The sequence below is a fragment of the Dasypus novemcinctus genome, chromosome 26 (assembly GCF_030445035.2).
Source record: "Dasypus novemcinctus isolate mDasNov1 chromosome 26, mDasNov1.1.hap2, whole genome shotgun sequence".
Classification (NCBI taxonomy): domain Eukaryota; kingdom Metazoa; phylum Chordata; class Mammalia; order Cingulata; family Dasypodidae; genus Dasypus; species Dasypus novemcinctus.
In genome coordinates, this window is record NC_080698.1 from 62759753 (window position 1) to 62903931 (window position 144179).

The 144179-nt window shown below is 41.6% G+C and overlaps 2 long non-coding RNA genes across 4 annotated transcripts; both read left to right on the forward strand.

The window, feature by feature from the left end:
- Nucleotides 1-35236: 35236 nt before the first annotated feature.
- LOC111766368 (uncharacterized) lies at nucleotides 35237-99829 on the forward strand. Of its 3 annotated transcripts, none has more exons than XR_009183695.1 (8): nucleotides 35237-35385; nucleotides 36399-36459; nucleotides 52383-52533; nucleotides 53347-53547; nucleotides 54584-54790; nucleotides 60424-60556; nucleotides 61526-61703; nucleotides 99709-99829. It is a non-coding gene; the product is annotated as an uncharacterized lncRNA (long non-coding RNA). The 3 variants fall into 3 exon arrangements; XR_009183694.1 differs by having other exon boundaries at nucleotides 60424-60551; XR_011647592.1 differs by lacking the exons at nucleotides 60424-60556; nucleotides 61526-61703; nucleotides 99709-99829 and having other exon boundaries at nucleotides 54584-56839.
- Nucleotides 99830-100951: 1122 nt separating this feature from the next.
- On the forward strand, nucleotides 100952-110050 carry LOC139437662 (uncharacterized). Its single transcript, XR_011647593.1, has 2 exons — nucleotides 100952-101383; nucleotides 108248-110050. It is a non-coding gene; the product is annotated as an uncharacterized lncRNA (long non-coding RNA).
- The last annotated feature ends 34129 nt before the right edge of the window (nucleotides 110051-144179 follow it).

Consider the following 144179-nt stretch of genomic DNA (forward strand, 5'->3'; position numbering starts at 1 on the left):
TTTCTAAATTTTTAGTTATCTTATGTTTTACATTATAGTTTACATTTTAGCCTATAGACTTTTATACATTTTTGGTATAATTTAACATGACCTATATCCATCATGGCATGATCTTGTGGAACACTTCCATTACCCCACAGTTACCCTGATTCCATGTATTCAACACCTCTTTCCCCCTCCTCTCAGGGCCCACCATGACAATCAATCTTCATTACTTGAGGGACCATATTCAGAGATACTTGCAAAAATGTTGAGGGCTTGATCTACTTGACTGCCCTAACCTATTGGAGCCACCAGTCTCTCAAGAGCTCACAGACTGCACAAACAAGGAGGCACCCACCCAACAGAAAGTAGGAGAAAAACAGGATATTCCCACCCTACCTCCCTATTTTCATAGCCAATCATGGGAGCGGTAGCCAGGAACCAATCACCACTGGACAGCAACCCCTAAGCCCCTAAGAGAATCAAATCATCTAATGGAGCTTCCCTGTTTTTGTCTCAAGTATGCCAAACAGCACAGACCCTGAACTCCTGTACTCTTCAGTAAAATAGGGGACCCCAGGGCAGGACTTTTCATTTCATGCTATTGAGAATGCCCGCCTTACACTCTAAAGACATATTTCTATTCTTTTGCTTTACCTACCCAATAAAATTTCTGCTTGTCTAATTAATTTCTGGCTCATCCTCGAATTCTTTCTTGTGACAAAGACAATAACCAAGACACTAGGTCCAACAATGTGATCTAACTCATATATGAAATAATTAGAATACACAAATTCATAAAAATAAAGATTAGAATGTTAGAGTGAGAAAAGGGACATTAATGCTTAATTGGTATGGAGATTTTGTTTGGGATGATGGTAAAGTTTGGTAATTGATGTTAGTGATGCTAGCACAACAGTGTGAGTGCAATTAATACCACTGTGGTATATATTTGAATGTTAAAAGGAAAATTTTAGATTGTATATAGGTTACTAAAATAAAAATTAAAACAAAACAAAATGTAATGTAGGATGCAATTTATGAACCCTAATGTAAACTATGGACTATATTCATAATATAATTATATTAATATTGTTTCATTACTTGTAACAAAGGTAACACACTAATGCAAAATGTGAATAGTAAGGAAAAATGTGGGGGCGGTATATTGGAACTCTCTTTTGCTGCATGATTCTTTTGTATACCTACATTTATTCTAATAAAAAAAGAACGTGATCAGCATCCGAGGTGGCCTTCCTGAATGTTTCAAATCATTGTGTCACCAAGAGTGACCACTATCCTAATTCATCCATTCGTGTTTATGAATATGTCATCATTTGACTCTGGCTAATATGACATATTTTGTATATGATATTCTTCCACATTCCATGTATTTGTAATTTCCATTTTTTTAAGATTTCCACCTTAGAGTTCTCTTTTATATATTTTTTTAAAGATTTATTTATTTATTTAATTTCCCCCCCTCCCCTGGTTGTCTGTTCTTGGTGTCTGTTTGCTGCGTCTTGTTTCTTTGTCCGCTTCTGTTGTCGTCAGCGGCACGGGAAGTGTGGGCGGTGCCATTCCTGGGCAGGCTGCTCTTTCTTTTCACACTGGGTGGCTTTCCTCATGGGCGCACTCCTTGCGCGTGGGGCTCCCCCATGCGGGGGACACCCTTGCGTGGCACGGCACTCCTTGCGTGCATCAGCACTGCGCATGGCCAGCTCCACACGGGTCAAGGAGGTCCGGGGTTTGAACCGCGGACCTCCCATATGGTAGACGGACCCCCTAACCACTGGGCCAAAGTCCGTTTCCCTCTTTTCTATTGTTGAGAAATGTTTCATTTAACACAGTGATGTATCATTATAATATATTGATAATGTAAAAAAAAAAAAAAGTTACAATTCCCTTTGTTTGAGAACATCAGTCCTCCCCAGGATGTGGGTATACCTTCACTCTCATTGTATGAGTCTCCACCCAATGATATAATCTACTATGACAAAATGAGCACTCATACACTCCCCAGAAGCTTGCCCTGTGTCAGATGCCCCCTGTCCTTAAGCATCCAAAACAGGCAACCTTCCATATTACATTCTCTAAAGAGTTTTCTCTGCACCACAATTTCAACCACATACCTGACAATCTCCCATGATCAAATGTTCCCCTCACCCTCTGCCCAATTTCTTGGGCAATCTGACCCATCCTCCCATCCCTAGTGCCCCTAAAACCCATGCAGCACCACCCTAAGTTACCCCTATGCCCCCATTTTATCCCTTCCCTGTACAAATACTTACCTCCAGCTTATCATAGATTTCACCCAAGTGGCTGTCAGCTCAAAACCTTCCTCTACTCTCCAACTACCTTAAAGTTTATCATCCAGTCTCTAGCTCTCTGAGACAGCTTGGTTTACTTATGTCATATCAGAGAGGTCATGTAGTATTTGTCCTTCAATGCCTGGGTTGCTTCACTCAACATAAGGTTCTCAAGATTCATCCATGTTATCACGTGTTTGTACTCTATTTGTTCTTATAGCTGAGTAGTATTCCATGGTATGTATATACCACATTTTATTTATCCATTCATCTGTTGATGGGCATTTGGGTTGATTCCAACTTTTGGCAGTAGTGAACAATGCTGCTATGAACATTGATGTGCATATATCGGTTTGTGTCCTTGTTTTCAGATCTTCTGGGTATATACCCAGCAGTGGAATTTCTGGGTCATATGGCAAATCCATAGCTGGTTTTTTGAGAAACCACCAAACTGTCCTCCAGAATGGCTGTATCCTTCTGCATTACCACCAGCACTGGATGAGTGTTCCCATTCCTCCACATCCTCTCCAACAATTGTAGTCTTCTGATTTTTTTTTTTTGGATATCATTTTTTTTATTGACTTTGTAATAATATTACATTAAAAATATATATGTGAGGTCCCATTCAGCCCCCCCACCCCCCTTCTCCCCCCTCCAACAACACTCGTTCCCATCATCATGACACATTCATTGGATTTGGTAAGTACATCTTTGGGTACCTCTGCACCTCATAGTCAATGGTCCACATCATGGCCCATACTCTCCTCCATTCCATCCAGTGGGCCCTGTGAGGATTTACAGTGTCCGGTGATTACCTCTGAAGCACCATCCAGGACAGCTCCATGTCCCAAAGACGCCTCCACCTCTCATCTCTTCCTGCCTTTCCCCATACCCATCGTCCACCATGTCCACTTTTCCCAATCCAATGCCACCTCTTCTATGTGGACATTGGATTGGTTGTGTCCATTGCACCTCTATGTCAAGAGGAGGCTCAGATTCCACATGGATGCTGGATGCAATCCTCCCATTTTCAGTTGTAATCACTCTAGGCTCCATGGTGTGGTGGTTGTCCTTCTTCAACTCTATCTTAGCTGAGTGTGGTAAGTCCAATAGATCAGATTGTAGGTGCTGGAGTCTGTTGAGGCTCAGGACCTGGCTATCACATTGTCAGTCCAGAGATTCAAATCCCCTAAATATATCTTAAACCCCAACATTAACTGCACCTCCAGCACATTAGCATGAAAGTCTTATGAAGGGACATCCCATCTGAGTCCAGATTCATCACACATAAACACCATTTCCAAAGAGGGGCCATCTGCCCTGGTAGTTGACCCCATTGGCCATGACCATAACTCCCATGGGTCTCTTTAGCCCTCAGAGGAACCAATATCTGGGGGTTGTATCTGCTTTATCTGTCTCTCTGACTCTGCTCAGTTGTGCATGAGGGCAATCCTTCTGCCAGCCTCCAGACTCTTTTTTAGAATCGTAGCCATATAAACTCATTTCTCCTTTCCATTTCGCCCTTACTTTAGGTCAAACAGCATTTTAAAGTCATGGTATTTTATGTAGACATGGATATTCTGCCGATCCACATTGAACCTTCCGTATAAGGTCATTTTCCAGTTGCATCATCAGTTGGTAGTTGATAGTGGTCCCTCGGTGCCAGGGAGGCTCATCCCCGGGTGTCATGTCCCACGCTGGGGGGAAGGCATTGCATTTACATGCTGAGTTTGGCTTCGAGACTGGCCACATTTGAGTAACATGAAGGCTGACAGGAGGGAATTCCCAGGCACAATGTTGCTCTAGGCCTTGTTCTTATTTTAGGTTTATCAGCTCACAAGTATAGTCATTAGCATCAGGGGCTCACTGTTGAACCCTCACTCCCTCCCGGTCCCTGCCACTGTACCTGGGAGACTGTCACTGCTCCCCTAGGGACCACAACAGAGCACCACTGGCCAGGAACCCAGTACCCCCCCTACTGTGGTTTTAAATTGTTGCCACTATGAGTATATCCATACATTACCATGCACCCTGGACATATGTTCTGTACAGCTCCCTGTCAGCCATATATCACCTGTCATTGGTATCCCATACCAGTATCCCTCCATTGCCATTGTTGAAACACTCTGTGATCCAGAACTCCCCGAAATTTGAAGCCCAATATAATGTCATGGTCCCTTACTAAGGAATGGCATATAGCGATGGGTTTAAAGGATAGATAAAGAACTTGGATAAAGTTAGATAAAGAACTTAGATAAAGAATGTTGACTTGAAAAAATTCCACATCCTATCTTTTTCTTCCCCCCCCCCCCCAATTATTCAGCTTTTCTTCACAGGAGTCCTAGACCACAGCAATGTATATATATAATATACAGCACTCCCACACATCCACCAGAAAACCTTTTCCCTTTCACAGTGATACTCTTACGCCCTATTCATATCATATTTAATTAAAGTGATGTACAGAGTCTGAGACATTAGCTTTCTAACAAGGTGACATCTGTGCTTACATTGTGGTGCATACTTTAGGATACACAGTTCTTTACATTTTTAGTTATCCTATGTTTTACATTATGGTTTACATTATCAGTGTGTCATCTCCTATATGTTATGGTGTAATATTATATGTTTTATATCCATCCTTGTGTACTCTCAAGAAACTCCTCTCTTACCCCCTATTTACTTTGGTTCCACACATTTAACGTCCATTTTCCCTTCCACCTTGGTGCCCACAGTGACAGCCAACCTCCGTTTCTTGAGGAGCCACTTCCAGAGATAGATGGAATAGTGTTCAGGGCCTAACTTGCTCAACTGCCCCAATGCCCTGGGAGCCACCCTTTCTCTCGAGGGATACAGTTCCCTCTATTTGATGGCATTAGTCCTCCCCAGGATGTGGGTCCACCCCCACTCTCACTACTTGGGTTTCTACCCCATGGTGTCACCCACTCTGGCAGAATGAGCATTTAGACACTCCCCAGGAGCCCGTCCTGCATCAGACCCTCCCCTCCGAGCATTCTAAACAGGTAACCCTCTTTATTATATTTTGATATGATTTTCTCGGCATTTTACTCTCCACCAACACCTGACCCTCTCCTGTGTTCGTATGCTACTTTTGGGCAACATTACCCATCCGTCCCTCCCCAGCCACCCTCAAACCCGCAAAGCCCCAACCAAAGGCAACCCCTTGCCCCCTTTTATCTCTTCTTTGTGTTCATACTTACCACCATCTCGTCTTAAATTCCACCCCTGCAGACATCGGCTCATATCCTTCCTCCACCCTCTGATTTCCTGTAAGCCTATCGTTCAGTCTCTTGCTATCTAGGGCAGCTTGTTTATTTCATATCATTGAGGTCATGTAGTATTTGTCCTTCAATGTCTGGGTTGCTTAACTCAACATAAGGGTCTCAAGATTCATCCATGTTATCACATGTGTTTGTAGTGTGTTTGTTCTTACAGCCGAGTAGTATTCCATTGTGTGTATATACCACATTTTATTGATCCACTCGTCTGTTGATGGGCATTTGGGTTGATTCCAACTTTTGGCAATAGTGAACAATGCTGCTATGAACATTGGTGTACATATATCGGTTTGTGTCCTTGTTTTCAGTTCTGCTGGGTATATACCCAGCAGTGGTATTGCTGGGTCATATGGCAAATCTATGGCTAGTTTTTTGAGAAACCGCCATACTGTTCTCCAGAATGGTTGGATCCTTCTGCATTCCCACCAGCAGTGGATGAGTGTTCCCCTTCCTTCACATCCTCTCCAGCACTTGTATTCTGTTTTTTTCATAGCTGCCAATCTTATGGGTGTAAGATGGTATCTCATTGTAGTTTTGATTTGCATTTCCCTGATAGCTAGAGATTTGGAACATTTTTTCATGTGCTTTCTTGCCATTTGTATTTCTTCTTCGGAGAAGTGTCTGTTTAAGTCTTTTTCCCATTTTTTAAATGGGTTGTTTATCTTTTTATTTTCAAGATATAGGAGTTCTTTGTATATGCAAGTTATAAGTTTCTTATCAGATATATGATTGCCAAATATTTTCTCCCACTGTGTGGGCTCCCTTTTTACTTTCTTGACAAACTCCTTTGAGGTGCAGAAGGCTTTAATTTTGAGGAAGTCCCATTTATCTATTAGTTCTTTTGCTGCTCGTGCTTTTGGTGAGATATTCATAAATCCATTTCCTATTACAAGGTCCTGTAGATGTTTCCCTACACTGCTTTCTAAGGTTTTTATGGTCTTGGCTCTTATATTTAGGTCTTTGATCCATCTTGAGTTGATCTTTGTATAAGGTGTGAGATGGTAATCCTCTTTCATTCTTCTACATATGGCTATCCAGTTCTCCAGACACCATTTGTTGAATAGGCCACTCTCTCCCAGTTGAGAGGGTTTGGTGGCTTTATCGAATATTACGTGGTTGTATATGTGAGGTTCTATATCAGAGCTTTCAATTCGATTCCATTGGTCTATGTGTCTCTCCTTATGCCAATACCATGCTGTTTTCACCACCGTAGCTTTATAGTATGTTTTGAAGTCAGGTAGTGTGATTCCTCCAATTTCGTTTTTCTTTTTCAGTATGTCTTTGGCTATTCGGGGTCTCTTTCCTTTCCAAATAAATTTCATAGTTAGTTTTTCATGTTCCTTAAAGAAGGCTGCGTTGATTTTTATTGGGATTGCATTGAATGTGTAGATCAGTTTTGGTAGGATAGACATCTTGGGGTTGAATGGGACCTCATATATATTTTTTAATGTAATTAAAAATAATAATAATAAATAAATATTTAAAAAAAATAAAAAATAATGTTCAGTCTTCCTATCCATGAACAAGGAATAGTCTTCCATTTATTTAGGTCTTCTTTGATTTCCTTGAACAATCTTGTATAGTTCTCAGTGTATAAGTTCTTTACCTCTTTAGTTAAATTTATTCCTAAGTATTTGATTTTTTTATTTACTATTGTGAATGGTATTTGTTTCTTGATTTCCTCCTGATCTTGCTCATTATTGGTGTACAGAAATGCTACTGATTTTTGCACATTGATCTTATAACCTGCGACTTTACTAAACTCATTTATGAGTTCTAGAATCTTCGTTGTAGATCTCTCAGGGTTTTCTATGTATAGGATCATGTCATCTGCAAATAATGAAATTTTGACTTCTTCCTTTCCAATTTGAATGCCTTTTATTTCTGGTTCTTGCCTCAGTGCTCAAGCAAGTACTTCTAAGACAATGTTAAATAGGAGGGGAGACAGTGGGCATCCTTGTCTTCTTCCTGAGTTTAGAGGGAAGGAGTCTAGGATTTCTCCATTGTAAACAATATTGGCTTTAGGTTTTTCATATATACTCTTTATCATGTTCAAAAAATTCCCTTGTATTCCAATCTTTTGGAGTGTTTTTATCAAGAAAGGGTGCTGTATTTTGTCAAATGCTTTTTCTGCATCAATAGATATAATCATGTGATTTTTTTCCTTCAATCTGTTTATATGGTGTATTACGTTGATTGATTTTCTTATGTTGAACCATCCTTGCATACCTGGGATGAATCCCACTTGGTCGTGGTGTATAATACATTTAATGTGTTGTTGAATACGATTAGCAAGTATTTTGTTAAGTATTTTTGCGTCTAGGTTCATTAGAGAAATTGGTCTGTAATTTTCCTTTCTTGTGATGTCTTTGTTTGGCTTTGGTACTAGGGTAATGTTGGCATCATAGAAGGAGTTGGGTAATGTTCTATCTGTTTCGATGTTTTGGAATAGTTTCAGCAGGATTGGTGTCAGTTCTTTCCAGAATGTTTTGTAGAATTCACCTGTGAAGCCATCTGGCCCTGGGCTCTTCTTAGTTGGGAGATTTTTAATAACTGATTCTATCTCTCTGCTTGTGATTGGTTTGTTAAGATCATCAATTTCTTCTTTTGTCAATATGGGCTGCTTATGTGTTTCTAGGAATTTGTCCATTTCCTCTAGATTGTCATTTTTGTTGGAATATAGTTTTTCAAAATATCCTCTTATGATAGTCTTTATTTCTGTGGGGTCAGTAGTGATATTGCCTTTCTCATTTCTTATTTTGTGTATTTGCATCTTCTCTCTTTTTTTCTTTGTTAGTGTTGCTAAAGGTTTGTCAATTTTGTTAATCTTCTCAAAAAACCAGCTCTTGGTCTTGTTTATCTGTTCAAGTGCTTTCTTATTTTCTATTTCATTTAGTTCTGCTCTTATCTTTGTTATTTCCTTCCTTCTTCTTCCTGTTGGGTTACTTTGTTGTTGTTTTTCTAATTCCTTCAAATGTGCAGTTAGTTCTTCAATTTTTGCTCTTTCTTCTTTTTTGATATATGAATTTATGGCTATAAACTTCCCTCTCAGTACTGCTTTTGCTGCATCCCATAAATTTTGGTATGTTGTGTTATCATTATCATTTGTTTCAAGGTAGTCATTGATTTCTTTTGAGATTTCCTCTTTGACCCACTGTTTTTCTAAGAGTGTGCTGTTTAATTTCCAAATCGTGGTGTGAAATCTGGGCTTCTGTCCCTTGCAAATCTCCAGCTTGACTCCACTGTGGTCAGAGTTAATGTTTTGTATGATTTCAATCTTTCTGAATTCGTTCAGCCTTTCTTTGTGGCCTAGCATATGATCTATATTGGAGAATGATCCATGTGTGCTTGAGAAAAATGTATATCCTGCTGTGTTTGGGTGTAGCGATCTATATATGTCTATTAGATCCAGCTCCTCTAATATAATATTCAGATGTTTTGTTTCTTTGGTGATTCTCTTTTGAGATGTTCTGTCCAGAGTTGATAGTGATGTATTAAAATCCCCCACTATAATTGTAGATGTATCTATTCTTTCACTTAGTTTTTCCAGCGTTTGCCTGACGTATTTAGAGGCACCCTTGTTAGGGGCATAGATATTTATGATTGTTCGATCTTCTTGACAGATTTTCCCTTTCACTCAAATGTAGTATCCTTCTTTGTCTCTCACAATTGTTTCACATTTAAAGTCTATTTTGTCTGATATTAATATAGCTACTCCTGCCTTTTTTTGGTTATTGTTAGCTTGTATGATTGTTTTCCAGCCATTCACTTTCAATCTCCATGCGTCTTTGGGTCTAAGATGTGTCTCTTGTAGACAGCATATGGATGGGTCATATTTCCTTATCCAATGTCCCAGTCTGAATCTTTTGATAGGTGAGTTTAATCCGTTGACATTCAGTGTTATTACTATCAAGGAATTATTTGTGTTAGCCATATTTTGATTGGATTTGTGTTTGTCATATTTTGTTTGTATATATTTTTTGGTCTTTTTTGTTGTTGTTGTTGGTCTTATACTCTCCTCCAACTTTGCCTTTCCTGTTTTTTCCTTTCTTCCTGCAGAACTCCCTTTAGAATTTCTTGAAGGGGAGGTTTCTTGTTGGTATACTCTTTCAGTTTCTGTTTGTCTGCGAATATTTTGAACTCTCCATCATGTTTGAATGCTAGTTTAGCTGGATAGAGTATTCTTGGTTGGAAATTTTTTTCCTTTAATACCTTGACTATATCATACCACTGTCTTCTTGCCTCCATGGTTTCAGAAGAGAAATCAGCACTTAATCTAATTGAGCTTCCCTTGTATGTGATGGTTTTCTTTTCTCTTGCTGCTTTTAGGATTTTCTCTTTGTCTTGAGCATTGGATAATTTGACAAGTATATGTCTTGGGGTGGGCCTGTTGGGGTTTATGACTTGTGGAGTGCGCTGTGCTTCTTGGATATGTACATCTGTCTCTTTCAGTAGATTTGGGAAGTTTTCAGCCATTATTTCCTGCAACACTCCTTCTGACCCCTTTCCCTTCTCTTCACCTTCTGGAATGCCTATAATACGTATGTTTGAGCGTTTTGCATTGTCATTCAGGTCCCTAAATCCTAATTGAATTTTTTCTATCTTCTTATTGACCCCTTCTACTATCTGTTTGATTTCTGATGTAGTGTCTTCCACATCACTAATTCTCTGCTCTGTCTCTTCTAGTCTGCTGATATTTGCTGCAAGTGTATTTTTGATTTCTTGAACTGTGGTGTTCATTCCCATCATATCTGTTATGTTTTTGCGTATGTCTGCAATTTCCCCTCCAAGTGATGTCTTCATGTTGTTAACCTCTTTCATTACTGCATCAAATTTGTCAGTGATAAATGTTCTGAGATCTTTCATTGCTTGTGCCAAGTTTTGCTCCCCTTCGTGATTATTGGTTTGTTGATTGGATTCAGCCATGTTTTCCTGATTATTGGTTTGGTTTGTAGATTTTTGTTGCTTTCTGGTCATCTCTTTATTTTGATGAATTTAATCAGTTCCTTAGCTTCTTTGTCTGCTCTTGGAGGTTAATTAGTTGTTATTTTTGCGTAGGTGTTATATCTTCTCTTTGTCACTTTTTTCTTCTTATTCAAGTTACTTGTTGTTGGTTAAGTTCACTTTAGAGGAAAGTATTAGTGTTGGGGAAAGGCAATTGTGTAAGCAAGGGAAAAGTGTAAAGTAGTATTGGTGATGTATGTTAACAAAGCAAGAATATGAGATCTGGGAGGATGGAGGTTAGATTCATGTAGATTGTATAGAGCTATAGCTGTAGGTAGAGTACCTTTTATGAAGTAGATGACTGAATATGGGAGGAATATGGTATGAACTACAAAGCTATTGTTTTCATGAGAGAGGGAAAAAGAAAAGAAAGGTAATAGTTTCAAGAGTGGATAACAGACAGAAAACAGAACAAAGGTATTAGAGATTAAGAGTTAGACACTTTGTGGATCAAAGAACGGGAGGTGGGGGGTGGAATATAGGAGAGACAGTAGATGATAGTGGATAACAAGATGCAGGGAAAGGGGGATAGTGTAGGTAGCCTAAATCAGTTCACACAGAAATGAGGCAGTGGAGGATGGGAAAACCCAGCAAATGTGAGGTGTTCCCTGTATCACCTATTGTATGCTTGAATTAAAATAAAATAAGTGGAAGATGAGGGACAAGAGGGAAAGAGAAAACAAAAAAAACTAATTATAATAAAGAAAAAAAAGAAAGACAAGAAGAAAGGAAGAAAGAAAAAGCGGATGGGCAAATGGTGGGGAACGGATATGGGGAAGAGAGATACAGGTATACACGTGTCACTATTGCAACACTATCTAAAACAACAACTTCCCCCCGCTTTGCCCTAAAACCCCTGTCTGTCTGCCCAAATGGGTCTGCAAGCACCTCCCTTCCCACAAACCCCCAATAGGCCGCCCAGGGCCCACGAACTCCCCAGTACTGCAGATGCTCCAAAAAAAAAAAAAAATTAAGGAAAATAAATTTAAAAAAAAACAAAAAACACAAAGAACAGAAACCCCTCCGCAGGCCCGGCTCCGCCCGCCGCCGAGGCCTGGACCGGCTCTGCCCGGCTCCTTACGCCGCTGCGGCCTGGCCTGGCTTCGCCCAGCTCTGCTCGCTACAGCGGCCCAGCCGGCTCCCGCGTCCACCTCCCGCCGCCACGGCCTGGACCGGCTCTGCCCGGCTCCTTACACCGCCACGGCCTGGCCTGGCTCCGCCTGGCTCCGCTCGCTACAGCGGCCCGGCCCAGCTCCGGCGTCCGCCTCTCGCCGCCGCGGCCTGCACCGTCCCCGCCCGGCTCCGTACGCCGCCGCGGCCCGGCCCGGCTACGCCCGGCTCCGCTCGCTACAGCGGCCCAGGCCCGGCTCCAGCGTCCAGCTCCAGCGTCCGCCACCCACCGCGGTGGCCTGAACCGGCCCCGCCCGGCTCCTCACGCCGCGGCGGCCTGGCTCGGCCTGGCTCGGCCCCGCCCGGCCCCGCTCCGGCATCCGCCGCTGCGGCCAGGCCTGGCTCAGCCCCACCGAGCAGGGCTAGATGCCTCGTCTCCGCCTACCCAAGGAGGGAATCCTCTACAGGTAGCTGGGATCTCCGTGTATATTTCACAGACGGATCCTCTCTGTTACCTTCCCTCCAAATCAATGTCCAGACACCTCCGGACCAGCAAAAATCCCGAAACAATCCGGTCCCAAAGAGTCTCCAACGCCGCCCAGCTGATTCCCTGCAGAGGACCCTAACAGGGATGTTCACTCAGCCGCCATCTTGCCCCCTCTCTCTTCTGATTTTTTGATAGCTGCCAGTCTTATGGGGGTAAGATGGTATCTCATTGTTGTTTTGATTTGCATTTTCCTAATAGCTAGGGATTTTGAGCATTTTTTCATGTGTTTTTTAGCCATTTGTATATCATCTTTGGAAAAGTGTTCAAATCTTTTTCCCATTTTTTAAATGGGCTGGTTGTCTTTTCACTTTCAAGATATAGGAGTTCTTTATATATGCAAGATATAAGTCTCCTATCAGATATATGGTTACCAAATATTTTCTCCCATTGTGTAGGCTCTCTTTTCACTTTCCTGAAAAACTCCTTTGAGATGCAGAAGGCTTTAATTTTGAGGAAGTCCCATTTATCTATTTGTTCTCTTGCTGCTCGTGCTTTTGATGTGAAGTTCATAAAGCACTTTCCTATTACAAGGTCCTTAGATGCTTTCCAATTGCAGACTTTTAATAGCCAGTTTGTACATAGCATTTTTGTGTGTGTGTGCAAATACATTCTCACAGGTAACATAAATATATGTAATAGAAAATGTAGCTTGTCACTAAGTGACACAAGTTGCAGACTTGGAATTGCAGATGAGCTGGAAGAATAGTACAGATATTTAATGAGTTTTTGTTTTGCTTTTTAATTAATGATCACTTAACCTTTCTATGCACACAATAGCATAAGAGTTTGATACATGGGGTCAGACAAACTGAGATGCTCGTTATTCAGTGGCAGACTGGAAATAGCCTAGTATTTGGGATTAACACTGTTAAGGCTGGATATAGGTTTAAATGATCACTTCCTATCTTCCAATGTGGATTTAACAAAAAGTTTCAAGCTTCTTGTTTGGAAGATTAATTAGGTTTGTTTTTTTAATATATAAATAGCTGATTGCTAAATTTGGTCAGATTTTTCCTGATTGCCAAATTTAGTCAGATTTCTACTGATTGGCTGCTCTAAATTCTTAGTACATGTCCTAGTAAATTACACTTTTTGAATTGTCTTATGTGTAGTTGTTGCATTTTGGAAATACCTAATTTGTAATATTAAAAAAAATATTTCCACATAAGGTATCTGTTTGCAGGTCAGAAAATGAAAAAAATGTAATTGTGTAATGCTCTGAAAGGTGTAAGAACAAAAATGCTGAAATAAAATTGACTAAATCTAACCAAAAAACTCTAAATGCTTACATTTAAAATTGGCATGAAGCTGTAAATGCTTATATTAAAAATGAGGAAAGATTTTATATTAGAGACTTAACCTCAAACCTGGAAGAACCAGAGAAAAAGAAGATCAAGCTAAACCAAAGCAAGTCAAAGGAAGTAAATAACAAGGTTTAGAGCAGAGATTAATGAAATAGAATACAATAAAACAATAGAATCAGTGAAACTAAAACTTGGGTCTTTGAGAAGGTTAATAAAACAGGCACACCTTTCTTTCAGCTTCTGACTACTCCATCTTTGGCTGTTCTCCCTGCTGGGCATTGGTTTTAGCTTCTGGAGTTATTTCCCTGTCTCTGCAGTTTTTCCTCCATCAGTGATCTTTTATTCCTCCATATATAAAGGACTCCAGTAGGAGGATTCAGACACACCCTGGGTCACACAATCTAATCAAAGGCCCTTAATGGAGTAATTTAATCAAAAGATCCCACCAATTGGTTTCCACACAGGGAATTAATTAGCTCTAAGAACATGATTTTCTAGGGTCTAAAAATTCTCAAACTACCATGCCCCATTGTCCAACTATTAGATATAAATCTAAAATAATGGAATTGCACAATGATATTCATAGCAGCATTATGCAAAATTGCAAAAAGTTGGAAGTAACCCAAGTGTCCATCAACTGGTGAATGGAAAAAATGTGATATATTCATACAATGGAATATTATTCAGTCATAAAAAGAAATGTGGATTTGATACATGCATTGTGAAGATTTGAAGCTGTACATACCTCAGAAAAAGAAGCTCTTAAAAGTAATCCATTCTTATGGATGCATATCCACAGTAAGTAAGGCCTTTTGATGAGGTTCAATCAGTTACGGAGTGACCCATCTCAATCAGGGTGGAACTTACTCCTATTTCTGCAGTCCTTTCTAAACAGAACACATTATGGAGAGAAAAAAAGCCATGGTAGGAAGAAGCTGGAGTCATGAAACCCAGAAGAAAAAGAAGAGACCAGGAGAGGCTACCATATGCCTTGCCATGGGCAGAGGAGCCAAGAATCATTGTAGTAGCATTAAAGAAGAAATCATAGCCTTGATGGATTACATGAGTTGAACATATTCCTGTACCATAACCATGAACAAATAAATTCCCATTGTTTAAGCCAAACCCATTTCATGATATTTGCTCTAAGTAGAAGAGGAAAATAAAACAGATTTTTGTACCAGGATAGTGGAGCGCTGCTATTGGAAGCTCTAAAAATGTGGAAATGGCATTGGAATTGAGTAATGGTTAGAGGCTTGTACAACTGTGCAGCACTTGCTAGAAAAAGTTTAAAGATTACTTTCTAGTGTCTGTTCCTAGAAATATGGACACTAAATATACTTCCACTGAGGCCTTAGATGGAAATTTGGAAATGTTATTAGAAACTGGAGTTAAAGTGATCCTTGTTCAAAATGGCAAAGAACTTGGCAAAATTAAGTTCTGATGTTGGTGGAAGGCAGAACTTGAAAGTACTGAGCTGGGATATTTAGCTGAAGAGTTTTCCAAGGTAACTATAGAAAGGACAGTTTACCCTTCATTGCAGATTATAGTAAAATATAAGAGGAAAGGGAAAAGCTGATAACTGAATTCTTGAGAATAAAGAAACCAGAAATTGATGGCTTGGAAAAGCCTGGGCTTCCATAAAGCAAGTCCCTAGAGAACAGTGTCCATGTGAGAGTTTAACTGAACATGAATCCAATTAGACAGACATTCCAGGACAAGTCAGGACTTGCAGTGTAGTTACTCAGGAAAAAACTGAAAAGTCTTGTTTGATGGATCCAACCCTGTTTACTACATGCAGACCAACAAGATTTTTTGCAAGATCTGTATAAGTGGAGCCACTGCCAGCCTGGATTAAAAGGGAGACATTGAAGACTAAAATCACTTCAAGGGCAGAACCATGGAAGCTGAGTTCTGGACCAAACACAATTCAGGCCAACAGTGTGGACACACCATGTGTGCAGAAAATGTGCATCTGCCATAGCATTGGAGAGGGCAGGCCATCCAGCCAATTGTTCAGGGAAAGTGCTATCATCCCAATGTTCTACGAAGTTGGAACCTATGTCCCAAGATTGCTGACAACCTAGATGTCATCTCAGTGGTGGAGAGGGTGGTGCCTTCACCACTAGTATTTGGGTAGAGCATTTTCACTGCACACACACTTGGAAGGGTTGTTCTCCACTCCATCAGGCCCATAGAACAAGACATCTTTCAATAGAGGACTCTCAGAGTATGCCCTTCAGGGTTTCATAATTGCTTGGAAACTCTAATCCCTATTTTCCTTCCAGCTTCTCCCTGTGGGAATGGGAATGTTTATCCTATGCCTATCTCTCAATTGTACATTGGAAGCAGATAACTTTTTAACCTGGATTCCCAGGTCAACTGAAGGAGGGAAACTGTGCCACTGGACAGACCACACCCATAACCAATTCTGATGAGACTTTGTAATAAGCATTGTTTCTGAAATGATTTAAAGTCTTTGGGATACTGGGATGGAATAAATGTATTTTGCATATGGGGAGAACATGTCTTTAGCAGATCCAGAGGATGGGCTGTGGTAGTGCAATGCTGTATGTGCCCCTGAAAAACACATTCTTAAATCTAATTCACTCCTGTGGGTGTGAGCCCACTGTAATTAGGGATTTTTGTTAAGGTTACTTCATTTAGGGTGTCACCAACATCAATCAGGATGGGTATTAATAAACAGAATGAATACAGATAGAGAGAGAGAGAGAGAGAAAGCCATGGAAGCAAAAAACTGAAATCTACAAAAACTGGAAGAGAAGGGAGAGACCAGCAGATGGCACCATGTGCCATGTGGTAGAGGAGTCAATGATTGCCAGAAGCTGCTCTTCAGGAAGAAAGTATCACCTTGATGATGCCTTGATTCAAACATTTTTCTGAACTCTAACCATGAGTGAATAAGTTTCCATTGTTTAAGCAAACTCATTTCATGGTATTTGTTTTGAGCAGTCTAGGGAACTAAAACAGGAGACAGTGTGGATGAAGCTTGAAGACATGTTAAATGAAATAAACCAGACAGAAAAGGGCAAATATTGTATGATTTCATGGATATGAAACTAGAATAAGCAAACTTACAGGGTCAGAATCTAGAATATAGGGTACCAGAGGATGAGGTGTGGAGAGGGAATGGGAAATTATGGCTTAAAATGTACACGGCTCTTTTTTGGAAATGATGTAACTGTTTTGGTGGTGGATGGTGGTGATGGTGGCACAACATTGTGAAGGTAATTAAGAACCCTGAAATAGCCATCTGAATGTGCTTAAAAGAAATGTAAAGTTCTATATGGTAAAAAAATAAAACTTTTACAAAACTCCAGGGAACTGCACTACTTAAACAACAAACCCGACATTAAACCATAGACTATAGTTCATAGTACAATTATAAAAATGTGCTCTCATCAATTGTTAATATATTTTCCACACCAATGCTTGGTATATGGGAATCTTATATATCATGTATGATTGCTCTATAAACCCACAACTTCTCTCAGAAAGAAAAAAAATGGTATTGACATCTGATAAAAGAAAAATTTGTAATAAAAATATTAATTAATTTTAAAAGTAGCCCCAGTAGGATGATCATGTCTTTTTTATATAATTTTTAATTAAATTTCTTTTTTTAAAGTTACACAGATCACAGAAAATGTTACATTAAAAAATGTAAGAGCTTCCCATAACCCCACACACACAGACTCCTCCCACACCAACCTCTTCCATCATCGTGGCACAGTCATTGAATTTGGTGAATACATTTTGGAGCACTGCTGCACCACATGAATAGTGGTTTACATTGTAGTTTATACTCTCCCCCAGTACCTTCAGTGGGTTATGGCCCATGGGTTCCTGGCTTCCTCCTTCAGGATAGTCCCTCTCCCACTTCCTGCCTTGGCCCCTGTCTCCAAAATGTTTGCAGACCCAAGCTGGAACTACCTTGTATGCTCTTCTCTGTCTTCCTCCCTTGATGATGTCATGGGATCCAGAACAGTCACTGCACCCACTTGTAAATAAGCCAGCCTAAGGGATAATGGGGTGGGGGGGTGGGGGTAGGGGTGGTAAGGGTGTGGGGGACCTCTTTTTGCTGCATCCCATGACACAAGCAGCCCCATGAAGCTTTTATGTAGGTCTTTTATGTGGTGCAGTAAACTCACTAGGGCCCAAACAGACTCCCAGGACTGACGGTTTTGGAAGTTCTGCACATAAAAGGCAAAACACGATAGTGATGCTTTGTGGCATGATTTGCAGGCTTCAGAGACTATCTTTCAGCTTTCCCCAAAGCAAGAGTTCTTTACAGATATATGTGCACTCTTTCTCCTCCTACCAGGGAGAAGTCCAAGGAGTTTTCACCCTCTCTTTGGACCTCAGTGTTGAGCTCCACCAACACTGTGCACCCCCAGAGCTACTCCTCACTACAGGTGAGCAGAGGACTGCCACCCCATAAATATAGGGGTGGGCAGATGCAGCCTCATGGCCTCAAGGACAAGCTTCTAGCAATGCTCTGAATGGCTGGACTACTGAGATTAAGCATGTTTGGGGGTGCAAGGGTGTTACATAAACTCAACCATGTGTTATGGAGAAGAGAGGAAAAATAAAGTGGAAGGCACATGATTTGTCGCTGTGGCCATGTATGTGTGTGAGAAACAGTGACAGAAGTGGGTGTAATGGATGGAGTCACAGGTCACAGATACCCCTCAGCACAGTGTGCTGGCCACTGGTGGCTTTGGAAGGCACCACACATCAAGGGGTAGATGGGTTACATGACAAGGACACAGAAGTCTAAGAGGTGGATCTACGGTTGTTTTCTCCATGATCTTTTCAATTTTTCTGTGTTTGAAATTATTTTCTATAATGAAATGATGGGGGAATACCTGTGTGTGGAAAACAGATGGGTAGTAAAGACAGTGTATGTGAATGTGAGCAGCTGAATTTTAAGGCATGGGGTGTGACCAGGTGCCCCACAGAGGGACAAATGAGAAGGGACCCAGGTAGAACCCCAGGCAGGGTGATGGTTAGGGTGGGAGAAGCAGATGACAGTAGAGACCTGTGGAGAGGACAGCAGACAGTTACCTCAGGCCTAAGGTTCCACGGGAGACCCAGGTCTAGGTGCTCCCTCTGAAGTGATCTCTTGGCCAGGCTGAAGCTGCAGATCTTGAACAAAATTCCCTTCAGACACCAGGGCCTGGGTGTAGTTTCTCCAGCAACAGATCTGAATTCTTCTGAATCATGAAATCATGTATCTCTTTATTGTGGACCTCTTTTAATTTCCCTTAATAAAGTATTACATTTTTTTACCTTTGATTTTGCACACCTTTGGTTAGATTGATCTGTTTATGTCATTAGGATACAGAAAAACATAATTTTCTATATTATTCTTTCATTCAACTACCTTGTATTCTCATACTTTTCCTGCAGATTTTGTCATGGTTCTATGTAAATTGACAAATAATATACAAGCAATTTTATTTCTTCCTTTCTAAATCATATGCCCTTAAATTCTTTTTCTAATCTTTTTTGCTCTACCCAAGGACTGCCAGTATAATGTTGACTAGAAGTGTTAGTGAATATTCTATTCTCATCCTTGTCCCTCATTTTAAAGAGAATATGTTCAATGTTTTAGGAAGATGTTTCCATAGGTATGGCATTTGGGGAGAGTGTGGCCATCAGCCAGTGTTCTGACAGCACTGATCCTGTGCTCTGGGATTGCAGTGTCTGGCCACGACCATGATGCTTTAAGTGTGTAGCCTCCTCCCCAGTGTTTGGGGAGAGTATGGGAAAGGGTGGGACTGCTGCTCCATTAGAACCAGAGGCCAAACATCATTCCATAGAAGACCCTCAGACCTCGACATCTGATGAAGGAGTCCCTGCTGTGTCTCAGAATTGTTTGGGACCCATGAACCCTGTGTTTTCCTTCCAGTTTCTCCCTGTGGGAATAGGAATGCATATCCTATGCCTGTCCTTCCATTGTGTACTGGAAGCAGATACCTTGTTCTCAGTTTCACAGGTCCACAGACAGAGAATTATTCCCCAGGACAGAACACATCTATAACTGATTTTTTTTAAACAAGGCAATTTTATGATACATATTAATAAAGCAACAATTCATCCAGTGTACAAGCAATGTTATTTGATATAATAACAGGTGTGCATTCATCACCTCAATCATCATTAGAGCATTTTCATTCTTTTGATAATGATAGTAAACAAAAGACAAACTAACAAATTCTTCACCCCTTTATCTCTCTATGCTTCCCCTGTTATGTACATAGCTGCTATTTCTGGCTATTGCACAATTAATTATTTATTAAGCAGCTATAACCAATTTTGATGAGACTTTGTACTTAATGCTGACACTGAAATAACTTAAGGCTTTGGGGATATTTTGATGGAATGGATGTATTTTGCATATGGAAAGTAAATCTTTGGGGGCCCTAAGGGTGTGGTGTGGTGTTTTGAAGCTGTATGTACCCCAGAAAAACATGTTCTTTAATCTGCATCATTGATATGGAGGTAAACCCATTGTAAGTAGGATCTTTTGAGGAGACTGCTTTAATTAAGACATTCATTCTGGATCAGGTTTAATCCTATTATTGGAGTCTCTTATAAGAGAATGAAATTCAGACTAAAAGGAAAGCCATGGAAACAAGAAGCTGTAATCAATGAAACCTAGAAAAGAAGGGAGAGACTGGCAGATGCACCATGGGTCTTGCCAAGTGGCAGAGGAGCCAAAGATTGCTGGCAGCAGGTCTTCAGAGGAAAGCATCACTTTGGGATACTTGGATTTGGATATTGTCTTAGGTTCAAAACTGTAAGCTAATAAATTCCCATTGATAAAGTCTAATCATTTCATGGTGTAAGCTTTAAGTAGCTTAGGAACCTAAAACAATGTTCTTTTCTACCACAATCATATTGTTATAATGTTTAGGTTGCAAAGTATATTATGCTTGAAGGTTCATTTGTAAATGTTTTGGGGAAAGGAACTCCTTTTCATGGCAGATCATTTGCTTTTGGCAGTTTTTAATTCCAAAGATGGATTGCTTTTCTGGCAGGTCACTGTCCCTTTGTCTTTTTTACAAACATATTCCAAATCAATTATTTTTCACTATTGACTATGAATTTAGAATTGCTTTGCTTTGATTCTATAGGATGTTGTATCTTGGAAATAATTCTGTAGGCTGAAGAGAATTCTTTCATGAGAAAGTCTCAAAGAGAATGATCTATAATGTCTTAAGACCAGTGGAAATGAATGGTTTAAAAAGCAGTAGCTCCCTCTTAAATTTGCATTTATTCCTTGAATCCAATTCTGTTAAGGTACAAATGTCTATTTATCCCTTCAAATCTGTCAGTGTTTGCTGTATATATTATGGGGCTCTGCCATTAGATGCATATATGTATGATTATGTCTCTTTGTTGGTTATGCCTCCTTGTTAATTGCCCCCTTTGTCAGTATATAATGACTCTTATATACTGTCCCTCTTAACAGTTGTTCATTTTAACTCCATTTTACAGGCAATTAGTTTGACAACTCCAGCTGTCTTTTGGTTACTATGAGATGCAGGAGAACTTCTAGGAAAGTAAACATCCATGAAGCCATTTTAAGTTCATGTTCCAAACTTTAAGGTGATATGTCATGTGAGGTGGTAGTCTGTAGTAGGATGCATGAAATCGGTATTGGGGAGAGAATGTAGCTACCAATGAGAGGATTCGAGAGAGGATCATGCAATGCATGGCTGCAGAGTGTGGAGACAAGATCACAGGAGGAGGAGAAGAGTAAAGAATTGAGAGGACAGTGTATTGGCCAGTTGAGATGTGAGGAGTATTGGAGTCAGTAACAGAGTGTCAGTACTGGAAATTCAGAAATGAGGGGAAAGCAGATTTAGCTCAACTGATAGAGCATCTGCCTACCACTTGGGAGGCCCAGGGTTCAAACCCAGGGCCTCCTGGACTGTGTGATGAGCTGGCCCATGTGCAGTGCTGATGCATGCAAAGAGTGCTGTACCAAGCAGGGGTGTCCCTCACATAGGGGAGCTCCATGCACAAAGAGTGTACCCCTCAAGGAGAGCTGCCCCATGCAAAAAGGGTGCAGCCTGCCCAGGAGTGGTGCCACACACACCAAGGGCTGATGCAGCAAGATGATGCAATAAAAAGTGACATAGATTCCCGGTGCCACTGACAAGAATGTAAGCAGACAAAGAAGAACACACAGTGAATGGACACAGAGAGCAGACAATGGGGGGATAGATGGTAAAGGGGAAAGAAATAAAAAATGAGGGGTCTACAGTCAACAGCAAGTGAGGGCAGTGGGTGATATCATCTGGTGACATGAGATTCAAACATTGGTCTGTGCCTCTGTTTAGGAAATAGGAAAGAATAATTATCTGAAAAGAGCAAGGTGGATAACCCCCCACTCTAGGCCAGAGGTAAGGGGTGTATGCAGAAATAGCAGCCATCCTTGTGGTGGATGCTTGGACCATAGGGAGAGTTGGGTTTCCCATACAGCAGGCTTATTCACTCTCAGCACTGTTGGCACCCTGGACTAGAAAATTCCTGGTTGTGGGGCATGTGCAGAGTGCTTTAGGGTATTTACTGGCATCCCTGACCTCTGTCTACCCACTAGATGCCAGTAGTATCTCCTCCCACCAGCCCAGCATTATGTCAACTGAAAGTGCCTCCACAAATGGCTAAATGGCCCCTGGGGGGGGGCAAAAATTGTTGAGAACCACTACCTTAGAACACTATGGTGATGGAACTTTCAAAGGAGCAGTTGAAGATAAAGCATATTTTGCTGTTGATGCATCACAAATCCAGAGGACTCCAATCTATGCCATGATGTGAACAGTGTTGGGAAACACTACATTAAGACTGCAGTCATTGGGAGAATGAGAAAGACAGAGCAAAACCCAGGAAGTGAGGAACAAAGGAATTGAGAATAAAGGAATATCAGGATACTAAGCTCATGTGGTTCTGATCTACAGATTGCTATCACTCCTTCATTATCAAAAAGTCTGGGCCAAGAGCCTGGCAGAGGTCAGACTACAGTTATAGGCCAAGTACAAGCGGGTTTCCAAATAAAGAAAAGAACTGGTCAGAACATTACATCAAGAGAAATATATGTTGGGAGGGAGGGGCAACATACGAACATAGGAGATTGCCAGGTATTGGTTGAGAGTAAAATGCTGAGAAAATCGTATCAAGATATAATTAGGAGGGTTACCTGTTTAGGATGCTCTCAGTGGATGGTCTGATGCAGGACGGGCTCCTGGGGAATATCTAAATGCTCATTTTGCCAGAGTGGGTTGTACCATTGGGTAGAGACCCAAGTAGTGAGAGTGGGGGTGGACCCACATCCTGGGGAGGACTAATGCCATCAAATAGAGGGAACTGTATCTCTCGAGAGAAAGGTGGCTCCCAGGGCATTAAGGCAGTTTAGCAAGTTAGGCCCTGAACTGGACATGGCTCCTCGGGAAATAAAGGTTGGCTGTCACTGTGGGCCCCAAGGGGAGGGGGAAAATGCATATTAAATGTGTGGTACCAAGGTAAATGTGGGGTAAGAGAGGAGTTTCACGAGAGTACACAAGGATGGATATAAAACATGTAATATTACACCATAAACATATAGGGGACGACAGACTAATAATGTAAACCATAATGTAAAACATAGGATAACTAAAAATTTAGAAAACTGTATATCCTAAAGTATGGACCACAATGTAAGCACAGATGTCAACTTGTTTGAAAGCTATTGCCTCAGTCTGTACATCAGTGTAAGTAAATATGATATGAATAAGTTATAAGAATATCGCTGTGGAAGGGAAAAGGTTTTATGGTAGATGTGTGGGAGTACTGTATATTGTATATATGAATTACTGTGATCTGAGACTCTTGTGAAGAGAAGCTCAATAATTAGGAAGAAAGAGAAGAAAAAGATAGGATGTAGAATTTTTCCAAATCAACACGTATTCTATATATAACCTTTAAACCCATCGCTATATTCCATTTTACTAGTAAGGGATCCTGACATTATGTTGGGCTTCTTTTTTCAGGAAGTTTTGGATCACAGAGTGGTTCAACAATGGCAGCAGAGGAATACTGGTATAGGATACCATTGACAGGTGATATATGGCTGACAGGGAGCTATACAGTGCGTATGTCCAGAGTGCATGGTAATGTTTGGATATACTCATAGTGGAAACAATTAAAAACTACAACTTGGGGGGTACTGGGTTCCTGGCTGGGAGTGCTCTGTCGTGGTCCCTAGGGGAGCAGCAGCAGTCCCCCAGATGCAACGGTAAGGACCAGGAAGGAATGAGGGTCCAACAGTGAGACCATGATACTAATGACTATGCTTGTGAGCCTATATGCCTGAAATAAGAACAAGGCCTAGAGCAGCACTGTGCCTAGGAATTTCCTCCTGACAGCCTTCATGTTACTCAAATGTGGCCAGTCTCGAAGCCAAACTCAGCATGTAAATGCAATGCCTTCTCCCCAGTGTGGGACATGACACCCAGGGATGAGCCTCCCTGGCACTGAGGGATCACTACCAAGTACCAACTGATGATGCAACTAGAAAATGATCTTAAATTAAAGGTTCAATGCGGATCAGCAGAATATCCCTGTCTACATATAAGAACATGACTTTAAAATGCTGGTTGACCTAATGTAAGGGAGAAATGGAAAGGGCAAATGAGTTTATATGGCTATGAGTCTCTATAAAAGAGTCTGGAGGTTGTCAGAAGGATTGCCCTTATGCACAACTGAGCAGAGTCTAAAAGACAGATAAAGTAGATACAACTCCAGGTATTGGTTCCTTTGAAGACTAAAGAGACCCACAGGTTCTATGGTGATGGCAGATGGGGTTCACTGCCATGTCTGATGGCCCTTCTTTGGAGCTGGTGTTTCTGCATGATGAAACTGGACTCAGATGGGATCTCTTTTCACAAGACTTCCATGCCACTTTATTGGAATTGTAGTTGATGTTGGGGTTTAAGATATATTTAGGGGATTTGAATCTCTGGACTGACAGTATGATAAGCCAGTCCCTGAGCCTTAACAGACATCAGCTCCTACACTCAGATTTATTGGACTCACCCCACTCAGCTAAGATGGAGATGAAGAAGGACAACCACCACACCATGGAGCCTAGAGTGCCTACAACTGAAAGCAGGAGGAATGCATCCACTATCCATGTGGAATCTGAGCCTCCTCTTGACATAGAGGTACAACGGACACAACCGATCCAAGGTCCACAGAGAAAAGGTGGCATTGGAGTGGGAAAAGTGGCCATGGTGGCTGATGGGTATGGGGAATGGCAGGAATAGATGAGATGTGGAGGCGTTTTGGGGACTTGGAGTGGCCCTGGATGGTGCTTCAGGGGCAATCACCGGACATTGTAAATCCTCCCAGGGCCCACTGGATGGAACGTGGGAGAGTATGGGCTATGATGTGGACCATTGACCATGAGGTGCAGAGATGCCCAGATATGGTACTTACCAAATGCAATGGATGTGTCATGATGAAGGGAGTTAGTGTTGCTGGGGGGGGGGGGAGTGGGGGAGTGGGGGGGGGTGGGGTTGAATGGGACCTCATATTTTTTTAATGTAATATTTTTACAAAATGAATAAAATTGGAGAAAAAAAAAGAGAGAAATATATGTCATTGCAAGCAGAATGAGTTAATTCTGACCTGAAAATGTCTGTTTTTATTTACAGCATTTGAAAGCAGACAATTTGGTCAATATTCTCTGATTTCAGAAAACTGCCTATAGAATTCCTATTAATGAGATATTGACTAAGGGAGACAAATTTAATGTAATCAGGGCAAGTACACTGAAAGGTCATTTGCACCAAACAGAGAAGTGAGAAAGAGCACAATTTGAAATAGAGGTAGATGAAAAATATAGCAGTTTTAGAGTGAAAACTGATAGTAATAATAAAATGTATATGTGTTATGAACTCTTGAGTGACCAAAATAATGGAGAAAGAACCACAGATTACCCAATTTAATCATAACAGATTAATGCAATATATACTTAAATTCTGCACAAAATTTAACTCAAAGGATCATTGTGCTAAACATGAAAGAAAAACATAAAACACAAGAAAATATATGAAAAAACTAGGTGAAACATGATTGGAAATATGCATTTTTTGGCTTTTTGTTAATTTAAATTTTTGTTTAGATAAGTAGGTTGTCAGAAAAATCATGTAACAAATACAGTCTTCCCTTATACCCCCTCTATTATTAGCACATTGCATTAGTGTGGTACTTTGTTACAATTGATAGAAGAGTATTATAACTGTAGTATTAACAATAGTTCATATTTTATATTAGAGTGTATTTTTTTCCAGTATATCACCCTCTTATTAACACCTTGCATTTGGGTGTATATGTATATGCCACATTTTGTTTATCCACACATTGGTTGATGGAGAGTTGGTTGATAGCATCTTCTGGTAATTGTGAACACACTAGTGTGAAGATATCGGTTTGAGTCCCTGCTTTCAATACTGTTGCATATATGCCTATTGGAGGGATTGCTGGGTCATATTGTAATTCCATACTTAAAAATTGATAAGGACCAGACACTAAGAGATTCATCTGTCCCCCCCCGACACGCTCCACTGGACTCAGTGAAAGTAGTTGCTTTTTGTGAGCAATCTCAGTAAGTATTCTATTGATTGGTGAACTCTGTTTTAAAGGATGTAAATTGTAGGTCATTTGTAAATGGCATGTCTAGGTAACAATTACAGTGTCCATTTATCCATTTAGGTAACAATTACAGTGTCCATGTAATCTTAGGTAGTATAGCAGTTTGATATTGTTTATGAATTCCAAAAATAGATATTGGATTATGTTTGTGAACTGGTCTGTTTCTCTGGGCATATTAGGTTGGATTGGATTCAGAGGTTTTACTGTTACTTGATTAAGTAATAATTAAGGCTTTGATTGTCAGTACAACATTGAGTCCCACCCTCTTGGTGGGTAGGGACTCACAGAGAAAATGACATGGCAGAAGAGAAAGTTGGAGTTTTGAGCTGGAGCCTGGGAAGTAAGCACACAGAAGAGTAGAGCAGCTGAGCCCAGGAAGAGAGGAACCCAGGAAGCCTGAACCCTGGTAGATGTCAGCAGCCTTCTTGCTCCAACATGTGGGAATAGACTTTGGTGGGGGAAGTAACTTATGCTGGCAATTCCTAAAATGCTCAGTCAGTACCACCTATATTCTCCCATTGAGGAAGCTGACATAACAGGATGAAGAGGTTTCAAAATCAGTGGAACTAACACCTGAATCCTAAAATTATCTCCTATTACTTGTTTTAATGTTGTAGAAATTCCTGAACAAATGAAATGTCAGATGGTCCAGGAAGGCATGCAAGGACGGGATCTTAAGCACCAGGGCTCCCTGAAGGGCCCTTTCCAATCTGAAATACTGATTCTTCTCCTGGCATTTATTTTTAGGCCAGTAAAAAGAATTTATTGGGAGATTGGGGGAAAGAACAGAACTTGCTGAGAAATGGGAGAGAAGGACGGAAACACATCAAGCTTTGGTGTGGGCTCCTCTAGGAAGAGAGCCTCCTGGACTTTTGAGGAAGCCTGCCCTCTCCTTCTCCATGGGGCTGAGTAGCTGCATGCCGAGGAGCACCACACACCCATGAAGAAATGGAAGCCCTTGTAATCCCGCCACTTCAGCATGTGAAAACTCACCCATATGTGCATCTGGCTGCCTGCCCAGAGAGCACAGAGACATCCTTGGGCTCAGGGTCTCCTGTACCACTATGAGGATCAACTCAAAATGATGCATTCAGGAGGCACTGAGGAGCAAACTGAAACCTGACTGCCTGGATTCAAGTTCCAGCTCCTACACCCACTAGCCATGTGACCTTGAATGACTTGCAACTCCTGTGCCTCAATTTCCTCAACCACAAAGTGACAAGAGTAGAGTAAGCACACACTAAATGAGGGATAGCTACTATTGTTGTTGCTGTTGTTCAGAAAGTTTTGTCCAATCCAAGGCAACTCTCCTTCTCACAATGTCCTTACATTGCAGTGTATATGAGAGTATTCTCCTCCTTCACTCCAATTATAAAACTATGCTTTCAACCAAGCTCATAAAAATAAAAATAAGAAACTAGACTTCTCAAACCAAAGTACTTACATTAACTATTTCCTACCATGATGATGGAAGCAAAAAACCAATAAGCTCTCACAGAATTCACACTTATGAATAGGAGGAAGCTAGTTTAAATAAGAAGTTTAAATGAACTCATTTCCACAAAAAAAAAAAAAGTATTCTTATTGTTTGACATAAGCATGGTAAACGTTCTCCCAACTACGAGATAGGCATGGGTTTCACTTTTTAAAGATATAATTTATGCAATTCCACTGATTAGTTTCATAATATTTCAGATTAGTTTTACTGTCAAAAAACATCCCATTTAAAATATCAATTCAACTTTTAAATCATTAGGGAGCAAAGTATCATTGATTTAAATATACATTCATGATTGGGGATTTTCACCAAATTTCTTTAGAGACAGAGAATATTAATTAGCAAAAGGGATAGCTAATATTTATTATACACCAATTAAGTATTTAAGAAGCTAGATGCTATTTTTATATGCTAGCTCATCCTTTTCATCCTTTGATGGAGGTTCTTAGAGAAAAAATGGTGCTCACTGAGACATGGAGACTGACAGGATTGCAGGCAGGAAGTTGATTGGGAAACTCTCCCAATGGAGGGGACTGGAGAGAGACTTCAGCCTGCATTTGGCAGAGGGTGTAATGAATCTATGCAGTACATCTATAGGCAGGAACATGTTTAGCCAATGGGAGGGGATGGGGCTTGGGTAAGACCGAGGGCCAATAGGGATGGCCAGGGGGGTGGTCTGCTAGTGGTAGTGAATTCTAGGAGTGTGGGAGGGGTTGGTGGTGTCACGTGGCTCCTTTGTCTTAATTCTGATGGGTAAGTGAACTGTATCTGAACACGTAGGCTCTGGATGGGGGCTGTTCTAGGTCAAAGGACCTAGGCCAATTCAAGTCACTGTTAACCATTGTAAACAGTGTGATCAGTTCATTATTAAACACCTTGAAAGGGAGAAACTTCTAACAGGTTCAGGCCCCTTTTATACAAAAATCTCAGCCTTGAGGTAGATTATTAAATGCTTCTGAGTGCTGATGGATAGCACCCATGTGAGGTTTTTAGCACAAAAACATAGAGGACTGTACTTCTCAAACTTTAATATGCATGTGAATCATGTAGGGGTCCCTGAAGTAATGTGCGGGGCTCGAGCCACGTTGTGAGGGAGCATCAATGTGTGCAGAGAGGTGGGGGTATGGTCAAACATGTCTGTACCTGCAAGTAAGCAGAAAGGAACTGATATTCTGATAAGAAGGAACTCTAAGAACATCCTCTTCAAAGAACTTTGTGCCTGATAGCCCCTGCTCTGAGAACAATGACCTAGTTAACTGCTTTATTATTTTTTAAAAGATTTATTTATTTTATTTTATTTCTCTCCCTTTCCCCCCACCCCAGTTGTCTGTTCTCTAAGTCTATTTGCTTCCTGTTCTTCTTTGTCCACTTCCATTGTTGTCAGCAGCATGGGAATCTATGTTTCTTTTTGTTCTGTCATCTTGTGTCAGCTCTCTGTGTGTGCAGTGCAATTCCTGGGCAGGCTGAACTTTCTTTTGCACTGGGCAGCTCTCCTTACAGGGTGCACTCCTTGCATGTGGGGCTCCCTTATGCGGGGACAACCCTGTGTGCCACGGCACTCCTTGCACACATCACCACTGCACGTGGGCCAGCTCCATATGGGTCAAGGAGGCCCAGGGTTAGAACCGCGGACCTCCCATGTGGTAAATGGATGCCCTAACCACTGGACCAAGTCTGCTTCCCTTAACTGCTTTAAATAAAGCTTGTGGTGCCAGCTCGGGGCCTTGGCTTTGCCATCAGCTAGCCCTGGTGCACCTGGTCCCCTCTAATCTTGTCTTTGTCTCTATGTATCTTTCTTCAGCTCCTGTCACCTCCCCTCAGGTTCTCAGTTCACCTGCACAGGTTGCAGCAAACCACCTGGGGAACATTCCTATTATGATTCAAAAGTCTGGGGTGAGGTGTTTCTACAATCTCTCAGAATTTGGTGAGGCTTCTGGTCTATAGAACACATTTTGAACAAGGATCAACTGGTTGTAATAGGCCACAAGTTATATGTGCAAAAAATCTTTTTAAAAATTCAAATTTTAAATATTAAGAGTTTCTCAAAAAATCACAGGATTAGAATTAGAAATATTCATATTTCTTGTTGGGATTCTGAAATATATAACACCATAGAACTATTTTATAGCACCCTCTTGTTTTCTTTATCAGTTCAAATTTAGAATCCAATTTCTTGCTGTTTTCCTGGGGGTGGGGTGTGTCCCCTAAAGCCCCTGATTTTTATCAAGGCTGAAAGGCCAAGTACATGCTGCCATACCCTCATACAGGTCCCTTCTCTTCTCTCACGCATGCATAACAGCTCACTTTTAAAGTTCTAGAGATTAGACAACTGGCAGAGTCAGGCTGTATCTAAGGAGCTGGGCCTAGAAGTTCTCCCAGATGAAAGGCAAGCTCTACAACAAAACAGTACCTTACCAAAAGGCAAGAATAAAACCACTGGCTTCCATCCCTGACCTTAGGTGATGCATTCCCAGCAATAAGATGATAACATTTGTTTGTGCAATATTTTGCATGATAGTTTGGTTCAACTTTGCCAGTGCCAGGTTCAATTTACTTTAAAAGATCACTGGCTAAACAAAGCAAGTTTACTGAAGGACCTGTGGTCCACCTGGGCCCCTCGCCCCCATTCTTTTTGCTAACAGCAACACCTAACTACCAAATGAATGCATAGTTGAGAGCATTCCAACTTATTGTAAAGGGTCAGTTAAAAATTTACACCTGCCCTTTTGTCTTTCCTCAGAGTCTTTCAAAGCTACTCTCCAGTCACCAGCAGAACAAGCCTTTCACCCAGGAAAGAGATAAAACAGTCTCTGATTCTGCAAGCTACAAATTCTGAGACCTTTATTTAAAAGGTGTTGGTGCATTACATTATTCCCAAGGATTGTTCATTTGTGCACTCACATAAGCTGTTGATGGCCTACCTGTGAGTTGGAACATAGGGGCACTTTTTTTTTAAAGGTTAAGGTAGGTATTCACAATTCATTTGAAGATTCCTCTTTAGATGTGGCAAAAGGGAATCAGGCTGGCCCTTAAGCCACAAGACTGGAGTCCTTACAAGCAAAGGAAATTCAGACACAGAAAATCAGTAGAAGCCCCAAATCAGGGAAGCCAGAAGTCACAAAAGAGAAAGGTGGAACCATGTGATAGAGGCAGAGATTCCAGATAAGGAACCCCATGTACTGCAGCAAGCAGCAGCAGAATATTGCAATGTCAGGGAGAAGGTGTGTTCTGTTGAGATCTTTATTTTGGAATTCTAGCTTCCAAACCTGAGGCAATAAGTTTCCAATCCTTAAAATAACCAATTTTGAAGTATTTATAGTATCAGCCTTGGCGTATTTGATACCAGAAAGTGCTGTGCCTTTGTTACAGATACCTAAAACTGTGGAAGTTATTTAGGAATTCAGTAATTGATAGATCCTGAATTTTTCACAAGTCGTGGGTTTATAGAACCATCATGAATAAAAGAAAGGATTCCCCATTCTGTGTTCCCTTATTCTAATTATTTCATATTAGTGAGATCATATAAGATTTGTCCACCTGTTTCTGGCTTAATTCTCTCAACATGCTGTCTTCAAGTTTCTCTCTGCTGTCACATGAATCAGGACTTCTTTTTCTTTTTATGATGGAATAATAGTCCATTTGATGTTTTCTTTTTTTTTTTAATTTGTTTCTCTCTCCTCCCCCCACCCCCAGTTGTCTGTTCTCTGTGTCTATTTGCTGCATGTTCTTCGTCTGCTTCTGTTGTTGTCAGTGGCATGGGAATCTGTGTCTCTTTTTGTTGTGTCATCTTGCTGCATCAGTTCTCCATGTGTGTGCAGTGCCATTTCTGAGCAGGCTGCACTTTCTTTCATGCTGGGCAGCTCTCCTTACAGGGCACACTCCTTGCACATGGGGTGCACTCCTTGTGCATGGGGCTCCCCTACATGGGGGGGGCACCCCTGAATGGCAGAGCACTGCATGTGGGCCAGCTCCACATGGGTCAAGGAGGCCCAGGGTTTGAACTGCTGACCTCCCATGTGGTAGTTGGACACCCTATCCATTGGGCCAAGTCTGCTTCCCTATATTCAACTTCTTTAGGAACTGCCAAGCAGTCCTCCACAGTGACTGTACCACTCTGTATTCCCACTGATGAATAAGTGTTCCTATCTCCACATCCTCTCCATGACATTAGTTCTCTGTCTTTTTAATACTGGTCATTCTGATAGGTGTGAAATGATACCTTATTGTAGGTTTGAGTTTCATTTTCCTAATTATTAGTGGTGTTGAGCATTTTTTCATGTGGGTTTTTTTTTTGCCATTTGTATTTCTTCTTTGGACACATGTCAATTCAAATCTTTTGCCCATTTTTTAATTGGGTCATTTGTCTTTTAATTGTTGAGTTGTAACCTCTCTTTATATATCCTGGAGATTAAATGCTTATCAGACATAAGATTTCCAAATATTTTCTCCCATTAAGTCAGATGCCTTTTCACCCTTTTGACAAAGTTCTTTGAGGTGCAAAAGTGTTTAATGTTGAGGAGGTCCTACTTATCTATGATTTCTTTTGTTGTGTGTACTTTGGATGTAAGGTCCAAGAAACTACCACTGATCACTAGGTCTTGAAGATATTTACTTACATTTTCTTCTAGTAGTTTTATTGCCTGTCTTTTATATTTAGGTCTTTAATCCATTTTGAGTTGATTCATGTATAGGGAGTGAGATAGGGGTCCTCTTTCATTCTTTTGATTATAGATTTCCAGTTCTCCCAACACCATTTATTGCTGAGACTGTTTTGTTTCATTAACATGGATTTGGTAGGTTTGTCAAAAACCATTTGGCCATAGAGACGATGGTTTATTTCTGGACTTTCAATTCTCTTCCACTGATTGATGTGTCTACCTGTATGCCAGTATCATGCTGTTTGACAACTGTAGCTTTGTAATGTTTCAAGGTCAGGCAGAGTAATTCCTTCCTGTCTCTCTTCTTTTTTAGAATGCTTTTGGTTTCTCACATATACTTTCCCTTCCAATTGAATTAGGTAATTGCCTTTTCTAGGTCTGTAAAGTAGGCTGTTGGAATTTTGATTGGTATTGAATGAACAATGGACTAAAATAGACTCATTATTATTCTACTAAGACTTATTATTCTCACAATTGAAGAGCTCTTTTCATTGATGTAAAGGCAGTGGCCATCAAAGGTTCTGGAGATGGGAGAGGGAAGAATAGGTGGAATTTGGGGGCATTTTTGGGACATTGATATTGTCCTACATAGCATTGCAGTGATGAATACAGGCCATTGTATATTTTGTCATAACCTACAAAATTATGCAGGACAAAGTGTAAACTATATTGTAAACTTTAGTACATGGTTAGCAGCAATTCTTCAGTATGAGTTCATCAACTTTAACAAATGTACCACACTAGTGAAGGATGCTGTTAATGTGGGAAAATATGGGAGGTGAACAGAGTGGGGCATATTGGAATTCCTTATATTTTTATGTAACATTTATGTAATCTAAAGCTTCTTTAAAAATTTTTTTAAAAATTATAAAAAAATAGTCCCTGTGCATAAAAAATGTTTCAGATTTCTGTGGAATTAGGGACATCTCACTAACAGAATAATTGAATAATGTTGACAATGACCTGAACTGAGTCTGAAAACTCTGCTACAATATACTGAACACGGCTGTGTTTTGTCATGTGACAATGAATATGGGGAAGTAGGTCAAAACTTTTTCTCCTTTCTTCTCTGTTCACATAGTCATTTTACCATGTAACACTCTTTATCCAAAATCTATGCTAATCAGCACTGCTTCTGAAACACAGTTGGTTCCCTCTGAGTCAGGGCTTCAGTATGGCTTATGGCTCCTTGGTTTTAAGGCTGCACATGTGACAATCTGAGGCAGTCTAGTAAAACAGGGAATTGATAGTGGATCTGGAACCTGGAAGAAAGCCGTCACCATTAAACACATGTCCTCCGGTGCCCCCAAAATGATTGCTGGAAGACTCTGGCTAGAAACTCCCATTCAGAATGAGATTTCCTCTGGAAGCCATGAGAAGCCCCAGATATTCACTTCTTTGGCTGCCTAATACAGTGGGTATGTGCATGCTTAAAGAAAGTACCAAGAAGGACCGTGGGCAGTGGTGTGAACAGACATCTGCACACCTATATTCATAGAGGCATTATCCAAACTTGCCAGAAGTTGGAAACAAACCCAGTATCTATCTACCTATGAATGGATAAAGAAACTGTGGTATATACACACAATGGAATATTATGCAACTGCAAGGAGAAATGAAGTTATAAAATATTTGACAACATGGAGGAACCTGGAGGACATGTTTAGTGTAGCATGCCAGACACAAAAGGACAAATACTGAATGACTGCATTACTATGAACCAAATACATTGTGTAACATATTATATGATTCGAAAAAAATTTATATGTACTCAGTACATTTGAGAAATGTATGCTTTTATTCAACTGTATTTTCTTTAATTATTGTTTATATTTTCAATTATTAAATGTACAAAATAAAGGTAGAAAGATAACCTTTGATTAGTGGTTATGGACGGCTAGGGAAGGCATGCTAAGGGGTGTGGAGTAATGAAATAATTCTAAAAGTTTTTGTGATGATGAATGCACAACATTGGGATTATACTAAAAGCCACTGACTCTACACTTAAGGTAGATGTTATGGTATGTGAGTATGTCTGAATAAAACGACTAAATAAATAAGTAATTGTGCTAGAATGGCCAGAAATAGCAGCTCTGTAAGGCAGGGGAACAGAGAGAGTGAGGGGTGAAGAAGTCTGTTTCTTTTTTGCTTATTCTTATTATTGATATAATGATAATGCACTCCCAATGATGAAATGATGCCTGCACAACTCTGATATACCAAATACCGTTGCTTGTATTCTTTGGATGTATTGTATGATTTATTAACATGTACGAATAAAATAAATTTGGGAAATAAATTCTCCCCAGAACGCAGGCCAGGGGCCAGCACTCCTCAGGCTCCTCAGAGGAGCCAGCCCCCAGCTCCGGGAGAAAGGAGCAAGGACGACAGCCTCGCTCGGGGCCAGGCTCGGCTGCGCCGGGCCAGAGTTCCCTCACAACGCGCTTCCAGCAGCTCCAAGCAGCGGGCCTCGGTGACCCACGCCCGGGCCCAGGCCGCCTCTGGTGCACTGTGGGTGGGGACACCCCCACTTGCGGGGAACCCCTGCCCACCAGTCAGGAGCCGCCCTCACGGCGTAGGACGACAGCGCCCTCAGCGCCAGCCGGACCGCGCGTCCATGGGTTGCTGGGCGCTGTCTGTCACGGGAAGGGCCACGCCCCCTTGGGGGCGGAGTCGGGGAACCGGTCCAGATCTGATTGGCCCTGGGGCTCTTAGGCCCTCAAGTCCCGCCCGGCCCCCGCGCGGCGGCCCCTTTAAGAGCTGGCGGCGGTTGGGCGCGCGCCCCGCGGACCTGCTGCGCGCTCCCGCGGCACCCCTGCGAGCCCGAGGGCAGGAGGGAGGCGGTGTCGGGGAGCCCGAGGGCAGGAGGGACGCGGTGTCGGGGCGCACGGGGCGCTGCGGGGAGCGCTCGCCCGCCCTTGGGAACCCCGTGTCCCGCCCGCGCTGCGGTAAGTCTGGGCCCCACGTGGCGTCGGGCGGGTGGGGACCAGGCAGGGCGGGCCGTGTGGGGGCTGCTTCAGCGGGCGGCGCGGGGCGGGCGCCTTTCGGGGGTCCACCGCGGCGGGACTGGGGGGGGGGCCCAAGTCAGAATAAGAGTCCCGCGGCCCACACTTTCCCCACGGACCCTCCTCCCCCACTTTCCCTACCCCCACGGTCCCCCCCCCCCACTATTCCTTCCCCCAGGGACCCTCTGCCCACCATGGTCTCTCCCCACACACACTATTCCTCCCCCCAGGGGCCCTCTGCCCACGGTCCCTCCTCCCCCCAAACGGACCTGTCCCCAGTCTTGGTCCCTTCCCACCCCCCTTTCCCCCAACACGTTCCTCCTCCCCTTCACAATATACCCCCCCCCCACTGTCCCTCCTCCCCCATCCTTCGCCCCAGGGTCCCTCCCCCCAAAGTCCCTCCTTCCCTCCATGGTCCCTCCCCCATGGCCCCTCCCCCTCAGCCCCTCCTCCTCCTCCTGGCCCTTCCTTCCCCACCCTATCCCTTTCCTCCCTATCCCTCTTCCCCCCATGGCCCCTCCTCTGCCCACAACCCCCCCCTCCCCATATGCCCCCTGTTTGCCCATGGTCCAACCTGCAGCCCTGCCCCCTGCCCTCCCTGCCTACCCTCCCAGGTTCCTGGGGGCCTCCCCTTTCAGCGCTCCCTTCCCAGGCCCTCCACTTCACATTTGCCTCCAGGCCCAGGCTGCTTCTCTTTCTTTTCCCATGGATAGGGCCAATTTGTGCCTGCCCACAGCGTGGCTTTTACAGGGGAACTGTTCTGCTCCCTGGGGAGGGGCCCTGGGAAGGCCCCGGGGGAGGGGGGGGGGAGCAGGGCTGACACCCGGTGTGTGCCCTCAGGGAGCACAAGGAATGGGGCCCTCTCCTGGGAGGGGCCTGGGGGCAGGTTTCTGCCCAGCCCAGGAGTTTTGCAGGAACCTCAACAGTTTACAGCTAAAAGTGTGTATCCAACCCAGAGGTCTGCGGGTGGCGCTCTTCCTCATCGTGGGCATTTGCATTCTTTGGATCCAAGCCCTGGTGAGCCACTTGAGACTTTCATTTTCTCTCTTCCTCCCGTTTTACTCCTTTCTGCTTTCCGGGAGTACACACGGCAGGTGGGGTCTGTGGTCTAGGAGTCCACTCCCATCGCACCCCTCCTGGCTGTGCTGCCCTGGACGCCCTGGGACAGCCTGAGCCAGGGCCTTCCTCAGAGCTCCCCATGGCCCCAGGGAGGCTTTTCCTTTTGGTAGTGGTTAAAGCTTTTCTTAAAACTTTGATTTGTTGGAGTAATGCTGGGTGGGAATGGTTTGTGTGTCTTGCTAAGATGCTAGCTTGTGAGGGCCGAAGGAGGTTGGCTGGCCAACAGGGGCCACCAGATTTGGGTGCCTGCTAGGGTGCACTGCACAGAGTGGGAAAGGGCACCTACTAGGGGCTGCTGAGGGAGCCCAGGGCTGTGCTGAGCATTTCAGGAGCTCCAGGGCACCTCTGCTTGGCAGAGGGGGTGACCCAGGTGCCTTGGGGACACCATTCTAGCCCTGCTGTGTCTGCCAAGAGTCGTCACCCAGCTGACCTTAAAGGAGCCGGCTGCAGAGGAAGCCTCTGCGCTTACTGTTCTCAGCCTCTTAGAAGAGTTGGTCCCATTCCAGGGAAGCAGTTCAGAGCTATGGAGCAGCTGCTCTAGTTAAGACAGATGTGCTGGACCTCCTCACCCCCACCCCCTTCTTTTGACCCCTGTGCTTCCCCCTGAGCTTCTGAAGGTGGTTTTCACACGATTGCCACCCTGGAAGGGGGAAAGCTAGGCAGAGCTGCTGGGGGCCCTGTCACTTCCACACAGATGACTGTGCCATTCTCCTAATACACTATCACTCAGCAGATCCTAAGTGTGACAAGGAGGAATACAATGTTGCTCAGTGGAAAAATCTGGGGAGGTTTATACCAAAACCTTAACAATGAAATCTTTGGATGAGGATTAGAAGTGTTTTTCTTTTTAAAAAAATAATAATTTTATTGATACATGCTTATATGTTTTTAACAAATCAACTTTATTGGTATACATTAATAAAACAACAATTCATTTAAAGTGTACAACCAAAAAAAAGTGCACAACCAGTGGTATTTGGTATAATTACATAGTTGTGTATTCATTACCTCAACCAGCATTAGAACATTTTCATTATTTGAATAATAATAAATAAAAATAAATTAATAAGGAAATTCATCACCCCTTGATCTTTGTTTCCCCTGCTGAACCGCTGCTCTTCTTTTGTGCTGTTCTTACACAATTATCTACTTATTAAGTTTTACTGAGATATATTCATATACCATACAATCTATCTGAAGTATATAATCAGTGACTTTTAATATTATCACAGTATTATGCATTCCTCACCATCAAAAATTTTAGAACATTTTCAGTACTCTAGAAAAAACGCACACCCCTTAGCAGTCCTCCCTAGCCCTATATAACTACTAATTGAACTTCAACTTTATAAATTGACTTGCATTTACCTTTTATATAAATGGGATCACACAATATATAGTACTTTGTGTCAGGCTTCTTCACTTAGCATAAGTGATATTATGTTACCATCTTTTGTTAACATACATTTGTTCAATTTCAAAGAAAACAGGCATATATGCAACTTTGTCCATATTCATATATTTCACACATGGTTTTATTATGCTAAAAAAAGCTTGGTTTCTTTATCTCATTTTTTGGTACTTATTTTTCTTGAGTAAAGGATCACATTTTAAAGTCTCTGATTTTCAACTCTTCAGTGTAACCTCACTTTTTTTTAAAACATTTTGTACACTTAATAATTGAATATGTAAACAATAATTTAAAAAGAAAACACTGTTGGATAAAGATACCATTTCTCAAATAAATGTACTGGATACATATAAATTTTTTTTAATCAAACAATATGTAACACAATATATTTGATTCATAGTCACACAATCATACAGTATTTGTCCTTTTGTGTCTGGCTTGCTTCACTCAACATAATGTCCTCTAGATTCTTGCTTGTCATATGCTTTATGATTTCACTTCTTACAGCTATGTAGTATTCCATTATGTGAATACACCACAATTTATTTACCCATTCATCAGTTGATGGACGCTTGGGTATTTTCTAACTTTTGGAATCGTGAATACTGCTGTAGTGAACTTTGGTGTGCAGATGTCTGTTGGTGTTAGTGCTCTTAGTTTTTCTGGATATATACCTAGTAGTGATATTGCAGGGTCATGTAGAAAGTTTATATTCAACTTCTTTAGGAACTGCCAAATGGTTCTCCATAGGGGCTGTACCATTCTGCATTCCCACCAACAGTGAATAACTAACTGTTCATTTCTCTCTACATCCTGTCCACATCCTGTCCAGCAGTTGTGGTTTTCTATCTGTGGCAGGGGGTGATCATTTGTATGGGGTGTCAGTGATGGGGAATAAATAGGAGGAAACTCATGTGGGCATATGTAAAAGGCATATAAATGTGTTCAGATGTTCATGGGGCATTGCCATGGTGGGTGGAGACTCATAACTGAAGGAATACCCAGTTCCCATCCTGGGGAGCACTGCCACATTCTCTAGTAGGACAGCAAGAATCCCCCAAATACAGGGGCAATGACTAGTGAAGGATGGTCTACTTATGGGTCTTTGATATTGATGACTATAAGAACTTTATTCTTTTTCTTTTTTATAAAGATTTATTTATTTATTTTTCTCCCCTCCCCCTCACCCCAGTTGTCTCTTTTCTGTGTCTGTTTACTGCGTCTTGTTTCTTTGTCCACTTCTGTTGTTGTCAGTGGCACGGGAATCTGTGTCTCTTTTTGTTGTGTCATCTTGTTGTGTCAGCTCTCTGTGTAGATGGTGCCATTCTTAGGCAGACTGCACTTTCTTTCGTGCTGGGTGGCTCTCCTTACTATGCGGGGGGATACCCTTGCGTGGCACAGCACTCCTTGCTCACATCAGCACTGCTCATGGGCCAGCTCCACGCGGGTTAAGGAGGCCTGGGGTTTGAACCGTGGACCTCCCATGTGGTAGATGGATGCCCTAACCACTGGGCCAAGTCTGTTTCCCAGAACCTTTACTCTTGAAATTGAAACCTAGCCTAGTATTATAGGGCGCTAAGAGTTGCCTTCTCGGAGGTTCCTTTTTGCTCAAATGTGGCCTCTCTCTAAGCCAAACTCAGTGTATAAATACATTATTTTCCCCCAGTGTAGGACATGAATCCTGGGGATGAGTCTGTCTGGCACCAAGGGATTATAACCAAGCACCAACTAGCAATGCAGCTGGAAAAAGCCCTTGACCAAAAGGGGGAAAAGTCAAGACAAATGAGTTTATAAAGCTAAGAAACTTCAAAGTGAGTTTCTGCACATTCTCAGCAGGATCTTACTGACTGCCAAAATAGGTACTATCCCAAATATCAGGGCTCCTGAGCGTTCTGGAGATATCCAGACACTATAGACATCACTAGAGCATTTTCATTATCTCAGTGATAATAATAAAAAACAAACAAAAAATTCCACCACCCCTCAGTCTTTCTGTGCTTTCTTTATTGTCCACAGCTCCCCTTTCTGACTTATTTTGCACAATACTTTTTTCTTTCATCTATAAATTGATTTCTATTTACATTTTATATAAATGGAATCATACATTATATTACACAATACATTTGGTTCATTGTAATGCAATTTTCCTGTATTTGTCCTTTTCTGTCTGGCTTGCTTCACTCAACGTACTGTCCTCCAGGTTCATCAATGTTGTCAATGTTATGACTTCATTTCTTCTTACAGATGCATAATGTTCCATTGTGTGAATATACCACAGTTCTATTATCCATTTTTCAGTTGATGGACACCTTGGTTGTTTCCAGCTTTTGGCAATTGTGAATAATGCCACTATGAACATAGATGTGCAGATGTCTCTTCATGTCACTGCTCTCACAGCTCTCAGTTCTTCTGGATATATACCCCATAGTGGTATCGCAATGTCATGTGGGAAATCTATATTCAACTTCTTTAGGAACTGCTGAACTCCACAGTGGCTCTACATTCTGCATTACCAACCACAGTGAATAAGTGTTCCTATCCACATTCTTTCCAACATTTAGTTCTCTAACATTGAATACTTTTTCATATGTTTTTTGCCATTTGTATTTCTTCTTTGGGCAAATGTTTATTTATGTCTTTGGCCCATTTTTAATTGGGTCTTTTGTCTTTATATTGTTGAATTGTAACATCTCTTTATATATCATAGATATTAAACCCTTATCAGATATGTGATTTCTGATTATTTTCTCCCATTGAGTTGGCTGCCTTTTGACAAAGTCTTGTGAGAAGCAAAAGTATTTAATTTTGAGGAGTTCCAAATTATCTGTTTTTTCTTTTGTTGTGTGTTCTTTGGGTGTAAGGTCCAAGAAATCACATGTACCATGAAGTCTTTAAGATATTTCCCTACATTTTCTTCTGGTAGTTTTATGGTCCTGCCTTTTATATTTAGGTCTTTGATCTATTTTGAGTTGATTCTTGTATAGGGAATGAGATAGGGGTCCCCTTTCATTCTTTTGGTTATAATATGCAGCTCTCCCTGTACAATTTGTTGAAGAAACTGTTTTTTCCTGTTAAAATGGACTTGGTAGATATGTCAAAAACTAGTTGACCATAGAGGTAAGGGTTTATTTCTAGGCTTTCAATTCTATTCCACTGTTCAATGTGTCTCTCTTTATGCCAGTACCATGTTGTTTTGACCCCTGACGATTTGTAATATGTTTGAAGATCAGACAGTGAAATTCCTCCTATATTATGCTATAGTATAGTATACTATGCTTTTTTAGAATACTTTTGGCTATTCAGGGGTACTTTCCCTTCCAAGTGAATTTGGTAATTGCCTTTTCTATTAATGTGAATTAAGCTGTTGAATTTTTTTAAATATTTATTTATTATTATTTTTTTAAATTACATTCAACCCCACCGCCCCTGCCCCCCACTCCCCCCACAGCAACACTTTCTCCCATCATCGTGATACATCCATTGCACCTGGTAAGTTCATCTCTGAGCATCACTGCACCCCATAATCAATGGTCCACATCATAGCCCAGACTCTCTCACGTTCCATCCAGTGGGCCCTGGGGGGATCTACAGTGTCCTTTAATTGTCCGTGAAGCACTATCCAGGACAACTCCACGTCCCGAAAACACCTCCACATCTCATCTCTTCCTCCCGTTCCCCACACCCAGCAGCCCCCATGGCTACCGTTCCCACACCCATTCCAGATTTTCTCTGTGGACATTGGATTGGTTGTGTCCATTGCACACCTATGTCGAGTGAGGGCTTAGATTCCACATGGGTACTGGATGCACTCTTCCCGCTTCTAGTTGTAGACACTCTAGGCTCCATGTTGTGGTGGTTGACCTTCTTCAACTCCATGTTAGCTGAGTGGAGTAAGTCCAATAAGTCAAAGTGTAGGAGCTGAAGTCTGTTGAGGCTCTGGGCCTGGGTGTCATATTATCAGTCCAGAGATTCAAATCCCCTACATATATCTTAAACCCAGCACCAACTACAATTCCAATAAAGTAGCATGCAAGTCTTGTGAAAAGAGATCCCCTCTGAGTCCATTTCCATCACGCAGAAACACCAGCTCCAAAGAAGGGCCATCTGTCATGGCAGTGAACCCCTTCTGCCATGACCATAGAACCCGTGGGTCTCTTTATCCCTCAAAAGAACCAATACCTGGGGTTGTATCTACCTTATCTGTCTCTTAGACTCTGTTCAGTTGTACATAGGGCTATTCCTTCTGACAACCTCCAGACTCTTTTTTAGAGACTCACAGCCTTATAATCTCATTTCTCCTTTCCATTTCCCCCTTACATTAGGTCAAACTGCTTCCCGAAGTCATGTTATTATATGTAGACAGGTATATTCTGCTGTTCCGCATTGAATCTTTAATTCAAGGTCATTTTCTAGTTGCTTCTTCAGCTGGTATATGGTAGTGATCCCTCGGTGCCAGGGAGGCTCAACCCCGGGTGTCGTGTCCCACGCTGGGGGGGATGCATCACATCTACATGCTGAGTTTGGCTGTGAGAGTGGCCACATTTGAGTAACATGAAGGCTGTCAGGAGGAAACCCCCAGGCACAATGCTACTCTAGGCCTTGTTCTTATTGCAGGTGCATAGGCTCAAAAGTGTAGCCATTAGTATCAAGAGCCCACTGTTGGGCCCTCCTTCCTTCCTGGTTCTTGCCATTGCACCTGGAGGATTGCCGCTGCTCTCCCAGGGCCCACAACAGTGACCCCCCAGCCAGGAGCCCAGTACCCCCCCAGCTGTTGTTTTTAATTGTTTCCACTATGAGTATATATAGACATTACCATATACCCTGGGCATATGCCCTGTATAACTCCCTGTCAACCATATATATCCTGTCAATAACATCCCATATCAGTATTCCTCCGCTGCCATTGTTGAACCACTCTGTGATCCAAAACTTCCCGTAAAGTGAATCCCAACATAATGTCAGCTTCAGAAGAGTCTTAGATCACCGAAATTCATATATACAATATACAGTATTTCCCCAGATCCACCATAAAACCTTTTCCCTTCCACAGCAATAATCTTTTAACTTATTCATATCATATTTCCTGAAACTGATGTACAGATTCTGAAACTATAGTTTTCAAACAAGGTAACATTTGTGCTTACTATGTGGTCCATACTTTAGGTTGTACAGTTTTCTAAATTTTTTAGTTATCCTATGTTTTGTCTTATGGTTTTCATTATTAGTCTGTCGTCCCCTATATGTTTTTGGTGTAATATTAGCTGTTTTATATTCATCCTCGTGTACTCTCACATAACTCCTCTTTTGCCCCCTTATTTACCTTTGTTCCATCCATTGCACGTCCATTTTCCCCTCCCCTTAGGGCCCACAACGCCTGCCAATCTAATGCCCTGGGAGCCGTCCTTTCTCACGAGAGATACAGTTCTCTCTATTCAACGGCATTAGTCTTCCCCAGGATATGGGCCCACCCCACCCAATGGTAGAACCCTAAGCTGTTGAATTTTGATTGGTATTGTGTTGGATCTTTAAATCAGTTGGGTTAGGATTGACATCTTCAAAATAGTCTTCTAGTCCATGAACATGGAATATCTTTCCATTTGTTTAAATCTTTCTAACATTTCTTTTAGTGTTGTTTTGTAGTTTTCTGCTTATAGGTCCTGTACTTCTTTGGTTAAATTGATTCCTAGGTGTTTCAGTCATTTTGTTGCTATTGTTAGTGGAATTTCCTCCCGATTTCCTCTTCAGATTATGCAGTACTAATGTACAAAAACATTATGGATTTCTGCATATTGATCTTGTATCCTGCCACTTTGCTGAATCATTTATTAGCTCAAGTAGCTTTGTTTTGTAGACATTTCTGAATTTTCTAAAAATAGGATCATGTTATCCACAAATAGAGTTTTCCTTCCTATTTATCCTATTTGGATGCCTTTGCTGTTTTCTTTTTCTTGCTCTAAATAGAGCTAGTACAATGTTAAATAAAAAGATTGCTAGTGAGCATCCTTGTCTTGTTCCTGATCTTAGAGGGAAAGCTTTCAACCCTTCCCCACTAACTAAGATAGTTGTGTGGTTTTCATATATACTTTTTATCATATTGAGGAATTTTCCTCCTATTCATATCTTTTGAAATGTTTTTATCAAGAAAGGATGCTGGATTTTGTCAGATGTTTTTTCTGATTTTTTTTTATTGAGATGATGTGTTTTGTTTTGTTTTGTTTTTCAGTGTGGTAATGTGGTTGATTTTCTTGAATGAGCCTTGCCTACCAGGAATAAATCCCACTTGGTTATAATGTACAAGTCTATTGAGATGCTCCTGCATTAATTTACAAATACTTTGTTGAGAATTCTTGCATCTATGTTTAATAGAGAAATTGGTCTATAATTTTCTTTCCTGGTGGTGTCTTTATTTGGCTTTGATTTTACAGTGATATTGGTTTCATAAAAAGTGTTGGGTAATTTTCCCTCTTCAATTTTTAGAAAGAATGAACAGGATGGGTGTTAATTCTTTTTTAAATGTTTGGTAGAATTCACCTGTAAAGCCATTTGGCTCTAGACTTTTTTTTTGATGGGAAGTTTTTGATGATGGATTCAATGTCTTTAAGTGTGAGTGGTTTGTTAAGTTCTTGCGTTTCTTATAGTGTCAGTGTAAGTTGTTTGTGCATTTCTAGGAATTTGCCCATTTCATCTAGGTTGTCTAGTTTGTTGACATACAGTTTCTCATAATATCCTCTCAGGATCCTTTTTATTTCTGTGGGGTCAGTCATAGTTCTTCCCTTTTTTTCAGATTGTATTTATTTGCCTCTTTTTTTCCTCTGTTAATCTCAGTAGGGGTTTGTAAATTTTACCTATCTTCTCAAAGAACCAGCTTTTGATTTTGATTTTCTCTAAAGTTCTTTTTTCTTTTCAATTTCATTTATTTCTATTTCAATCTTCGTTATTTCTTCTGCTTGCTTTGAGGATTGGTTTGTTGTTCTTTTTCTCGTTTCTCTTGTTGCTCAGTTAAATCTTTGCATTTAGCTCTTTTTTCTCTTTTAATATAAGTGTTTAGGGTTATAATTTTCCCTCTCAAGACTGCCTTTGCTGTATCTCGTAAGTTTTTTTGTGTGTGTGACATGGATCACAATGTTTATTGCAGACTTATTGGCAGTGATCAGAAACAGAAACAAGGCAAATGTCCATCAACAGAAGACTTGATACACAAAGTATGCTATAATTGTACAGCAGAATGTATGAAAGCAAAATAAACAAAATACAGCCCTAGCAACAACTCAGATTTAAATTTCCAAAATAGACAAAACTACATTACACAGTGCTGTATATTTTAATTATTTTAAGTCAACCTAGTTATTATTGATATTGGAGAGGGATTATTTTTTTTTTTTTTTTTTTAATTCTCCATGTCACTTTTTATTAGTCAAGGTTCTCTAGGGAAACAGAATCAACAAGAGATATCTGTTAATAGTATGCGATTTTATGAGTCTCTCATATAACCGTGGGGGATTCACAAGTCCATGTTCCGCAGGTCGGCTGCATCCAGGGGCTCCGATGAACGTCCAGTGAAAGTTCTTGACGAGTTCTGGGAGACCTTGGCTGTCCAAAAAAGAGCTGGAAAATTCTCACTCAATGCTGGAATCACTTCACCTTTTAAGGAATTCAACTGATTGGATAAGGTGTCACTCACTGCTGATGGCAATCTCCCTGACTGATGTAATTGTAATCAGCTATCTATGGTTTACCACTGCAGTAAAGTCAATGGAGACTAAAGTCCATAAATGCCCTTGCATTGCAGTTAGCCCAGTCCTTGCTTGACCAAACAACTGGGCACAATTACCTGGCCGAGTTGACACATTAGCCTAACCATCACACATTTATTAAATGAGGATAAAGTTTACAATTTCATATACTTCTTCTACAGATTTAATTATATAACATGTAATCAGTCCTTAGCATAGTCATGATAATGACTACATTTGTGCTGGATGTCTTACAGTTACTCCTAGAGAGCTACTCTCTTTCTTTTTTTTTTTTTTTTTTTTTTTTAATTTTTTTATTTTTTATTGACTTTGTAATAATATTACATTAAAAATATATATGTGAGGTCCCATTCAACCCCACCCCCCCACCCCCCCTCTCCCCCCCCCCCAACAACACTCATTCCCATCATCATGACACATCCATTGGATTTGGTAAGTACATCTTTGGGCACCTCTGCACCTCATATACATTGGTTCACATCATGGCCCATACTCTCCTCTATTCCATCATGTAGGCCCTGTGAGGATTTACAATGTCCGGTGATTACCTCTGAAGCACCATCCAGGGCAGCTCCATGTCCCGAAGACGCCTCCACCTCTCATCTCTTCCTGCCTTTCCCCATACCCTTTGTCCATTATGTCCACTTTTCCCAATCCAATGCCACCTCTTCTATGTGGACACTGGATTGGTTGTGTCCATTGCACCTTTATGTCAAGAGGAGGCTCAGATTCCACCTGGATGCTGGATGCAATCTGGAGAGGGATTATTAGACACAAGAGTCATTGGATGTGAGGGTACTCTTTGGAAAATTGCTATTTCTTTTTTATTTTTCTTTTGGTGAAGCATATGGCTGACTTTAGTTTATTTTTTTAATATTAACTTAATTTTGTCTCTTTTTTTAATGTTATGTTCAAAAAATATGAGGTCCGCATATACCCTCATCCCCCTCACCCCACTCCTCGCCCCGTAACAACAACCTCCTCTATCATCATGAGACATTCATTGCACTTGGTGAATACATCTCTGAGCAACACTGCACTCATGGTCAGTGGTCCACCCCATAGCCCACACTCTCCCACAGTCCACCCAGGGGGCCACAGGAGGACATACAATGTCCAGTAACTGCCCCACTGCACCTCATGGTCATTGGTCCACACCATAGCCCACGCTCTCCCACAGTCCACCCAGTGGGCCACAGGAGGACATACAATGTCCAGTAACTGTCCCAGCAGCACCACCCAGGACAACTCCAAGTCCCCAAAATGCCCCATATCACATCTCTTCCTCACACTCCCTACCCCCAGCAGGCACCATGGCCACTTTCTCCACACCAATGCCACATTTTCTTCGATTATTAATCACAATAGTTCATGAGTAGAATATCAGTAAATCCACTCTAATCCATACTCTATTCCTCCATCCTGTGGGCCCTGGAATGGTTATGTCCTCTCCCCCTCTATAATGAGAAAGGGCTTAAATTCCACATGAATGATGGGTGCAATTCTCCTGGATGTAGTTGTATGCACTCTTGGCTCCCTGGTGTGGTTGTTGACCTTCTTCACCTCCTTGTTAGCTGAGTGGGGTAAGTTCAATAAACCAGAGTGTAGAAATTGCAAGTCTTTTGTGGCTCAGGGCCTGGCTGTCACATGAGCAGTCCAGAGATTCAGGTACCCTGAGTACAACTGAACCCCAATGCCAACCACAGGTCCAGTAAAAGTAATAGGAGAGGCTTGTGAACCAAGATCACATCTCAGTCCAGCTCCATCACACAGGAACACAAATTCCAAAGTAGGGCCAACTGACATGGCACTGAGCTCCATCTGCCATGACCATAGAACCTGTGGGTCTCTGTTGCCCTCTGAAGAACCAATACCTGGGGTTGTATCTACTTTATCTGTCTCTGGGACTATGCTGAGGTGTGCATAGTGTGACCCCACTGATAACATCCAGGCTCTTTTTTGGAGACCCATAGCCATATGAGCTCATTTGTCTTTTCCATTTCCCCTTTTATTCAAGGTCAAAAAGCATTTTTTAACTCCTGGTATTATATGTAGGCTGAGATATTCTGCTGGTCTGAGTTGACCCATTTATTCAAGGTCATTTTCTAGTTAAATCATCAGCCAGTACTTGGTAGTAACCCTTCAGTGCCAGGGAGGCTCATCCCTGGGAGGCATGTCCCATGCTGGGGGGAAGGAAATGCATTTACATGCTGAGTTTGGCTTTGAAACTGGCCACATTTGAGCAACACAGAGGCTCTCAGGAGGTAACTCTAAGGCACCCTGCAGCTCTAGGTCTAGTTCTTATTTCAGGTGCACAGGCTCACAAGCATAGTCATTAGTATTAAGGATGCATTGTTGGACCATCCTTCTTTTTTGGTCTTTGTGCTTGCACTTGGGGGATTGTTGCTGTTCCATTGGGGAATATGATAGAGCTCCCCTAGCTAGGAACTCAGCACTCCCTCAGTTGTCATTTTTAAATGTAACCACTATGAAAATATCCAAACATTTTTATGTACCCTGGATATATGCCCTGGAGAACTCCCTGCCAACCATGTGTCCCCTGTCAATAACATCCCACACCAGTATTCCTGCCCTGCCATGGTTGAACCTCTCTGTGATCCAAAACTTCTTCAAAAATGAAGCCTAATATATTGCCACATTCCATCAATAGTAAAACAGAATATAGGGATGAGTTTAAAGTTTAGATATAGAATACATATTAATTTAGAAATATTAAGGTAAAAATAAATTGGAGTATCAAAAAATTTAAAAATGCAAAAGCTTTGTTTTTGATGTTTTCCCTTCCATCACTGCAGTGTTGCCCTGTATGCAAATTGGCAAGGCAACTTCTTCCATCTTTTCCTCACTGTCTATGTCCTTTCTTTTTCTTTTTTCCCCTAATTATTGTTTTTATTTTTTAATTACATTCAGAAAATATGAGGTCCCCATATACCCCCCACCCCCTCACCCCAATCCTCCCCCCATAACAATCTTCTCCATCATCATGAGACACTCGTTGCATTTGATGAGTACATCTCTGAGCATAGCTGCACCACATGGTCAATGGTTCACATCATAGCCCACACTCTCCCATGTTTCATCCAGTGGGCCATTGGAGGACATACAGTGTCTGATAATTTTCCCTGCAGCACCACCAAGGACAACTTCAAGTCCTGAAAATGCCTCCATATCTCATCTCTTCCTCCATTACCCACACCCAGCAGCCATCATGGCCACTTTCTCCACACCAATGTGACATTTTCTTCAATTACTAATCACAATAGTTCATGAATAGAATATCAGTAAGTCCACTTTAATCCATATTCTATTCCTCCACCCTGTGGTCCTTGGATTGGTTTTGTCCACTCCACATCTATATCAAGAGGGGTCTTAGATTCCACATGGATGCTGGATGCAATCCTCCTGCTTTCAGTTGTAGGCACTCTTGGCTCCATGGTTTGGTGGTTGACCTTCTTCAACTCCATTTTGGCTGAGTGGGGTAAGTTCAATAAACCACAGTGTAGAAGCTGAAGTCTGTTGAGGCTCAGGCCCTGGCTATCCTATGGTCAGTCCAGAGATTGAGATCCTCTGGGTATACATTAAACCGCAGCACCAGCTATAGTTCTGGTAAATGTAACAGGAAAGACTTGTGAAAAAAGATCATGTCTGAGTCCATCTCCATCACACAGAAACACAAACTCCAAAGAAGGGCCAACTGACATGGCTCTGAACTCCATCTGCCATGACCACAGAACGTGTGGGTCTCTGTAGCCCTCAGAAGAACCAATACCTGGGGTTGTATCCACTTTATCTGTCTCTGGGACTCTGCTGAGGTGTGCATAAGAGTGACTCCTCTGATAACCTCCTGGCTCTTTTTTGGAGACTCATAGCCATATAAACTCATTTATCCTTTCCATTTCCCCCTTGATTTAGGTCAAAAAGCATTTTTAACTCCTGCTATTATATGTAGACTGAGATATTCTGCTGGTCCAAGTTGACCCTTGTATTCAGGGTCATTTTCTAATTACACCATCAGCTGGTAGTTGGTAGTAATCCCTCAGTACCAGGAAGGCTCATCCCCGGGAGTCATGTCCCACACTGAGGGGAAGGCAATGTATTTACATGCTGAGTTTGGCTTCGAGACTGGCCACCTTTGAACAACACAGAGGCTCTCAGGAGGTAGCCCTTAGGCACCCTGCAGCTCTAGGCCTTGTTCTTATTTCAGGTGCACATGCTCATGAGCGTATTCATTAGTATCAGGGGCTAATTGTTGGACCTTCCTTCTTTTTTGGTCTTTGCCGTTCACTTGGGGAATGTTGCTGTTCCTTTAGGGACTGTGATAGAGTTCCCCTGGCTGGGAACTCAGCACTCTCTCAGTTGTTTTTCATTGTATCCACTATGAAAATATCCAGACATTTTTGTGTACCCTGGATATATGCCCTCCAGAACTCCCTGCCAGCTATGTGTCCCTTGTCAATAACATCGCACACCAGTATTCCTCCACTGCCAATGTTGAACCTCTCTGTGATCCAAAAATTCCTGAAAAGTGAAGCCCAATATATTGCCAGGTTCCCTTATAAGTAAAATGGAATATAGCAATGAGTTTAAAGGTTAGATATAGAATACATATTAATTTAGAAAAATTAAGGTAAAAATAAATTGGGGTATCAAAAAATTAAAAAATGCAAAAGATTTGTTTTTGATGTTTTGCCTTCCATCACTGTAATAAGTGTTGCCCTGTATGCAACTTGGCAAGGCAAATACTTCTGTCTTTTCCTCAGTGTCTATGTCCTATCTTTTTCTTTTCTGTTTTCTAATTATTAAGCTTATCATCACAAGAGTTTTAGATCACAGTAATTCATATATACCATATACAGTATTCCCACATATCCAACATAAAACCTTTTCCCTTCCACAGCAATAATCTTTTTACATATTCATACTATATATACTTAAACTGATGTACAGATATTGAGACAATAGCTTTCAAAGAAGGTAACATTTGTGTTGATTTTGTGGTTTATATTTTATTCTATACAATTCTCTAAATTTTTAGTTATCTTATGTTTTACATTATTATTTACATTTTAGCCTATCAGCCCCTATACATTTTTGGTGTTATTTTACATGTCTTATATCCGTCCTTGGGTACTCTTGTGAAACACTTCTATTGCCCTCACCATTACATTGGTTCCATCTATTCAATACATCTTTCCCCCTCCCCTTAAGGCCGACGGTGACAGACAATCTTCATTGCTTGAAGGGCCATGTTCAGAGATACTTGCAACACTGTTGAGGGCTTGACATGCTTAACTCTCCTAAGCCCTGGGAGCCACCATTTCTCTTGAGAGATACAGTTCCCTCTGTTTGATGGCATCAGTCCTCTCCAGGATGTGGGTATACCTTCACTCTCATTATATGGGACTCTATCCAATGATATAACCCACTATAGCAAAATGAGCATTCACATATTCCCTAGGAGCCTGTCCTGCATCAGATTATCCCCTTTAAGCAACTTAAACAGGTAACTTTCCTTATTATATTTTTGAAAAGTTTTTCTCAGCATTATACTCTCAACCAAATACCTGACAATCTCCTATGTTCGTATGTTGCTAGACCCTCCCCCCAATTCCTTGGACAATATTACCCATCCTCCAATCCCTAGCCCCCCTTAAACCTGCAAAGCCCCACCCAAAGGTAACCCTATGCCCCCATTTTATCCCTTCCTAGTACAAATACTTACCTCCAGTTTATCATAGAGTTCACCCATATAGGTGTCAGCTTACATCCTTCCTCTACCCCCCGATTTCCTGTAAGCCTATCATCCAGTCTCTAGTTCTCTGAGGCAGCTTGCTTTACTTATTTCATATCATTGAGGTCATGTAGTATTTGTCCTTCAATGCCTGGGTTGCTTCACTCAACATAAGGTTCTCAAGAGTCATCCATGTTATCACGTGTGTTTGTAGTGTATTTGTTCGTAAAGCCGAGTAGTATTCCATTGTCTGTATATACCACATTTTATTTATCCATTCATCTCTTGATATACACTTGGGTTGATTCCAACTGTGGCAATGGTGAACAATGCTACTATGAACATTGGTGTGCATATATCAGTTTGTGTCCTTGTTTTCAGTTCTACTGGATATATACCCAGCAGTGGAATTGCTGGGTTATATGACAAATCTATGGTTAGTTTTTTGAGAAACCACCAAACTGTCCTCCAGAATGGTTGGATCTTTCTGCATTCCCACCAGCAATGGATGAGTGTTCCCATTCCTCCACATCCTCTCCAGCATTTGTAGTCTTCTGTTTTATTCATAGCTGCCAATCTTATGGGAGTAAGATGGTATCTCGTTGTACTTTTGATTTGCATTTCCCTGATAGCTAGACATTTGGAGCATTTTTTCATGTGCTTTTTAGCCATTTATATTTCTTCTTTGGAAAAGTATCTGTTTAAATCTTTTTCACATTTTTTAAATGTGTTGTTTATCTTTTTCTTTTCAAGATATAGGAATTCTTTATATATACAAGTTAGGGATATACTAATTGAGATAAGACACCTGAAAATAAGTCATAAACCAGAAATATATCATCTCCCCTCATGACCTACTGTCAAGAAATTCTGGAGACATTAACCTGGCGTATCCATCCCCTAGCCCTCCGTATCTGAATGGTGCAAAACAGTCAAATGTGTCTCCAAGAGGAAGCCACTCACATGAGAAAGCAGGAAAGAGCTTCAGCATCAGGACTTAGGCAAATGTGCCTCCGGGCCAGGGACTTGAAGCACTGCCAGCATCGGAAGTTCTGGTAAACACTCTTGGGCTTACAGGAGTCATCCTTGGACTGGGTGGAGGGAGGACCTCTCTCCATGGAGGCCCCCTGTGGCCTGAAGAAAGCATTCCCTGGAGGAATCCTGGGGGCCAACTGGGCAGCTGGTGGTGGAGCCTGAGGAGGAAGGCCTGGGGTCCAACCTCCCTCAGCGGACTGGGTGCACCCCACAGCTGAGGCTGGGATCAAGGGCTCCAGAGCAGAGGCCCTCAAGATCCCAGGAGGGGCATGCTGAGCAGCCCCACAGAGGATCCTTGGGTCACTTGAAATGTGGGGCATCTGAGGAAGGACAAAAGGCTGAGTAGGAGGGGGCTCTGCTAGTCCCCCTAGTTTTCCGATTTGAAGAACGATCTTCTCACCTCCAATCCCACTGGGGACAAGGCCCCCCTTTCCTGTCACCAACTGTGGCCTGAGGAATGCAGGCAGCAGCAGAGAGCTGCCAGTAAGAAAAGATTAGGGTAGGTGCTGCCCCCAGGGAAGTGGGGGCGGTGGGCCAGGAATGGGTGAAGGGATTGGCAGGGCAGTGCCAGGATACAGGGAGACTCCAGAGTTCATGGTTTTGTCTGGTCCCAGCACTGGAGATGCTGTAGAGACAAGGAAATGGGTGGATTTAGAGTCCACAAAGGCAACACTCTTGAGGCTATCAGGAGCTGTCCTTTACTCATTAGGAAATTGAGAGCTGGAAAAAGTGATTATTAAAAATTTCTTCACCTACGCAGCTCTGGATCTACCCAGGCATAACTAAGATAGTTTTCTCTTAATCCAATCTTAATAGTTACTCTTTGTTCTTAGCTCCCAAAAGGACATCAACCAGACCTTCCCAGTTCTGCTTACAGGAATAAGAAGAATAAAATATCAACTGAAGGCAAAACCAGAGAATAGCATCAGAAGCACCAATATCAGAATCTAAACTGTCACTGATAAATCACTGAAACTGGAACAATAGTTATGAGTTTAACGTGCTTGAGACAACACAAGACTGGAAAATTGCAGGTATCCTCCTCATAAGACCCCTGGAAGGTCTAAAGTCATCACTTGTTTCTTGTTTTGGACTTGCTTTTCTTTTCATCTCTCCCCTGGGTTTTTCCCTGTAGAAATTCAAGTTCCCATTCTCATTTTGAACTGATTTTGGGAAGATTCTCCCAGTTCCTTGCTTGTGCATTTGCAATAAATCACCTTCTCACTGAGAGATGTGTTTCTCCTTTGTGGTGCTGGAACAGGCATGCCATTCTGTTGGAATGGCCATCCATACGTCAAGAGAATCAGAGCTATGAATTTCAAAAAGTGAGCAGGCACCTAGGTGGAGAAAATTCAGAATAGCACCTGTCCCTCTAGTGATTTTAGGTTCTAGAACTCCAATTCAGGATTTTCCCATAAGAGAACTTGCTCCCACTCAGTGAGGCTCCCAGACCTCTGAGTGCTAAAAAAGCACGTGCTATCAGGACAGCCCCTCTCTGAGGAAATCGCTACCAGAAATTCAGCCAGACTCAATATTTGGTGAAGGCTTTCAGTCAGCCTCTTGACCAAAGAGCTGGTGTCAAGGAATTCTTTGGAAAAAATACCCCTCAGCATGCTCACAAACAGACAAGGGATGTTCTTTTGGGTAAGTTCTTTTTTTTTTTTTTAATTACATTCAAAAAATATGAGGTCCCATTCAACCCCACCGCCCCCACCCCCCACTCCCCCCGCAGCAACACTCTCTCCCATCATCGTGACACATCCATTGCACCTGGTAAATACATCTCTGAGCATCACTGCACCCCATAGTCAATGGTCCACATCATAGCCCACACTCTCCCACGTTCCATCCAGTGGGCCCTGGCGGGATCTACAATGTCCCGTAATTGTCCGTGAAGCACCCTTTTGGGTAAGTTCTAGGCAGCACAAGGGCGTCATGAAGGTGGTAAATTCTTAAGATTATGTTCTGCATCATCTCTTCAGACTGTTACCAATACTACTATTAATGCTAGTACTATTAGTGATAGAGTAACATATACCTAATTGTATATCTTCTCCTTCCCCTCTTCAGAAAGAAGCTACCCTTCATTGAGTGTTTTACTGAAAACAAATAGCAGCCACTATCTATTCCATGACCATAAAGTATTCATGGACTATGAGCAGCATCTTCACCTCAACTTTAAAATGAAGAGCTGAGGGTTCACCGTGAGGAATTAGAGAAGATGAATTGGTTGAACATCTGTGTTTACACAGTTTAAGAAAAAGTCATAAAATCCAGGTAAACCCAATCTCTAAAACTAGCTGAAGTTACCACAAGTGCCCTGGAAACATTGAATCAAAGAAAACATTTGCCAGGAGTGAAAGTGAAAGGCCTCTGGGCTCGAAGGAGCTTAGAGGTTCTGGGCTGGGACCGTTAGAGTAACTTCCAGGCTACCTCACAAACAGGATATTTCAGTGCTGACGTGGCCATGATGAACTCTACCAAAAAGTGTTTTTACATGAGACCATTGATTCTGACTGTCCCCATAGGATCTCATTTACTCCAGGTCATATTCTTCCAGTAAAACCATAAGTTCCCAGGTGCCTGAAGTAATGACAAAGGGTGGAGACAAGCCTTTCTACACTACCACACAACATAAACCCTCTACCATTTAATACACTTGCTATGTGGCTTTTTTCTAGAGAGAAACTCTTCATGCGTCCAAACTTTCTCATACCTATTGTAGCCCTCTCACATATCTAAGGAGACCCCTTCCTCAACTCTAAGTCTTGGCTTTCCAACCTACCCCACCAATTTCCAGGGGAGAGGTTCTTGGTGGAGTCCAGTGATTTCTCCTTCCTTGAGATTCATCTCAGATCTTGTTCCAAGAAGATGGGTCAACTGTGAATTTCTATGGATTTGAAGGATATCAGGGACCCTGATAACACAACACCTTATCCTAAGTGCTTACCTTTTGAAGTCACCTCGGTACACTTGGACACTGACCACCGCTTCCTGACAACCTCTAGCAAAGATTCAATTCTATGCCCTGAGAGTGAACTGCTGCCAACAGATTCCCAGGAATCCACGGAAAGGGTGGAGAAGTTTGAATCTCAACAGGACTAGAACGGAGCACTCAGACATTCTACAGGGGGGAGGGGCAGAGGGCAGGTGGGCTTGAAGTGGGGGAGGGTAGAACTTCATCCAGGACTCTGACAGGGGAAGTTGCAGGTGGTCCCTTCAAAGTATAATGGGACAGCACAATTATTAGGGACTTTGTTAGAGCAATTTATTGATTCTTCCTAATTCATAGCACAAAGACTTCTTCCTAGGTTCTATACTTAAATTATTTATAAATAAACATTGGTTTGTGCTGGAAAGCCCCTCCACATCAAAGAACTCCAGGCTTATAGGCTTACAGGAAAAATCGATGCTTTTTTCTCATTAATTGGTTGTTAAGTATTTAAAATTTACATTTCAATGATTTTGATTGCTTTGAACAGGTAAACTTTGCATGGTGTGAAAGTCAAATTTTGCACAATGGAAAATGTAGTGAGAAGCCTTCCACCCACCCACTTCCCCTGGCATCCCAGTCCACGTCAGCAGAGGACACTAATGTTTTTGCTTCTTTTGCATCTTTCCAGGAAAATATCATGCAACTAAAAGCAAACACAATATAAATTCATTATAAATATTTTATGTTTATTTCTGATTATAAACAGTTTATACAAGAGTATATATTTGTTATCTAGTGTCAGTTTTACTGCAATTACTGTCTTTCAGCTGGTAGCTTGTTTTCAACTCTTCTTTCCTTAGCATACACTACAAGGAGAATTTCTTCAATTAATAAAACCTTTAAAATATCCCTAAGAATAATATTCCCAGTTTTAGCAAATAAAAAAAATAATCCCCAAAATATTGAAGTTCAGTAAACAATGAATTATATTCTAGCATAAGTATGTCTCAAATTGTATATGACATATATGTTCATACACATTATTTTCATGAGATTTAAGTTTAAGTTAGGTGTCCTCTATTTCATCTGGCAATGCTACATAAGAAGTGTAACCCATTATGTTTTTAATGGTAACCCTATAAAGAAAAAGAAAGCACTGAACCTACAGTAAAGACAACTGAATTTGTATCTATGCTCCACCCAAACACGTGATTTTTACATTTCTACTGAATCAGAAAACAGTCACAGGAAGTATTACAAAGTCTGGAGTTTTGTTCTACTGCATTGCTAAGAAGCCTGCTAAGAATTTTGCCTCAAGTTTAAGGACACAAGAAAGTCATGAACTAGTTTCTGGACTCAGATCATCAAATGTCTGATGAAAGTTATCAAAAAAATAACCTTCAAACAAAATCTTACTGAGTCCACATTTACTGTACATGATAAATAAACTCACTAAAAAATATTCTAATACGAGAAAAGTCCTAGGATTCAACCAGCAATGGAGTTCAGAGAAAGCATACCTTGAAGGCATTTCCAGATCCCAAATACTTTGCCAGGATGGTTCTATAAGGAACCCTGCCTCTGAATAGGAAATAAGGCATATTCTTTGAAAGGCCATGAGCTAGAAGAAAACAAATGCAGACAAGGCGTGCATAAAAAATCCTTCCAATCTGAGGATGCTACCCTAGGCTAGACCTCTTCTAAAACACTTCACGGAGGACCCTATCTCAGTGCACAGGACTGTCCTCCACATCTGTGAGTCTAAAAATCATGAGTGATCCTTTCCCACATGCTTTCTCCTAGAACTAGGGATGGCTGCTCGGGTTCCTGGAGAGGAGGCATGGCCTGAACACGCCTCACAGAGCCTTATGTGGCTCCACCTCCTGCCTCTCCTCCATGCCCCTCCCAGGACCTGGTCCCTGCAGGACCTGGAAGCTTGGCGCTTGCACAATTGGCTGTGGGGTTGGGGCTCTGTCACGTGTTATCTGGTCCTCCAACCACTTCTGATGTCAGTTGGGAACCGGTTCCAGAAGGGAAATGCATGTGCACAGGGAGGAGGGCAGGTCCATAACTGTGAACCCCAGGGTCTGGGGGGGAGGGGTTGTCCCATCACCCTAGTCCCACCACTTCCACCTGCTTTTCTATGTCAGTTGTAAAAAAAATTAAGGTGAAGAGTGCGCCAACTCATGACTTCCTAGTGGTGTCTCTGGGCTCAGGACTGTGTTCTCCTGTGAATCAGGAGCTGCTCCCTAAGGCTGTGGCTCTGCCCTCACTTGTCCCTTCCCCTGTGGGGGGAGCATCTGTACTGTGAGAGGGAGGAGCACTGCAGGCCAGACTGGTTGCATTTGTTGAACTAGATGGTAAAGAGTTAAATTAACTTTAAATTGTTAATAATGTGATCTAAGTCTATATCTGTTACATTGTGATAATACAAAAAATGAGAGAAAATATTTCAGTATATAAAATACCTTCTATTGGGGAAAGAGGGAACACTAAACATTAAGTGCAAATTCAGCATATCTTGGATATTTTGCTATATTACTTTTTAAGGAAGAGATATTAACCAGTGTTCATGATGAAACCATTATTTTATCACGAACGGGAGAGTCTTTGCTTCATGGAATAATAAACAGTTTTTCAAGGCCTGGTGTCAATTGAGATGGATTTTCAAGCACAGGTTATATATAATAGATATAAGATTTGGGCAAAAATGGACAAAAGTATGTCCGAGTCAATTGACTAAATGCAATTTACAAAAGATAATGTATATTTTCTAACTATTTGTAAAATTTGTGCTGCACATGCCATATGCTATGCAATGACTGAAATGTATTCTCTCTGTTTATATATATACACACACAGAATTATTTTAGAAAGAGTTGGTTCACAGTGTTAAACCTGGCTACATACCACTACATTCATAACTGGGGCTTTAACTACTTTTATGATTGTATCCAGGAGCTGAGTTCCTCTGGGTGGAAGTGTGTTTCGTGGGGTTGTTAGCAGGTCAGTTAGTGTATCTGAGGATAGACGGATGTTTTGTACCTGATTGTGGGTATGCAGAGAAGAGGTTGATTGTGTATCTGAAAATGTGATATTCTATACATGTATTGGTGGGCCTCTTATGGACTGTAGAAATTCAGGGTGTGTGAGCTCTATTGTGCATGTCTTTTGGAACTGTGTTCACATGAATTGAAAGTTTGACACTCGTATTTGCATTTCATAGGTTGGTTGGAATATGATGGATACCTTGAAATCTGTGAATCAGTGGTGTCTGTGTGGATATTTGGGGTTAAGTGGAGGACCTGACTATTTTTTCAGTGAGCTTGAGGCTTTGGATTCTCAGATCCTGTGAGATGCAGTGCATGTATATCAAGGAATTGGTGTTATGTATTTGCAGTTTGAGGCTATGGAAACATTATATGTTGTGTGTGCTTTCCCCATGATTCTTTGGGAATTTTGTGTGTTTAAGTTTGGAAAAGCCTCTGCATATGCATATGGGCAATGCTAGGGAACATGTCAGTATATTAGTCGGTAGGGACTGTGTATCTTCTGTATATTGGTTGGATGTGTGGGATCATTGAAATGTACTCAGGGTACATTGGGTGGTGATGTATGTTTGGGTGGTGTTCAGGAGTTGTGCATAGGTATTTTGGTGTTGAAGGGAAACTGTATAATAATGTATGAAGCTGGCAGATGTATATGTTCAGATGGAAGGATTGTTGTGTTTCATGTGCCTATTCTGGAAAATGCTGGAGATATGTTGATGATCATTAGCAAGTGTAGGGACTAAGTAAATGTGGGAGCTGTATTTGTATTTGGTGATACAGGGTGGTATTTTTTCATATTTGTATTGTATAGGGGAATTGTGTGTAAAATTGAGGCATGTGGTACATTTTATGTGTAATGAGTGTGTACTCTGGGTCACAGTGATTTGGATGTACATTTCCCAGTAGTATGTTATTGAAGCTTTCAGTAGAGAGTTATTAGTATGTCTTGTGGGCACTTAGTATGTGTGTATATATCTCATTGAATGGTGGGGTTGTGTGTTTATACATGGAAGTGAACATCTTAGTGTGCTTGAGCTGATCTCACAAATCCCACACCATGGTTTTGCTTAAACAGCATATGTTGGTGTCTCATTTGAGACTGGAAGTCCAGGTCAAAGTGTGGGGAAAACTTGCTTCCTCTGAAAGCCTGTAACATTCTGGTGAATCTTCTGGGAATCTTTGTAGTTCCTTGGATTGTTTCTCAGCCTCTTGTCAGTTGGTGATATCCTTTCCTTCCTAGCTTCTGTGACTTCTTGCTTCTCTTCCTCAGGCCTACAGCCATGTGGAGCAGGACCCACCCACAATTTTAGATGGGCCACACATGACCTGAAAATGAAAGCCAGAGGAAATCCTGTTAACACTGGGTTGACAGCCACAGGAAAGTGGATTAAGGTTAAACACAGGTCTAAATTGCAGGACCTAATTCAGTCTACCACAGTGGGATGATTGTATTGGAAGTACGTCTACAATTTTGAGCTGTGGGAGTGGGGGTATCTAAAACCCCCACATAAAAAACACAAAGACACAATGTGGGGAGAGACAGAGGGTGTGCCTTGACCTGGGAGGATGGAGCGTGGTCTGAGGGCTGCAGACCCCAGCCTGGCATTGCTGCCCCCATGTCGGATGTGAAGATTGAGGCCTGAAGGCAACAGCCCTCAACCTGGGGGCAGGACATGTCTTACCCTCCTCTTCCCATCTCAGGTCTTCACTGAGTGGCCTTTATGGCCAGGCTCCCTGATGCCCCAGACTCTTCTACTCTCCAAAGGCTGGTGACAGGCCCTTTTCCCTTCAAATTCTACACCAGGGCATGGGGTCACACAGGCCCTGCCGTAACACACTGGTAAGGTTTGAGGAGACTCTGAAGGTTATTCTGCCACCACTGGGAAACTGCTCCTAAAAGGAAGTCTTTCTGATTTCTGCTGCAGGAATGTGGGACTGAAGGTGGAGGGTGTGTTTCAAGAGTCAAAGAAGGAGGCCGAGGACCTGCAGATGTGGAAAGCAGAGCACACTACATGGAGCCCAGACAAGGCCTGACAGAGGCCAGGCATCAGGGGTGAGGTCAGAACAAGGTTTGGCTCTGCAGCAGCAGGTGGAGAGAGCATGTGAGGGATGAGAAGACCCCCAACCCCAACCCTAACCTTAACACCCACACCTCCCCCTTTCCCAGACTCACCTTCTGGCTGCTGCTTCCTCAAGCAGGAAGCCCTGTGGTATCATCAGCCCAGAGCTTACCAGTCTAGTTTCTGGCTGTGGGCCAAGTTCCCTGCTTACCCATCCTTCCATCAGTAAATATGTCTTAATAGGATGGCCCCAGATGAGAAATGGGTATTAAAGCAAACCCAGTATCTCATCATTGGGCATCTAGAAACCATAAAGTTGAGAAACCTGCTGAAACATTGGGACAGATGTGGCTGGAGGCAGCCCTAGCATGAGCTAGCCATGGCAGCAGGGGAAGCAGCAGTGGGAGAAGAGAGTATCCTCTGGGTGAGGAAACTGCTGCCCCTGTTGAGAGGGGTCACCTGGAAAAGGCCTTGATGGAGAGGTCCTGACCTTGGAGGGCCAGCATTGTTGGAGGTAGCTCCATCCCAGGGAGGTACCTGAGCTGTCCTTCCTGTAGTGGGTGCCTTCCCTGCATTCTGCTCTTCCCCAGCTTCAGGGAACACAATCAAGAGGGAGCCTGGGGTCAGGGCTAGAGCAGAGCCTCTGCTTTTAGAAAGCCTGGCTCAAATTTGGTTCCCCCATGTTGATTCCATGCCCTTTGTGACTGTTTCAATAGTCTTCCCCCTCTGAGCCAGGTCTCACTTATTTGTGAAATGAGGATAACACTGCTAGCTCTGTAGAGCTGTAAATATTGTAGTTAGTACATTCAATTTATAGGAGCTGTGATTGGCATATTCTGAGTTCTCATAAAAATGTTCCTTCTTACTTTTACTAGGTAGAACACATCTGCCAAGTCCCCTAATGCACTCCACTCTGATTCCAAACAAAATCAATTACAAAACTCTCTATGTGATTTCGATCCTCTAGCACTGGGACCTGATCCATTCAGCTCTGAATTCTGCACAGCAGTCTTCACAGTGTTTGCACAAAGGGCGCCACAAAGAAATGTTTGCTGAATAAGGATTAGATGACCTGAGAATGTGTTTTTAGCTGCTTCCCAGGGTCAGAGTGCAGTAACATGCAGTAACAGCCTCTTCTAAACTTGGTGAGTTAGAAGTCACAGCTACCTGTGGCAGAAGGCAAAATGACAGAGTGCTTCCCTCCAGGCCTCCTTGCCCTTCCCCTTATCACACCACAGTGCCTCCTGCTCTGCCTCTGGGACCTGGTTCTGGGCCTTCCCCTTGCACATCAGCCAGTGACAGGTGCATGTGCTCATGCTCTCCTTCTGAGGGTGAGATGTGGGCCAGACTGCTTTTCGTTAGTCTACCCTGACATGTGAAGGAGACTAGATCAGAGGAGAACTTCCAGAAGAGCCAAGCTGCAAACCCCCACCCTCAGACACCTGAGGGAAATCTACACCTATGGCTGTAATCAGTTGAGCTTTGCAGTAGATTGTTTATCTGCACTATTTTGGCAATGGATTAGTGGTATACCTGGAAAATATCTTGAATCTCATTGCCCAGATGCAGATATCCCAGGAAGAGGATTCCAGTGTAGGGTAACTATTTTTATGTGAGGAAATTGACTCTCCCCTTGAGCATTCAATTCTTCTCTTATGTTTTCAATCAAGGTTTTTTAACAGTCAACCTTATTTTCATTCCCCAGTTTCTATCTGCAGAGTCCACTAGGATTACAGCACTAAATCTCATTGCTGAGTGTACATTTCAGAAATTCAGTTTGCATGTGAGTCCAGGCTAGAGATATTTGTTTATAGCTGGGTTCCTTAACTATAATGTAAGACCTGCATGAGGCATCTTTACCATGACATTGATGCTCCATAAATAATTGTCGAATGAAGAAATGGGTTATATCTGTTTGAATCTCTAAAATGCAATCTGGGATTCAGAGGTTATTGAGCAAGATGGTTAGTAAAGAATCTCTATAAAAAGATAGGTAAAGGGGTATGGGCAGAGGGAGCAGTCGAATTGTCACATAGACCCCAAAACTGTCTCAGCTGGCCAGGTGGATGGTGGCTCTAGAAAGTCTGTCATTTCCTCAATTGAACTGAGTTATCCAGACGTTTCTCACATGCTTCCATCAGGCAATGGATTATGAGCCTCCTGGGAGAGGGCAAGGCCTGCAGAAAGGGGCTCCCTGTCCTGACAATCTCTGCAGGTGCTGCCATCTAGGCTGTCTCCCACCTACATTCCCATCTACTAGAGACTGGAGGCCTTCGTGCAGATGCAGAGAGATCTGTGGCCCTTGAAACTCTCCACAAAACTCATCCCATTTTAGGCTCGGAGCCATTGCTTTATAGGCATTATTTTTTTATTGTATTTTCTTAAAGATACATATATTATGAATAATATTACATTTAAAAATATAAGAGGTTCTCATTTACACCAGCCCACCCCTCCATGCATTCTGAATGTGTGTGTGTTCTCCAGGTTGTGTGAGATGTCAGTGTGTTTATGGAGATGGGAGTTTCTGTGTATATAACTGCAGTAGTATATGTGAATTCAAAAGGTGGGGACCACGGGTGTGTCAGAGTGAAGTTTAGATCGTAAATACATGTGTGGGGTGGTGTTGGAGGTTTCTGTATATACATGAAGACTTGTGGGCTGGGTGTCCTAGGGCTGTGGACAATTTATGTGAAAACTCAGGGAGTTTGTAGGTAGATTCTACAGGTTTGGAGAGTGTAGGGAGCTCAGGCGAACTCTGGAGTGTGTGTTAATTCACAAGGTTATGTTTACTCTTCTAATGCATGCATTGGAGGATGGGCCATTAGTAATTTGTGGGTATTCATGGAACAAAGCAAGTCAAATGGCCACCTCTGGGTTCAACAGGGAGGAGATTGTAATATTTTCTCATCAAAAACACTGCAGAAAGGAACAGCAAATATTCTGCCTAGCAACACAGTGGACCACTTTGGAAACTTTTGCATATGTGTGTTTTGGGGTGCCTCTGTTTGTTTTGAGGGGGTAAAGTGATATATCATATGTGTCTCTTTGTGAAGTGTGAATTGGGTGTGTGTCTACTCAAAGCATAGGCATTTATTACGTGCTCACACTGCCTGGGTGGGAGTTCAGGGCATTTGTTTTTGGTGTGGACCAAATTTGGAAAGGAGTGACTGGATTTTGTGGGGGGCTGGGTTTGTGAAGGTGAACATATCGGGGCGTGTGGACACATTCTGTTCATAGTTTCTCAAGATGGAGGCTCGTGTGAGTTTGCATTTGGGGTGTGAGGTGATCATGTCCATTTGGGTGAAAGAGGGGGTGTCGTGTGTGAGATTTAGGAGAATGTGGAAAAGTTGCTCTTCGTCTTCAGGTTCTGTGGCATCATACCTAGGTGTGTGTTCACAGGGGTTGGGGGATTGACTGTTCCTTAAGTACTTGGTAATATCTGAGTTTATCTTGAATGCCTTTGGTTATTGTCAGACTCTATGGGATTGATTTGGGGGTTTTGTGAATTTTGGTGTATTTTTTATGGAATACGAGGGTATGTTTACTACTAAGTGCTTGTTTGTCCATGGATGTTTAGAGATTGTGTTTTTGTACTAAAGGTTAATTTTTACTGGGAATTGTGGGATTTACAAAAATATATTTTTAAAGTTACATTAAAAAAATATGGGGTCCCCATATAGTGCCCACCCCCTCACCCCACTCCTCCCACATCAACAACCTCTTTCATCATCATGGCACATTCACTGCACTTGGTGAATACATTGTGGAGCACTGCTGCACCACATGGACAGTGGTTTACATAGTAGTTTACACTCTAACCCAGTCCACCCAGTGGGCCATGGCAGGACCTACAATGTCCAGCAACTGTCCCTGCAGTACCACCCAGCACAACTCCAAGTTGTGAACCTGTCCACACATCATACCTCTTCTTCCCTCTCCCTACACTCAGCAGCTACCAGGGTCACATCCTCCACATTAATGCTACATTTTCCTCCATTACTAATCACAACAGTTCCAGAATAGAATATCAGTAAGTCCAGTCTAGTGTATACTCTATTCCTCCATCCTGTGGACCCTGGGATGGTTATGCCCACTCCACCTCTATATTGAGAGGGGGCTTAGATTCCACATGGATGGTGGATGCAATTCTCCTGCTTGCAGTTGTAGGCCCTCTTGGCTCCCTGGTGTGGTGCTTGACCTTCTTCATGTCCCTGTTTACTGGCTGGAGCAAGTTCATTAAAATAGAGGGTGGGAGCTGCCAGTCTGTTGAGGCTCAGGGCCTGGCTATCACATGGACAGTCCAGAGATTCAGGGCCCCTGAGCATACTCCAAACCCCAGTGCCAACCACAGGTCTGGTAAAAGTAACAGGATTGGCTTCTGTAAAAAGATCACATCTGAGTTTGACTCCTTCCCACTCAGGAACACCAACTCCAAAGTAGGGCCAAGAGACCTGGCACTGAACTCCATCTGCCACGACCCTAGAACCTCAAGGTCTCTGGAGCCCTCAGAAGAACCAATACCTGGGGTTGGATCTACTTTGGCTGTCTCTGGGACCCTGCTGAGGCATGCATAAGAGTGACCCCTCTGATGGTCTCCTGACTCTGTTTTGGAGACTCATAACCATATAAATTCATATTTTTTGTACAAGGGACTCTGAGTGTACAGTGGAAAGTCTGGCAAATATATAATTAGTGTCAGAGGTTCTTCAGGCTTCCGTGCATTTGTGTGATTGTTACCATGTATATCCATTAGCCAAGGGAATGTCTTGCATGTGTCTGGTTGTTGTGGGACTGCAGTTTGTGTGTCAGCAGATTGTGGGTAGACTGTTGCTATGTACTTGTTGGCTCAGGGTGTCTTTTTTGTTTAATATTTTTACTATGGAAATAATGGAAATGCTCTAATAATGATCTAAGTGATGAATGTACAATACCAAATACCACTGATTGTAAGTTTTGGATTAATTTAATGATTTGTTAATATGTATTAATACAATTGACTCATTTTAAAAATAAGTATTATCCATGTATGATTCCCTGCTATATAAATAGAAGTGAAATACATTTTTCTGAAATCTGCTTTAATATGAGTTAGAGTGCATGTGGAGGAAAGGGATCCCTCATTAGCTGATGGTGTGAGTGGAGAATGGTGGAGCCCTTGTGGAGGACAGTTTGGCATTTCCTCAGCAAGCTAATGACAGAACTGCCATTTGATCCAGCAATCCCACTTCTGGGTATATAACAGGAAGAATTGAAAGCAGGGACATGAACGGATCTATGAACACCAATGTTCATAGCAGCGTTATTCGCTATTGTCAAAAGATGGAAGCAACCCAAGTGCACATGAATAGAAAGATGGGTAAGCAAACAGTGGTGTATACATACCATGGAACATTACTGAGGTATAAGAAGCAAATCAGTATTAACACACAGGATAACCTGGATGAATCTTGAAGACCTCATGTGAAGTGAAGTGGGCCAGGCACTGAAAGGCAAATATTGCATCACCTCACTGATATGAATTAAGCAGTTTGAGCAGTCTCATGGAGCTAGTGTCTCCAGGGGACACAGAGGGAACAGGGGTTGTGAGCCTATGCCCATATGGGCAGTAACTAGGATAAGGTGGAAGGGTGTCATTGTGCAGTTCATGAGGATGACAGTGGTGTTGTGATGATATTGAGATCAGCAGTGCTGGTCTGTGATCGGGTAGAGTGGGGGTTTGGACTATCCATGGGTTGGAAGGAGGGTCGAGGGAAGGAACAGATGAACTCTGGGGATTTGCAGATCTGTGCTTAAAACTACAAGGTTGTGAATATTCTTTTAGTAAATATGGCAGGGGAAGATTATTGGTGTAGGTATTGAATGGGAGTGGCATACAGGAGAGATTGTACCTGGAGCTGGTTTCTCTAGAATATGTAAGTGCTCATCTTGTCATTATGTGTTATCTCAGTGGGTGGAGACCCACACAATAAGCAAGAAAATATTAAATCCCAATCCGCGGGAGTCATGCTATCTTCTCAAATAGAGGGGCAAGAGTCTTTTGAGAGCATAGGCAGTGCCTAATGAAAGAAAAGAGACAATTATGCCAAGTACTCAATATTATTGCAAGTAATTATGAGTCACACTCTTCAGAGAGTGAAACAGTGGGTACCATAGGTGCTGGGGGTGGGGGAACACAGGACAGTTTTAGGGCATTAGAATTGCTCTGCCTGATCTTTTGTAAGGGGAAACTCTGGAAATTTAGGGTACTACATAGTAGAAGATATTAGAAAACAAAAAAAAAATTTATTATTGTGCTTTGAATTTTGATTCATGATATGAAGAACTTTGAATGAATTTGAGTACATTTTGGTCAAAATATGCCAAAACCCAGAGGCTAAATCACAGAAATATCCCATACACTGAAATATCCTCATACTAAATTACTTTTTGTGCATGCAAAGGATTTTGGTTGATTGATGTTTTTAGAGACAGACTTACCCCCTCATTGATTGTCATAATTCAGTGGGAGATTCCAGAGGGTTTCTTTGGCTATGTAATGATTGTGCACGTGATTTCCAAGCTTTAAAACACATTTCTTGTTTTAACTTTTTAATTGCACTTGTAAAGACCTGTATTGCACTGTCGAATAGAAATGGTAATGACTGCTCTTCTTTGTCTTTTCCTAATGTTAGGGATATGGTGCTAGCATGCCGCTGGTACTTGTAATGTTTGCTGTAATTTCTGTTGGATGTATTTCTTTTAGGTTGTGGAAGGTCTATTGATAATAAGTGGAAACTGTTACCACAGGCTATTTTCATCTGTTTATGTTTTCATAAACATTTTGTGTTTGATAAGTGTTCTGTAGGGATAATATTTTTAAACTTCATCAAAAGTATAAGGGATTTGCATATAACCTCCCCCTCCCCCTCCCACTAGTTTCCCTCTAAGTAGCATCTTACAATTGTGTGGTACATTTATTACAATTGATAAATAAAACATTAAAGCATTACTACTAACTAAGGTCAATAGTTTACACTGCAGTTTACACTTAATTCCAATGCCTTAAAAATGCCCTATTTTCTACCTAGTATTCCCAGCCCCTCCCCTCAGAACCTCTGCTAAGCACTATCTTTGCATAAATGTTACATGTTCTTCCATTGTTACAATATTAACATTTACTTTGTCCATGGTTGCTGACCACCTTAAGTTGGTTCTTTCCTAAACCATACATTTTTTTGGGTTTTGATGCCCACTCTGTCTCAGATTCAGAGGCGGTTTAGATCTTATGGGGCAGATGGAAAGGGCTGTTTTGCTTGCAGTTGTAAATACTCTGTTTCAGATGACAGTTGTCCGTCATCATCATTTTGTCCAGTGTCTTTGGCAGACCCCTATAGGTGAATCACAACACTGACCTTAGGATTTTGGAGCAAAACCCTGCCATCCTCTGTAGATAACGACTCCCTTTTGAGAAACAGCTTTTGTCCTGCTGCTGGGCCTTAGTAGAGACCGAATGCTTAACTATGGGCTTAACTAGTTACCATGAGGCCTGACTTGCCTATCATGAGCTGGGTATTGTCTGACCCACCAAGCCATAAATTCGGGAGGGCATAGTAGCCCTCCATAATAAAGTGGAAGTGGTATATATGAGAAGGGCTTGAGTGCATCATGAAGGCATGAGAAAGTTACATGGAGAAGTAGCCCAAATGGCCATGACCACCACCACTGCCACATGACTTTCTCCTTCCCAGCCCACAGCTTTGGGCTCTTGGGGAGTCCCTTACCATCATTTGACTGAGGAAGAGAAAACTCAGGCCAGGTTTACAGATGGTCCTGCATGATATGCAGGTACCACCCAAAAGTGGACAGCTCTAGCATTGCAGCCCCTTTCTGGGACATCGCTGAAGGACAGAGGTGAGACAGATCCTCTCAGTGGGCAGAACTTTGAGCAGTGCACCTGGTTGTTCATTTTGCTTGGAAGCAGAAATGGCCAGAGGTGCATTTGTACACTGATTCATGAACTGTTGCCAATGGCTTGGCTAGATGGTGAGGGACTTGGAAGAAACATGATTGGAAAATTGATGAGATGGAGGTCTGGGGAAGAGTTATGTGAATTGACCTTTTTCAGTGGGCAAAGCACATGAAAATTTTTTGTCCCATGTAAATGCTCACCAGAGGGTAACTTCAGCAGAGGAAGATTTTAATAATCAAGTGGAAAAAATGAACCATGAAAAAGGTGGCCATGGAGTTAGGGATGGAGGTTATGCACGGGCTCAGCAACACACACTTCTTCTGACCAAGGCTGACTTGGCTACATCCACTGCTGAGTGCCCAATCTGCCAGCAGCAGAGACCCACACTCAGCCCCCAATAGGGCAACATTCCTTGAGGTGACCAGCCTGACACCTGGTGGCAGGTTGACTCTATTAGACTACTTCCACCATGCAAGGGGCAGCAATTTGTTTTAACTGGAAAAGACACATACTCTGTATATGAGTTTGCATTTCCTACATGCAATGGCTCTTCCCAAACTAGCATCTGTGGACTTACCGAATGTCTTATCTACCGCCATGGCATTCCACACAGCATTGCTTCTGCTCAAGGAACTAATTTCCCAGCAAATGATGTGTGGGAATGGGCACATGCCTATGGAATTCCCTGGTCTTACCATGTTCCAAACAGCCGAAGCAACTGGATTGATAGAATGGTGGAATGGCCTGTCAAAGACTCATTAAGAGTGCCAACTAGCTGGCAATACCTTGCACGGCTGGGGCAATGTTCTCCAGGAGGCTGTGTATGCTTTAAATCAGCATCCACTTTATGCTGCTCTTTCTCCCACAACCAGAATCCATGGGTCCAGGAGTCAAGGGGTGGAAATGGGAGTGGCACCACTCGCTCTTACCCCTAGTGACCCACTAGGACAATTTTTGCTTCTAATATTTTTGCTTCCATAGTCTTAGTAGTGATGTTCCCATCCTTACTCCTGGTTTTGGTAATTTAGTCCTCTTTTACTTCTGTTGAGCTCAAGATTTGAATATTTTATTGATCTTTTCAACATAATATTGATTTTTATTGGTTTTCTGGTATTTCATTGGTTTCCTTTCTGATGTTTATTATTTCCTTCTCTTTGCTTTGGACTTAGTTTGCTTTTTCTACTATCTTAAGATGAAATTTAACTTACCAATTTGTGGTGCTTATTTTCTGACTTGAGCATTTAAGCAATAATGTTCACTCTGAGCATTCCTATAATGTGTTACACGTGTTACACTCAACCCCATTCATTTCCACTCTATTACAATTTACCAAATGATATCACTACATACATCAGTCATCAGCTCCCATTCTCAACCCTCATTCCATTTCTTAGTAACCCATACTCCAGAGTTTATTTCCATGAGTTTACTCATCCCCGGGAGATGTAAAGCATGCTGTGGGGAAGTTATTGCATTTATATGCTGAATTTGGCTTGGAGAGAGGCCACCTTTGAGCACAGGGTGGTTCCCACTAGCTAACTCTTAGGCACCCTACAATAGTAGGCTAAGTTTCAATTTCAAGAATGAAGGGTCGGTCACAAGCACAGTCATCAATATCAAGGGCACATCAATGGACCATCCTCCTTCACTAGTCATTGCCTCTGTACTTGGGGGATTCTTGCTGTTCCATTAGAGAAAGTGGCAGAGCTCCCCACAATAGGAATTTGATATTCTTATTTATTGTGTAAATCTCCACTCACTGTAAAAATGCTCCATGAACACTAAAATACATTTTATGCCTTATGTGTATGCCCAGGTGAGCTTCCTCCCATATATCCCCCACACTGACACCCCACACCAATGCTCCTCCCCTACCATACTTGAAACACTTCTCTGACCCAAAACTTCCTTAAAAATGAAACCAAGGATATCACCAAATATAATTAACAGGAAAATGAAATAATGATAGGTTTAAATGTAAGAAATAAAATACATAATAATTTAGAGAAACTAAAATTAAAATTTTAATATATGGATATTAAAAATGCAATGAAAAATATTTTTTTAAAAACTTTTGTACGTTTTTCCTTTCATCACTGTAATATATATCGTCCTGCATGTACAGTGATCTTATTTTCTTCCATTCCTCCAGTGTCTTTCTTTTTTTTATTTTGTCTTCCAAGAAGTTTTAGGTCACAGTAAAGTCACATTCAGAATACAGGTGTATTAGTCAGTGAAAGGGGTGCTGATGCACAAAACCGGAAATCTGCTGGGAATTATAATGGGTATTTATTTGGGGTAGGAGCTTACAGATACCAGACCATAAAGCATAAGTTACTTCCCTCACTAAAGTCTACTGGAGCAAGATGTCTCACAATGTCTGCGAGGGTTTTGGCTTCCAGGTTTCCTATGTTCCTGGGGCTTGCTTTTCTCTGGGTTCAAGATTCCCTCCTGGTGCTGGCTTCCCTTTCCTCTGGGTGCTGACTTCCCAGGTCTTCAGCATCAAACTCTAACATCAGAAATTCCGAACTCTGTTCTTCACCATGCCTTTTATCTGTGAGTCCCCACCCACCAAGGGGTAGGGACTCAATGCCCTAATCATAATTCAATCATGCCCATGTACAGATCAGATTCCAAGCATAATCCAATATTTTCTTTTTGGAATCCATCAGTTATATCAAACTACTGCAACAGGGGACTCCTATATAACTATCATCTTTCCCCCTTTACCCCTTCCCATATCAATAACATATGTGGATGGTACATTTTTTACACCTGATGTACCCATATTGAAGTATAGCTGCTAAGGGTGGTCCATGGTTTACATTATGGTTTACATTTTGGACCATACATTTTATAAATATTTGATGAAATTAAACATGGCCTGTATCCATCATTGCATTATCATGTAGAACACTTCTGTTGCTCCCAAAATGACCCCAGTTTCTTCCATTCTTCCCTCCCCCTCCCCTTGGGTCCCATGGTGAACACCAGGCTTTATTTCATGGAGGACAAGATTCAGAGTTACTTGCAATAACACTGAGGGTTTGACACACTGGTCTGTCCTTCCCTATAAGGCACCACCCATACTCTCAAGGGACTCCTACCCTTCTGTTGGAGAACATAGCAGGCCTCCCCAGGATGGAAATCCAACAACATCCTGTGGATCTTTTCCCATTGATAGAACACACTATGGCAAAATGACCTCTTGAACACTCCTGAAAAGCCTGTCCCAGGTATGCCTTGCCCCAAATGCCCTTCCATCCAACACACTAAATTAGTAACTCTTCCTTGTAAAATTGACAAAAGAGCATTCCTAACTTTGTACTTTTAATCACATCACTGCCAGTCCCCAGTGTTTACCTGCTCCCTTCTTCAGCCATGCCCCAGTTCCAAGGCCTGTCTACCTCTCCCTCCCCATCCTACCCCCTGTCAGATCTGCACCAAACTCAATAATATCACTACACCCTTGCCATGTCGTTTCACTGCACAGCTACACATTTCCACCTCATCATAGATTTCACCCATATAGGTTTTGGTTGACAATCTTCTTATCCATTTCTATTTCCTGTACACCTATCTTCCAGATGCTTGCTCTGTGAGTCAGCTCAAATTGCTTAATTTATATCAGTAAGGTCATGAAATATTTGTCCTTCAAAGCCTGACTTGCTTCACTCAACATAAGATCCTCAAGATTCATCCATGTTGTATCATCCGTTGTGTTAATGCTATATTGTTTTTTCCAGCTGAGCAATATTCCAATGTATGTATACACCACATTGTTTTTATCCATTTATCTCTTGATGGGCATTTGGGTTGATTTTAACCTTTGGTAATAGTAAATAATGCCACAATGAACATTGGTGTGTATTTATCTGATGTGTCCTTGCTTTCAATTCTTCTGGGTATGTATTCAGCAGTGGATTTGCTGTATCATGGGACAGACCTCTAGTTAGTTTTTTGAGAAACTGTTGAACTATCATCCAAATGACTGCACCATTCTACATTCCCACCAGGAGTGGATGAGGGTTCCCATTCCCCCACATCATCCCCAGTACTTGTAGTCTTCTGCTTTTTTATATGGTTGCAAGTCTAATCGGTGTAAGATGATATCTTGTGGTAGTTTTGATATTGATTTCCCTAATAACGAGTGATGTTGAGCATCTTTTCATGTGCTTTTCAGTCATTTGTATTTGTTTTTTGGAGAAGTATCTATCCAAAGCACTTGCCCATTTTTGGAGTGGGTTTTTTGCCTTTTCATTTTCGAAGTGTAGGATTTCTTGATCTATGCTGGATATTAGGCTCCTATCAGATATATGGTTTCTGAATTTTATTCTCCCAATAGGTAGGTTGCCTTTTCACTTTCTTGACAAACTCCTTTGAGGTGTAAAAGTTTTTAATTTGGAAGAGGTCCCATTTATCTATTTTTTCTTCCTTGCTTGCCTTTGGGTGTGAAGGTCATAAAATCATTTCCTACTACAAGATCCTTTAGAGGCTTCCCTACATTATCTTCCAAGGTCTTTATGGTGATGGCTCTTATATTTGAATCTGATCGATCTTGTCTTGATTTTTGTATAATATGTGAGATGGTGTTCCTGTCTCATTCTTTTGAATATGGAAACCCAGTTCTCCAAGTACCATTTGTGGAAGAGGCCATTCTCTCCCAGTTGAGTGGGCTTGGTGACCTTGTTGAATATCAGATGAGTGTGTATGGAAGGATCTATATTAGAACTCTCAATACAGTTACATTGTTCATTGTGTCTTTGTGCTAATACCATGCAGTTTTGGCCACTGTAGATTTGTAGTATGTTTTAAAGCCAGGTAGTATGAGTCTTCATATTTCATTTCTCTTTTCCATGCATCGTTGGTTATTCAGGGCCTCTTGCACTTTGAAATAAATTTTTGAAGTTTTTCCAATTCAGCAAAAAAAATGCTGTGGTGATGTTTATTGGGATTCTGGTAATTCTGGAGATCAGTGTGGGTAGGATAGACATCTTAATGATGTTTACTCTTCCTATCCATGAACAGGGAATAGTCTTCCATTAATTTAAGCATTCTTTGATTTCCTTAACAGTGTTGTGTAGTTTTCTGCATAAAGGTCATTTACATCTTTAGTTAAATTTATCCCTAGGTGATTCTTTTAGTTGCTATTTTAAATGATATTTTTTTCTAGATTTTCTCCTCAGATTGCTCATTTTGGTGTGCAGAAATGTTACTGATTTTTGCACATGGATCTTCTAACCTGTGGCATTACGGAACTCATTTATAAGCTTAGGGGCTTTGTTGTCAATTTCTCAGGGTCTTCTCTATGTAGGATCATGTCATCTGCAAATAGTGAAATTTTTACTTCTTCCTTTCAAATTTGGATGCCTTTTATAGGTTTTTCTTGCCCAAGTGCTTGAGCAGGTACTTGTAAAGCAGTCTTAAATAGGAGCAGTGATTGTGGGCATCCTAGTCTTGTTCCTGATCTTAGAGGAAAAACTTTTAGAATTTCACCATTTTATGTAAGGTTAGTTGTAGGTTTTTCATATATACCCGTTATCATATTGAGATAGTTTCTTTCTATTTCTATCTTCTATAGTGTTTTTATCAGGGAAGGGTGCTGTATCTTGTCAAATGTTTTTATGCATCTATAGAGATGATGATGTTATTTTTTCCTTTTGATCTGTTTATATGGTGTAAAACATTGGTTGATTTTCTTATGTTGAGCCAACCTTGCATACCAGGGATGAAGCTCACCTGGTCATGGTGTCTAATTCATTTGTGTTGTTGAATATGATAAGCATGTATTTTGTTAAGGATTTTAGCATGTAGGTTCATTAGAGTGATTGGTGTGTAGTTTTCCTTTCTTGTGGCATCTTTGTTTGGCTTTGGTATTCGGGTGATGTTGGCATTACTGAATAAGTTAGGCTGTATTCCTTTCACTTCTATTTTTATTTTTTGGAGGTAGGATTAGTGTTCTTTCCAGCATGTTTGGTAGAATCCACCTATGAAGCCATCTATTCCTGGGCTCTTCTTACTTGTTAAGATTTTGATGAGTGATGCTTTATCATTGCTTGTGATTTGTCTGTTGAGTTTATCAATTTCTTTATTTATCAATGTAGGCTGCTTGTGTGTTTCTAAGAATTTGTCCATTTCCTCAAATTATCCACCTTGTTGGCATATAATTTTTCAAATTTTCCTTTTATAGTACTCTATGTCTGTGGGGTCAGTGGTGATATCCCCTTCCTTATTTCTTGTTTTGCATATTTGCATCTTCCCTTTTATTTCTCCTAGTCTATTTAAGGGCTTGGTCTTCTTGAAGAACCAGATTTTGTTTTGGTTTGTTTTTATCTACTGCTTTTTAAATTTTGATTTTTTTTTAGAGCTGCTCTAATCTTTGTTATTTTCTTCTTTACATTTTCTTTGGAGTTTGTTGTTCTTTTCCTAATTCCTTCTGGTGTTCAGGTAGGTCTTTCATTTTAGCCCTTTCTTCTTCTTTGAAATATGCATTTATGGCTCCAAATTTCCCTCTCAGCACAGCTATTGCTACATCCCATAGGTTTTGATATGTAGTGTTGTCATTTTCATTCATTCCTAGGTAGTTCCTGATTTCTTTTGAGATTCCCTCCCTGATCCATTGTTTGTCTAAGAGTGCATTGTTTAACTTCCAAATCTTTGTGCCTAATCTGGTTCTCCATTCCTTACTGATTTCCAGCTTCATTTCACTGTGGTCTGAGAGATTATTTTGTGAAGCACTGTCCTGGTCTGCTGTACCCCAATGCAGGTCAGCAAGGTAACCTTGACTCCCTCTCAGTTGTTTTAGTGAGAGCTAAGATTTATCTGTCTAGCTCATTAGCCATGTTCACATAATCCTCATGCTCTTTTTAAATATTTATTTTTGATCTATTCATGGCCTCTTACCCTTCCAGATTAGCTAGATGTTCTAGCACAATATTGAATAACAGTGGTGACATGGGGCATTCCTGTCTTGCTCCTGATCTCAGCAGGGAAGGTCTCAGTATTTCCCTGTTCAGTACAGTGCTGGCTTTGAGTTTCTCATGTTGGAACTTTACCATATTGAGAAAGCTTCCTTCTATTCCTATTTTTGAAGATTTTTTTTAATCAAGAAAGGGTGCTGTTCTATGTCCAATGATTTTTTACAGCAATCAAGAGGATCGCATGATTTTTCTTCTTCAAATTGTCAATGTGGTGTATAACACAAATTGATTTTCTTGTGTTCAAACACCCTGTTATCCCTGGGATAAAACCCACTTGATTGTCGTGTAGAGTTCTTTTTTTTTTTTTTTTTTTTTTTACTTTTTGTATTGAAGTTCATCATTCATATACGAAAATCCATAAACAAAAAGTGTATAGTATAAGTTGTGAACTACAAAAAATATGCATATCATCATACAGGGCTCTCATACATTACCAATGCCTTGCATTTTTGTAAAACAATTATTACACACTATGAAAGAGCATCATCAAAACATTGCTAGTAACTGTAGCCAATATCTTACATTTGGTGTATTTTTCTCCAACCTATCTGGTAAATTCCAGCCTATATTAGTATTATATACTTGTCATAGATCATGAGAGAATGTTCTTCTATGTGTTCCGTTACACACATTCCACCTTCCACCAGAGGAGTCATTGTGATTTATGTCTCATGTATTGTACAATGTTTTTTGTTTGTTTGTTTCCATTATTATCTTTTTTAAAGAAGCATAGATTACACAAAATGTTACATTCATAAATATAAGAGGTTCCCATTTACCCCACTCACCACAACCCCTCCCATTCCTCGCATGTCAAAAACCTCTTTCATCAGTGTGGCACATTCATTGCATTTGATTAATACATTTTGGAGCATTGCTACACAGCATGAGTTATAGTTTACATTGTATATTACACTCTCTACCAGTCCATTCTGTGGATTATCGCAGGATATTTAATGTCCTGCATCTGCCCTTGCAATATCATTCAGGACAACTTCAAGTTCAAAAAATACCCCTATTTCAGGTGCATAGGCTCACAAGCATAGTCATTAGTATCAGGGGCTCACTGTTGGACCCTCATTCCTTCCTGGTCCTTGCCGTTGCACCTGGGGGACTGCCGCTGCTCCCCTAGGGACCACAACAGAGCCCCCTGAGCCAGGAACCCAATACCCCCCCAGCTGTTGTTTTTAATTGTTTCCACTATGAGTATATAGAAACATTTCCATGCACCCTGGACACATGCCCTGTATACCTCCCTGTCAACAATATGTCCCCTGTCAATAATATCCCATATCAGTATTCCTCCACTGCCATTGTTGAACCACTCTGTGATCCAAAACTTCTTGAAAAGTGAAGCCCAATATAATGCCAGGTTCCCTTAATAGTAAAATGGAATATAGCGATGAGTTTAAAGGTTAGATATAGAATACATATTGATTTGTAAAAATTCCACATCCTATCTTTTTCTTTTCTTTTTTCCTAATTATTGAGCTTCTCTTCACAAGAGCCATAGATCACAGTAATTCATATATACAATATACAGTACTCCCACATATCCATTATAAAACCTTTTCCCTTCCACAGCGATAATCTTTTAACTTATTCATATCATATTTACTGAAACTGATGTACAGATATTGAGACATTAGCTTTCAAACAAGATAACATTTGTGTTTACATTGTGGTTTATACATTAGGCTATACAGTTTTCTAAATTTTTTAGCTATCCTATGTTTTACATTATGGTTTACATTATTAGTCTGTCGTCCCCTACATGTTTTTAGTGTAATATTATATGTTTTATATCCATCCTTGTGTGCTCTTGTGAAACACTTCTTTTGCCCTTACAGTTACTTTGGTTCCATCTATTCAATATCTATTTCCCCCTCCCCTTGGGGCCCACAGTGACAGTCAATCTTCATTTCTTGAGGAGCCATGTTCAGAGATACTTGCAACAGTTTTGAGGGCTTGACTTGCTGAACTGCCTTAATGCCCTGGGAGCCGCCGTTTCTCTTGAGAGATACAGTTCCCTCTATTTGATGGCATTAGTCCTCCCCAGGATGTGGGTCTACCTTCACTCTCATTATATGGGTCTCTATCCAATGGTATAACCCACTCTGGCAAAATGAGCATTCAGATATTCCCTAGGAGTCTGTCCTACATCAGATTATCCCCTTTAAGTATCTTAAACAGGTAACTTTCCTAATTATATTTTGAAAAGGTTTTCTCAGCATTATACTCTCAACCAACACCTGACAATCTCCTATGTTCGTGTGTTGCCCCAGCCTTCCCCCAATTTCTTGGGCAATATTACCCATGCGCCCATCCCTAGCCCCCCTCCAACCTGCAAAGCCCCACCCAAAGGTAACCCTATGCCCCCTTGTACACATACTATGCCTTTCCTTGTATACATACTTACCTCCAGCTTGTAAGAACAAGGCCTAGAGCAGCACTGTGCCTAAGAGTTCCCTCCTGACAGCCTCCGTGTTACTCAAATGTGGCCAGTCTCGAAGCCAAACTCAGCGTGGGCCATGACACGCGGGGTTGAGCCTCCCTGGCACTGAGGGATCACTACCAAGTACCAGCTGATGACAAAACTAGAAAATGACCTTGAATTAAAGGTTCAACATGAACCAGCAGAATATCCCTGTCTACATATAATAACAGGAGTTAAAAATGCTGTTTGACCTAAATTAAGGGGGAAATGGAAAGGACAAATGAGTTTATATGGCTATGAGTCTCTAAAAAAGAGTCTGGATGTTGTCAGGATTGCCCTTATGCACACCTGAGCAGAGTCTCAGAGACAGTAAAGTAGATACAACCCCAGGTATTGGTTCTTTTGAGGGCTAAAGAGACCCACAGGTTCTATGGTCATGGCAGATGGAGGTCACTGCCATGTCAGTTGGCCCTTCTTTGGAGCTGGTGTTTCTGCGTGATGGAGCTGGACTCAGATGGGATCTCTTTTCACAAGCCTTTCATGCTACCTTACTGGTATTGTAGTTCATGCTGGGGTTTAACATATATCTAGGGGATTTGAATCTTTGGACTGACAATTTGATAACTAGGCCCTGAGCCTCAACAGACTTCAGCTCCTACACTCTGATTTATTGGACTTACCCCACTCAGCTAACATGGAGTTGAAGAATGTCCACCACCACACCATGGAGCTAGAGTGCCTACAACTGAAAGCAGGAGGATTGCATCCAGTATCCATGTGGAATCTAAGCCCCCTCTTGACATAGAGGTGGAATGGACACAACCAAGCCAAGGTCCACAGGAAGGAGGAATAAGTAAGGATTAGAGTGGACTTAATAATATTCTATTCATGAACTATTGTGGTTAATAATTGAGAAAATGTGGCATTGGTGTGGAAAAAGCGGCCATGTGGCTGCTGGTTGTGGGGAATGGGAGGAAGAGATGAGATGTGGAGGCATTTCCAAGACTTGGAGTTGTCCTGGGTGGTGCTGCAGGGACAATTGCTGGACATTGTATGTCCTCCCATGGCCCATTGGATGGAACGTGGGAGAGTGTGGGCTACGGTGTGTTCCACTGACCATGGGGTGCAGCGATGCCCAGAGATGTACCCACCAGATGCATTGGATGTGTCATGATGATGGGGGAGAGTGTTACTGTGGGGGGAGTGGTGATGTGGGGGTGGTGGGGGTGAATGGGGATCTCATATTTTTGTAATGTAATATTTTTTAAAAAATGAATAAATACAATAAAAAAATTTTTAAAAATACCCCTATATCACTCCTCTTCTTCTTCCTTCTCCCTTCCCTCAGCAACTCCCATGGCCACTGTCTCCACTTCAGTGATACAGTTTCTTCCATTCCTAGGGTCACAACAATTGTATACTAGAATACTAGTAAGTCCACTGTAATCCATAATTTATTCCTCCATCCTGAAGATCCTGGGATGGTGATGTCCACTCCACCTCAAAATCGAGGAGGGTTTCGGGGGTGGAGACAAGATGGTGGCTGAGTGAACTTCCCGGTTACTAGTTCCTGGGGGGAATCGGCTGGGAGGCGTCGGAGACTCTTTGGGACCGGGCTGTTTCGGGATTTTTCCTGGTCCGGAGGTGTCTGGACATCGATTTTGAGGGAAGGTAACAGAGAGGATCCGTCTGTGAAATATACACGGAGATCCCAGCTATGTGTGGAGGATTCCCTCCTTGGGTAGGCGGAGCCGAGGCAGCTAGCACCGCACTGAGCCCCGGCGGGCGGCGGCCAGGATAGCCTAGCTGGGCCGCGGTGGGCAGCGGGCGGGGGATTCAAGCCACGCCGCGGCGGGCGGCGGGCGGGAGAGCCGAGCCGCGCTGTGCCGCGGCGGGCGGTGGGCGGGGAAGCCAGGTCCGGCTGAGCCCAGCTGAGCCGCGGCGGGCGGGGGGAAGGGTCCAGCTGAGCTCGGTCGAGCCCAGCCACGCTGCGGCGGGCGGCGAGCGGGACAGCCGAGTCGAGCTGTGCCGCGGCGGGTGGCGGGCGGGGAAGCTGGGCCGCGGCGGACGAGGGAGCCAAGCCCAGACGAGCTCGGCCGAGCCCAGCCGCGCCGTGCCGGGCGGGAGAGCCGAGCCGCGCTGCGCCGCAGCAGGTGTCAGGCGGGAAAGCCGAGCCCAGTCGAGCCCAGCCGAGCCCAGCCGAGCCGCGGCGGGCGGGGAAGCCAAGCCCAGCCAAGCCCAGCCGAGCTGCGGCGGGTGGTGGGTGGGGGACCGGAGCCCAGCTGAGCCCAGCTGAGCCTGGCAGCGGGGTTTCTGTTCTTTGTTGTTTTTTTTTTTTATTTTTTATTTTTTATTTTTTGTTGTTGTTGTTCTTTTTTTTTTTTAATCCTCTCTTTCTTGTCCCCAATATTCTTCTTATACTATTTTACCTTAACAATACAATAGGTTCTGCAGGAAATACCTCACATTTGCTGGGTTTCCTCACCCTCCACTGCCTCATTTCTCTGTGAATAGATTTAGCCTATCTATACTATCCCCTTTCCCCTACAACTTGATATCCTCCACCATCTGCTATCTCTCCTATATTCCATCTCCCTTTCTTTGATCCACAAAGTGTCTAACTCTTAATTTCTAATACCTTTGTTTAGTTTTCCATCTGGTATTCGTCCCTGAAACTATTACCTTTTTTTTCTCTTTCCCTCTCACAAAAACAATAGCCTCTTAGTACGTACCACATTCCTCCCATGTTCAGTCGTCTACCTCATTATAGGTACTTTCCTACTACTATAACTCTACACAATTTACATAATCTAACCTCCATCCTCCCAGAACTCATATTGTTGCTTTGTTAACATATATCACCAATACTACTTCACACTTTTTCCTTCCTTACACAATTGCCTTTCCCCAGCACCAATACTTTCCTTTAAAGTGAGCTTAACTAGCAATAAGAAATTGGAATAAGAAGAACAAAGTGACAAAGAGAAGATATAACACTTACGCAAAAACAACAGCTAATTAATCTCCAAGACTAGACAAAGAAGCTAAGGAACTGATTAAACCCGTCAAGAAAAAATGTTGACAAGACAGCAACAAAAATCTACAAACCAAACCAGTAATCAGGAAAACATGACTGAATCCAATGAACAAACTAAAAATCAGGAAGGGGGGCAGGACTTCGCACAAGCAATGAAAGATCTCAGAACATTTATCACCAACAAATTTGATGAAGTAATGAAAGAGGTTAACAGCGTGAAGACAACACTTGGAGGGGAAATTGCAGACATGCGCAAAAAAATAACAGATATGATGGAAATGAACACCACAATTCAAGAAATCAAAAATACACTTGCAGCAAATATCAGCAGACTAGAAGAGGCAGAGCAGAGAATCAGTGATGTGGAAGACAGTGCATTGGAAATCAAACAGATAGTAGAAGTGGTCAATAAAAAATCCAGATAGGACTTAGGGACCTGAATGATAACGCAAAACGCTCAAACATACGTATTATAGGCATTCCAGAAGGAGAAGAGAAGGGAAAGGGGTCAGAAGGAGTGTTGCAGGAAATAATGAATGAAAACTTCCCAAATCTACTGAAAGAGACAGATGTACATATCCAAGAAGCACAGTGCACTCCACTGGTCATAAACCCCAACAGGCCCACCCCAAGACATATACTTGTCAAATTATCCAATGCTCAAGACAAAGAAAAAATTCTAAAAGCATCAAGAGAAAAGAAAACCATCACATACAAGGGAAACTACATAAGATTAAGTGCTGATTTCTCATCTGAAACGATGGAAGCAAGAAGACAGTGGTATGATATAGTCAAGGTACTAAAGGAAAAAAATTTCCAACCAAGAATACTCTATCCAGCTAAACTAGTATTCAAAAATGATGGACAGTTCAAAATATTCACAGATAAACAGAAACTAAAAGAGTATATCAACAAGAAACCTCCCCTTCAAGAAATTCTTAAGGGAGTTCTGCAGGAAGAAAGGAAAAAACAGGACAGTCAGAGATGGAGGAGAGTGTAAAAGAAACAAGAAAGACAAAAATAGAAGGGGAAAATAAAATAATACAAACAAAACATAACAAACACAAATCCAACCAAAATATGGCTACCATAAATAACTCTCTAAACGTAATAACACTGAATGTCAACGGATTAAACTCACCTATCAAAAGATTCAGACTGGGACACTGGATAAGGAAATACGACCCATCTATATGCTGCCTACAAGAGACACATCTTAGACCCAGAGACTCATGGAGGTTGAAAGTGAATGGCTGGAAAACAATCATACAAGCAAACAACAACCAAAAAAAGGCAGGAGTAGCTATATTAATATCAGACAAAATAGACTTTAAATGCGAAACAATTGTGAGAGACAAAGAAGGATACTATATTTTAGTGAAAGGGACAATCTGTCAAGAAGTTCGAACAATCATAAATATTTATGCTCCTAACAAGGGCGCCTCTAAATATGTGAGGCAAACGCTGGAAAAACTAAGTGAAAGAATAGATGCATCTACAATTATAGTGGGGGATTTTAATACACCACTATCAACTCTGGACAGAACATCTCAAAAGAGAATCACTAAAGAAACAAAACATCTGAACAGTATATTAGAAGAGCTGGATCTAATAGACATATATAGATCATTACACCCAAACACAGCAGGATATACATTTTTCTCAAGCGCACATGGAACATTCTCCAAGATTGACCACATGCTAGGCCACAAAGAAAGGCTTAATGAATTCAGAAAGATCGAAATCATACAAAACAGTATCTCTGACCACAGTGGAGTCAAGCTGGAAATTTGCAAGGGACAGAGACCCAGACTTCACATGACAATTTGGAAATTAAACAGCACACTCTTAGAAAAACAGTGGGTCAAAGAGGAAATCTCAAAAGAAATCAATGACTACCTTGAAACAAATGATAATGATAACACAACATACCAAAATTTATGGGATGCAGCAAAAGCGGTACTGAGAGGGAAATTTATAGCCATAAATTCATATATCAAAAAAGAAGAAAGAGCAAAAATTGGAGAACTAACTGCACTTTTGACGGAATTAGAAAAACAACAACAAAGTAACCCAACAGGAAGAAGAAGGAAGGAAATAACAAAGATAAGAGCAGAACTAAATGAAATAGAAAATAAGAAAGCACTTGAAAAAATAAACAAGACCAAGAGCTGGTTTTTTGAGAAGATCAACAAAATTGACAAACCTTTAGCGAGACTAACAAAGAAAAAAAAGAGAAAAGATGCAAATACACAAAATAAGAAATGAGAAAGGTGATATCACCACTGATCCCACAGAAATAAAGACTATCATAAGAGGATACTTTGAAAAACTATATTCCAACAAAAATGACAATTTAGAGGAAATGGACAAATTCCTAGAAATACATAAGCAGCCCATACTGACAAAAGAAGAAATTGATGATCTTAACAAACCAATCACAAGCAAAGAGATAGAATCAGTCATTAAAAATCTCCCAACTAAGAAGAGCCCATGGCCAGACGGCTTCACAGGTGAATTCTACAAAACATTCCGGAAAGAACTAACACCAGTCCTGTTGAAACTATTCCAAAAAATTGAAACAGAAGGAACACTGCCAAATTCCTTCTATGATGCCAACATTACCCTAGAACCAAAGCCAAACAAAGACACCACAAGAAAGGAAAATTACAGACCAATTTCTCTAATGAACCTAGACTCAAAAATACTTAACAAAATACTTGCTAATCGTATTCAACAACACATTAAACGAATTATACACCATGACCAATTGGGATTTATTCCAGGTATGCAAGGATGGTTCAACATAAGAAAATCAATCAATGTAATACACCATATAAACAGACTGAGAGAAAAAAACCACATGATTATATCTATGGATACAGAAAAGGCATTTGACAAAATACAGCACCCCTTCCTGATAAAAACACTCCAAAAGATCGGAATACAAGGAAACTTTTTGAACATGATAAAGAGTATATATGAAAAACCTAAAGCCAACATTGTTTACAATGGCGAAATCCTGAAATCCTTCCCTCTAAACTCAGGAACAAGACAAGGATGCCCATTGTCTCTGCTCCTATTTAACATTGTCTTGGAAGTACTTACTCGAGCACTGAGACAAGAACCAGATATAAAAGGCATTCAAATTGGAAGGGAAGAAGTCAAAATTTCATTATTTGCAGATGACATGATCCTATATGTAGAAAACCCTGAGAGATCTACAACAAAGCTCCTAGAACTCATAAATGAGTTTAGCAAAGTCACAGGTTATAAGATCAATGCGCAAAAATCAGTAGCATTTCTGTACACCAATAATGAGCAAGATCAGGAGGAAATCAAGAAACAAATATCATTCACAATAGTAAATAAAAAAATCAAATACTTAGGAATAAATTTAACTAAAGAGGTAAAAAATTTATACATCGAGAACTATACAAGATTGTTCAAGGAAATCAAAGAAGACCTAAATAAATGGGAGAATATTCCCTGTTCATGGATAGGAAGACTGAATATTATTAAGATGTCTATCCTACCAAAACTGATCTACACATTCAATGCAATCCCAATAAAAATCAACACAGCCTTCTTTAAGGAACTAGAAAAACTATGAAATTTATTTGGAATAAAAAGAGGCCCTGAATAGCCAAAGACATATTGAAAAAGAAAAACGAAATAGGAGGAATCACACTTCCTGACTTCAAAACATACTACAAAGCTACAGTAGTGAAAACAGCATGGTACTGGCATAAGGAGAGACACACAGACCAATGGAATTGAATTGAAAGTTCAGATATAGAACCTCATGTATATAGCCATATAATATTTGATAAAGCCACCAAACCCTCTCAACTGGGAGAGAATGGCCTATTCAACAAAATGGTGCCTGGAGAACTGGATAGCCATATGTAGAAGAATGAAAGAGGATTACCATCTCACACCTTATACAAAGATCAACTCAAGATGGATCAAAGACCTAAATATAAGAGCCAAGACCATAAAGACCTTAGAAAGCAGTGTAGGGAAACATCTACAGGACCTTGTAATAGGAAATGGCTTCATGAATATCACACCAAAAGCATGAGCAGCAAAAGAACAAATAGATAAATGGGACTACCTCAAAATTAAAGCCTTCTGCACCTCAAAGGAGTTTGTCAAGAAAGTAAAAAGGGAACCCACACAATGGGAGAAAATATTTGGCAACCATATATCTGATAAGAGACTTATAACTTGCATATATAAAGAACTCATATATCTCGAAAACAAAAAGATAAACAACCCATTTAAAAAATGGAAAAAGATTTAAACAGACACTTCTCCAAAGAAGAAATACAAATGGCTAAAAAGCACATGAAAAAATGCTCCAAATCTCTAGCTATCAGGGAAATGCAAATAAAAACTACAATGAGATACCATCTTACTCCCATAAGATTGGCAGCCATGAAAAAAACAGTAGAATACAAATGCTGGAGAGGATGTGAAGAAAGGGGAACACTCATCCATTGCTGGTGGGAATGCAGAAGGATCCAACCATTCTGGAGGACAGTTTGGCAGTTTCTCAAAAAATTATCTATAGATTTGCCATATGACCCAGCAATACCACTGCTGGGTATATACCCATCAGATCTGAAAACAAGGACACAAACCGATATATGTACACCAATGTTCATAGCAGCATTGTTCACTATCGCCAAAAGTTGGAATCAACCCAAATGCCCATCAACAGATGAGTGGATCAATAAAATGTGGTATATACACACAATGGAATGCTACTCGGGTATAAGAACAAATACACTACAAACACACGTGATAACATGGATGAATCTTGAGAACCTTATGCTCAGTGAAGCAACCCAGGCATTGAAGGACAAATACTACATGACCTCAATGATATGAAATAAACAAGCTGCCTCAGAGAGCTAGAGACTGGAAAATAGGCTTACAGGAAATTGGGGGGTGGAGGAAGGATGTGAGTTAATGTCTGCAGGGGTGGAATCTGTGATGAGCTGGCGGTAAGTATGAGCACAAAGAAGGGACAAAATGGGGGCAAGGGGTTACCTTCGGGTGGGGTTTTCTGGGTTTGAGGGGGGCTGGGGATGGGAAGAGGGGTAATATGGTCCAAGAAATAGGTGGGAGGGAGGGGCAACATACAAACATGGGAGAGTGTCAGAAGTTCATTGAGAACTAAATGTTGAGTAAAACGTATCAAAGTATAAGTAGGAGGGTTACCTGGTTAGGATGCTCAGGGGGTATGGTCTGATGCAGCACGGACTCCGTAGGGAATGGCTGAAGGCTCATTTTGCCAAGGTGGGTTCTACCATTGGGTGGGGTGGACCCATATCCTGGGGAAGACTAATGCCATCGAATAGAGAGAGCTGTATCTCTCGTGAGAAAGGATGGCTCCCAGGGCATTAGATTGGCAGGCGTTGTGGGCCCTAAGGGGAGGGGAAAATGGATGTGCAATGGATGGAACAAAGGTAAATAAGGGGGCAAAAGAGGAGTTATGTGAGAGTACACGAGGATGATATAAAACAGCTAATATTACACCAAAAACATATAGGGGATGACAGACTAATAATGAAATCCATAAGAGAAAACATAGGATAACTAAAAAATTTAGAAAACTGTACAACCTAAAGTATGGACCACATAGTAAGCACAAATGTTACCTTGTTTGAAAACTATAGTTTCGGAATCTGTACATCAGTTTCAGGAAATATGATATGAATAAGTTAAAAGATTATTGCTGTGGAAGGGAAAAGGTTTTATGGTGGATCTGGGGAAATACTGTATATTGTATATATGAATTTCGGTGATCTAAGACTCTTCTGAAGCTGACATTATGTTGGGATTCACTTTACGGGAAGTTTTGGATCACAGAGTGGTTCAACAATGGCAGCGGAGGAATACTGATATGGGATGTTATTGACAAGATATATATGGTTGACAGGGAGTTATACAGGGCATATGCCCAGGGTATATGGTAATGTCTATATATACTCATAGTGGAAACAATTAAAAACAACAGCTGGGGGGGTACTGGGCTCCTGGCTGGGGGGTCACTGTTGTGGGCCCTGGGAGAGCAGCGGCAATCCTCCAGGTTCAACGGCAAGAACCAGGAAGGAAGGATGGCCCAACAGTGGGCTCTTGATACTAATGGCTACACTTTTGAGCCTATACACCTGCAATAAGAACAAGGCCTAGAGTAGCATTGTGCCTGGGGGTTTCCTCCTGACAGCCTTCATGTTACTCAAATGTGGCCACTCTCACAGCCAAACTCAGTGTGTAGATGTGATGCATTCCCCCCAGCGTGGGACACGACACCCGGGGATGAGCCTCCCTGGCACCGAGGGATCACTACCACATACCAGCTGAAGAAGCAACTAGAAAATGGCCTTGAATTAAAGATTCAATGCGTAACAGCAGAATATACCTGTCTACATATAATAACATGACTTCGGGAAGCGGTTTGACCTAATGTAAGGGGGAAATGGAAAGGAGAAATGAGATTATAAGGCTGTGAGTCTCTAAAACAGAGTCTGGAGGTTGTCACAAGGAATACCCCTATGTACAACTGAACAGAGTCTAAGAGACAGATAAGGTAGATACAACCCCAGGTATTGGTTCTTTTGAGTCTGCGTGATGGAATTGGACTCAGAGGGGATCTCTTTTCGCAAGACTTGCATGCTACTTTATTGGAATTGTAGTTGGTGCTGGGTTTGAGATATATGTAGGGGATTTGAATCTCTGGACTAATAATATGACACCCAGGCCCAGAGCCTCAACAGACTTCAGCTCCTACACTTTGATTTATTGGACTTACTCCACTCAGCTAACATGGAGTTCAAGAAGGTCAACCACCACAACATGGAGCCTAGAGTGTCTACAACTAGAAGCAGGAGGAGTGCATCCAGTACCCATGTGGAATCTAAGCCCTCACTTGACATAGGTGTGCAATGGACACAACCAATCCAATGTCCACAGAGTAAATGTGGAATGGGTGTGGGAACGTTAGCCATGGGGGCTGCTGGGTGTGGGGAACGGGAGGAAGAGATGAGATGTGGAGGCATTTTCGGGACGTGGAGTTGTCCTGGATAGTGCTTCACGGACCATTACGGGACACTGTAGATCCCCCCAGGGCCCACTGGATGGAACGTGAGAGAGGCTGGGCTATGATGTGGACCATTGACTATGGGGTGCAGTGATGCTCAGAGATGAACTTTACCAGGTGCAATGGATGTGTCATGATGATGGGAGAGAGTGTTGCTGTAGGGGGAGTGGGGGGGGCGGTGGGGTTGAATGGGACCTCATATTTTTTAAATTTAAATTAGAAAATAAATAAATAAATAATTTTTAAAAAATCGAGGAGGGTTTCAATCTCACATGGCTGAAAGATGGGATTCTCCCACTTGCCATTGTAGACTCGCTCGTTCACCATCCTCACCTCTCTGTTGGCAGACTGGTTTAAGTCCAACAAACTGGAGAGTAGGTGTTGAAACTCTGCTGAAGCTCAGGTCCCAGCTGGCACATGGACAGTCCCGAGGTTCAAGTCTCCTGAGCATACACCAACCCCAGCACCAACCTCAGGTTCAGGAAAAGTGACATAAGAAGCATGCATAGAGAAGTCACATCTGAGTCCAACTCCATCACACTCAGGAGCACAAACTCCAGAGTAAGGCCCGCTGACAAGGCATTGAACTCTAGAGTCATCTGGTATGACTGCAGGACCTGGGTGTCTCCATAGTTGAGCCCTTTATAAAATTGGGTTCCTTGTCTTTACATCGTTGAATTGTATGATCTCTTTATATGACATGGATATCAATCCCTTGTTGGATATGGGATTTTCAATATTTTTCAATATTTTCTCCCATTGAGTATAATTATACTGCCTGTGTATAATTTTTTTGTGTGTGTGTATAATTGTTAATGTGCTTTTGGATTCTGTTTGGAAGTGTTTTTTGGAACGATGCTACATGTATATTCATTATAAGTATTGGTCTGTAATTCTGTTTTTTGTAGCATCTTTATCTGGTTTTGATATTAGAGTGACGTTGGCTTCATAGAATGTATTTATTTGTGTTCTCTCCTGTTTGACTTTTTGGAACATCTTGAGGAAGATTAGTATTAGATCATCTTTGAATGATTGCTTGTTCTATCACAATACCTCTTTTTGTTTTGGTTCACCTCATTCTGAGGCTTTGAAATTGCCAGCCAACCTTATATAACCAAAACCAGGCAAGGGGTTCACTAATGGGTTACAGATATTTTTTCCCCAGGGTTTTGGGAAAAAAAGTGACCTAAAAGCAGTTTTTCTCATTGCTGTTTCCCAACTGGCTAGCAGATGGCACTCGCTGGCAAACACTTCCAAGGAAGTGCCACAACCCCCAGCTTAGCCTTGCTTCTGATCTGGCTCTGCTGGTCAGTTTCACAGAAGGGAAACCACTCTGTCCTCTGTCACACCCTCCCTCTTCCCAGGGAGGGAGATGGCTGTTCCCCTCTCAGTCAACTGCACTTAGATATGGGTTTTATCAGGTTTCATGCCTTGAGAATGGTTGCTGGGAGCACTTTCCTCCTGCCAGGGGTGTTTAGTACTTCACAGTTGACATTTTGGGCTCTTCGGCTCTCTGTCCCTTGCCCTCCTGGGCCTTGGGCAGTACTGTCTGGGTTATTTAACCCCTGACACAAGTCCCTCAGACATCTCCTTGCTCTTCTCCATTGCTTTTGTGAGAGTTGAGCCCTGTTTGTGTACTCTGATGCAATCTTCCTCAAAGTCTGTAAGCTTTGCTCTTTGATGCATCCCATAGGTTGTGATATGGTGTGTTATTTTTTAGATCTGATTAAGATATTTAGCAATTTCCCTGTAATGCCTTCATTGACCCATGGGTTATTCCAATGGTCATTAATGAACTTCCAAATACCGGGAGGTTTTACGGACTCCTTTCAATTGTTGATTCTAATTTGATTCCATTGCAATTGGAGAAAACACTTTGCATAATTTTAAAGTTATACAGACCTTAGGTTTTTGCTTTGTTGTTTTTTCCGTTTGAACAGCAGAGTTTCTATTCTGGAGAACATTTCCTGTGAACTTGAAAAGAGTGTGTATACTGCTGCCAATGGATGGAATGTTTTGTTCACATCAGTTAGGTAAAGTTGGTTGATAATGTTGCACAAATCTTCTATACCTTGCTGAATTCATGTCTAGTAGTTCTATCAATTATTGGGAGTGGGTATGGAAAACTTAGACTATGACTGTTCAATGATCTCTTTCTCCTTTCAAATCTCTCAGGTTATTTCTTCAGGCATTTTAAGTGTCTGTTGTTAGGCATGAACATATTTTACAATTGCCATGTCTTTAAGATGTAATAACATTTTAATCATTATGGAATATTTCTCTTTGTCTTTATAACATTTATTGCCTTAAAGCATACTGTCTTAGTTTGCTAAATCTGCCAATGCAAAGTTACCAGGAATGGGTTAGTTTTTTACAAAGGGACTTGAAATGTCCCAATTAAGGCACAAGCAGAGATGTTTTCTCAACCAATGTCATCTGCTGGCAAATCCTGGAGTCTTGCCATGTGGCAAGGCAAGATGGCAGCTAATCACTGCCATTCCTGAAGTCTTCTCTCTCAGATGGCATGGTCAAAGTGGAGGCTCTCTTTCTGAGTAACTCTTCTTTCAGTTCTCAGTTTAAATAAAACCCAACAAATGGGTAGAGACCCAACCTGGGTCACTGTGCACTGATGTAGCTCAATCAAATGGCCCCACACTCATGGGAATGGATGAGTTCAAGAACATAACCTTTTGTAGCCTTCACAATATTTAAACTTTTGCAATTACTATATCAGAAAGCAAGAGACATTCCACCCCTTTTATGATTGCTGTCACATGATAATCCTTTTTCATCCTTCTATTTTCCAACTATTTCTTCCTTTGAATCTAAGGCATGCCTTTGCAGATTACACTTTTAAGGATCTGGCCACTTTATCGAATGTATCAATCAGACCAATGCCTATTCAAATAGGTACAGTTCCCCGTTTATTCTGAATATGAATTTTTCTTCCCTGAAAACATCAACCATGACAAACCTACCATCTGTGGACTTATGGAACATCTTACCCTTCATCTTGATATTCCACACAGCTTTGCTTCTGATCATGGAACCCACTTCATGGTTAATGAAATGCAGTACTGGGCATATGCTGATGGAATTCCCTCACCTTTCATTTTCATACTGGAGCAGCTGAATTGACACATCAGTGGAATGACCTTTGGAAGATTCAATTATGGGGTTAACTGGGTGGCCATACCTTGCAGGTCTAGATAAATGTCCTCCAGGAAGCTGTATGTACACTCAATTACAATCTAATATATGGTTCTGCTTCTCCCAAAGCCATGATTTGTGAGTCCAGAAATCAAGGGATGGCAATGGAGATAACTCATTAAGGATCTTCTGCCAAGTGTTTTGCTTCTTATCACCAAAACTTATGCTTTTCCTCCAGAAAAGAGAAAAAATGATTTCATTGAACTGGAAGTCAAAATTGCTGTGAACCCCTTTGGTTTCCTCATGCTTCTGAATCAACAAGTAAAGACAGGATTGAATGTACTAGCTGAGGTTATTGATCCCGATTACCTAGGGGAAATTAGGCTGCTACTTCAAAATGGAAGTAAGGAAGAGAGTTCCAGAATACAGGATATTCCTTATCTAGGTATCTATTTGTATTTCCATTCCCTGTGATTAAAGTCAAAGGAGAACTCTAACAATCAATTTGCACAGGACTACTAATAGCCCATACCACTCATTAAAAAGGTATGGGTTACTGCACTAGGGAAAGAACCATAAACAGCTACTTCGTTTGCTGAGGGGAAATGAATTATGCATGTATAATAGAAGTAGGTGGTTGTAATTACCAGTAAGGATGATGTGACCATTTGCCACAACAAGGACTATAATTGCTATTAATATTAATTTTGTTAGAAGCATTTTTGCATATGTTTGTGTGTATAAACAAATGTCTTTCTTTTCATCTCTCTCTTATCCCCGCATAAGATAAGTTGCATTAACTTTGCGTCAGAGTATTTAGGTTACAGGATAGAAAGGGTAAGAGTGAATATTGGTCACCCAAGTGCTTGCATTCCTATTTTGAGGAAACATTAGTGAACATTCAGTAGTACACAGGATAGCTGTATCATGTCAGATGGAAATGAGGTTTTGTTATTGTCTTTATTTGGAGATAAAGTATAGTTTATCTGAGATGTCAGTGGATGTCCAATTGGCAATGGATAGACTGTTATGATTAGTTTTATGTGTCAACATGTCTAATTTATGTGTTCAGTTGTTTGTCAAAAGCTGCCCTAGTTGTTTCTGCAAAGTTACTTCGTAGATGGGATTCATGCCTAAAATGATTTGACTCTAATGAAGAAAGTTACGACAAACAATGTGATTGGGACTAATGCAAACAGTGAGAGGTCTCAGAAGGGAGAAGTGGGTATTCCAGGTATCATAAGGAGTACTTCCACAAGACTACACCTTCCACTGCCTCCTCTAGTTCCAGCGTAAGGAATACAGACAGAAGATTTCAACTACCCTCACACTGGAATTTCCAGGCTCTGCGCCTTCCTCAATCAAATGAATCAATTCCTTAAAAGGAATCTCTTCCTGTATATATATTTCTGTCACTGGTGACCCCTGATTGATCCTGATTCTCTATAGAGCTTCTAAAGAAGAGGATGGGACTGTGGAACTCTCTTTGTTTTTCCATTTTTATAACAATTATTGAAGTATATCATTCGTACATGAACATACATAAACAATAAGTGTATAGCAAATTTGCAGACTTAAAAAACAAATATGCATAACATGACACAGGACTCCCTTAGGTCATGTATCACAAACACATTGCAGTGTTGTGAAATGTAATAAATTATGTAAGAGTGTGGTCTAAGTAAAATTATACTAAGTATAAATTAAGTACAATTATAGTAAGTATAATTTGGAAGACTTTTCAGTGATATAATAACTGAAGGAAGAGAAGAGATTTGAATACAGTTGAAACAGTTTTGGGAGGAGATCCAAGTTGTGGTCACATATTTGAAAAATACAGCAATTTTAGTTTCCCAGCTACTGAAAAAATGTCATTCAGTGGAATGGCTTCAACATTGGAAACTTACTGGATCATGGATCTCAGGCTGGAAGTCAAAAATGGAGGCTTTAGCAAGGTGATGCTTTCCCATAAAGACCTTTGCCTTCTGAGGCTGGCTGCCAGGGACCTTTGGGCATTGGCTTATCTGTCACATGACAATGCAAAGCACATCATCTTCCCTCTGGTTTTCTGAGTTCACCTGACTTGCAGCTTCTGGCTGTTGACCATGGCTACTTCTGTGTCCATTTTCCTTTGCTTATAAAGACTTGAGCTATTTAGGAATAAGGCCCATCCACATTCACTTTGTATTCCATTTGGGCATACCGTTACTCATACCATCTTCAAATATCTTAATTACAAATGGGTCTGCACCCATGGGACCAGGGATTTGACCTTAAGTTGCCATTTGTGGGGCACATGATTCAGTTCCAAATACCTGCCTTGAGAAGGAAGTGTCCATCCCATATGGACAAGAATTCTAGGGGAACCTGTGATAAGCAGAATTTTAGGATATCCCCAGGACTTCCCACCCTCTCATGTCTAGTGTGTGCATAAGTCCAAGCTTTGTGGATGAGATGAACTTCACTCCCTTAATTATGCAGTAGATCAGGACAAGAACCAGGGACTCAAGGCTCCTGGAGGAATTGCTACACCCCTATGTGGTCAGCTTGTAGCTATATATCTGCTCCAAAATGGCATGCATAATGCAAACTCTCTTTGGAAAGGAATGCCACCTGCTATAAAATCTGCCCATTCTGAACTTGTGGTAGTTTGGTCAATAGTACAGAGAATCTTGTGGAGGTATTTTCCTGGGATCCTATGAACATCAATACCTACCTGTGTTCTGAGATGGTTCAGCTAATCATGGAGATGTGAAGAGATACAATGAGGACACTTGTGTCATTGCCAATGACTTTGCCTATCCTTTTATAATTGCCAGTGGCTTTGCAGTTATTGTCAGCCTTCATGGTGAAGAGGCTGTGAAAGGGATATTGTAACACCGATTGCAAGCTGACTCCACCACAGAAGAGTGATACTCAAAAAGCCAGTGGCAGGGACTTGGAATGTTTCCTTTAACAGGTTTATTCTCTTACCAGAGCTGCCCCAGGCCCACCAATCCCCAATGCACAGCAGGTCTTTAGAGTAACCACCACCATGGCTTTCCTTGAAAACTGATGGGGCATTCTGACTTCAAGATCCACCTTCAGAGTCCTGAATACTAACAAATAAAAAAATGTAAATCTTTTATTTTCAATTTACTGGGTGCATTATGCACTTCAGCATTCCTTCCTAAATATGTAATAAAGTACATATATAACACGAAGTATATTATATATATATGTTCATGAAAAGTATGCTGAATTTTTTGAAACAATTCCTTCTTTGTATTATTTAATCATTTGGGTGGGCCACAGTGGTGTTATGTGGTTAGTTTGTATTTCCTGTTTACCTAAAATATAGCTCTCCTGTTTAATGTAGACCATTGGTGGTCAGCTGTGTTTTCCTTGCTCTTTCCCCAAAACACACATGTCAATCCCATCTATACCATTGATTGATAATTGTAGTGATTCATTTAGAAATTGAGGACATCCTCCCACAGAAGGAAATGCACAGTTGCTGGGTATTCGACTCATCCTTTTTGGAGAATATGCTCTCTATGTCTTCCCACCTCCTGAGATTTATTGATGTCAAATACTAAAACATAGCCGAGGAAACAATGTTTCAGTCTGCTAAGCTACCACAGTGCGACATACCAGAATTGGACTGGATCTTACAATGGAAATTTATTATCTTACAAGCTGGGAGATTTGAGACTGAGAAAAAATGTCCAAATCAAGGTGCCGTCAGCTGAGAGAATATCCCTAAAGACCAGCTGCCAATGATCTTTGCTTCCTTTGTCACATAGCAAGGCAATGGTGGTATCTGCTGGGCTTTCCTTTTTCTCTGGTTTTCATTGCTTCAGCTTCTTGCTTCTGGCTTTCTCTCTTAGCTTCTTGGACTTTCTCTTTATTTCTCTCAGTGTATTCACCCTATTTATAAAGGACTCCATTAAGAGGATTAGGAACCAGCCTGGGTCACACATTAACTGAAGTAACCTAATCAAAAGGGCCCACCCTCTCTAAATTCACACCCACAGGAATGGACAGCTTTAAGAACATGATTTTCTGGGGTACACAAACAGTTTGTTAGCTTTAGACTTTTTTCTGATGCTGTGAATGCATTCTCTATTGGCAGTGGATGACTTGGATGTAAAAGAAAAGAGTTTTTAAGATTTATTTCTCTCCCCTTGCCCCCCACCCCAGGTGTCTGTTCCCTGTTTTCTGTGTCCATTTGCTGCGTGTTCTTTATCTCCCCTTTTGTTGTTGTCAGCAGCACAGGAATCTGTTTCTTATTTGTTGTTGTTGTTGTTGTTGTGTCGTTTTGCTGCATCAACTCTCCGTGTCTGCGGCACCATTCCTGGGCAGGCTGAACTTGCTTTCACACTTGGCCACTCTACTAATGGGACACACTCCTTGCGCATGGGGCTCCCCTCTGTGGGGGACAATTCTGCGTGACAAGGCACTCCTTGCGGGCATCAGCACTCTGCATGGGCCAGCATGCAGATGTCTAGGAGAAGTTTTAAGTTACTCCTTCCTTCAGCAGAAGGGATAAGTAAGTGCAAAGTGTATGATATTGGAAAAGAAACTCTTAGATCATTGATATGCTTGTACAACTATCCTGCCTTCAGTTGTTTGCTAATATTTATTCCTTAAAGTCTGCCTTTTGAAGACATACTGAACAGCCAAACTTTCACTTTTTTTATATGACAATCTTCAGAATATTTGAACATCCTCATTTATCTTAAGTTTAAATATTCTCTCATTCATTTATTCTGCATGCGCTCAATAAGTATTGTTTCTTTTTTAAAGTTTTTGAAGATACATAGATCACACGAAATGTTACATTACAAAATAGGTTCCCATATAACCCATTCCACAAAACTCCCACTCGTCCCACGCTGACAACTTCTTTCATTAATGTGGTACTCATTGCAGTTGATGAGTACATTTTGGAGCACAGCTACACAGCAGGGATTATAGATTATATTGTAGTTTACAGTCTCTACCAGTCCATCCATTGGGTTTTCACAGAATATATAATTTCCTGCATCTGTCCCTGCAAAGGCATCAAGGACAACTCCAAGCCCACAAAATGCCCCAATATCACACTGCTTTTTCCCTCTCCCTGCCTTCAGCAACTCCCATGGCCACTGTCTCCACATCATTGATATAATTTCCATTGCTAGAGTCACAATTATTCTGTAGTAGAATATAGTAGAATACCTCTCTGTTATGAATTAAGCAAATCAAACTGTCTCAGAGAGTTAGAGAGTGGAAGATAGGCTTACAGGGAATAGTTGGTGAGAGAAAGTTTGTGAGTTGACACTAACATGGGGGAAACCTATGATAAATTAGAGGTAACTAGTTGTGCGTGAAGGGATACAACAGGGGCATAGGGACACTGCTGGGTTCGGTTTTGAATGCTTGAGGTGAGGATGGGTCAGATGGTCCAAGGAACTGGGGAGACTGTTGGGTGGAGCAGGAGAACAGAAGATATTGTCAGGTAGTGGTTGAAACTGTAATCATGAGAAACCTCTTTAGAAAATATAATAAGGAAGGGTTACTGGTTTAAGGTGTTTGATGCGTCTTCTGGCAAAGGTGCACCTGGGTCAGGCTTCTAGGGCGTTTGTAAGTGCTCATCATGTCATAGTGTGTTATATGAGTGAGTGTAGGCCCATACAATGAGTGGGAAGGTGTTATGACCCCATCCTGGGGAGGCCTGATATTCTCCAACAGAGGGGAGGATGTCTCTCAAGAGCATAGTTGGCTCCCAGTGTGGGAGGACAGACTAGTGTGTCAAGCCCTCAGCATTCTTGCAAGTATCTACAAAACTTGTCCTCCCAGAAGTGAAGCTTCGGTTTCAGTGTGGGCCCTGAGTGCAGGGGGAGAGAGGAATAGAATAATTGGAAGAGGGGATCACTTGGGGTCAAGGGAAGTGTTCTGTATGATCTTGAAATGATGGATACAGGACATTTTAGATATCACCAAAAATTTATAAAGATTTATGGCCTAAACTGTAAACCATAATGGAACCATGGCTGGTACCTAATCTTTCAACGTATGTAATTGGATTCTTAAATTAAAAAAAAAGGAGCACACTATTGATATATGCAATAGTTTGGATGTAACTTAAGGGCTTTATCTTGAGTGAAAAAAAATTGAGTTCTATACTTGTATATTTACATACAATTCTGGAGTAAACAATTGGAAGAGTTGTTTACTATGAAATATAAACCCTGGGGAGGACATTGATAGTATACAGTGAGGTGGCGGTGGACAGTGGAATGTGTGTGTGGGAAGATTTGTGGTTGGAATGTGTGTGAATTTGTAAACGTCAAGCAGATGTGAGGGCAGCAAATTGGACTTCTCCAAAGGCTTCCTCCATTCCTGACCATCTTGGGAGAATATTCAACACTTCAAGTCACAAAATCTGCCCTTCCGTATGTTCCCAAAGAAGAGACAGAAATCAGGAGAAGAAGTAGCAATTCAGTGGAATAAATGCCTAGTATGTGCCAACACTTCTGGTGGGCTTTGGCACATGGTTGTCAGATGGTGGTCAATGAGGAAGTTCAGGCAGAATGCCCTTCAGGCAGTTCTCACTCTGCAGGCTCATGGACATATTTTAGGGAATAGGCACAGAACAGTGTTTGGACAACACCAGAATCTCCCACCTGCTGTCAACTGTTCAACCAAAACAAGGATGGGAGATGGAGATGACACCCAGGTATGTGAAAACATGAGAGCAAAGCCAAAAAGCCCTGGTCTAAAAATGATGATGAATTCTGTCCCTGACTGAGAAGAGAGACCACAGGAGAGTTGCACTAGTTTCTTACAAGCAGGATTCATTTACTCTTTCAAACATCCTGAGCTGAACTATATTGCATCCAATTTGCAATAAAGAACTTGGAGTGGAAAGGACTTGGTGACTTTCCCAAAGTCATACAGCAGTGAATGGTGGAGCAAGGGCTCTTTTGTTCCCTCAATATATTATCAATTAATGACTGATGTGGTCACTGATTTAAACACCAGGAAGAAGCAGTATGGGAACACATGATGAGGATGCTCTACCCAAATGGAGCCTGCATGACCTGGTGCTTAGGAATCTTCTAGATATTTGTTGCTTGGTGCCCAACCCTTGTCATCCTGCCTCTGTGACATACAGCCTATGAGTCCCACATCACTTTGGTGAGGTCCAGCTTGGAACAGAGAGAGGGCATCAGCTGCAGAAGCATGGCCAAGTAAAAATTCCATTACAGAAAGGGCAGTAGAGGGCAGACAGCCCCTGGATGCTGCTCGCGTTGGAAAAAGAAGTAGAGGTGAAGGAGAAATTGTGGACAGAATTGTGGGTAATATGTGAAAATGACAAGAGGAGAGGGTCCTGATATGTGACTGTTTCTATCCCAAGCTCTTTGCAGGCAGCAAGCATGGGTTGCCAGGAAACCTTGGTAAAAGGGCAGCCTTATCGCCATTTTGCTTATGTGATGGCACACCACCCTGCAATGCAACCCCAGTTGTGTGTGCTGAGCTGTCCCAGAGGACACACTCTGGGAGTCATGGATTGCCTGAACCACAAAGTCAATGGGGAAGGAATCAGAACTTAGCACTTAGAGAAGGCAGCACTGGCCAAGAACAAGGGTGTGTGTCAGGGAATCTCAGAGCCTTTCAGGGCTGACAGGATGAGTCAAGAGACTGGACCATGGACACCTCAATTTGAGAGGTTAATTAGAGATTGGAGGGTAACAAGAAAACTTTCAGTACAAAGAGGGTGTGCACCGTATCTCCTTGATCTCAGGGTTTTTTCCTCGATTGTAACCTCATAGGGCACTTACTGCTTAACTCAGGTCCAGAACATGTCCACCCAGTGCTCATCTAAACTCTCCACACCCCCCAGAATCAAATCCTAGTCACTAAACCCCACATCCCCAGCCTGTCTAACTGCTCTTAACCATGGGCCCGGACAAGAGCCCAGGTAGGGGGTGTTTGAGTGCCTCAGCCCTTCTCCACCTTCCTCCCAGCTTAAATATACCCTGCACATGCAGGGCAGCCCACAGCATGCTAAACAAATCAAACCATTTATTTTTCTCTTTGTTTTATTTTACAATGAAGTTGGTTTGACATTCATTGTAAAGGAACAATTTTAGACATGAATATAATTTTCCACCTGTGCTCCGTATAAAAATTTTAGTCATTATTTGGTGAGGAGAGGGAACAGTGCTTGTTGAGTGATCCTCAGAAGAGTCCAAAGTTTCCTAATATCAGTCCCCTTGGCCACAAAAATGAATCCTTCCCCAGCTTCTTGGACAAGACACAATCCTGCACTGAAATACACAAAGTGACTTAATATCCTCCGTCCCTATATCATATTGCATACAAATACATTTTGATGGACTTGTGAATCTTTTTTTACCCCACATTCTTTTTCTGTCCTTATTAGCATTAAGAAATAGGCCAACTCTAGTAACACATTTAGTATTCCTGAGTCTTAATGTGCTATCTCCTCTATAGAGGCGGAAATACACAGATTCATGCCCCTGGGAAGCAGGCTTGGGGGTGTCTACTCAAACCAACCACACAACACATGGCCTGCATGTGCTGAGGACCATGGAAGCTCCAATGTCTACATCCTTTAGGTAAGGAAAGCACAAGAATGCTCGGGGAGGGTGTTGACTCACATATCAATTATAGAAAATTAGCTGATATTCCAGAAACCAAAAAGGTAGAAGAGCAACTTTCCATGAGGAAAGTGTTAGGAGATACAGGTAATATGCTGATGGCCATCCACTGATGGCCACCCACAATGGAGCCAGGGCTTGTGAGAAGGCATAAGGAAAGACCAATGGGGGCTTGTCACTAAACAGGAAGACCATGACATTTCTCTTTTCCCAGGAGCAGGCTGAAAGAATATAGACTGAAGCAGGAGGGCAGAACTAGGTCAGTCACCTGTGGATCCACCGAGACTGCAGCCATCCATATTCCTCCACCTTCAACATTCCACCATCCCTGAAGCAGCAATGTTGGGCATATACAATATTGCAGAACTGAGAGCATTTTAAATCAAAACTAACTTTATATAAAATTTCTGTAAAACTCCCAAAACTACCACTCCTCATCCCCTACCAAGGGTATCATAGTCATATTGGAAAGCCTTTGAAGGCCCTCAATGTCCTTCCCACAGTCTCTAGAAATGCCAAGGAATAACAGTAGAACCGGGAAGCAGCATGTAGAGTCATTTGGTTAAAGCAAGAGGAAATCTACTGTGGGGGTCCACAATGGAAGGTCTGTTATGTGGAGAGTTTGGCCCCCTGCTCCCTACTCTCTGCATCGGGGCTTCTTCTTTCTAGGATCCAAAAGTTGATCACACCTTCTTTTTTGCGAGTGAGAGGATTGACTGGCACCCAGCACCAACATTTGCCTCCCAGAAGCCCCAAAGGCAGCTATGAAGTGGGATTTTCTTCCAGCAGAAGATGGACCTTCAGCTAATGCTGTGTTTGGAGACTTGGCATCAGGATGAGGAGTTTGATTGTGACCTCTTTTCAGAGATGATACAGACAGGGATTCTCCATGTGCTCTCTTGATTCCAGAGGTGTGATGGCCTGAGTGAGTGAGGGGACTCTTGACAAGTCTCCATGGATGCAGTTGATGTGGCGGTTTCAAGAAGAATGCAAGGCTGGGGAGCTCCTCATCCCCCTCTTCATTGGACACATCTGCAGGCTTGGATTTGGTACTTCTAGGAAAGGTTTCTTGCAGAGCCAACTCATCTCTTCTTCCAAATCTAAGGGAAGAGTGTCTTTGGTGTTGGTGATGATAAGAGGTTTGTTTCTTCCTGATTTGTGGATCGTCTTGTCTCCTTGGAGAGACAGCAATGTCTTTATGGAGGTCCAGGCTGTTGTCTGCTCTGCCATCCCAATGTAGGGCATCAGTACGGACTTGAATCCCTGGCAGTTGGCCATGGTCAGCTTTACTCTCTGCACCATTGCTGGACTTGCATGTGGAAGGAACTGTGTCCAACTCAGGTATATCATACTTTGCAGGTGCTTCCATACCCTCTACATCTTTCAAGGACAGCAGACACTTCTCAACTAGCTGTTGTCAAGGAAATAGACAATTAATGACTGCAGATGTTTCTCACATGAGGTGGCTGAATGTGTGGTGAAGATGACTGCACTCGGGCAGAAGGCAGGTAGGTTTTGTAGACATATATTATAGTTTATTCTACCCATCTTCCTATGCAGGATTCCCAAACTTTCAGTCCTAACCACACCCAGCCCGTACCTCTCCATAATTTCCTCCCTACTGGTTCTCCATTTGCCCCCACACCTTCCGCTATTTTTCTGGAGAAGCCATGCCACCCAAGACAAAGTAGGTTAGACAAGGCCATGTAGATTACATGTTGTGAGGCCTTCCCACCCTTGGTTTACCTGGGTGGGCGTGAGTCCTTCCTCTTGCTGCAGCTCTTCTGTTAGGGACAAGAAGTCTACATGTGCTCCTGGGGAAAGCAATTCTGCTAGGAATCAAGGGAGAATGATAGCCTCCACCAGGGAACAGTAATAAAAGGGGACTGAGTACCCTTGAGAAAGAGCCACCTGTCGGTTTTGGAAGCAGGAGAGAAAGCATTGACACTGCACCTCAATCTGCAATCTGTGGATGTTTGGGATCATGACCTCCACCATCTACACATATAGACACTCACACATGCACACACACACACAAAGACTCAAAAACACATACATGTACCCACTGCACACTGCTCAGGAGATAAGGAATAGACCCAAGTTTCAACAGACTGGGAAAGAAGCACAGACCTGAACATGCTGACAGTGCTAAAACTAAGGACTCTGCTAGACACCTCACCTAAAATCCACCCACCTTGGTGATGAAGTCTTCCTCTGCACACAGCTGGTGGATGTAGTTGAAGAGATCTGGGTCTGCATAGATTCCATCCCATTCCTGCTGTCCATGTTCTTCCTCTCCCCATTTTCCATCTTCCCCCTCAGAGGCTGAGTGCAAAGACCCCACCAGCCCACCCATGAGGTCAGTGTACTCTTTTACGGCTTTGGATGAGATCTCCTTGGGGGCCTTTGTCTTCAGAGCCCGCTGCTGTCTGCGTTGCCTCTGGTTGGAAGCCTTGGCCTTGGGCCCTGACTTTTTTGGATTGGACACTAAAGGTAGGGACAGAGGTCAAGAAGTAAAAGTGGAATGAATCTCCAGCTTTTACTTTCCAACCATATATTGGTTAGAGTAATATTTGAGGGATAGGAAATGCTTCCACTTGGTTCAGGCTAATCTGAAACTACATGAACATTTATAGGATAAAATTTAAAAGATGAATGATCTTAGAGAAAGTTTCTCTTTAAGAAAAAGAGGAACTTGTGATATTGAAAGCTATCCCTTCATCCATCCCCTCATCACAGGAATATTATATAAATGTGTCCCTTTTGGCAGTGAAGATGGGAGTGCCGTTAGGACAGCTGACAAAATTGACCTAGCCCATGACAAAGGGTAACTGAGAAACTGGGTTCTCGATGGGTTTCCCTTTGGAAATACAGAAGGCAAATCTTGAAAGGCATGTAGCTCATGAGTCCTATTGCCTTCTCTCAGTCCCCTTTGCACCTAGTCTTCTGTTGGAATGTGATGAACCATACCTGGCTTCTGGCCTTCCATAGTGCCTGGGGGCACCTGTGGATGAAGATTTGGAGGGGCTGGAGGTGGAGGGCACTGGAAACCATTCCTCTCCTCCAGCATCTGAATCTGCCTTTCTTCTTCAATTTCAAACTCCTTGAACCTAGCATGGGAGGAAGACACAAGCAATGTTGGCAAGATGGCCTGGCCCACTGTGATGCCTATAAAAAGAGATCATCACCAACAATAGGGGAAACTAAGTGTCTTGGGAGGATATCAAGGTCTTGGGTAAGTGCTTTCCCAAGAGGGGTTTTACTCCTGGCAGTACAACCACAGTTTGGGGGTACTTCATGAGGCCCCCACATCATCCATTCACCTATAACAAAACTCATCATCACTTAACGGGAATGTGAAAGAAATGAATCAGTTTGGTACTTGGCAGATTTTCAAAACTGAGTCTACAAGTTGTAATTGTTTGACTATACACTCTTTTAACTAGGATCTAGTGGGCTTCAACAATCTTGATATAGGTTGTTGAATTAAATTAGTCAGTGTGATACATGACAGGATCACAAAGGTGGCCATCATCCCCAAGTCAAGGATGTCATAGCAAAAACTATACTGATGAGCTGACAGTAATCACATGCTGGGATTTGAGATGCTAATATAAATAAAGTAGGGATCAGTGCCCAGATCTAAGAATCCTAGAGCCTTGGAGCAGTAAACTGAATGAAGACATGGGGTGAGAAATGCTTGGAAAGAAAGAAATGCTTGGAAAGACACATTATGGAGGGGACTCAATTTCCAATGCTGTACTTTTTATTTTATTTTTTGTCATTGCTTTGTGTTTTAGCCAAGAGTCTAACATGCAGTTGAACAGATTGTTCACAGGGTATCTGAGATCCTGGCTTCCCCTAACCAACCTCATCAAATTCTAACTCATCTGGAATGACAGGGAGCCATTTGGACATTATCTCATGAGGAGAGGTGGGCCCAAAGTTCTATGCCAATAGGCTCCAGCTGCCCAGACACCCAGACAGGCAGAAACATGCCTTCTAAAGCATGTTACCCCTGCAAAGTACCTACAACCTAGAGGCTTAACACCATCAGGATCTGTAGGAATTACCCTCAACCCCATCCTAAGACCTTCAATTTTGTGATATCTGCAGACCCAGTATCAGAGAAGGGTTGAGCATCCTATGAAAAAAAGGTGAAAAACCGTCCAGTACTAAAGGTGAAAGTGACTGCACAGAGGAGTTGGTCCTTCCATATCCAGGGAATAGTGACCTAGTTGACACCCCTTCTCTAAGTATCCCTTCTATTGACCAGCAACAAAGCTAGTCCCCTGCCTGGCTTCATCCTCCCCAGTCACACCCAGCCACAAAACCTCGCAAATTAACAAGGATCCCTGGACTCACTTTGCTGCCATCTCGTAGTAGATCATCCAATTGAAGTTGCTTGTGTGCCACCACTCCTGCACGGCCCTCTGCAGTCCCTCGTTCAGGGTCATGGTAGGCTTCCGACGGGCCAGTGATCAAAGCACTGGGCTAAAATTCCCCGTGTCAGTAATATTCTACATGCACCTTCTCCTACCCCTTCCTGATACTACCCAGCCAACATCACCTGAGCCCCATCACATCTATCCACCATCTGTCCCTTCATTATCTCCTTTCTATGTGTACCCTGTGATTTTAAGTGCATCTGCCTTGTACGATCCCTGACTGACTATTGAATATCAATATAAGGATTCATTTCTGAAAGTCCAGCTCAGTTAAATGATTGTTTTGGAATCTCTGACTTCCCTCTGTATCTTCAATGGCACTATGTAGTGAATGAACTGGGAGAGCACTTTACAAGGAGATCCCGGGCCTATTCTCAGGGGTCCAAAGCTAAGTAAACAACTTCCCAGGTGACTATTAGGTGACTAGTGCTTTGGAAAACAGAGCATCAGAATATGAAGAGGAGTTAATATGCAAAGCCAAGGGTTGTTAAAGCCCATGCCCATGGACAGCCATGGGCTGCCTCAAGATACAGAACATCATGCTGCTGCCTGCATTGGAGAGTTTGTCCAAGAGTGTTCAAGAATGTGGGAGAATCATTAAGACTCTTAAGCTGGAAATTTGGGGGACTTCCTTGAATTCTTCCCTGGGGCAGGAGATATTTTGGGGATGTCAAAAATTGAAAAGCATTGTGTAAATAAAAAATAAGTGTCTTGTTATTTGATATAGTCTCTACTGCAGTTGACACATAATTTTACTGGGGGCAGGGCAGAGCAGAGACAGATGGCAGTTCAAGGTGTGAAAAGAGGAAAATATTATCACCATGGTTTCTATCTCACAGTCACAACAGCCCATGGTCTTGGGTCAAATTGCTAATCATTCATTCACACTCTTTAGTTAGGGTAATTTCGCCTTTTGTGAGCTCTTTTGCTCTCCTTGTCCTTTCAAAATCTTAAAATGATAATATAACAATTAAAAAAACAAAGAATTACAATAAAAAGGAAAAAGACTAGTTATCATGTAATGTAGGAAAGCATGAGAAATTGTGCCTATGAAGTACTTTGTCTATTAGATCAGGTAAGCATCTCAGCAATGCTCTGAAATAAATGGAATAAACCCTTACAGGTAAGGTTACCAAGTGAGGTAACCTCTCCAGGGTTACAAATCGAATTGGAGCCAAGTACTTCACAACTCTACAGTTTTTACCACCTCCCAGTTCTAACTGGAATTCTCCAGAACAATGTGTATGGGGGCAAAACTAGAGTTATTTGCCTGATCTCTGTGGATTTTGCTTTCTATGGACAACACATGCTCAAATCTTCTGCTGGAAGGTAGAGTACAAGGGGAAGAGTGTGGTGTCTGTAGTCACACCTCAATTCAAATCATGGCTCCTCACTCGATCACAGGACACCTCTCTGATTGTTAATTTTTATGTCAATGGTTACTAGGATAATGATACCAAAGTAGAGAATGGGTGGGCCCCCAATAGAGGGAGGTATCAATTGAGATAAGACACCTGAAACTCAGTCATAAACCAGAAATAGATCTTCTCTCCTCATGACCTACTGTCAAGAAATTCTGGAGACATTAACCTGGGGTATCCATCCCCTAGCCCTCTGTACCTGAATGGTGCAAAACAGTCAAATGTGTCTCCAAGAGGAAGCCACTCACATGAGAAAGCAGGAAAGAGCTTCAGCATCAGGACTTAGGCAAATGTGCCTCCGGGCCAGGGACTTGAAGCACTGCCAGCATCGGAAGTCCTGGTAAACACTCTTGGGCTTACAGGAGTCATCCTTGGACTGGGTGGAGGGAGGACCTCTCTCCATGGAGGCCCCCTGTGGCCTGAAGAAAGCATTCCCTGGAGGAATCCTGGGGGCCAACTGGGCAGCTGGTGGTGGAGCCTAAGGAGGAAGGCCTGGGGTCCAACCTCCCTCAGCGGACTGGGTGCACCCCACAGCTGAGGCTGGGATCAAGGGCTCCAGAGCAGAGGCCCTCAAGATCCCAGGAGGGGCATGCTGAGCAGCCCCACAGAGGATCCTTGGGTCACTTGAAATGTGGGGCATCTGAGGAAGGACAAAAGGCTGAGTAGGAGGGGGCTCTGCTAGTCCCCCTAGTTTTCTGATTTGAAGAACGATCTTCTCACCTCCAGTTCCACTGGGGACAAGGCCCCCCTTTACTGTCACCAACTGTGGCCTGGGGAATGCAGGGAGTGGCAGAGAGCAGCCAGGAAGGAAAGATGGGGGTAGGTGCTGCCCCCAGGGAGGTGGGGGCAGTGGGCCAGGAATGGGTGAAGGGATTGGCAGGGCAGTACCAGGATACAGGGAGGCTCCAGAGTTCATGGTCTTGTCTGGTCCCAGCACTGGAGATGCTGTAGAGACAAGGAAATGGGTGGATTTAGAGTCCACAAAGGCAACACTCTTGAGGCTCTCAGGAACTGTCCTTTACTCATTAGGAAATTGAGAACTTATTGAAAATTTCTTCACCTACGCAGCTCTGGATCTACCCAGGCATAACTAAGATAGTTTTCTCTTCATCCAAACTTAATAGTTACTCTGTTCTTAGCTCCCAAAAGGACATCAACCAGACCTTCCCAGTTCTGCTTACAGGAATAAGAAGAATAAAATATCAACTGAAGGCAAAACCAGAGAATAGCATCAGAAGCACCAATATCAGAATCTAAACTGTCACTGATAAATCACTGAAACTGGAACAATAGTTATGAGTTTAACATGCTTGAGATGGCACAGGACTGGAAAATTGCAGGTACTCTCCTCACAAGACCCCTGGAAGGTCTAAATTCATCACTTGTTTCTTGTTTTGGACTTGCTTTTCTTTCCGTCTCTCCCCTGTTTTTTTCCCTATAATAATTCAAGTTCCCATTCTCACTTTGAACGGGTTCTGGGAAGATTCTCCCAGTTCTTTGCTTGTGCATTTGCAATAAATCACCTCACTGAGAGACATGTTTCTCCTTTGTGGTGCTGGGACAGGCATGCCGTTCTGTTGGAATGGCCATGCATACATCAAGAGAATCAGAGCTATGAATTTCAAAAAGTGAGCAGGCACGTAGGTGGAGGAAATTCAGAATAGCACCTGTCCCTCTAGTGATTTTAGGTTCTAGAACTCCAGATCAGGGTTTTCCCATAAGAGAACTTGCTCCCACTCAGTGAGGATCCCAGACCTCTGAGTGCTAAGGAGAAGGAAGCACGTGCTATCCGGACAGCCCCTCTCTGAGGAAATCACTACCAGAAATTCAGCCAGACTCAATATTTGGTGAAGGCATTTGGTCGGCCTCTTTTTTTTTTTTTAAGATTTATTTATTTTATTTAATCCCCCTCCCCCCTCCCCGGTTGTCTGTTCTCGGTGTCTATTTACTGAGTCTTGTTTCTTTGTCCGTTTCTGTTGTTGTCAGTGGCACGGGAAGTGTGAGCGGTGCCATTCCTGGGCAGAGTGCACTCTCTTTGGCACTGGCTGGCTCTCCTTATGGGCGCACTCCTTGCATGTAGGGCTCCCCTACGCGGGGGACACCCCTGCATGGCAGGGCACTCCTGGTGCGCATCAGGACTGCCCATAGGCCAGCTCCACACAGGTCAAGGAGGTCCGGGATTTGAACCATGGACCTCCCATGTGGTAGACGGACGCCCTAACCACTGGGCCAAGTCTGTTTCCCATCAGTCAGCCTCTTGACCAAAGAGCTGGTGTCAAGGAATTCTTTGGAAGAAATACCCCTCAGCAAGCTCAGGAGCAGATAAGGGATGTTCTTTTGGGTAAGTTCTAGGCAGCACAAGGGCGTTATGAAGGTCGTAAATTCTTAACGGTATGTTCTGCATCATCTCTTCAGACTGTTACCAATACTACTATTACTTCTAGTACTAATAGTGGTAGAGTAACATATACCTAATTGTATCTCTTCTCCTTCCCCTCTTCAGAAAGAAACCACCCTTCATTGAGTGTTTTACTGAAAACAAATAGCAGCCACTATCTATTCCATGACCATGCAGTATTCATGGACTATGAGCAACATCTTCACCTCAACTTTAAAATGAAGAGCTGAGGGTTCACCGTGAGGAATTATAGAAGATGAATTGGTTGAACACCTGAGTTTACACAGTTTAAGAAAAAGTTATAAAGTCCAAGTAAACCCAATCTCTAAAACAGGCTGAAGTTACCACAAATGCCCTGGAAATATTGAATCAAAGGAATCATTTGCCAGGAGTGAAAGCAAAAGGCCTCTGGGCTGGGACCGTTAGAGTAACTTCCAGGCTGCCTCACAGACAGGCTATTTCACTGCTGACTTGGCCATGATGAACTCTACTGAAAAGTTTTTTTACGTTAGACCATTGATTCTAACTGCACCCATAGGATCTCATTTACTCCAGGTCATATTCTTCGAGTAAAACCACAAGTTCCCAGGTGCCTGAAGTAATGACAAAGGGTGGAGACAAGCCTCTCTAACTACCACACAACATAAACCTGCTACCATTTAATACACTTGTTATGTGACTTTTTTCTAGAGAGAAACTCTTCATTCATCCAAACTTTCTCATACCTATTGTAGCCCTCTCACATATCTAGATGTACCTCTAAGGAGACCCCTTCCTCAACTCTAAGTCTTGGCTTTCCAACCTACCCCACCAATTTCCAGGGGAGAAGTTCTTGGTGGAGTCCAGTGATTTCTCCTTCCTCAAGATTCATCTCAAATCTTGTTCCAAGAAGATGGGTCAACTGTGAATTTCTATGGATTTGAAGGATATCAGGGACCCTGATAACACAACACCTTATCCTAAGTGCTTGCCTTTTGAAGTCACCTCGGTACACTTGGACACTGACCACCGCTTCCTGACAACCTCTAGCAAAGATTCAATTCTACACCCTGAGAGTGAACTGCTGCCAACAGATTCCCAGGAATCCACGGAAAGGGTGGAGAAGTTTGAATCTCAACAGGACTAGAACGGAGCACTCAGACATTCTACAGGGGGGAGAGGCAGAGGGCAGTTGGGCTTGAAGTGGGGGAGGGTAGAACTTCATCCAGGACTTTGACAGGGGAAATTGCAGGTGGTCCCTTCAAAGTATAATGGGACAGCAAAATTATTAGGGACTTTGTTAGAGCAATTTATTGATTCTTCCTAATTCATAGCACAAAGACTTCTTCCTAGGTTCTATACTTAAATTATTTATAAATAAACATTGGTTTGTGCTGGAAAGTCCCTCCACATCAAAGAACTCCAGGCTTGTAGGCTTACAGGAAAAATCGATGCTTTTTTCTCATTAATTGGTTGTTAAGTATTTTAAATTTACATTTCAATGATTTGATTGCTTTTGACAGGTGAGCATTGCATGGTGCGAAAGTCAAATTTGGCACAATGGAAAATGTATTGAGAAGTCTTCACCCACCCACTTCCCCTGGCACCCAGTCCACACCAGCAGAGGACACTAATGTTTTTGCTCCTTTTGCATCTTTTCAGGAAAATATCATGCAACTAAAAGCATACACAATGTAAATTCGTTATAAACATTTTATGTTTATTTCTGATTATAAACAGTTTATACAAGAGTATATATATGTTATCTAGTGTCAATTTTACTGCAATTACTGTCTTTTGGCTGGTAGCTTGTTTTCAACTCTTCTTTCCTTAACATATGCTACAAGGAGAAGTTCTTCAATTAATAAAGCCTTTAAAATGTCCCTAAGAATAATGTTCCCAGTTTTAGCAAATAAAAAATAAACCCCAGTAAATTTTGAAATTCAGTAAGCAATGAATTATATTCTAGCATAAGTATGTCTAAAATTGTATATGACATATATGCTAATACACATTGTTTTTATGAGATTTAAGTTTAAGTTAGGTGTCCTCATTTCATCTGGCAATGCTACATAAGTTGTGTAACCCATTACGTTTTTAATGGTTACCCCATAAAGAAAAAGAAAGCCTTTGCCATTCATGACATGGCTCTCCTGAAAACTAGCAGAAGGGAGAGCCCCTATGCCCACCTCTGCAGGACTTGCTGCAGGAACACCATATTTTCTGATCCCTAAAAAGGGCAGCATGAAAACAACTGTGACAGTTTGAAGCTATCTGGGGATCTCAGAACAGGTCATGTGCATGCAGGTAATCCCTTCCTGTGCATTGGAGGTGGCAACTCTATTAAATTACTCCTGTTCAGGTCCCTTAATTAGATAGCAAGAGACAGGGTGGGCCTTAATCCTCCTATTTGAGTCCTTTTTAAATGGTGGAATAAAAGCAGTGGAAGTGCAGAAAAAAGTTGCAGCATCAGACAAGCCCCAAGAACCTGGATGAGAGAGGTCCCAGTGGCTGGAGGGTGAGATCAGCAGTGCACACACAACTACCAAAAGAGGACCCTGAGAAGTCCGAGGAGAGGGAGGAAATATGCCATTGACCTGACTGCCCACATGTGCTAGAAAGAGAGCCTGGAGGAGATGCCAGTTACTCGAATTGGCAGAGATGTCACTGTGTCTTGTCATGTATCAGGCGTCCAGGATCACCAGCAGCCACACTTCAGGAAGACAACATCTCAGGTGATGCCTTGATTTGGACATTTTCACAGCTTCTGAAGTAAGCTTTTAGCCTGACACCTTCCCGTAAGAAAAAGCAACCCATTACTGGTAGAGTGCTCCCACCAGTTTTCAGAGAACTAAAAAATACACTTCCACTACAAATGATATCTCTAACCGGCATTGCCCCCGAACAGATGGATTCAGGGAAGTACACACTCAGCACAGCTGGCAGCATGGGTTCTCCTGCTACTCTGGCTCCCACGGTGACCACAGGATTTCTAGTCCCGCCGAGTTATTACCTCTGAGGAGGCAGTGAGGATTGACCCATTCCAAAGCGGTGAGCCTGGAAAACATTTACAACCTTGAGCTCTCTACATGAGGGATGAATGGCTTAATACTAATAATAAGTCTAGCATTGAATTTCTTCTCAGGACTCCCTTTAGCACTCTCAGGCTAAGTTCCAGGCAGGCCCTAGGAATCCATTCTGATTGGATGGGCTGAGAAATTCTAGCTTAAATTTTTTTTTTAAGATTTATTTATTTATTTAATTCCCCCCTCCCCCCCCCCGGTTGTCTGTTCTCTGTGTCTATTTGCTGCGTCTTGTTTCTTTGTCCGCTTCTGCTGTCAGTGGCCCAGGAAGTGTGGGCGGCACCATTCCTGGGCAGGCTGCACTTTCTTTCACGCTGGGCAGTTCTCCTTATGGGTGCACTCCTTGCGCGTGGGGCTCCCCTACGCGGGGGACACCCCTGTGTGGCAGGGCACTCCTTGCGTACATCAGCACTGCGCATGGGCCAGCTCCACATGGGTCAAGGAGGCCCGGGGTTTGAACAGCGGACCTCCCATGTGGTAGACGGACACCCTAATTACTGGGCCAAGTCCATTTCCCTAGCTTAAGTATTTTGAGCACCTGGCTTGGAGACTGTGGTGGAATAAAAAGGTATTCAATATGAAATAGGGCTAAAATTCTTGGAATGACTTTCAGAAGCATGAGGACTTGGCAGGTACCTCAGAAGTGAGGAGCACTTTCTCATGAAGTCAGAACTCCAGAGGTAAAAGTCCATTCCCAGGCAGAGATAGTATCCAGGTAATACCTTTGTTGGCATGAACTTTTATTAGCCAAAGGGCAAGAACTGCCCCACCTTCCTATACCATGAATATGTGGGAGGCTCAGACCAATTCCCTAGCTCTCTTCTCGGCTTCATGAGTACCTAAGCTGTTACTGCCCATGGTAGGGACAGTGACTGGTAAGGGATTCTGCAAAATCCAAGCCGTTACCTGGGATACAGGCTGGGGCAGTCCACTGGTGAGGCACCTTGTGACGTTGATGACAGGGAATGCCCAGCAGGGATCTGGCCATAAGGAGATCCACCAGTTTACCCTTAGGAATCTTCCTATAACTTGGAAAACTTCTCTGTTCAACTCTCAGCTCTCACTGATGATCCATTAACTTTACCGCTGCACATGTGATCACCTCTCTGTGTCTAATTGGCTGCTCTGATACTGAGCAATTGTTATTTGCAATGTGATGACTAAGGAGACTATGAAACCTCCCCCCTCATAAATGATCTCAGTCCAATATCCCAAAGACACATTCCTCTGCCAGCCACCCCTGTTTTTGGAGGATGCCACCCTCATGCAGATGTTCAGCTCAAACTCTCAATGGTAACCTCCTATCTCCTATTGTTCTTGCACCCAGTCATCAAGACTCATGTCCTGGATCTGACCTTGTCACTGTGTCTCCATCTACATGGTTCCTGCTAGGGTCTCGCCCTCACAATGCTCAGCGTAAAGTCGTGGTCAGAGTCCCAAACAACCTGTCTCTGTTTTACCTTTTCCTCTACATTGCAGTCACTGTCATTGTGAATTAAAACTCTTTCCTCTACCATAGTGACAGTGTCCTCAGTCCTCTGACCCATGTCAATTTTAGCCCCCTCACCCTGCATGTGACTCAGTGTGTTCCAGCTCCTCTGGACCCTGGCTGGTCCTCACAACCCTCATGCTCACCACACCTACCGAGTGCTCTCACCTGCTCTGGCCCCTAATCCTTCAGCGCTTGTGCCAGGAACCCGCACTGCTCAGATAGAGCTTGCCTCATGCCTATTTCCATGGGCCCCCTTTTTTGTCCCAAAATCTATACTCCTACTTTCCCTGCTTATGCTTCTCCATCACCCTTCACATCTCCTTACATGCCATGGATTCTCTTTAGTTTCCTTTAAAATTTTCCATTCCTAAATTATCAGCTCCACAGTGGCAGTGACTTTATTAACTTCACTGATCTAACCCCACAACCTAGCCCAGTTTTCTTTCTCTATTTTGGGGAGAAGCCATGGTGCTGTATTGGTTCATTTATGTTATGTGGATGCCTCAAATGCTCAGAAGGTCACTTGCTGCTTTCCTCTGTAGTCATTAGAAACCTCTAGTTTTTCCTCACAGTCTCATAGCATCATTATATGTGACTAGAATTATTATCTTAAGGATGCCAACTGCTTCCCTGGGAAAGGAGCTCCTTGCTGTACCCTCAGCTTTCCTTTGAGTGTGGGTTAGGGAGTGTAGATTTTCTGATGTTGTCCATGAGGGATTTCTTCTTGCTCAGAGAACCCACACTGCATCACTCTTGAATGGGAATAAAAATATCTCCATGTTACGAGTGTTGTTGGGGGGGGGAGAGGGGGGGTGGGGGGGTGGGGTTGAATGGGGACCTCACATATATATTTTTAATGTAATATTATTACAAAGTCAATAAAAAATAAAAAAATTAAAAAAAAATATCTCCATGTTAAGATAACACTTTTAAATTTTTATTCTTTATTATTTTTAATATTCCATTGAAATATATAATGTTCTTTGTAAGTATGCTCTTTATCTCTCCCCCCCTCCAAGAGAAAACGTCCTCTATTTTTATTTTTTACCTATTACATATTTAGGTAAATTTTTCCTTTAACTATAACTTTATTTTCTTGGGAACAAACATTTGCAAGTTGATATTCCTTTTGTATTTTAAAAATCTCATTAATGAACTGCATGGTTTAATATATTAAATAGATATAATGTAAATGAGAACAAATAAAAGAAAGTTTACATTTATAAAAGCAACAAAAATTTAAATTATAAATATGATAAGGTTAATAAACATACAAATGGGAACTGGGGCGGGGCAAGATGGTGTCTGAGTGGGTGCACCTTATAGTCTCTCCTGAGAAGAAGTGGCTGGGCAGTGTTGGAAATTTTTCAGGACCAAGCTGTTTCAGGGTTTTGCAGGGCAGAAAGTGTCTGGACATTGATTTGGTGGGACGGTGACAGAGAAGATATGTGTAAAAGGTAGAATTTAGGCTCTCTTTCACTGAGATAGGGGCTGCACACAGGACGCTTCCCCCTGGGGTGGGTGGCACAGCAGCAGCGATTCCTGGAGGCTCTGCTGTGCTGGGGAATTCATAAGCCCTGAGCAGGCTATTTGGGGGCTTGCAGGGCAGGAGGTGGACAGAGATGGAGGAGTTTTTTGCGAGACATGGAATTTTGGGTTTCTGACACAGAGATCAGTGCTTCCAGCTAGAGTCCCACCCCCTAGGACTGGCTGCTGAACTGCAGCATCCGTAAATTGTTTGTAATATAGAGGCGCCCCCAGCAGGCTGTTTTGGGGGATTGCAGGGTGGGAGATATCCTGAAGTTGACTTGGTGAGACAGCGACAGAAGAGACTCTTGTGAGAGGGGGAATTTTGGGTTCCTGACACAGAAGTCAGAGTTTGTGGATGTGAACCCCCCCCATAGGGCTGGCACCCAGTTTCAGGGATCCCTGAAGGCTGTGTTGCACTGTGGTGCTCCCAGGCTCCCTGTTACCTGGATTCGAGGTAGCCAGGTCTGTGTCCCCTAAACCCTGGTGGCCCACACCCCAGAGACTCACACCTCTTGAGTCTGCAATATCACAGACTTCCCATCCCTGAATCCACCATGCCCTGAGGGCCATCTGAGGTCCTTGATTGTCCTAGCCCTTGGCATTTGTGTTTTTTTTTCTTTCCTTTTTCTCTTTCTATTTTTTTTATTGTCTTGGTTACTAATACTGCATTATCTCCTAATCTTTTCTCCCATTGTAGCCCCCAAGGTCTTTCTTCATTTATTTAGGGTTTTTTTTTCCTCTTTCTTCTTTTCTTTTTCTTGCTTGTTTCCCTCCCTTTTCTTTGCCCAATACCCTCTTTTTTCCTTCTCTTTTTTTCTTTTCCCTCTTTACCTTATTTTATTTTATCTTAATTACACAATAGGTGCTGCAGGGAACACCTCACATTTGCTGGGTATCCTCATCCTCCATTTCCTCGTTTCTGTGTGAATTGATTTTGGTCACCTATACTATCCCCTTTCCCCCACATCTTGATATCCTCCATTATCTACTGACTCTCCTATATTCCACCTCCGTTTCTTTGGTCCCCAAATGGTCTAACTTTTAATTTCTAATACCTTTGTTTTGTTTTCTGTTTTTTATCCACACTTGATACTATTGTCTTTCTTTTCTCTTTCCCTCTCTCATGAAAACACTGGCTTTTTAATTCATACTATATTCCTCCAATATTCAGTCAACTATCTCATTATAGGTACTCTACTTACTCCTATAACTTTACACAACTTACATGAATCTAATATCCATCCTCCCAGATCTCATATTCTTGCTCTGTTAACATTTATTACCAATACTACTTTACACATTTTCCTTTTTTACACAATTGCCTTTCCCGGCCCTAATATTTTCCTTCAAAGAGTACTCAGTCAGCAACAAGAAATTAGAATAAGAAGAACAAAGTGACAAAGAGAAGATATAACACTTATGCAACAACAACAGCTAATTAATCCCCAAGACTAGACAAAGAAGCTAAGGAACTGATTAAACACATCAAGATAAAATGATGACCAGACAGCAACAAAAAACTACAAACCAAACCAGTAATCAGGAAAACATGGCTGAATCCAATGAACAAACTAAAAACCAGGAAGGGGAGCAGAACTTTGGACAAGTAATTAAAGATCTCAGAACATATATCAGAGACAAACTTAAAGAAGAATAGGAAGAATTTAGCAATATGAAGAAAACACATGGATAGGAAATTGCAGACATACGCAAAGAGATAACATATGATGGGAAAGAACACCACAGTTAAAGAAATCAAAAAAATACACTCGCAGCAAATAGCAGCAGATTAGAAGAGACAGAGGAGAGAATTACTGATCTGGAAGACATTACATCAGAAATCAAACAGATAGTAGAATTGATTGATAAAAACATAGAAAAAATCCAGCTAGGACTTAGGGACCTGAATGACAATGCAAAATGCACAAACATACGTATTATAGGCATCCCAGAAGGAGAAGAGAAGGGAAAGGGGTCAGAAGGGGTGTTGCAGGAAATAATGGCTGAAAACTTCAAAAATCTACTGAGAGAGACAGATGTACATATCCAAGAAGCACAATGCACCCCAAATATCATAAACCCCAACAGGCCCACCACAAGACATATATTTGTCAAATTATCCAATGCTCAAGACAAAGAGAAAATTCTAAAAGCAGCAAGGGAAAAGAAAACCATCACATAAAAGGGAGGCTTCATAAGATTAAGTGCTGACTTCTCATGTGAAATCGTAGAGGCAAGAAGGCAGTAGTATGATACAGTCAAGGTACTAAAAGAAAAATTTCCAACCAAGAATACTCTATCCAGCTAAACTAGCATTCAAAAATGATGGAGAGTTCAAAATATTCACAGATAAACAGAAACTGAAAGAGTATGCCAACAAGAAACCTCCTCTTCAAGAAATTCTAAAGGGAGTTGTGCAGGAAGAAAGTAAAAAACAGGACAGGCAGAGTTGGAGGAGAGTGTAAGAGCAACAAAATAGAAAAAAAGAAAAGAAAAAAAACAAAATGTGACAAACACAAGTCCAATCAAAATATGGCTAAAATAAATAATTCCTTGAAAGTAATAACACTGAATGTCAATGGGTTAAACTCACCTATCAAAAGATTCAGACTGGGACATTGGATAAGGAAATATGACCCATCTATATGCTGTCTACAAGAGACACATCTTAGACCCAGAGATTCATGGAGGCTGAAAGTGAATGGTTGGAAAACAATCTTACAAGCAAACAACCAAAAAAAGGCAGGAGTAGCTATATTAATATCAGACAAAATAGACTTTAAATGCGAAACAATTGTGAGAGATCAAGAAGGGACAATCTGTCAAGAAGAACAAACAATCATTAATATTTATGCTCCTAACAAGGGCACCTCCAAATATGTGAGGCCAACACTGGAAAAACTAAGTGAAAGAATAGATGAATCTACAATTATAGTGGGAGATTTTAATACACCACTATCAACTCTGGACAGAACATCTCAAAAGAGAATCACTAAAGAAACAAAATATTTCAACAGTATATTAGAGGAGCTGGATCTAATAGACATATACAGATCATTACACCTGAATACAGCAGGATATACATTTTTCTCAAGTGCACATGGATCATTCTCCAAGCTAGACCATATGCTAGGCCACAAAGAAAGGCTTAATGAATTCAGAAAGATTGAAATCATACAAAACAATATCTCTGACCACAGTGGAGTGAAGCTGGAAATTTGCAAGGGACAGAAGCCCAGATTTCACACCATGATTTGGAAATTAAACAGCACAGTCTTAGAAAAACAGTGGGTCAAAGAGGAAATCTCAAAAGAAATCAAACTACCTTGAAACAAATGAAATGATACCACAACATACCAAAACTTATGGGATGCAGCAAAAGCAGTACTGAGAGGGAAATTTATAGCTATAAATTCATATATCAAAAAAGAAGAAAGAGCAAAAATTGAAGAACTAACTGCACATTTGAAGGAATTAGAAAAACAACAACAAAGTAACCCAACAGGAAGAAGAAGGAAGGAAATAACAAAGATAAGAGTAGAACTAAATGAAATAGAAAATAAGAAACCACTCAAAAAGATAAACAACAAGAGCTGGTTTTTTGAGAAGATCAACAAAATTGACAAACCCTTAGCGAGACGAACAAAGAAAAAAAGAGAATATGCAAATACACAAAATAAGAAATGAGAAAGGCGATATCACCACTGACCCCACAGAAATAAAGACTATCATAAGAGGATACTTTGAAAAACTATATTCCAACAAAAATGACAATTCAGAGAAAATGGACAAATTCCTAGAAACACATAAGAAGCCAATATTGACAAAAGAAGAAATTGATGATCTCAACAAACCAATCACAAGTAAAGACATAGAATCAGTCATTAAAAACCTCCCAACTAAGAAGAGCCCAGGGCCAGATGGCTTCACAGGTGATTTCTACAAAACATTCCAGAAAGAATTAACACCAATCCTGCTGAAACTCCTCCAAAAAATCGAAACAGAAGGAACATTGCTGAACTCCTTCTATGATGCCAACATTACCCTAGTACCAAAGTCAAACAAAGACTCCACAAGAAAGGAAAATTACAGACCAATTTCTCTAATGAGCCTAGATGCAAAAATACTTAACAAAATACTTGCTAATCATATTCAACAACACATTAAATGAATTATACACCATGACCAAGTGGGATTTATTCCAGGTATGCAAGGATGGTTCAACATAAGAAAATCAATCAATGTAACACACCATAAAAACAGATTGAAGGAAAAAAATCACATGATTATAGCTATAGATGCAGAAAAAGCATTCGACAAAATACGACACACTTTCTTGATAAAAACACACCAAAAGATCGGAATACAAGGAAATTTTTTGAACATGATAAAGAGTATATATGAAAAACCTACAGCCAACATTGTTTACAATGGAGAAATCCTAAAATCCTTCCCTCTAAACTCAGGAACAAGACGAGGATGCCCATTGTCTCCGCTCCTATTTAACATTGTCTTAGAAGTACTTGCTTGAGCACTGAGGCAAGAACCAGATATAAAAGGCATTCAAATTGGAAAGGAAGAAGTAAAATTTCATTATTTGCAGGTGACATGATCCTATACATAGAAAACCCTGAGAGATCTACAGCAACGCTTCTAGAACTCATAAATGAGTTTAGTAAAGTCGCAGGTTATAAGATCACTGCACAAAAATCAGTAGCATTTCTGTACACCAATAATGAGCAAGATCAGGAGGAAATCAAGAAACAAATACCATTCACAATAGTAAATAAAAAAACAAATACTTAGGAATAAATTTAACTAAAGAGGTAAAAAACTTATACACTGAGAACTATACAAGACTGTTCAAGAAAATTAAAGAACTAAATAAATGGAAGAAAATTCCTTGTTCATGGATAGGAAGACTGAATATTATCAAGATGTCTATCCTACCAAAACTGATCTACACATTCAATGCAATCCCAATAAAAATCAACACAGCCTTCTTTAAGGAACTAGAAAAACTAACTATGAAATTTATTTGGAAAGGAAAGAGGCCCCAAATAGCCAAAGATATATTGAAAAAGAAAAAGGAAATTGGAGGAATCATACTTCCTGACTTCAAAATATACTATAAAGCTACAGTAGTGAAAACAACATGGTACTGGCATAAGGAGAGACACACAGACCAATGGAATCGAATTGAAAGTTCTGATATAGAACCTCATATATATAGCCATATAATATTCGATAAAGCCACCAAACGCTCTCAACTGGGAGAGAATGGCCTATTCAACAAATGGTGCCTGGAGAACTGGATAGCCATATGTAGAACAATGAAAGAGGATTACCATCTCACAGCTTATACAAAGATCAACTCAAGATAGATCAAAGACCTAAATATAAGAGCCAAGACCATAAAGATCTTGGAAAGCAGTGTAGGGAAACATCTACAGGACCTTGTAATAAGAAATGGCTTCATGAATATCACACCAAAAGCACAAGCAGCAAAAGAACTAATAGATAAATGGGACTTCCTCAAAATTAAAGCCTTCTGCACCTCAAAGGAGTTTGTCAAGAAAGTAAAAAGGGAACCCACACAATGGGAGAAAATATTTGGCAACCATATATCTGATAAGAGACTTATAACTTGCATATATAAAGAACTCATATATCTTGAAAATAAAAAGATAAACAACCCATTTAAAAAATGGGAAAAAGATTTAAACAGACACTTCTCCAAAGAAGAAATACAAATGGCTAAAAAGCACATGAAAAAATGCTCCAAATCCCTAGCTATCAGGGAAATGCAAATCAAAACTACAATGAGATACTATCTTACTCCCATAAGATTGGCAGCTATGAAAAAAACAGAAGAATACAAATGCTGGAGAGGATGTGAAGAAAGGGGAACACTCATCCACTGCTGGTGGGAATGCAGAAGGATCCAGCCATTCTGGAGGACAATTTGGCGGTTTCTCAAAAAACTAACCATAGATTTGCCATATGATCCAGCAATACCACTGCTGGGTCCAGCAGAACTGAAAACAAGGACACAAACCGATATATGTACACCAATGTTCATAGCAGCATTGTTCACTATCGCCAAAAGTTGGAATCAACCCAAATGCCCATCAACAGACGAGTGGATCAATAAAATGTGGTATATACACACAATGGAATGCTACTGGGGTATAAGAACAAATACACTACAAACACACGTGATAACATGGATGAATCTTGAGAACCTTATGCTCAGTGAAGCAACCCAGGCATTGAAGGACAAATACTACATGACCTCAATGATATGAAATAAACAAGCTGCCTCAGAGAGCTAGAGACTGGAAAATAGGCTTACAGGAAATCGGGGGGTCGAGGAAGGATGTGAGCTGACGTCTGCAGGGGTGGAATCTATGATGAGCTGGCGGTAAGTTTGAGCACAAAGAAGAGATAAAATGGGGATAAGGGGTTGCCTTTGGATGGGGCTTTGTGGGTTTGAGGGGGGCTGGGGATGGGCAGATGGGTAATATTGCCCACAAAATTGGAGGGAGGGGCAACATACAAGCATAGGAGAGTGTCAGTTGTTGGTTGAGAGTAAAATGCTGAGAAAATCATATCAAAATATAATTAGAAGGGTTACCTGTTTAGGATGCTCAGAGGGGATGGTCCGATGAGGGACAGACTTGTGGGGAATGTCTGAAGGCTCATTTTGCCAGGGTGGGTTGTACCATTGGGTAGAGACCCAAGAAGTGGGAGTTGGGGTGGCCCCACATCCTGGGGAGGAGTAATGCCACCAAATAGAGAGAATTGTATCTCTCGAGAGAAAGGGTGGTTCCCAGGGCATTAGGGCAGTTGAGCAAGTCAGGCCCTGAACACTGTTGCAAGTATCTCTGGACGTGGCTCCTCGGGAAATGGAGATTGGCTGTCGCTGTGGGCCCCAAGGGGAGGGGAAAATGGATGTTGAATGGATGGAACCAAGGTAAATGTGGGGGCAAGAGAGGAGTTTCGTGAGAGTACACGAGGATGAATATAAAACATGTAATATTACACCAAAACATATAGGGGACGGCAGACTAATAATGTAAACCATAATGTAAAACACAGGATAACTAAAAAATTTAGAAAACTGTATATCCTAAAGTATGGACCACATTGTAAGTACAGATGTCACCTTGTTTGAAAGCCATTGTTTCGGAGTCTGTAAATATGATATGAATCAGTCTCAGTAAATATGATATGAATAAGTTAAAAGATTATTGCTGTGGAAGGGAAAAGGTTCTATGGTGGATGTGTGGGAGTACTGTATATTGTATATATGAATTACTGTGGTCTAAGACTCTTGTGAAGAGAAGCTCAATAATTAGGAAAAAAGAAAAGTAAAAGATAGGATGTAGACATTTTTCCAAATCAATATGTACTCTGGATCTAACCTTTAAACTCATCGCTATATTCCATTTTACTAGTAAGGGAACCTGACATTATATTGGGATTCACTTTACAGGAAGTTTTGGATCACAGAGTGGTTCAACAATGGCAGCGGAGGAATACTGGTATGGGATGTTATTGTCAGGCTATATATGGTTGACAGGGAGGTATACAGGGCATATGTCCAGGATGAATGGTAATGTTTAGATATACTCATAGTGGAAACAATTAAAAACAACAGCTGGGGGGGTACTGGGTTCCTGGCCGGGGGAGCACTGTCGTGGTCCCTAGAGGAGCAGCGGCAGTCCCCCAGGTGCAACGGTAAGAACCAGGAAGGAATGAGGGTCCAACAGTGGGCTCCTGATACTAATGACTATGCTTGTGAGCCTATACGCCTGCAATAAGAACAAGGCCTAGAGAAGCATTGTACCTGGGAGTTTCCTCTTGACAGCCTTCATGTTACTCAAATGTGGCCAGTCTCAAAGCCAAACTCAGCATGTAGATGCAGTGCATTCCCCCCAGCATAGGACATGACAAGCGGGGATGAGCCTCCCTGGCACCGAGGGATCACTTCCAAATACCAGCTGAAGATGCAACTAGAAAATGACCTTGAATTAAAGGTTCAATGCGGGATCAGCAGAATATCCCTGTCTACATATAAAAACGTGACTTCAAAATGCTGTTTGCCCTATATGTAAGGGGGAAATGGAAAGGAGAAATGAGTTTATATGGCTATGAGTCTCTAAAAAAGAGTCTGGAGGTTGTCAGAAGGATTGCCCTTATGCACAACTGAGCAGAATATAAGAGACAGATAAAGTAGATACAACCCCAGGTATTGGTTCTTTTGAGGGCTAAAGAGACTCACGGGTTCTATGGTCATGGCAGATGGGGTTCACTGCCATGTCAGATGGCCCTTCTTTGGAGCTGGTGTTTCTGTGTGATGGAACTGGACTCAGATGGGATCTCTTTTCACAAGACTTTCATGCTACTTAACTGGAATTGTAGTTGGTGTCGGGGTTTAAGATATATTTAGGGGATTTGAATCTCTGGACTGACAATATGATAGCCAGGCCCTGAGCCTCAACAGACTTCAGCTCCTACACTCTGATTTATTGGACTTACCCCACTCAGGTAACATGGAGTTAAAAAAGGTCAACCACCACACCATGGAGCCTAGAGTGCCTAAAACTGAAAGCAGGAGGATTGCATCCAGTACCCATGTGGAATCTAAGCCCCCACTTGACATAGTTGTGCAATGGACACAACCAATTCAATGTCCACAGAGAAAATGTGGCATTGGTGTGGGAAGGGTGGCCATGGTGGGAGCTGGGTGCGGGGAATGGGAGGAAGAGATGAGATGGGAGGCGTTTTTGGGACTTGGAGTTGTCCTGGGTGGTGCTTCATGGACAACTATGGGCATTGTCGATCCCCCCAGGGCCCACTGGATGGAACATGAGAGAGTCTGGGCTATGATGTGGACCATTGACTATGGGGTGCAGCGATGCCCAGAGATGTACCAACCAGATGCAATGGATGTGTCATGATGACGGGAGAGAGTTTTGCTGTGGGGGGAGTGGGGGGTGGGGGCAGTGGGGTTGAATGGGACCTCATGTTTTTTGAATGTAATATTTTTTAAAAAAATGAATTAAATAAAAATTTAAAAAAAGAGAAGAAAAAAAAACAAAATATGACAAACAGAAGTCCAATCAAAATATGGCTAAAATAAATAATTCCTTGAAAGTAATAACACTGAATGTCAATGGGTTAAACTCACCTATCAAAAGATTCAGACTGGGACATTGGATAAGGAAATATGACCCATCTATATGCTGTCTACAAGAGACACATCTTAGACCCAGAGATTCATGGAGGCTGAAAGTGAATGGTTAGAAAACAATCTTACAAGCAAACAACCAAAAAAAGGCAGGAGTAGCTATATTAATATCAGACAAAATAGACTTTAAATGCGAAACAATTGTGAGAGATCAAGAAGGGACAATCTGTCAAGAAGAACAAACAATCATTAATATTTATGCTCCTAGCAAGGGCGCCTCCAAATATGTGAGGCAAACACTGGAAAAACTAAGTGAAAGAATAGATGCATGTACAAATGTAGTGGGAGATTTTAATATACCACTATCAACTCTGGACAGAACATCTCAAAAGAGAATCACTAAAGAAACAAAATATTTCAACAGTATATTAGAGGAGCTGGATCTAATAGACATTTACAGATTATTACACCCGAATACAGCAGGATATACATTTTTCTCAAGTGCACATAGATCATTCTCTAAGCTAGACTTAATGAATTCAGAAAGATCAAAATCATACAAAACAATATCTCTGACCACAGTGGAGTGAAGCTGGAAATCTGCAAGGCCCAGAGGCCCAGATTTCACACCATGATTTGGAAATTAAACAGCACACTCTTAGAAAAACAGTGGGTCAAAGAAGAAATCTCAAAAGAAATCAAACTACCTTGAAACAAATGATAATGATAACACAACATACCAAAACTTATGGGATGCAGCAAAAGCAATACTGAAAGGGAAATTTATAGCCATAAATTCATACATCAAAAAAGAAGAAAGAGCAAAAATTGAAGAACTAACTGCACATTTGAAGGAATTAGAAAAACAACAACAAAGTAACCCAACAGGAAGAAGAAGGAAGGAAATAACAAAGATAAGAGCAGAACCAAATGAAATAGAAAATAAGAAAGCATTTGAAAAGATAAGCAAGAAACCAGAGCTGGTTTTTTGAGAAGATCAATAAAATTGACAAACCCTTAGCGAGACTAACAAAGAAAAAAAGAGAGATGCAAATACACAAAATAAAAAATTAAGAAAAGAGATATCAACACGGACCCCACAGAAAAAAAGACTATCATAAAAGGATACTTTGAAAAACTATATTCCAACAAAAATGACAATTCAGAGGAAATGGACAAATTCCTAGAAACACATAAGAAGCCAATATTGACAAAAGAAGAAATTGATGATCTCAACAAACCAATCACAAGTAAAGACATAGAATCAGTCATTAAAAACCTCCCAACTAAGAAGAGCCCAGGGCCAGATGGCTTCACAGGTGATTTCTACAAAACATTCCAGAAAGAATTAACACCAATCCTGCTGAAACTCCTCCAAAAAATCAAAACAGAAGGAACATTGCCGAACTCCTATGATGCCAACATTACCCTAGTACCAAAGCCAAAGACACCACAAGAAAGAAAATTACAGACCAATTTCTCTAATGAACGTAGATGCAAAAATACTTAACAAAATACTTGCTAATCATACTCAACAACACATTAAACGAATTATACACCACAACCAAGTGGGATTCATTCCAGGTATGCAAGGATGCTTCAATATAAGAAAATCAATCAATGTAATACACCATATAAACAGATTGAAGGGAAAAAATTACATGATTTTATCTACAGATGCAGAAAAAGCATTTGACAAAATACAGCACCCTTTCTTGATAAAAACACTGCAAAAGATCAGAATACAAGGAAATTTTTTGAACATGATAGAGTATATATGAAAAACCCACAGCCAACATCGTTTACAATGGAGAAATCCTAAAATCTTTCCCTCTAAATTCAGGAACAAGACAAGGATGCCCACCATCTCCCCTTCTATTTAACATTGTCTTACAAGTACTTGCTCGAGCAGAGGCAAGAACCAGATATAAAAAACATTCAAATTGGAAAGGAAGAAGTCAAAATTTCATTATTTGCAGATGACATGATCCTATACATAGAAAACCCTGAGAAATCTACAGCAACGCTTCTAGAACTCATAAATGAGTTTAGTAAAGTCACAGGTTATAAGATCGATGCACAAAAATCAGTAGCATTTCTGTACACCAATAATGAGCAAGATCAGGAGGAAATCAAGAAACAAATACCATTCACAATGGTAAAAAAGAAATTATCAAATATTTAGGAATAAATTTAACTAAAGAGGTAAAGAACTACACAAGACTGTTCAAGGAAATCAAAGAAGACCTAAATAAATGGAAGAATATTCCTTGTTCATGGATAGGAAGACTAAATATTATCAAGATGTCTATCCTACCAAAACTGATCTACACATTCAATGCAATCCCAATAAAAATCAACACAGCCTTCTTTAAGGAACTAGAAAAACTAACTATGAAATTTATTTGGAAAGGAAAGAGGCCCCGAATAGCCAAAGACATATTGAAAAAGAAAAACGAAAGTGGAGGAATCACACTACCTGACTTCAAAACATAATACAAATCTACAGTAGTGAAAACAGTATGGTATTGGTATAAGGAGAGACACACAGACCAATGGAATTGAATTGAAAGTTCTGATATAGAACCTCATATATATAACCATACAATATTTGATAAAGCCACCAAATCCTCTCAACTGGGAGAGAATGGCCTATTCAACAAATGGTGCCTGGAGAACTGGATATCCATATGTAGAAGAATTAAAGAGGATTACCATCTCACACCTTATACAAAGATCAACTCAAAATGGATCAAAGATCTAAATATAAGAGCCAAGACCATAAAGACTTTGGAAAGCAGTGTAGGGAAACATCTACAAGACCCTGTAATAGGAAATGGCTTCATGAACATCACAGCAAAAGAACAAATAGATATATGGGACTTCCTCAAAATTAAAGCCTTCTGCACCTCAAAGGAGTTTGACAAGAAAGTCAAAAGAGAGCCTACACAATGTGAGAAAATATTTGGCAAACTTATATCGGATAAAAGACTTATAACTTGCATATATAAAGAACTCATATATCTTGAAAATAAAAAGATAAACAACCCATTTAAAAAATGGGAAAAAGATTTAAACAGACACTTCTCCAAAGAAGAAATACAAATGGCTTAAAAACACATGAAAAATTCTCCAAATCTTTAGCTATCAGGGAAATGCAAATCAAAACTACAATTAGATACCATCTTACTCCCATAAGATTGGCAGCTATGAAAAAAACAAGAATACAAATGCTGGAGAGGATGTGGAGAAATGGGAGTACTCATCCACTGCTGGTGGAAATGCAGAAGGATCCAATCATTCTGGAGGACAGTTTGGTGGTTTCTCAAAAAATTAACCATAGATTTGCCATATGACCCAGCAATTCCACTGAACTGAAAACAACGACACAATCTGATATATGCACACCAATGTTCATAGCAGCATTGTTCACTATCACCAAAAGTTGGAATCAACCCAAATGCCCATCAAAAGATGAATGGATAAATAAAATGTGATATATACATACAATGGAATACTACTCGGCTTTAAGAACAAATACACTATAAACACACGTGATAACATGGATGACTCTTGAGAACCTTATGTTGAGTGAAGCAACCCAGGCATTGACATTGAAGGACAAATACTACATGACCTCAATGATGTGAAATAAGTAAACCAAGCTGCTTCAGAGAGCTAGAGACTGGATGATAGGCTTACAGGAAATCGGGGGGTAGAGGAAGGATGTAAGCTGACATCTACATGGGTGAAATCTATGAAAAGCTGGAGGTAAGTATGTGTACAAGGAAGAGATAAAATGGGGGCATAGGGTTACCTTTGGGTGGGGCTTTGTGGGCTTGAGGGGGGCTAGGGATGGGCCGATGGGTAATATTGCCCAAGAATTTGGGGGGCGGATGGGGAAACATACGATCATAGGAGATTGTCAGGTGTTGGTTGAGAGTATAATGCTGAGAAAACCTTTTAAAAATATAATTAGGAAAGTTACTTGTTTAAGATACTTAAAGGGGATAATCTGATGTAGGACAGACTCCTAGGGAATATGTGAATGCTCATTTTGCCAGAGTTGGTTATATCATTGGGTAGAGACCCATATAATGAGCGTGAAGATATACCCACATCCTGGGGAGGACTGAGGCAATCAAATAGAGGGAACTGTATCTCTCAAGAGAAAGGGTGGCTCCCAGGGCATTAAGGCAGTTCAGCATATCAAGCCCTCAACATTGTTGCAAGTATCTCTGAACATGGCTCTTCAAGAAATGAAGATTGACTGACATTGTGGGCCCTAAGGGAAGGGGGAAATAGGTATTGAATAGATGGAAGCAATGTAACTGTGAGGGCAATAGAAGTGTTTCACAAGAGTATGCAAGGATGGATATAAGACATGTAAAATTACACCAAAAATACATAGGGCCTGATAGGCTAAAAAGTAAAATCATAATGTAAAACATAAGATAACTGAAAATTTAGAAAATTGTTCAGTGTAAAATATAAACCACACTGTAAATACAAATGTTACCTTGTTTGAAAGCTATTGTCTCAATATATGTACATCAGTTTCTGTAAATATGATATGAATATGTTAACAGATTATTGCTGTGGAAGGGAAAAGGGTTTTATGTTGGATATATGGGAGTACTGTATATTGTATATATGAATTGCTGTGATCTATAACTCTTGTGAAGAGAAGCTTAATAATTAGAAAAAAGAAAAGAAAAAGATAGGATGTAGAATTTTTCCAAATTAATATGTATTCTATATCTAACCTTTAAACTCATCGCTATATTCCATTTTACTATTAAGGGAACCTGGCATTATATTGGGCTTCACTTTTCAGGAAGTTTTGGATCACAAAGTGGTTCAACAATGGCAGCGGAGGAATACTGGTATGGGATGTTATTGACGGGACATATGGTTGACAGTGAGTTATACAGGGCATGTGTCTAGGGTGCATGGAAATGTTTGGATACATTCATAGTGGAAACAATTAAAAATGACAGCTGGGGGGGGGTGCTGGGTTCTTAGCCGGGGGGGGGGGGGGGCTCTGTCGTGGTCCCTAGGGGAGCAGCGGCAGTTCCCCAGGTGCAACAGCAAGGACCAGGAAGGAATGAGTGTACAACAGTGAGCCCCTGATACTAATGACTATGCTTTCTTCATCTCTCTTTGTCTGGAACATCTGGATCTCTCTTCCTGTAGTTCTAGGACCACTGAAGTTAATTCCTCCATCAACACTGCTGTTGTTCCCTTAGCCTTTCTGTAGGTGTCAATGAGGCTGGGCATTTTCAAAGTCACTTTCTCTAGCCTAGCTTCCCCTAAAGATGACTTAGTCTCTGCATACGTCCTGTTAGCAGCACTCATCTTATCAAGAAGTTGATATTTCTTGACAGTCAGTGTAGCTAGTGTGTCCACAAGCTGTTTTTCATGATTTATATAAAGTCAGCTTCTAACAGACTGCTCAAGTCTAACAAGAAGAGGCACACCAGAATGCTGAAGAAGGATTGAAATGCCCCCGAGTTCCCCTGGAGGCTGTGGAATGTGAGGTGTGGGGTAGTGCCATTGCGCTCCATCACGACCTCTCAAAGCTTCCCTGGGATCGTCCAAAAGACAATCTCCACAGAGCACTAGAGGCCCTCTGTGGCACTGATGCCACCACAGGACTCTGCCCAGTAACCCTGTATCCACAACAAATCCCAGAGAACTCCCCAACATTCTGCCTGGAACCCACAAGCAATAGACAGCCCAGCTGCTCATCAGTGAGGTGGTCATTGGGGGAAAGATACTGAAAATAAAATGTGCTTATCTCCATTGTACTCTTTTTTTTTTTTATTGACTTTGTAATAATATTACATTAAAAATATATATGTGAGGTCCCATTCAACCCCACCCCCCCACCCCACCTCTCCCCCCTCCAGCAACACTCGTTCCCATCATCATGACACGTCCATTGGATTTGGTAAGTACATCTTTGGGCACCTCTGCACCTCATAGTCAATGGTCCACATCATGGCCCATACTCTCCTCCATTCCATCCAGTGGGCCCTGTGAGGATTTACAATGTCCGGTGATTGCCTCTGAAGCACCATCCAGGGCAGCTCCATGTCCCAAAGACGCCTCCACCTCTCATCTCTTCCTGCCTTTCCCCATACCCATCATCCACTATGTCCACTTTTCCCAATCCAATGCCACCTCTTCTATGTGGACATTGGATTGGTTGTGTCCATTGCACCTCTATGTCAAGAGGAGGCTCAGATTCCACATGGATGCTGGATGCAATCCTCCCACTTTCAGTTTTAATCACTCTAGGCTCCATGGTGTGGTGTTTGTCCTTCTTCAACTCCATCTTAGCTGAGTGTGGTAAGTCCAATAAATCAGATTGTAGGTGCTGGAGTCTGTTGAGGCTCAGGACCTGGCTATCACATTGTCAGTCCAGAGATTCAAATCCCCTAAATATATCTTAAATCCCAACATTAACTGCACCTCCAGCACATTAGCATGAAAGTCTTATGAAGGAAGATCCCATCTGAGTCCAGATTCATCACACATAAACACCATTTCCAAAGAGGGGCCATCTGACCTGGTAGTTAACCCCATCGGCCATGACCATAAATCCCATGGGTCTCTTTAGCCCTCAAAGGAACCAATATCTGGGGGTTGTATCTGCTTTATCTGTCTCTCTGACTCTGCTCAGTTGTGCATGAGGGCAATCCATTGTACTCTTATGGGCAGTCTCCTCTCTCTATCTCTCTCTTATTGCTTGTTTCAAAGTGATGTAAAATTTAAATATAGTTAAGTGTTTTGTTCTTAACTGAATGATGTCAAATTTTTCAATCCTTTCATCTCCTTCACCTACAGTACCCGCTTGCCATATATGAATCATTTCCAAGAATCTGGAAAATAATCCCTATACATGTCAATCAATAACCACCTCCCAACATATTCACTCTCATTCTTATTTTCTATCTGCATACATTCATTTTGCTACATCTTGAAATTCATAAAAATGAAATAAATTGGAATTTACATTTTGGTGCCTGCATTGTTTGCTCAAAATAACTGTTCTGAGGTTCATTCTTCTTGTTTGGTGGATCAATAGTTCCCTGTTTGTTTTTTATCATTGAATCCTTTGAAATTGAATGACTATTACAAAATTCTTGTTCTTTTGGTGTGGATATTTGGACCCTTAAAGTTTAGGTATTATGACCTAAAGGTTTTGCAGGTATCCTTCATATAAGGACATGTTTTCCTTTTTTCTGGGTGATAGAAAAGGAGAGCTTACTCCCAAAAGATCCTTCTCATCCCACTAATTGTGGCATCAGCTGCATTTGGCACAGTTGGTTCCTCTGACCTTCTTCAAGTCCTCCCATCACTTATTTCTGTTTCACCACATTCTCCTTTTTCTTTTTGTCATCTGGACTCTCTAGTCTTTCCATGTCTGTCTCCTCTGCTGGTTTGTGTTTTCTTCCAAAAATTCCTCAGCTTTAGTTCTTTTTTACCCCAGGGCTCCATACTTGGACCTCTTTCCTCCTTCAGAAATCGGTTCACTTGCTGGTCATGTGATGTTGGCTTCAAGTTCCATCTATCCTGGCATGAATACTAACCCTGTTTATCTAACCCAATTTTTCCACACAGTCCAGATTTATACAGAGTTGTATCCAAGACATCCCACTTCTGTGTGTAATATGCCAAAGCCAAACTCTAGATTCCTTCCCCAAACTCCTCCTTCTTGGTCTCTCCCTTTTCCATAGTCTGCATTTCCCTCCTGATAAGTGTTCAGGCCAAACTTTGTGGCCTTTTTTCACTTCTCTCTTTCCATGTTACTTCCATCCTTCACTTCCTGTGTTCATCTGGCCCCTTCTACTTTGCTTCCTCTTTCTCTTCTTAAAGCCTGCTTCATTGCTGACAGAATGATCATGGTTGCCTCCTACATATCCTTCTCCTGCCTCACCCCTTTAGTTCCTTAAGTTCATGAAAAAGAAGTGTATTTTTCTCTTTGCCATGTTTTATATAGATGGCTTAAGGAAAGGTGTGCATTAAGTAAATTATATTATTCATGATAATGAAGTAGTCTCTTATCCTTGTTGATAATTTTTCTTATATTCCATCCCTTGCTGAGAGACTCATCCCAAAATCTCCTATTGGGATTTGGGTTTGGCTCTTACATGTTGTTATCCTGTCAAATTGCTTAAAGCTTGCAAATAGGTGCACTTCAATTTTAATGTGCTATTTTTTTCTTGGAATTTAAACCTTTTAATGATATGATAATACCCTACAATTCTGCTACATTTTCCTTAATGTTTGTGTATTTGCTGTTGCCATACTGACACAAGATTTACTTATATTTGTGTTTATCTGTGATTATGTAAAATCCATATTTTACTGCCAAACATGCTGTCTATCTTCGATTTTTTTCAGAAGGTACCTGGGATTGACCGTGGGGAGCAGGCACTCAACAACTTGTATTACATTTGCTCCCCCTTAGATTTTTTTTTTTTATATAGAATTATTTTTTTATTTATTTCTCTCCCCTTCCTGTCCCCCCACCCCCAGTTGTCTATTCTCTGTGTCCATTCATTGTGTGTTCTTCTGTGTCTGCTCATATTCTTGTTGGCAGGATGGGTAATCTGTATCTCTCTTTTTATTTATTTATTTATTTTATTTATTTCTCTCCTCTCCCCCACCCCCTATTTGTCTGTTCTCTGTGTCCATTTGGTGCGTGTTCTTGTTTTTTCTGCTTCCGTTGTTGTCAGTGGCACCAGAATCTGTGTTTCTTTTTGTTGCATTATCTTGCTGCATCAATCCTCCGTGTGTGCGGTGCCATTTCTGGGCAGGTTGCACTTTATTTCACAATGGGTGGCTCTCCTTGCGGGTTGCACACCTTGTGCGTGGGGCTCTTCTACATGGGGGACAACCCTGCGTGGCGGGGCACTCCTTGTGTGCATCAGCACTGTACATGGGCCAGCTCCACACAGGTCAAGGAGGCCCAGGGTTTGAACCCCAGACCTCCCATGTGGTAGATGGATGCCCTATCCACTGGGCCAAGTCTGCTTCCCTATATCTCTTTTCGTTGTGTCATCTTGCTGCTTCAGCTCTCCGTGTGTGTGGTGCCATTCTTGAGCAGGCTGTGCTTTTCTCTTCTCTCACGGGGTGGCTCTCTTACGGGGCACACTCCATGTGCATGGGGCTCCCCTACTGGGGATACCCCTGCGTGGCAAGGCACTCCTTGTGCATATCAGCACTGCACGTGGGCCAGCTCACCACATGGGTCAGGAGGGTCTGGATTTTAAAATGAAACACATGTAGTTCTTAAAATATCCTTTTGAAAATTTTGATTAGGTGGAACACTTATATGACTAATTACTTTTCAAGATTAAATTTAATCTTCTTTCCTTAATTATAATTTTTCTTTATTCTCACTATTCAATAATATTATTTTTCTCCTGAATATCTTCTTTGGAATCATAGTCTTTATTCAATCTTATCTTTTCTATTTCTTTAGAAGATATACACTATTTTTGCATTCTTTCAGTAGTTACATATGAAAGATGTTTTTCTTTGCCTTCTCAGATTGAAAGTTAACACAATTTGCTATCAATTTCCAGATAACTCATTTAACTAGAAAAGTTTTAAGGTTTACTGAAAAATCATTCAGGAAATAGAAGACTCTAACGTAACCACCCACTTCCACTGCTTCCCTATTATCAACACTGTGCATGTGTGGAAACTTTGATCATTTATTCAAACAACTCTGTTGCTCATTTTTTAATTGTGTCATTTGTTGTTTAAGTGTTAAGTTGTAGAAACTCTTTATAGATCATGGATATTAAGCCCTGTTCAGATCTGTGATTTCCAAGTATTTCCTTCCAATAACCAGCTGCCTTTCCACCGTTTTAGGCCTTACACCTACCTCATACCTTAAACAAAAATTAACCAAAAATGATCAACAATATAAAGATAAGAACTAGGACCATAGAACTCATAGAAAAAAAATGTGGGGAAGAATCTTCAGACATTGCACTGGGCAACGTTTTTTAGACTTTACACTCAAACACTTACAATGAAAGAAAAAGAGATAATCAAAACCATAAAGAGATTTCATATCACACCTACTAGAATGGGCAGTATAAAAAGCAACCAGAAATCTTGCAATTGTTGGAAAGGATGTGGAGGAAGACAAACAGTCATACACTGCTTGTGCAATGTAAAATGGGGTAGCCACTATGGAAGACACTTTAGCAGTTCCTCGGGAAGCTAAGGATAGACTTGTTATATGATCGAGCAATCATGCTACCAGGTTCATAATCAGAGGAACTGTAAGATGGGACCTGAACAGACATTTGCTCACCGATGTTCATAGTGGCTTTATTCACAGTTACCAAAGGATGGAGACAAGTGTCCATCAACTGATGAATGGATAAACAAAAGGTGATATACATATATGTATATAGGAATGCAATTTGGATGTAAGAAAGAATGAAGACCATGTTCATGTCATATTATGAAGTTTCTTTTGTGTAACCCAGGCACAAAAAGATATGATTGCACTCATATCAACTAATTACAACACACTAGCTCATAAGGTTATAATCTACCCTTTTATATAGGTTACCTGGAGATAGAAGGAGTGTTAAAATGGGGAACTAACACTTAATTGTGCACAATTTTTCATCAGGTTGATTGGAAATCTTTGGAAATGGACAGAGGTGATGGGAGCACATTTTCGTGAGTGTTATTGACAGCACTGAATTACATGTGTACATGTGTTTAAAGGGGAAGTTTTTGGTCATGTGTATCACTGGAAGGAAAGCTAGAGGGTAGAACATGGGTACAACACAGTGAACCATGTGTGGGGGATGACTGTGGTTAAAAGTACAAATATAAGAATGTTTTTTAGGAGATATAGCGAATGCACATCACTATTACAGGTACTAACAATAGGGTGGAATAGGGGGAAATATAACTAATGAAAACTACAGGCTTTACTTTGCAGTAATATTTTAATATTGTTCCTCCATTGCACTAGAGGTAGCACACCAATGCAAAGTGTCAACAAGAGGGGATGATATGGGAATATTGTATTTTTCATGAATTTATATAAACCTACAACACCTCTAATTAGAAAATCACCACAATAAAAACGGTTTTCCTATATGAAGAAAACCAGACACAAAGTACTACAAATGGTAGAGGTCTTTTATGTTTAAGATGTAATTATAAATAAACATGTAGACACAGAATGGTTATTAGTGGTTATGTAGGGTGGGGGAAGGACAGAGGAATTGAGAGGTAGCTGCTGTTGGTTATGAGGTTTTCCATTTGGAATGATGAAAATGTCCTAAAATTGCTTGTGGTGATGGTTCCAAAACCCTAGTTATATTGAGAGCCATTGATTGCACACTTTGGATGGACTCTATGTATGATAATATCTCAATAAAATTGCTATAAAAAAACTACTCCATCAACCCACATAAAATACACTAAAAGACACAGGCCCCACCTAAACACACAGAGTTTCTTTGGCAGGTGTATACCCCCAGAAGCTAAGTGTGAGTAAGCAACCAGGAACACTAGATATTTGAGGAGATTTGTAGTAGGAAACATAGAGATCAAACATGCTTACTAAAAAAGGGAGTGATGAAAAGTAAAACTTATAGAGGACTTTGGGAAAAAATATTATTGCCATCTGTGAGATAAGGGAATATGGGATATAAATGAAAGGATATGCATATATAACTTTATATATGTGTACATATATACATCCGTGTCCATACGCATGTAGTGGTTACTGCATGCACCATTACACAGACAACCTCACAGCCTTTGCCATTCATGACATGGCTCTCCTGAAAATTAGCAGAAGGGGGAAGCCTATACCCACCTCTGCAGGACTTGCTACAGGAACAGCATATTTTCTGATCCCTAGAAAAGGCAGCATGAACCCAACTGTGACAGTTTGAAGCTATCTGTGAATCTCAGAACAGGTCATGTCCACAGAGGCAATCCCTAATATAATGTAAATGAGAACAAATAAAAGAAAATTTACACTTATAAAAGCAACAAAATTTAAATTATAAATATAAGGTTAATAAACACGCAAATGATCATATATAAAAAAAGAGCTAAGTCTCTTGAATAGTTTCTTAATTATATTAACCATCTCATCAGTCGTACTAGGTCCTTTCATGTTGAGATTCTATAATGAGAAAGTCACATATTTATGGTGTGTTCCTCAAGTTCAAACTATGTGTGCTTAAAGGAGGAATTGACCAAGGAGGAAATCACATGTGTGTCCAGGAGGTGAAGGTAGAGGATCTCCAGCCCATGGAAGAAGTTCTGTTGAACCACTGGCCTCAAAGACTCTCAGATGGAATTGGAGAGGGTCATTCTGCCTATTGGCTCTGCAGGCCTGAGTGGAGAAAAGTTCAGTGCTGCTTTAAGACTGACCCAGGCCCACTGCTGGAGGAAGGAACATCAGGGAGTGGGAGGAATTCCAAACAAATTTCATTTGGAAAAGTGCCTGGTGCTCTGGTGGTTCTTATTTCCTCTTCTTGAGACTTCAGTGTTTTCAGATTCTTCTTCATCTCTTCTTCTTGCTTGGGTCATTTGGATCCTCTTCCTGTAATTCTAGGACCACCAAAGTTAATTCCTCCAAAAATATTGCTCTTGTTCCCTTAGCCTTTCTGTAGGTGTCAATAAGGCTGGCCATTTTTAAAGTCATTTTCTTGGGAAGGAAAAGTGGCTCAACTGATAGAGTGTCCACCTACCAAATGGAAGGTCCAGGGTTCAATACTCAGCACCTCCTGGCCCGTGTGGTGAGCTAGTCCATGTGCAGTGCTGCTGTGCACTAGAAGTGCCCTGCCACACAGGGGTTCCCCCGCTTAGTGTTGCCCCACATGCAAGGAGTGTGCCCCACAAGGAGAGCTGCCCCACATGAAAAAAGCACAGACCACCCAGGAGTGGCACCACCCACATGCAGAGCTGACACAGCAAGATGATGCAAAAAAAAGAGACACAGTTTCCCAGTGCTGCCTGTCAAGAATGCAAGTGGACACAGAAGAACATGCAGCAAATGGACACAGAAAGTGGGGGTGGGGGTGGGGGGAAGGGGAGAGAAATAAATAAATCTTTTAAAAAATAAATAAAGTTGCTATCTCTAGCCTAGCATCCCCTAAAGATCACTTACTCTCTGCTTACCTCTTGTGAGCAGCACTCATCAAGAAGTTGACATTGCCTGTCAATCAGTGTAGCTAGTGTGCCTGTCTGCAAGCTGCTCTTCATGTCTTATAAAAAGTTGGCTTATAACAGACTGCACAAGTCTGAACAAAAATATGAAACAGAACAGAATACTGGTGAATATTGACACATGCCTCAGTCCCCCTGGAGGCTGTGGAATGTGAGGTCTGGACTAGTGTCATTGGGCTCCTTCCCTACCTCTCACAGATTCCCAAGAATCATTCAAAAGACACTTTCTGTTCATTGGGATAGACATTATCCATCATCATCTCCTGGTTATTTTTCCTGGGTGAGTCCAATGAATTGGAGAGTAGGTATTGCAATTCTTCTGTAATTCGGGGCTCAACTGACATGTGGATGGACCAAAGGTTTAAGTCTCTTGGACATATATTTATCAAGTATAGTGCTAAATATAGGTTCAAATAAAGGGGCAGAAGAGTCACATGTAGAGATACTATAAATGAGTGTAACTCTGTATATTCTTAGGAATACTTTTCTATCTCTCTGTTTTTATAAAATTAATGTGAAAATTTTAAATTTTATAAAAATTTAAATTTTTGTAAAATTGATGTGAAATGCACAGATGTTAACTGCATGCTTTGTCATATTTTTAAAAGTTTCATCCCCTGTCCCTACAGTACTAATGACCCTATCAAGATATGAATCATTTCCATTAATCTGGAAAATAATCCCTATACCCTTCACTCATTACATACCCCCCAACATATTCACCCATGTTCTGATTTTCTATTATCATAAATCAGTTTTGCCATATCTTCAAAGTCATAAAAATGAAATAAATTGGAATTTACATTTGGTGCATGCATCTTTTGCCCACAACATTGTTTCAGAATCATTCATGTTCGGTAAATCAGCAGTTCTCTCATTTTTTATGATTGTGTCCTTTGACTTTGAATGACTATATTACAAAATGTTTATTCTTGTTCCTCTTGCTGGATATTTTGGTCCTTCGAGTTTGAGATATTATGACAATCCATGTATATGTCCTTAATATAAGGACATGTTTTTCTTTCTTCTGGGTGATAGAAAAGAAAGCTTAATCCCAAGAGATCCTTCACATCTTAACTAATTGCTTCCCTATTATCAACACTTTGTATGTGTGTAGGATCTTTACTAAGTCTTTTCCCCATGTTTAACTTGGGCGATTTGCCATTTTAGTGTTGAGCTGTAGAGTCTCTTTATATATCATGGATATTAAACCATTATTGGATATGTGATTTCCAAATTTTTTTCCATTCAGTCGGTTTCTTTTTCACCTTCTTACACCTTACCCCTATCTAGCACCTTAAACAAAAATGAACTGAAAATGAACAAAGACCTGAAGATATGAACCAGGACCATAAAACTCACAGAAGAAAATGTGGGGAAGGATCTTCAGATATTGTGCTGGGCAACTGTTTCTTAGACTTACACTCAAAGCACCACAATAAAAGAAAAAATAGATAAAGGGAAACTCCTCATAATCAAGTCATTTGTGCTTAAGAGGACCTGGTCAATAAAGCAGCCTACACAATGGAAGAAAATATTTGGAAGTTGAATGAAAATGAGAACAAAACATATCAAAACCTGTGGGACATCACAAAGACACTGGTAAGAGAGAAATTTACAGCCTGCAATGCTTATATTAAAAAAGAAGAAATAAGGAAACAGTTGTAGCTCAAGTGGTTGTGCACCTGCTTCCCACATACAGGGTACAGGAGCCAATCTCCAGCTCTGGTACCTGAAAATAAACAAAAAATCAGAGCTAAAATTGAACTAACTGCACATCTGGAGCTACTAGAAAAAGAACAACAAACTAATCCTAAACCAAGCTGAAGAAAAGAAATAGTAAAGATCAGAGCAAAAATAAATGAAATCAAGAACAAAAAAAAACCATAGGGAATGTGAAGCAGCTGTGGTTCAATCAGTTGGGCTCCCATCTACCATATGGGGGGCCCTGGGTTCGCATTCTGGGACCTCCTTATGAAGGCAGGATCGCCCTTACACTGTGGTGAGCTGCCAGCTCCAGCACTGCAGAGTGCTGCCCAGTCTGCAAGCATCTGTGGAGTGCTGCTACTCACAAGTGCCATGGAGACCTGACACAGCAAGGTGATGCAACATAAAAGGGAGACAAGAAAAAACAAAAACACAGAACAGCATGCAGTGAATGGACACAGATACAAGAAAACAAGCAAGCCACAAAGGGGGTGGGGGAGGAAATAAATAAAAAATAAATACAGACACAGAAGACAACACAGTGAATGGACACAGAGAGCAGACAGCAAGCAATTTGCAAGGGGGGGATATGAAATGAATGAAGGAATGAATGAAAATAAATAAATAAATAAATAAATAAATAAATGCAATAGGGAGAATCAACAAAATGAATAATGAAAAATGAAAAGTTGGTTCTTTGAGAAGTTCAACAAATTTGACAAATCCTTAGGGAGAGTAATAATCAAAAAAGATGCAAATATATAAAATCAGAAATGAGAGGGACTGCGGCGGCTTGCTCGGTCGGTAGAGGTGGGGTCTGGCTGCAGACGAGGGGTCGGTCCAGCTCTGGACGAGGGGTCGGTCCCGCTTGGGATGAGGGGTCAGTCCCACTTGGGACGAGGGGTCGGTCCGGCAGCAGATGAGGGGTCGGTCTCACAGGTGTTGTGCGGTTCGGCTGACGGGGTCGCCCGGCGAAGCCGGCGATGAAGGGGTCGCCCGGAGAAGCAGGCGACGAAGGGGTCACCCGGAGAAGCAGGCGACGAACTGGGGACAAGGGAGGCCAGGCCCTTGTCGGGGGCTCTCAGGACTGGAGGGCGCACGGCAGAAGAACTACCGCGGAGACAAGGTAAACACGCAAGTCCACTTTACTGAGGGAGAGGCAACAGTTTTATAGGGGCTGGGGAAGGCTGATTGGTTGAAGCCACGCCCTGTTCTGATTGGTTGCCAGAGAAAGGTCAGTGGGCGGTACTGGATGGGGGAGGGGTGGTGATTAGGGATTGGCTGTTGCTGTTGCTGGGGGAAGGGGCAGGGTTTAGGGATTGGTGGCTGCTGTTGCTGGGGTGGAGGGCAGACTTGAGTTTCCCGCCCACGCCTGGCTGTTGCTGCTGTCGGGGGAAGGGAAAAGGGCAGACTGGATTTTTCCGCCCACGCCTGGCTGTTGCTGCTGCCGGGGGAGGATAAAAGGGCAGACTGGAATTTTCCGCCCTGCGCCTGAGCAGGGAGAAAGAAGAAGAAGGGTGCCACCCCACAAGGCATCATGTGGTGCCATCCAGGAGGAGGGGCGGCCTCGGAAGCATGGCTGCCAAGAAGGGGAGACCCGAGGGCACTCTGTGCCCATGCTGAGCTCCCTTCAGGGGTGGCGGTGAGTCCGACCAGCCACCCTATTATGGGGGCAGCAGCTTGGCCTGCCGCGGCTGCTCCCCTGCCAGGCCAGCAAACCACACTTCAGCCCGAGGGGTGACCGCAAGGGACACATAACCACTGACCCTGCAGAAATGAGAGATCAGAAAAGGATGCTATGAACTACCATGTGCAAAAAACTAGACAATGTAGATGAGATGGACAAATTCCTAGAAAACACACAAACTTATACTAGGGGTTCTGAAGAAGGGTTTGACACCCCCCAAGGGTCTGTGGGAATATTACAGGAGGTCTATAAGCTTGAAGGAATTTTGAATAATCCTAAATTTTAATTTAAAGACATGCCAATTGTTAAGTGTCAAAAACTCTGCTGCTACATTCTGAGAAAGCTTTCGTGGTTTTCACCTGACTGGCAAAGGGGTCCGTGGAACAAAAAAGTATAAGAACCCCTGACCTCCACTGACTCAACAGGAAATAGGAGATCTCAAAAAATCAATCACAAGTAAAAAGATTGAAACAGTCATCAAAAACCTCCCAAAGGGAAGCAGATTTGGCTCAACTGATACAGCATCTGCCTACCACATGGGAGGCCCAGGGTTCAAACCCAGGGACTCCTGACCCATGTGGTGAGCTGGCCCACATGCAGTGCTGATGTGCACAAGGAGTGCTGTGCCATGCAGGGGTGTCCCCAGCATAGGGGAGCTCCACACACAAGGAGTGCATATCATAAGGAGAGCCACCTGTACAGAAAAATACAGCCTGCCCAGGAGTGGTGTCACACACACGGAGAGCTGACACAACAAGATGATGCAACAAAAAGAGACTCAGATTCCTGGTGCTGCTGACAAGACTACAAGCAGACATAGAAGAATACACAGTGAATGGACACAGAGAGCAGACAACTGGGGGGAGGGGTGGGAAATAAATAATAAATCTTTAAAAAACCCCAAAACCTCCCAAAGATGAAAAGTTCAGGTTCAGATGGCTTCATAAGTGAATTCTTCTAGTCATTCAAAGATGATCTAATACCAAACTTGCTCAATATTTTCCAAAAGAACTGAACAGGAAAGAATGCTACCAAACTGATTCTATGAAGCCAACATCACCCGAATATCAAAAACAGATAAAGAGGGAAGCGGACTTGGCCCAGTGGTTAGGGCGTCCGTCTACCACATGGGAGGTCCAAGGTTCAAACCCCAGGCCTCCTTGACCCATGTGGAGCTGGCCAATGTGCAGTGCTGATGCACGCAAGGAGTGCCCTCCCACACAGGGGTGTCCCCTCATAGGGGAGCCCCACGCTCAAGGAATGTGCCCCTTAAGGAGAGCCACCCAGCACAAAAGAAAGTGCAGCCTGCCCAGGAATGGCACTGCACACACGGAGAACTGACACACAAGATGATGCAACAACAACAACAAAAAGAAACACAGATTCCCATGCCACTGACAACAACAAAAGTGAACAAAGAAGAACACACAGCAAATGGACACAGAGAGCAGACAGCTTGGGGGGGGGGGAGAGAAATAAAAATAAATTAATAAATCTTAAAAAAAAAGATAAAGATACCACAAAAATGAAAATTACAGTCCAATATCTCTAATGAATATAAATGCAAAAAGTCTTCAACAAAATACTTGCAAACCAAATAAAAAATCACATTAAGAGAATTATCACCACAATCAAGTCAGTTTTATCCCAGGTATGCCAGGGTGATTCAAGACAAGAAAATCAATTAGTGTAATAAACCACATTGATAAATTGAAGAGGAAAAATCACATGATCTTCTTGACTGATGCAATAAAGGCATTTGTCAAAATACAGCACCTTTTCTTGATAAAAACACCCAAAAGATAAGAATAAAAGGAAGCTTTCCCAAAATGGTAAAGTGCATATAAGAAAACCCTACAGCTAGCATGGTACTCAATGGTGAGAGGTAGAATGTTGTGGGAAACTGGCTTACCTATTTGTTGCTTCCTGATATTACAGATGATGTTGCAATTTCTTCCTGTTATTGTAAATGTTACCTTATTGTAGATGTTGCAGATGCTTCCTATTGTGAGCTGATCACAGGAATAGAAAGCTTTCCTGCTGAGATCAGGAACAAGACAAGGATGCCCACTGTCACTATTGTTATTCAATATTGTACTAGAAAGTCAAGCTAGAACAATTAGGCTAGACAAATAAAAGGCATCAAAATAAGAAAGGAAGAAGTAAAACTTCCACTCTTCACTGAGGATATGATTGTATACCTAGAATCTCCTGAATAATCCATAACAAAGATACTAGACCTAATAGACAAGTTCAGCAAAGTGGCAGGATACAAGATTAATGTGCAAAAATGAATAGTGCTTCTATACATTACTGGTGTGTAATCTGAGAAGGAAATCAGGGAAAAAATCCATTTATAATAGTAACTAAAATAAAATATTTAGGAGTAAAATTAAGCAAAGATATAAAGGGCCCATATTCAGAAAACTCCAAAACATTGCAAAAAGCAACCAAAGAAGGCTTAAAAAATGGACAACCTAATCCAATGTCCACAGAGAAAATGTGGAATGGGTGTGGGAATGGTAGCCATGGGGGCTGCTGGGTTTGGGGAATGGGAGGAAGAGATGAGATGTGGAGGTGTTTTCGGGACATGGAGTTGTCCTGGATAGTGCCTCACGGACAATTACGGGACACTGTAGATCCCCCCAGGGCCCACTGGATGGAACATGAGAGAGTCTGGGCTATGATGTGGACCATTGATTATGGGGTGCAGTGATGCTCAGAGATGAACTTACCAGGTGCAATGGATGTGTCATGATGATGGGAGAGAGTGTTGCTGTGGGGGGAGTGGGGGGTGGGGGCGGTGGGGTTGAATGGGACCTCATTTTTTAATGTAATTTAAAAATAATAATAAATAATCAAAAAATAAAAAAACAGAAAAAAAAAAAAGGACAACCTTTGTTCCTGGACTGGAAGGCTAAATATCATAAAGATGTCAATTCTACCCAAAGAGATTTACATATTCAATGCAATCCCAATGAAAGTCTGTCAGAGTCGGTGACCCGAGGGTATCGGGAATGAAAGACAAAGAAAGATTGGGTTCAGGGGATCTGAGAGCATTGATTTCTCAAGCTCATCAGACAACTTTATTGAGTTGAGGGGCATTCAGCACAAAATCAAGTTACCTATTACCCTTACCTCATTCTATATTAACTAGTAATTGATGCACACCAACAAACTTTACTGGAACTATTATTATAAAAATCAGTAACTATACTCATAAATCTTGTTACTCAGGTTGTTCTGTTCTATATGTTATTGTTCTGCCTGCAGGTGTGCTTTCCCAGCCAAGATTGTGATCCACACCAATAATCATAAGGGACAGTTTGACTCAGTGGTCATGGAAGCAACCTGCCTCCATGGAAACAACATGCGTTTGTTTCCCACATTTACCCCTTTTTGTTTTAGTCAGGGTGACTGTGCCTGTCTTAGGTTGCCCCCCAGGGGGTCTTACCCATCATTGACTACCAGCCAAGCTCACTGACTATGGGGTACTATTGTAGTGTTTTAGCAAGTACTAAGTTATTAGCTTGTCCCATTGTGTCCAAACGGTGCAATCTCTGGCAAACACCTTTACCCAGGCAAGCGACAACCATGAGCAACAGGATTAATACACATATCCCTATTCCAAAGGCAGATAAGAAATGCTGAGATTTCCACCAATCAACAGGATTAAACTTATTTAAATGTGAAATCAAATCATTAAAGATGTCCTTATCATTATCTACGTATATCTGATTATGAGACATTTCTAAAATCTTTTTCTGCAATTCTTCAATTTTTAATGACATATTTCCTTTGTGTCCTAACAAATGATTTCTGATCTTATTCCATTGAAACATAGAAATGTTATAATCCAAAGGAGTAATACAAAAATTACTTTCATTCCAATCACATTTCAATCCTCTTAACAAATTCAAATTATAAACTTGGTCTCCTAAGTGTAAAACAGCAGATTCCAAATCACTAACTCTGTCATTAAGTCCTTCATCAATGTGCTTCTGACTATGCCATAAGTCACTTGCATTCTTGTGCCAATCATGCATGTATTGCTGTATTTGCACCATCTCATGCAATGCAACAGCAGCAGTGGCAGCAGCAGTGATGACACCAATGAGGTCAAG